General features: G+C 44.3%; 8 protein-coding genes across 9 annotated transcripts in view; 6 read left to right on the top strand and 2 right to left on the bottom strand.

Annotated features, from left to right (window-relative positions):
* The window catches only part of LOC137911056 (kinesin-like protein KIF21A), a 19,921-nt gene extending 15,047 nt beyond the window's left edge, over positions 1-4,874 (top strand). Inside the window, exons 21-37 of the mRNA XM_068755477.1 lie at positions 45-239; positions 526-627; positions 1,188-1,351; positions 1,526-1,548; positions 2,049-2,106; positions 2,196-2,250; positions 2,353-2,552; positions 2,659-2,832; positions 3,086-3,118; positions 3,207-3,343; positions 3,437-3,521; positions 3,620-3,709; positions 3,793-3,939; positions 4,044-4,161; positions 4,248-4,418; positions 4,516-4,715; positions 4,817-4,874. Of these exons, the coding sequence (XP_068611578.1) occupies positions 45-239; positions 526-627; positions 1,188-1,351; positions 1,526-1,548; positions 2,049-2,106; positions 2,196-2,250; positions 2,353-2,552; positions 2,659-2,832; positions 3,086-3,118; positions 3,207-3,343; positions 3,437-3,521; positions 3,620-3,709; positions 3,793-3,939; positions 4,044-4,161; positions 4,248-4,418; positions 4,516-4,715; positions 4,817-4,874 (2,010 nt within the window). The remainder of the gene's footprint in view (positions 1-44; positions 240-525; positions 628-1,187; positions 1,352-1,525; positions 1,549-2,048; positions 2,107-2,195; positions 2,251-2,352; positions 2,553-2,658; positions 2,833-3,085; positions 3,119-3,206; positions 3,344-3,436; positions 3,522-3,619; positions 3,710-3,792; positions 3,940-4,043; positions 4,162-4,247; positions 4,419-4,515; positions 4,716-4,816) is intronic.
* A 6,732-nt stretch (positions 4,875-11,606) lies between these two features.
* LOC137910997 (copine-8) lies at positions 11,607-58,141 on the top strand. Of its 2 annotated transcripts, XM_068755421.1 has the most exons (21): positions 11,632-11,794; positions 25,061-25,101; positions 26,797-26,843; positions 27,772-27,875; positions 29,398-29,441; positions 30,615-30,625; positions 32,754-32,830; positions 39,492-39,555; positions 39,851-39,954; positions 40,410-40,514; positions 42,955-42,996; positions 44,219-44,294; positions 46,150-46,203; positions 46,411-46,472; positions 52,374-52,420; positions 52,964-53,145; positions 53,316-53,443; positions 54,592-54,694; positions 55,562-55,619; positions 55,768-55,841; positions 57,953-58,141. In XM_068755421.1, exons 1-21 carry the CDS (start codon positions 11,697-11,699, stop codon positions 58,139-58,141), a joined length of 1,710 nt encoding a protein of 569 aa, XP_068611522.1. In that variant the 5' UTR covers positions 11,632-11,696. The 2 variants fall into 2 exon arrangements, with proteins under 2 accessions (XP_068611523.1, XP_068611522.1); XM_068755422.1 differs by lacking the exon at positions 30,615-30,625 and having other exon boundaries at positions 11,607-11,794; positions 29,398-29,437.
* Positions 58,142-69,046: 10,905 nt separating this feature from the next.
* alg10 (ALG10 alpha-1,2-mannosyltransferase) lies at positions 69,047-70,706 on the bottom strand. The gene is made up of 3 exons (XM_068755352.1): positions 70,542-70,706; positions 70,194-70,391; positions 69,047-70,108 (listed from the first exon to the last, which is right to left on the bottom strand). The coding sequence occupies exons 1-3, from the start codon at positions 70,704-70,706 to the stop codon at positions 69,047-69,049; spliced, it is 1,425 nt and encodes a 474-aa protein (XP_068611453.1).
* A 430-nt stretch (positions 70,707-71,136) lies between these two features.
* tprkb (Tp53rk binding protein) lies at positions 71,137-72,154 on the top strand. The gene is made up of 4 exons (XM_068755275.1): positions 71,137-71,306; positions 71,408-71,530; positions 71,633-71,809; positions 72,025-72,154. Exons 1-4 carry the CDS (start codon positions 71,166-71,168, stop codon positions 72,109-72,111), a joined length of 528 nt encoding a protein of 175 aa, XP_068611376.1. The 5' UTR covers positions 71,137-71,165; the 3' UTR covers positions 72,112-72,154.
* Positions 72,155-72,592: 438 nt separating this feature from the next.
* On the bottom strand, positions 72,593-74,707 carry srr (serine racemase). The gene is made up of 6 exons (XM_068755274.1): positions 74,530-74,707; positions 74,272-74,453; positions 74,045-74,175; positions 73,200-73,348; positions 73,032-73,121; positions 72,593-72,867 (listed from the first exon to the last, which is right to left on the bottom strand). Exons 1-6 carry the CDS (start codon positions 74,705-74,707, stop codon positions 72,626-72,628), a joined length of 972 nt encoding a protein of 323 aa, XP_068611375.1. The 3' UTR covers positions 72,593-72,625.
* A 950-nt stretch (positions 74,708-75,657) lies between these two features.
* On the top strand, positions 75,658-79,272 carry trmu (tRNA 5-methylaminomethyl-2-thiouridylate methyltransferase). The gene is made up of 11 exons (XM_068755332.1): positions 75,658-75,823; positions 75,919-76,084; positions 76,179-76,285; positions 76,447-76,569; positions 76,720-76,892; positions 76,983-77,036; positions 77,109-77,175; positions 77,344-77,444; positions 77,609-77,753; positions 77,829-77,911; positions 77,997-79,272. The coding sequence occupies exons 1-11, from the start codon at positions 75,742-75,744 to the stop codon at positions 78,162-78,164; spliced, it is 1,269 nt and encodes a 422-aa protein (XP_068611433.1). The 5' UTR covers positions 75,658-75,741; the 3' UTR covers positions 78,165-79,272.
* Positions 79,273-80,558: 1,286 nt separating this feature from the next.
* Positions 80,559-136,896, top strand: celsr1a (cadherin EGF LAG seven-pass G-type receptor 1a). The gene is made up of 37 exons (XM_068755476.1): positions 80,559-84,141; positions 103,011-103,366; positions 103,445-103,733; positions 106,026-106,248; positions 107,755-107,870; positions 109,537-109,625; positions 113,731-113,811; positions 119,688-119,845; positions 120,772-120,935; positions 121,036-121,161; positions 122,076-122,242; positions 122,369-122,554; positions 122,642-122,755; positions 122,832-123,006; positions 123,108-123,249; positions 124,120-124,240; positions 124,773-124,956; positions 125,725-125,826; positions 126,657-126,751; positions 127,131-127,340; positions 127,593-127,776; positions 127,849-127,992; positions 128,068-128,245; positions 128,600-128,767; positions 128,879-129,005; positions 129,113-129,313; positions 131,572-131,746; positions 132,237-132,349; positions 132,455-132,534; positions 132,609-132,735; positions 132,833-132,958; positions 133,136-133,266; positions 134,489-134,589; positions 134,674-134,817; positions 134,940-135,197; positions 135,283-135,658; positions 135,811-136,896. The coding sequence occupies exons 1-37, from the start codon at positions 80,559-80,561 to the stop codon at positions 135,833-135,835; spliced, it is 9,339 nt and encodes a 3,112-aa protein (XP_068611577.1). The 3' UTR covers positions 135,836-136,896.
* A 2,217-nt stretch (positions 136,897-139,113) lies between these two features.
* gramd4a (GRAM domain containing 4a) overlaps positions 139,114-141,148 on the top strand; it is a 22,894-nt gene continuing 20,859 nt past the window's right edge. Inside the window, exon 1 of the mRNA XM_068755475.1 lies at positions 139,114-139,253. Coding sequence (XP_068611576.1) covers positions 139,225-139,253 — 29 coding nt within the window. The 5' untranslated portion in view covers positions 139,114-139,224. The remainder of the gene's footprint in view (positions 139,254-141,148) is intronic.

Below are 141,148 nucleotides of genomic sequence, written 5' to 3'. Positions count from 1 at the left end.
TGTGAATTTACCACCCATTCATTCTCAACCCCCCCCCCCTCCAGCAACGGGAGGAGCTCACTAGGAGGAGAGAGCGGGTGTCCAGAAAGAGGCAGAAGATGGCGACCGAGGGGGCAGACGCCGACCGCTCCCTGGCCTCCCTGAGCGAGGAGCTGGAGTCTCTCGGCGCCAACATCGACTACATCAACGACGGCATCGCCGACTGTCAGGCCAGCATCATGCAGATGGAAGAAGCTAAGGTGACGTGTTTAACGAACGAAGGTGCACGGAGGGATCGTCTGGAAATGAGTTTTAAAGAGCTCAGTCTTTGTGGCAGACAGGGAGGTGCCCCCCCCCCCCTCCTCATTTACTAGTTTATGTGGCCCTTGTGGAATAAACAAATAATAGCAAAGGTCACTGACAGCTCCAGAGATCCCATTTTACTTTTCTTTTTTTTAATCACAAAATAAGCATCAGGGGCTCATTAGTCAGCTCAACACCAACACCGGGTCGGTGAATAATGCCTTTATCGTCATTATTCTTTAGGAGGAAGGAGACACGGTGGACGTGGCCGCAGTGATCAGTTCATGCAATTTATCAGAGGCCCGCTTCCTCCTGGACCATTTCATGACACTGGCCATCAATAAGGTAACTTCCTATCCGTTCTGCCTTCATGCTATTCACATCATAGGATTGGCTTCTTCTTCTTTTTTGCACTGATAATGGTAAAATCTAATCCATTATCCGTATTTTGTATATTTTAACCCAGTGAGGCTAATTGTTGATCAATGCAGAGTAATAATTATCGTCATGTAAACTCAAAGTACATCAAACGCAACATCTCAGTCAGTCACAAAACTTGCACACTTCTTGTCTGTTCATTGTGATCTTTTCTCATGGAGCCACACCTCCTTTTATAAGAATTATAATGTAATAATGCAATATAATTAACTTTTCCTGAGTCATTAAATGGAGCAACGTGATTACATTGTGTTTAGTTTGCTGAGACGGGATTAGATTTGCAGAAACCTAATTGGTCCAGACCAGTGAGGAACATTCAGCCCACGAGCAAAGACCAAATGAATAAGTGGAATTAATTACAACGCAAATAAAAGCAGCAGCAGCAGCAGCACTGGGCTGTTTCGTCTGCACGGGGGGGGGGGGGCACAGTTAACGAACAGAACTTCCTGCCGTGTGGCCGTCATCAGGGCCTGCAGGCGTCGCAGAAGGACTCGCAGCTGAAGGTGATGGAGGGCAGGCTGAAGCAGACGGAGATCAACAGCGCCACTCAGAACCAGCTGCTGTTCCACATGCTGAAGGAGAAAGCTGAGATCAACCCGGAGCTGGACGCCCTGCTGGGCGGCGCCCTGCAAGGTGGGGTGGGGGGGGGGGGGTTATACGGTGAATCCAGACCGCTGAATGATTTATTCATCACAAATGCTACAAATCCAATGAAACAAAAGAAAAATCCAAGCCTGTAAAATAAACAATCATCTTTTCTCGTGTTTGGGTTTGAACCAAATGTCTTGTTTGGTGTTTGTTGTGTGGGTGCGGGTTACCTGTCACCAGGTGAGCAGGAGTTGCATAGCAACGTGGCTGTATTGGGTATTAGTGTGGTACATGCGCATGAGAAGATTTACACAAAATGCATCTCCGTTTGAAGGTAAATGTGTAATTTAACAGAAAGTACACCATGACTCAGAAAGTAGTGTAGTTTACACTCTCGTCTATAATGGATTAAGTGTATTTGTGATATTTTTAAAACTACATCCAGATATCTTGCAGCGTGCATAAACTCGTCCTTTTAAAAGCATAACCAGGAGGAGTAAATCCTCATGGAAGCGCACAAACGTCTCACGAAAGCTGAACGCGTGGCAGCAGATTCCAAAACTCAAGTGTGTTCGTCCTTTACGCGGGGCAAATATTATTCTCCACGAGTGACCCCATTGTCTGGAGCTAAACCTGGCGACCCCCTGACCTTACTATTAACTGCTTGGCTTCGAGTGTGGTAACAGATCAAAGGTCTTGTGCTTTGTTCTGTACATTAATGGCAATCTGTCACGCGACAGAGAACGGCGATGACAGCAGCAGCGACGAGTCCAGCCCTAGTCCGGCCACGGAGGGCAGGTAAATGCACCTTTGACCTTTCGGCATGGCAGCAACTATCAGACATGCTTGTATGCTATACTCAGCGGAAAGCTTTGACTCCGTTCCAGCTCTCTGGCGTCAGACCTAATGAAGTTATGCGGTGAATCCAGACCGAGAAGTAAGGTACGGCTTTCTGAGCATCGGCTATTCCGATGCAAGTGTCAGCAGGACGTACGCAGGCCTTGGAATAACAACCGTCTGGTCATAACTGGTGTGTTTGCTCAGGCTCGCCGGCGGACTGCCACCCAGATGGAGCTGCTGTACGCGAGCAGTGGGGATCCCTCCTGTGAGCCCCCCACTGGAGACTTCTCCAACCCCCTGCAGACCCCCCCGGAGCACCTAGGAGGCCCAGGCGACATGCAGGGCTACGCGTTTGCTCAAACCCCTGTCTCTCCACCTGTTCTGTCACCCAGGCCGGCTAGCACGTAAGCACCGGAAACGGGCAGATGCGGCTCTGCCTGTTTCTAAAATGTTGAATATTCGAGAGACCCCCCCCCCCCCCCCCCGCTTGCATCGCTTTTTACTCTGTAGATCTGGATCCAGGTCGCCTACAGGGACCGAGAGGAGGCTACTGGAGCGGTCGCCCCTCAGCCGACGGAGGGCGCAAGAGAGAGGGCCCACGGCGACACACATCCCAGCCCCCACAAGCATAGCTTTGCTTAGCGCAGGGGAGGCTAAACCCAAAGGCGCCGGCTACAAATCACTGTGAGAGCAAAGGCCGACAATAATGACGCTTCACGTGTTCCTTCAAACTGTAAAATGTCCAGGAGTCCTTTGAGCTGGAAGGATTTTAAATATGCGGGTGCTTTTTGGAAATTATAACAGCACTCAGAGAAAGTGCACAATATCCCAGTTTGGTAATCAAATAAGCAGTTAAAAGTTATTTTCTTATTCGTTTTACTTAGTGAGCCTTTCCTAAGCCCGTAATAATTGTGTTTTTATTTCCTATTCTATCGAGGTTGGAGGAGTCGCCCGTATTTGAAGGACGCCGGTACTAATCCTATCCCATCTCTTAATTCATCCTGTCGCTGCTATTTAAACGCTTCTCTAAAAACAAACATCTATCTTTATAATTGCAGAGGCGTAATCAACCCTGCGCCGGCCCCTAAAACAAACCCCGGGGCCCGACTTCGGTGCGTCTACGTAGCCGAGGGCCACACCAAACCTGTTCTCTGCGTCGACGCCACGGACGATCTGCTCTTCACGGGATCCAAAGGTAAAAAAAAAAAAAAAACACCATCAACATTTTACTGAAGGGAAGAGGTTTTTTTTATTTTTTTATTTATTTGCTTCATGTCTGCGATTTCAGACCGAACATGCAAAGTCTGGAATTTGGTGACGGGTCAGGAGATCATGTCTCTCGGGGATCATCCCAGCAGCGTCGTGTCGGTCAGGTGCAGTACACAGCAATAGTACTACATAAAATACAGCATGGTAGTAGCGTTACATTATAGTACAAGAGGAGCCTTTGAATGCTCTTCGTGTATTTTAGGTACACCTCTAGCCTTGTCTTCACTGTCTCCACTGCTTACATCAAAGTGTGGGACATAAGAGACTCGGCCAAATGCGTCCGCGTGCTCACGTGAGTTCACGCCCGACTTGCTCCGGGATCTCCGCCTCTTCACGTTGCCTACGAGCGCTGATGACTTTGTGTTTTGATGCCAGGTCATCGGGTCAGTCGGGTTCAGGAGAGGCCAGGGGTTTGTCCATCCCGCCGGGAGAGAGTCAGATCAACCAGATCGCCCTCAACCCCCCCGGCTCCTTCCTCTACGCTGCTGCGGGCAACGCCGTACGCATGTGGGACCTCCGCAAGTACGTTCGCGGTTTGGTTATTTTTTTAAGTTTTGCAATCCTTTCAAGGGAGCAGGATTTATCTCTGCTGCTTTTCTTTCTTTCTTTCTTTCTTTCTTCTCTAGGTTTGCATCCACCGGGAAGCTGACTGGGCATTTAGGGCCTGTCATGTGCCTCACTGTCGATCGATTGGGAAACACACAGGATGTTGTCCTCACAGGCTCCAAAGACCATCATGTCAAAGTAGGACACACACACACCTGTAACTATATCCCCAGTTTAGTGAGTATCCAATAAACTGCGCAAGAATGAGACGTGTGCTTCTTTAGATGTTTGAGGTGGCCGAGGGCACTCAGGGCAGCGTCGCCTCCCACCACACTTTTGGACCCGCCCACCAGGACGCCGTGGAGTCTCTGGCTGTGCACGGAGATGCTTTCTACAGCGGCTCCAGAGACTGCTGCGTCAAGAAATGGGATTTGACCGGCAAAACGTTGCAACAGGTGCACATCCTTTCCTAATAATCTGGAGCCAGACGCTTTTCTCTCGAGGTTAGTTTGCCTCAAACGAAGAATAACCTCCAGCGGCTGTGTCTCCCAGCAATCTGCCAGCGCCCACTCGGGCTGGGTCAGCGCCCTGGGCCTGGTGCCGGGCTCGTCGATGCTGCTCAGCGGATGCAGGGGAGGGCTGCTGCGCCTCTGGCACGCCGACTCACTTGCGCCCCTCGGCGAGGTCCGGGGGCACGACAGTCCAATCACCGGCCTCGCCACCAACAGCAGCCAACTGTTCACTGCCTCAGAGTCAGTATACAAAGCGTGCTCATCCCAATGCCGTTGCTTTAAAGCATCGATGCCCTCTCAACAGTCCTGAGTATTTCCCTGTGTGTGTTTTTTTTTGGCAGTGACACAACAGTCAAGATTTGGGAAGCCAACCGGTCTCTGGAGGAAGGAGCCCCCTGATTCCCCATTTCCACAGGCCTGAACCTGACCCATCGTCCACCCAATCAGAGTGAATTATATGTGCGGCAGCTACACCCATGATGACGTGTCAGATCGGAGCCCTGAAGGCTGGGATCGACGGCACTGATGGGAATCATTGTCAGGGAAGTCTGGTGAGACGGGACTGAGAGCTGAGCGTCCTTTATTTCAGACTGCAGGTGGAGGTGGATCAGAACAGAACCTCTCCAGGTCTCCAGCTGCAGCCCCACAAACTACAGAGCAGCTGCAGTGGACGACATCTCTCACAGTGAAATCAGCAAAATCAATCTAAGAATACAGACCTCTGAATACCTTCTATGCATAGTGTGGAAAAAAAAAAGTTGCTTTGATTGGAGCAAGATTTGAAGTGTGAGTCTGTCCTGAGTGGACATGTTGTGTCTTTGCTCTGCAGGTTTGTGTTTGCGTGCGCGCTCTGTAACCAAATGGACCCCCCCCCCCACCTCCTCCAAACCGCCAGCATCTCAGAGAGACCCCCAAATAAAGCACGCGTCCTCTTTTGACACTCCACCTCACCTTGCATGTTCCTCCTCCTCATTCATTCATCATCAATTCCACATCAAATCACTTGAATTAGTGTCAGACAGCAGATACCGCTAGATCAATCTATCTTTTAGCATGATTGGGGTTTATATTTATTTACCCCGTTGTGATTTAGTTACTCCTTTGTGACATCAAAACCTCAAATGCACCCATTTTTACACGAGGAACATAATTAAAACAAATGGAGAAATTACTTTTTACAGCTAGCCTGAACTAGCAAGCATTTTTCTGCATTTTATTTTATTAAATATGTTGTTGGTGGTATAATTGTTTCGTTGACAGTATATATATATATATATATTGTGTCTTTGTTCAGCAGCCTGTCCTGGACTTAAGCCCTGCTTTCACCTGTACAGTGACTTTTGCCTCCAGGCAAAGTGGCGCTCACACAGCTTTAAAGGAACAGTTCACCAAAAGTTCACTGCCTATTCATTCCTTCTGTCAATGTAAAGTAAAGATAAAAAAAAAAGAAGCTACAGCAAAATAACATTACACAATTGGTCCGAATAAAGGAAGAGGCTGGAGAATGTATTTTTTTAATTGTAAAAAATGAAATTAAAATAAATAAACCTCCATCCTTGTGGACGAGGAAATTCACCTGACACTGAGGTAGAGTAAAATGCAATCGGTTTTTTTGCGAACTGTTCTTTTAATAGCTCTAATAATGATGTGCTGATAACACTAAGAGCAGCTGGTCTGGTTTCAGTATTTTCTCAATGACATATTAACAGTTTCCAAACATTTATAGCCTTAAGTGGTGTACTTAAGGCGCTAAATGTGGTTTGTGGCTTTACTTGCACTACAAGACTTTCATCTCAGACAAAAAAGTACTGAAGCAAATATTTCTAACATCCAGGAGTTTGGTTCTCCCAGTGAAAAAACTGAATATTTTGTTTCTCAAGCTGTCCACCAGCTCTCAGTGAGCCTTCGGCTGCGTTGCTATGAATCCTTTATGTTTATGAAATCCAGAACCTTGTCATCCCTCAGTCATAGAATATGACCTGTGAGAGCATCTGTTCCTGAAATGTGTGAGTTTTTCCCAATCCAGATGTTGTGATATTTCATTCTTGCTGCTGTCTTAGTGTCTGTAAGCTGCACAGCTGCTGCAGTTTACCGCATGAAACAACATTCAGTCTTTTACATGTGTGTGTGAAATGCTACTATTTATTTATTTATTAGTTAATTTTTGACTTTGCTGTCTTCCTTATCAGCGATTTTGACGTCTTATCCATCAAATGCATCCGATATAATCGCGCCGTCATGGAAGGACGGCGGGGATCAGGTGGGATGTGATCAGAGGTGTGTTATCAGTGCCTGTAAGAAATCCCAAGCTGTGAGTACCGACTGTAAAATTGCTATTTGGAAAATGTGTTATGGTGAACTCCTTGAATCGTGATTATCTTTTAAACTTAATGACAAGCACTTGCTGCTGGATTGGAAACTAGAGGTAGGGACATTGCTTGCATTGCTAGAGGCAATGGGGAATAAACTAATTGCACTGAAAAATGAAATATCTACAAGATAGAATCTGCTGTTTCTATTTGACTCAGCTTAATTAAATCCAGTGTTTATGCTCCATTGGCTTGCACAATAAAATAAAATAAATAACGTGGGCTGTAATTATTCCCAGATGATAATAATCATCTTAATTATCCTAATTGTATCTTTTTTTTATTTTTGATGTAAATGCTCTGGTGTGTATACACGACTTATTGTCTTCCTGCTGATTTTCTTGTGTACCTTTTTGAATTGATTGAAAGATGAGATGTAGTGTTACAATAAATGTTCAAATAAAAAATGGTTCAGTTTTTTTCTGATCGTGCATTAATGCGTCGCGGCCGCATGGTGGCAGTAATGTGTAATCACAAGTCACATTTAAAATCGATGGCAACTGAAATTATTTCTATGGTAAATAAATAAAAATGTAACAATCAACGGATAAAAGCCTCGACTGGCATTTTGACTATTTATTTTTGTTCAAATAAAGATTAAAGGAGAGCTGTAACCAAAGAAATCTCATCACAACAATGTCGCACTATTAATGTATTGTACATAAGCGCCTAAACGGTCCACACTCAGTCCTCAGTTATCTACAGCTGTATAGAGCCCCATTTTAATTTAACAAGTCAGAAATATTGTATTATCTGATCTGCCCTGGCACAGACGGAGCTGGAGAGAAAAAATAAAGAAATTATCAAGAAAGTTAATAAGTGGAAATATATATATATATATTGTAAAATATAAAATCTCTAACTTTCTCTCCAATAGAATCTCTACTCTAGCAACATTTATCTTTGTCTGACATAAGGTGACTTGAAAAATAAGAGAAACCGACTTCCGCATGAACTTGTACGACCATTTATAAAGTTTCCAATAGCCAGTCATCAATAAATTGTATTTTGACAAAGACAGGTTAGTGAGTCTCGAAATCTCAAATCATTTCTGGAAAAAACGAAAAACATTCCGCCTGTTTTACGAAACGTTTGGGCAGCCCTTCTAGCACCGCAGAACGCTTGCTGTCTGTCAGAATTTGAATGTGTCGCATATTTCTGTCACACTGTTGCAGAAGCAACACGAGCTGGTGTCACCGACACCTGCAGCTGCATGTACTTTGTATTTACTGTGGGATTAAAATCAATACAGGGTCAAATTGATAAGCTTCGGCCATTTGTGTGTGTGTGTGTCTCTGTGCTCAGGGCCACTCAAGTCACTTTTTGTCTCACTGTCGGATGAAATCCTGAAAGAAATATGGGAATCATGAGTATCGAGCTTCAACGTCTTACTGGAATGAGAAAACTCCACACAATCTGCATTTCATTAGTTTGAAAGCCATGTGGGGGGGTGGCCGGATTTGTGGGAGATGTGATTGATTGATCGAAAGAGAAGCAAGAGGGGAAAGATAAGTTGCGGGGGGGGGGGGGGGAACAGGCAGAGACGGTGAAATTGTAGTTAAGGGCATTTGTCTGAGCAGCAATGAGGCTCAGGAGGACAGGGTCAATATTCACCCATCTCCGAGCCTCCTGAATCCTTTGGCTAAAAATACCAGCGCTGCCTGCTTTATGACCAGAGCTGATGAGCCGTGATACTGCCGCTCGCTCTCCTAATGCCGTTACAGAGATCAGCCTTGTCCCCTCGAGGCGGATCTCAGTTATCAAGCAAAACAGACCGGGAAGAGCAACGCTTCTAATAAGCTGTCGAAAGCATTTCAGCATGAAATGAGGGAGCAGCGCCTTTTGAATACGTGACTGTGTTTGATTTGCAACCAAGAGCATAACGATGTGTGTGTCTGCTTGTGTGTGTGTGTGTGTGGGGGGGGGGGGGGGGTCATCTTTGGATACTATCAATAAGGCGATCTGTAGATGGAGTGTCATAGAGCGTGGATAAAGTGTGCGTGCTCTTGTATACATTGACAAAAGGGAAGCGAATAAGAGGTCAAGCGAGCAGCGTCTGAGTGGCGAGTGGATGTGAGCTTGAGAGATCAAAGCTGCCTGAGCCTTTAATGAATTTAAACCTGAGCTCAGAGATACTAGGAGATGCACATTTTGACAGTATTTCCCTGCAGGGCTATGCTGCTGTTAAATATACTGTTCCCAATAAGGCTTGGTTCATGTATTAAAACCAAAAGGTCATTCTCATCGTTAGACTTAGACGACATCGCTGATTAATACAGCAGAGATTTTTTTTTTTAGTCGTGCTCGTGGAATAGATCTAGATCTGAAAAAGGTTCTGGCAGCTGAATTCTGCGGTTCCATGACTCGATCAGGTTCAAGTCAATATTTTGACATTGTAATTATTGCCATTTACACGTGTCACAGATTCCACAGGTCGTACACATTAATTCAAGATCGTGGAAGTTCCTCTCCTTGATTATACTCGTAAAAAAAAGATTGGATGAGGTGATTCGATTTTCAGTGCAGGATGGGCTTTGAATAATTAAAGACATTTCCCTCAGACCCAACTTCACTTTCTGCTTAGTTCGAAATATAAAATGATGCTAACACATCAATTTAAGATGGTGAACATGGTAACACCAACTGAAAAACGTCAGAAAAATGCACCCCCCCAGATCCACCACATAGGAAGTCCGTGCTTGAAGGGGACAAGCAGCGTCCCTCTTTTCTGTCTCAAACAGCTGTCAGAAACAAAAGTAAATTCTTCTTCTTCTTTTAATTTAGCAGTTTTTAGGTTGGTAATGACCCAAACCACCAAAATATTTTTGTAGAAACGTGTGAAAAGTGATTTCTTTTCTTTTCCATAATATGTCCCCTTTAAAAATACGCTCAGTACCTTGATCAGGTATTTTTTTTCCATGTCCTTCCATGCATTTCAATCCAAATGGGCATAAACCACAAAAGTGTTTGGCTTCCTCAGTCAACCGCCGTGCCAGAAGTGCGGTGAGAACTCAGAACCTCTGCTTTTGAAGTGGAAATGTTAGCATTTCCAATTCTACCACAGCCAGGAAAGCTCTGCTCACAAGGCTCATGTGATGCGATCGAGAATCGCCCAAACAGCTGGAAAAATGGGCAGCAGCCAAATCAAAGTCGCCAGTCGATGTGTGTAAGAGCTATATTTATAATTATGGGTTACAGGTAAAACACTGAGTAATGATGAGTCATTTACAATTTCCATGACTCTTATTATGTAAACATAATGCTCTCTCTCTCTCACACACACACACACGCACACACACGCACACACACTGTTCTGTTGCAGCCTCATGAGTAGCCATGATTTGACACTCTGTAAAATACTCAATGATAATACTCTAAAATGTCTTTTCTAAATTTTATTCCAGCAACAAATCTCAATAAAGTTGGGACCAAGTCAAGTTGTGTGTACTAGTGACCAAAAACGCCCACTTGGAACATTCCGCAGGTAAAGAGGCGGGTGGTGTTCGGTATCGTGACTGTTCTTTTTTCATTTATATTTTCCTAACGGTTATTTAATATTAATGTCCCAACCTTATTTGGCATTCGGGTTCTACCTGCATGTACTCCCCCCCTCCCCTCTAGGCTTCTAGAGCAGACTGCAATATACTGTGTGTGTCTCTTTGGGAAACACACATACACGCACACACACTCATAAATAAAATGTCCTCATAATGCCGCTCCTCCTCCTCCTCCTTCCACCTTCATCATGTCACTGCCCGTGGAGGGTCTTCCCTTCTGTTAATCAAACCAGATGCTTGTCCTCGTTTCACGGGGAGAATAAATGGAAGGACTATTTAGCCTTTCTACGCTGACAGTGAGAATCGCCACGACGTTGTGTGGCAGAGGAACTGAATGTGCAGCACATGATTGCAAATTAGAGCCAAACTGAGCACATTTGTCTTTGTTAAACCTCGTTCTATTTGTGTCCCCGCATCAAACGCCTTCCTTTGTGTGACTTTCACCACAGCATTGTTTTTTGGGTTTATTTGCATCGTTTGTGCATTTAAAGAACCCAGTAAAACACAAACACACACACACACACACACAAAAGGTTGTGTGTGTTTTTTTTCCTAATGTGTGCTGTCTGAGCTTCTTTGTAATTTTTCGTCTCCATTTTAGTTGTGTTAACCTCAAATTCCCAACACCTCGTATTTTGTGAGCGAGTCAAATTAGAGTCTACTTCTTTGTTTGTATGCACAAAATTTGATGATGTACAAAAGCAAGTGGTTAAAATCACGGCCCTTTAGCGAGTGTATCCGTCCATGTGATAAATGAGCGTTTCCTGCCAGCAATGATGTGAATGAGAGCATAGAGGAAATGGGTGTGTGCCTGCACACACACACACACACACACACGCACGCAAACACACACACGCACACGCGAAAGACTTTTCATGGCATTCCTTCTATTTTCTTGCTGATTATAACATTGTAGTTGCTTTCATTGCCACTAAATCGGAGGCACTGAATTATAAATGCACTGAAAACGACTGAAGGAATGAGAGACGGGCAGAAAGAGGGGGAAGGAGAAGAAGAAAAGGAGTGAAGGGAGATGGAACGGAGAGAAATACATAAAGCTCCAAAAGAGGAGGAGAAAGCGAGAAGTGACGTCACATTCCCCAGCTTCTCTCTCTCTCTCTCTCTCTCCTCCTGCACCTTTTGCTCCACTTCTCTCCGAGAAGGCGCGCGCTCAGTTTTTTTTCTCTGTCCTCTTTTCGTCTTTCATAAAAAAAAAAAAAAAAGGAAAAAAGAAAAAAGGAAAAAAGGGGGCTGGACCAAAATCCAGAAGGAAAAGAAAAGCCTCTCCTGACGGGATGAATAACAGTTTCAGGAACATGGCGTCGGTCGGTGATTTCGACCCGCTCAACCCTTCGGTTCCGGCCACCAAAGTTGAAATCACAGTCTCCTGCAGGTAAGGTTGTTTTTTTTTTACCTGGTTTTAGTCTGACAGGGTGAGGGTAAAACACAGCAGGTGGATGAGTCACCTGTAAACCCGCCGTAACTCCGTACAAGTTTACTTTTACTGTGTTTTTAGTTAATAGTAGAGCCAGAGAGTCTGCCTCTGGAAAGTCCAAACTCTCACGGGAGGTTCGCCGTTTCGGCTTTTACCGTGTCGGCGTGTTTACACTCGGGAAGTGTCGCGTCATTAATGTCATTAAACGCGACGTCACAGTTACGAGTCACACGTCAAAGACCGTTTAAAAGTGCGCCATAGCGACACGATCGGTACCATTTTAAATTGTAAGCGAAAATTTGATATAGAAACTTTGTAGTATTTGTTTTTTATTGTATAAAACGCGGAAATAGCGCTAATTAGTTTGACAGCTGTCGCTATTGTCTTCACGCGGTTATGGTTGGTGCGTCTCTCCTGGGGTGTAATCAACAGTTTGAAAAGAGGTCTTTGTTATCTCAGAGTGTGTTTTTAAAAAAAAAAAACACTTTAAATCTGTATTTAACACGTCCTATTAAAAGGTATCAAGTTATTATAGCGTCGCCGTAAAGATTGGTTTGTTTTAAACAGCATAACAACAACAACAACAACAACAAAAAAAAAAAAATCTAATTTAATGTTAAAAGACTGAAATGTGCAGTCGGATTTGTGAGCTGGTTGTCAGCCAGCATGTGTGATGTGTTAATCTGTCTGGGCAAAGCGTTCCAAATGTTGGACAGAAAACCTCTTGTCAAGGTGTGGAAATATTCCGGTCTGGAAAAACTTGTTCCTTTCCAGGGCTTGAACAAATAAGAAAGTGAAAGGAAAGTCTCTTTGCACTGCGCTTCCCCTCTGCTTTCACCGGTTTGTTGAAGTGAGTGTGATGAACGTTGCAGCAGATCATTTTGTCATTATATTTAACCCTTTATCAGACAAGGAAGCGTTTTGTGTCACGATTACTTGATTTTCAATTTGCAGTCTGAAGCTGAAACTTTAATCAAAAGTCTTCTTATATTCACCGGTAAAAGCACTCCAGAATGGAAATTTTAATTTCCAAGTATGTATTTCAAAGTGTCATTTTAGATTTTCTGCATTCCATTTCCGTGTGCTAGTTTAACAGTACTGAATAATATATTTTTTATTCATAAGATACTTCCTTGTGATGGCGTAGCTGAGAAAGAGGCTGCTCCATGATGGACAAACGGTTTGTTCAGTGTCCGCCGCCGCTTTAACTGTCTCCTGTTAACAGCCAATCACAGAGCCAGCTTTCCTTATCAGCGGACAGCAGGCTCGTAGAACATCTCCAGTATCTCGCTGCGCACACAAGGAGCTGTGCTTCAGCAGGAAGTAGAGTCTGCTCGCCCCCTTTCTGTGTACAATGTCCGTTGGACTTCCGGTTCAGCACGCAGTACTTATATTCCTTTACTGTCTTCACTGATTCCCTCAGAATGATGAGGGGCGGTGATGCTATCCTCTTCCTCCTCAAGTCAGGAGGAAGATGGCAGCCATCTTTCTAGTCTTATCCACAGAGAGAGGAGCAGGTGACTTCTTCCCGTCCACCAGCCCTGCGTACGCCCCTTCCTGTCTGTTCCTTTCTGCAGGTGCAGCTCAGACCTGCTCTGAAAGACATTGCTGTGTAGGGAGACAGGACGGCTCCCTGTGGAACACCTGTTCCCCTGACGACATTGAAAGACTGAGCTTTTCCCATATAAATATTTTTTTGTCTTCCACTGGGATTTACATGAAACGTTTTGGAAGAGCAACGCATGCGCCAAAAAAAAGAGCCATTTGATTTTTGGAATATACCCAAATAGCGTGGAGAACCTTGAGGGCAGTTAGTCTGGTGGAGCATGTCTTGGCTCTTAGTGAACTTATGTATTCCACCGATTGCCTTTGTAATTTCATCAGTTCATCCATCTTCTTGAGGACGAGATGATCGGCGGTTTACCTGAATCCAGGTTACACTGGAGTCTATCCCAGCTGAGAGGCGGGGTACTCCCTGGATGAGTCACCAGTTCATTGCAGGGCCACAGAAAGGTAATCACAGACTCGTGCTCATACCTATGGACAACTCGCCTACATTGCATGTTTTTGGAGGTGGAAAGAAGCTAGAGAACCCGCACAGACACGGGGAGAATGTACAAACTCTGCCCCAGGTGGAATCGAACCGAGGGCCTTCTTGCTGTGAGGCTACAACGCTACCCACTGTGCCACCGGGTTGCCCCCTTTGTAATTTATTTAATTTATGATTTACACATCTAAATATCTATCTCTTTGCCTTTTAATAGCCGTTCCCTAACTTAGCTCCACCCCTTTGGTTACTGCAGTTACTGTATTCCCCAGAAGATTTCAATACCATCTCCTCAGTAACAGAGCATCCATGTACCAGCGCAACATATGAACATGTTTGGCAGGGTTTGCTAATGTCTGAGTCACCTGGCTCCTTGCCCCCCAGGGGAGCGTGTGTGTGTGTGTGTGTTTTGGTTGCTGTCCTCCCACCTCTCAACCCGAAGTAGCGCGGAAATGTCATGGTTATGGTCGTGTGTGTGTGTGTGTGTGTGTGTGTGTGTGTTATGCATATGTGCACATTTAATATAATATTACCATGGTTTCGACTTTGACAGAAGTTTCCCTGTGTGTGTGTGTGTGTGTGTGTGTGTGTGGAAGGTGCTGTAATGAGAAATGTCAGTGTGGAGAGCAAAATGAATGAACTGTCACGTAGTCCGATCATTTGGATTGCAATATTGTGGCAGTGATTGGCATAGCTATGTAATCCGGCGAGAAAGAGGACGGGGTCTCCGATTTCATAGTCCATCTAATTTGAATGTATTTCGCGAAAATGAAGGGAAGTTTATTTATTTTATCTTTCTGTGGTAAATCAGAGTTCTTGAAACAAGGATTTGCGATGCTACCTGTTTCTACAAAGACTGAAAGAGGCAAACAAATGTCGTCATCAAATAGCGTTCTCACATTTTATTCCGCATTCACACTTATTTAGCCTTTTTAAGACACTGACTGATTTAAATGGTGCTATAACGATGAAAAGAAAGTGAAGAAAACTGCAAAAGAACAAGAGTGTAACTCAGGTATTACTCTGGGACCATGTGGCACTGGAATCGGAGCTTTGATCAGACTCAGCAGGGTGATGGATACGTGTTATGGATTATTGGCAGAGCGGTATCAGCTCGGATCAATACGCTAGCATCTGTCCTTCTGCGTAGCACAAAGGTGCACATACTGTATAGTCGTACGATACACACAAACCACTCGTATCCCACACTCACAGTCACAGAAGAATAAATTAGTCCCCGGTGCACTTAACTCTCACCGGGGGACTTGGGCTGTGAATGGCCTTAAGCTCAAGCATTCCCTTTTTATCATCGATCAGGTGAGCTCACAGACTGTCGCATGTTTGTTTCACAGTGAAACGCACACAAAAGAAACGCTGCCCTCGTTTCAAATGAGTGACACCCTCAGACTAAAATGTGTGTCGAGCGTGTCTCAGTAAATACGTATGTTTGGTGTATTAATTAGGGACGCACCGATCTATCGGCGCTTATTTCCTTAACTTTGCAGGATCGCCGATCGGCCGATTTCTACACATGAAACCGATCTTATCTTTTTTTTCATTTCGGACGATGAACAAATGTTGCCTTTGTGGCTTTTGCTGTAATTTGCTCAAACGTTTGCATTGACTTTGTACGTAAACTTGTTGCTAGGCCAGAGTTGAATGTTGCCTTTGACAGCAAAGAAGTAAACAAACAAAACAAACACGGTCGTGAGAAAAAGGAAAAATATTTCTCCGCCTTATATCTTCTGGACTGCTTGTCTTCTTTTCTCCCGCTCTCTCTCTTGCCGTGTATCCCAGCACCATCAGCAACAATCCCAAATGTTGACACTGATAACTCCCCTTTCTTCTCTTTGCTTTCCCTCCATTGTTAGAAGGTGGGAGGGATTGTAAAAGGCATCTATTTCTGGTATCCATTATTGCCGCAGTCTGTCGGTAGTGGTGCAGCGGGTGCTTTTTATGTGTGTTCTTCCATTGTAAAGGCGAGTAAACAGTCTTGCATCGGATATATCGCATGGGTCAAGAATGGATCTATGAGTCTTATTTGTCATATGTCCAAAATAATAAATGCAGATAGTTTCTGACTGATTTCAGTAAAAGCTTGGGGGGGGGGGATTTGAAAAAGAGATCATATTTTGTAGGTTTGAAGACTTAACGCATGTAAATACTGAGATTGTAATGGATCAGCATTGTAAGGACAGAAGTCACCCCGGATGGAAACCCTGGCCGTTGTCTAATTTCTAATGGGCACATCAGATCACGCAGTGTTTGTATTTCAGTGGCTGGCGGTATATCTGTAAAGATTTATGTCATACAAATACTTCATGATACATTTTTTTTTTTCCCAGAACCGCATTCTGTCATTGGATGAATTAAATAATAAGAGTCAGAACTAGGGGTGCACCAATTTGCAATTTTCTGAACGATTACCGATTTTTTTAAAAAGTCCTGATCTGCCGATACGGATTTTTTAAAGTTAGCTTACAGCACACATATTTCGTTGTTCCAATGTTTACTGAAAACAAACGACATTTGTGCAGCAGGCTACACTGCAGGCCTGTTTTGAGCCTCTCTCACCAAAAATAATGTGCACAGCAGTATTGTGCTTTTACAAATAAAAGGAAATTACAAGGTTTGAGGTTGTTAAATAAAATAACTATCTACAGGACAATCTAACAAAACAACCTAAAACCACCAATAAGGTGTCCTGAGTTTTAAGTTTCCTTTCTTGGAGTGCAAAAAGACAAAAAGCCCAAATGCTGCAGCTTTGTGACTATTTCAATGTAAAATAACGCAACAGCTTACAGGACAAAAACAAGCTCCTAAAAGTCAAACATTCTACAACAAATAGTTCAGCATGTTTAACCTTTTCACGTCAACGGCTAATAACAAGAATTAACGGGTGCCAAACTCCGCAGAGGTGATGTCATGAATATTGATGTTTCCTGCTGCAGTTGCAGTCAGACCCAAGATAATGTTCTGATGATGAAAGACAAGGTAATGTTTTGAGTGTCGCGCATTCTTTAAGCCCCGCTGTTGCTGAGCCGACAGTCGATGGGAAACGATTGGTTGACCTTTTTCGGCGCCCCGCAGGGCTCACATAATAGTTGTCTTATTGAAGACGGCACTGACAACTGTTACTTTGAGGGGACGGCGTACTGTGCGCCGGTTCGGTGCCGGCGACGGGCACAAAGGGGCGTGTACGCGGGGGTGACGGCCGCCGACTCTTACTGCCTGTTTACCTGCGGTGCCGAACGGCAGGGAGGGCAAATGATTTTGGATCGAAACGCGTCAGTGCTGGCAATCAGTGAGACAATCAATATTGAATGAAACCCCTTTTTTTGAGTCTCCTTCGCCTCTGTGTCGGTGTATTTTTGTGCACCTGCGAGCTTTTGTGTGTGTGTGTGTGTGTCGTAGAGGCAGTTGTATTTTGTGATCAAGTTTGGACCTTCTCTAGTCTGGTCGGTAGAGACGTGTGCACTTGGAGGAAATGACTACATTTGAAGTTAATTACTATCGACCCTCGTCCTGCTGCTGTTCTGTTTCTCCAGGTGGGTTCGTACACAAGTTACCAGATGGTGTGTGCACCTTGCCACAATCTCTCTCTCTCTCTCTCTCTCTATCTGTGTATATTGTACAATTCACAAATTGATAATGATCTGAGGGAGAAGCAGAATGAGTGTGACCCTGGGGTAAAGATCAAGGGCTATAGACACACACACACACGCACACAATAAAATTGAAGCTGAACCTTTAATCAATATAATCTTGCTCATGTCAGACCTTCAGCTTCTTCGCCGCGGCGCCCAATTTCTACGACACGGGTCATAATGCCAGAATATTTTTTAGAATACTCCTGGAATGGATGGGCAATGAGACCTGTTGACCCCGGGGTAGAACAGGCATTAAAAGCTCTGCCCAATGGGCTGTCTGACGATTTGCCCCCCCAGTCCTAATGGCAGAGGAACCCAACAGAAAGCCACAGGGAGCGCTTCAGCTGGAGGGCTGCTCACATACGTAGAGACACGCGGCGCATGTTGGAAATGATCTCGTTCTGCCTCCCATCAGTCAGAGCTCGTACACGAGTAAACGTGATTCCAATTTTTGTTTCACTTTCATGCAGGTTGTCTCTGAGGGGGGGGGGGGGGGGGGGCATCAAGCCGAGTGAATCAAAAACAAAATATGTCCTTTGATCTGTGTGATCTGGATTTAGAAAGTGGCCGTACCTGTAATTGCCCTCTACCGTTTCCCCCCAAAAGGTCTCTGATCGTCACTGTAGTACACATTTTAGACTATTTGACAAGTAATATGATTTGACATGAAGTAAATCACCTTCGCAGGCCGATTGACTGCCAGACAGAGGGGACGGAGAAGCTGGCTGGCCTAATCGAGTCATCTCCATCCCACTCGCATAGCACAGAGGCTGCTGGAATTCCTCTGGCAATCCTGCCTCCTCCTCCTCCGTCTGTGTCCCAACATTTTCTTGTAGAAGCCCGTTGGTCTCGGACAAGCGCACACACACACACACACACACACACACACACTTGGCATCCTGTTGATAACGTTGCAAAAGTTCATCAAAACAGCACACATATTTACACACTCGCTGTCTGCCAATCTGTATTGGATAGTGTTCAATTTTCTACGTGTTGACCCTGCCATGGGCACAAGGAATACAAACGGCACATTTATGTCATCCTCACTTTCTGTTCTCTGTGTAATTTAGCTTAGCCCTTTTCCTGTAGTGAGCATCTTGAGTCCCACAAAGGCGTGTAACATGTTGAATAAACTACAGGAGAGGTGGCCCAAACTGCACTGAAAGCAGTGACGGAGGTAATTAAGGTGAAATGCCGTGAGCGCAGCGCGTGTCGTCCATGAGAGGATGTGTATTTTGCTGCACGGCTCTGTGTAAACGGGTAGCGATGCGGTATATTTCAGTGTGTGTCTGTGTGTGTGTGTGTGTGTGTGTCTCTGTGCACGCGCTGAGATGCTCTCTCCCAGCCCTTGTCAAGAAGAATTAGGGCAGCTCTCTTGGAGTAGCGGAGAAAAGGAACACAAGCTGCTGAAGCCTCTCTTTAGTGTGCACGAGAGAGACGGAGAGGGTTGCTCGAGCGTGCTTCTCTTCTCGCTCTTTAACAGACGCTCATCGGTGGCAGAACGGATGAGAGAAAATAAAACGATGCAGGTACCTGTAGCGCCGAGACCTGCCGAGAACACACCTGAGCATGCCCGGGTTTCCAGGGACGTTACTGCTCTGTTGCTAAGGACACACTCAGTGCAGGGGTTGGCATGATGCTGAGAAGGAAGAAGCCAAGAGGACCGGGCCTTTATTTGTATTTGTATCGGTTTAGACCTTCCTTTAGCATTCTGACGGGAGTTGTCCCTTTTTTATTTAAAATGCAGGATGCAAACACATCGATATAGTTAATAAAAAGAGAGCCACACCTGGATAAACTGTTTCTGGCAAATAATGTGTGAAATTAGTTGGTCGAACTATTAGTTATGACTCCCTCATTATTTTGGTTTAAAGCACAGATCTTATTTCATTCAATCAAATTGCGGGTAATATCGAATTTGTTCAATCGTAATTTTTTTGAAAACGAGACGGCCCAAATTCTGAATGGGGGGGGGGGGGGGCGACACCAACCTCAGACCATATTGAAACATGTCATCATGAAAAGAACATGAATTCAAGAATATTTTTCTATACTTAAAATATAGTCTTGACAACCAGGTGAGGAAATGATCATCGCTCAACATGAAGCCGTCTATGATCTGGCCCTGACAGGCTCTGTGCATAATGCATGGGGTGCCTTAGACCTGCATAACAAGCACTTAAAGCTCCATTAAACCGTATTTTTGGCATTAACATTTAATGAGGCTAAGGCAGTGGTTCTCAAATGGTGGGGCGCGCCCCCCTAGGGGGACGCGGTGCGATGTCAGGGGGGGTGCCTGTGACCGCGGAGAAAATGTTTTTTTGCCTTACGAGAATAAAGTGTAATTGCACATCCACTTCAGTAGTTGGCAGTGGCGCCCTGATTGTCAGAGTGCGCGCAGGGAGGATTAGCAGAAGAAGAACGGTTGTAAACAATCTACGGTGGGAGAAGAAGAAAGACCTGACTTCCTCATTTTCTGTTGCAGACTAAAAAAATGGTAATAAAGTTATTCTTTGTTGTAAGTTGATCTATATTTCTTTCTTTTTCATAATTCTTTGTATGTTAATAAGGATACAAAAGTTTTTTTTTTTTCGGGGGGGGCGTGACAGAAAATAATTGAGAAGCACTGGGCTAAGGTGAAAGGCTTGCTTGTATTGCTTGACCCCCCAGCGTTGTTTCTGCTCTGTGCAGCATTTAGCTTCCGTCTTCTTGTTGTGGCTTCGAGGATTGACCGGTCTGTTCCTGAGAGAGGAGAAAACGAGTTTCACAGAACTGCCCGTTCTTTTGTCTCCTGAGAAATTATCACCCTTTGAGAGGAATTCGGACACAAGTATAGCTCGTTCATCACTCTTAACTAGTACCTGCGTAGTAAAGAGAAGAAGAGAAAGTCTGACGTGAACTGAAAGGTGGAGGAATTGAAGAGATGTCTGGATTAAGTAATAGGGTTGTGCTTGCTCTGTATTCTCCCGGTACTATAGGTAATGCAGCTATGTCTTCTGGATTCTGGATCAGATCCAGAAGACATTTTACATGATGGCGCATATTGGATTCCAGGATCTCCTCTGGGATCATCACCAAAATCGAATCATCCATTTCTTTTAAAAGTCCCAACATTTCCTGAAAATGGCGATGCAGGAGGAGGAGAGAAGGACTACTGCTCCTGTGAATATGCTTAGGCTTCATAGCGCCACTAAATGTTACCTTTTATTGGGAGCCATAATGAGGGTAAAATTTAACGAACAAGAAACAAGGGTGGCGCAGTGATTAGCGTTGTAGCTTTCGTTCCCACTCCGAATGTCAATTTCAGTTCTTCACGCTGTCATCTCCAATGTCTCTCCATCGATTCAGCTTCTCTCTTTCCTTCTTCGATAGCCAGATCAATAGTTTTTCACTTGAAAGCTGCGCCATAAGCATTTCTTTGTGTGTTTTCCGTGATGAGGGTGTGTGCGTGAAGCGCAAAATGACGATTTAGTCTGAGTGCGTTTGATGTAATTCCAATAGTTTCATTGGTCCACTGGTCTGAGGCTAAATGTCATTTTGGCCTGTAAAAAATCCATAAATGAACCGCGTCATTGGATAAACCGCAGGATTCAAAGTGTGTGGAAAAAAAGTACCGGCTGATAGTCCGGCCATTACGGTACATCAAAGTCTAATTCAAACTGAGCAGGATCAAAGTCGCACCAATAATGGTTCCTGAACTCAAACGGAAGACAACATTTTTTTTTGACTGAAAAAGACACAGAACTTCCTGTAACAACAGCAACAACAGGAAATGTCAGACAATTCCGAACCATTTTTTTGTAGTCCTGCTTTTGAATCAGGACCAGACAGCCGTGCACTGAAAGATTCCATCGAGTCGTATGAAGAGTTGTCAGTGAGCCGCATCTTTCTCAGTGTCTTTTTCTGGTGTTTACAGTCACACGTAGACTCTAATTTCAAATTAGTCACCGATTCAAAAATAGCCTCGTCACTTTCCACCCAACATTGTCTTTGCTGGTGTGTGTCTCTGTGTGGGTTCTTTATCTTGCTGCTCCATCTGGAATCCTGAACATACCACGGCATGTGTCTGTGCATGATGTTATGATGTGGTGGACATCGTTCTTTGTTCTCCGCCTGTATCTGCAATGTGTGTAACAGTATCTAGTTCAGTGAGGTGGTGTCGTCTCCACAAAGATAATTCGGGTCACGGCCAAACCGAAAGAGAGAGAGAGAGAGACACAGATAGTGAAGTGAAACAGATGCCATACAGAAGGCAGAACGAGACATGATGCTCTTGGTTCTCACCGAGAAAACCCCTTTCCCTTTTGAGAAAGGGAAATGAGAGGAGGCAGGGGATCAAATGGGAGGACTTGGAGTTATAGCAGAATAATACAGAAGAGTAATGTTACGAAATGAGCGGAGAATAACTGTAGTCGTGTTAAAGCATCGGTTCAGTGCAGACGAGGTTTGAGGAGGGAGGAGTAGAAGGAGCAGCGGCGACGCAGGAGAAATCTGATTTACAAAAAGAGCACAGCCACATATCAGGGCAGGATGATGATGATGAATATATTTATTAGATAGAATGTTAGAGTACAAGTACAGTCACACAGTAGCATGTATTACGGTACAAATAACGTCAAACATCCTGTCTAAGAGGAGCATTTCAAAAAAGCCCTTGCGGTCTTGTTTCTGTTGAAAGGAAACGGCTGAGTGCTTGAGAAATACCTGGCCAGAAACAGTCATATCTGTGTTGTAAAAATATCTGGTTGGATGGAAAACATTAGAATAAAAGTTCCACCAAAGGAAATTTGCATCTGCACCTGGTGAAGAAGCTCGCGTTTGTGACATGGTAGGAGTCACGAAATTATTACCAATAAGTCAAATATTGCTGGTATTTACGATCATCTGTGCCAACAATGACGCCGCTTCACTCGTATTTCTCCTTGAGGTATTGTGGACAAGAAAGTATATGGAACGACTCAAGTTAAAGTATCTCAAAATCGCACTTAAGCACACCAGTAATACAAGTAAATGTATCTAACTAACTAATTAGAAATTAATAACGACCTCCTGAGAACGTAGGAATAACCTTACTGAAGGAAAACAAATGTGAGTACATCAAAAAACATATTCACAATCAAATGTTTCATTATGCGTCCTTTGAAGTTCTAGTTATTGACAGCAGCAGCTGTTTATTACCCTGACATGTTGACGGGTAATAAACCGGATGTCGTCGCCGCTCATTAAACGAGATCTCGGCAGCCCTAATAAATGTTATCAGCAGCGGCGGCGCCATGGCAACAATACGGGAAGGAACTGTTTATTTATTTCTCTCTACCTGTTGCTAAACCTGGACTCCAGCTAGAGTCCATGCCGCCTGTGATGCAGCAGCTGGAGAGACACAGAGAGAGAGAGATAGAGAGAGAGAGAGAGCCCCTCTCACAGATGCACTGCCTTCCTGAAATCATCCAGACATTGAGGAGGATTAGCTACCTGACGCCTTTCTTTCTGTAAACATCTGTAGTGTATTAGCAATTTACTGATTTAGAAATAAAAGTATGGGAATAGTGATAGGATTAGGAGAGGAGGAATAGAGGAAATTAAAAGAAAATGGGAATGGAGAACAGAAAGAGAAATTCAGGAGAGTGATGGAAAGGTGAGTATCACAAATACCCTTGCACGTCAAAAAGCGACGCACACCTGTCAGTCAAGTCAAGTGGCCCCAAATGACTGCCAGCAGTTGCCATGGTTACTATCCCCACTCTGCAGTCGCCATTGAGTAAAATGCACAGAGGTGTGTCTCGAGCTCCCGTGTGTCCGTTCCCTTCCTCTCGGTGTCGTATTTCACTTCCCTGTGATTGACAGCCGTCACCAGACCCGACTAGCATGGAGGAAACTGGGTCTGGCAGCAATGCGAATGATTTTAATGGATCTGAAATCGGCTCCGTCAAAAGTTTTAGTGTGTAAATGAACATCATTTTTTTCTTTTTTTTTTAAACCTAACTTTAAAATAGGAATCTATGAAAAAATACAACGATCGTGCTGTTCAGAAACCTAAGGAAGAGCGACATGATGTACCGTCGAGTTAGCAGGCCGCTTCACTCTGCTCGGTGAATGTGCTGAGGCTTCTGGGTAAAAGGTTGTTTATGTCTCGGGGTCATAGCTACAAGCTGTAGCGGTGAATGCATAAATCAGGTGCATGTGAGGTGTTACCAGAATTTTCATAAACAGATTGGCTGTTTTTTTTATACCCACCCACCCACCCAAATGTAGTACTTAGAGAGAGAGAGAATTGAGCTTTGATGATGCCAAAGCTGAAAGTCTCTGGAAAATATGTTTGAAGTAATCAATATTTTTTAAAGATGATCTGTTTACTATCAACTGATTTGCCCTCATGGCCAATAAGTTGATTAATATGTTTGCTTTTCAACTTTGTTGTTTATTTGACCAAAGAGACCTAAAACCAAATGAGGTATCGATCACTACTGTGAAATTGCAGTGGATTTAGGAAACGTGCAGCTGACATGCACGTTTCCTAGCTACGCTTCCACCTAGCTACTCTTCCACGTAGCTACGCTTCCACGTAGCTACGCTTCCACGTAGCTACAGTCCTCTTTTAGCTTTCTGCTGCCTCTCGATCAAACGAGTGGCTTATTAGAAAGTGAATGAGAGCCATGACTCATTCACATTATTCTCTGAAGTGGAAAATACTGAAAATGAATGAAAATTGATCTTTTGATGTCCAGGTTTATTCATAGTGGTATTAGATGTTGAAAGTGGTGTGCAAATCCCCCCCCCCCCCCCCCCCCCCCCTTCCATTTTGACAAGCGATGGGCTAAAAGGATTCTGGGCATCATGGAGATTCTCCCAGCCTATCCTCTTGAGGGGAATGATTATCCTCCTCGTGTATCTTTTGAATTTCGGCAGATAAATATTTAACTCACCTGGATCATTCAACTTTGAGCCACATTCCACAAAGGAAAGCTACACCCGGGAACATCCGGAATCGTTTCAATAAAAGGATATGGAAAGAGAGCGCAGCTTGATTCCTCCGCCCTTTACATAGTTTGTAATAATTTAAACTTCTCTCTGAACCTTTCGGTGCCACGATCATCACCAACATGTTTCACGTGATCATTCGTAAATCACGATTAAATGAGAAAGCATCCTTTTAATGTTTCACACCCTCTTTTTAAGGAACACAAATTCTTCTCAGTCTGGATGAAACCAAGACAAATGACTGAACAATAATATAGTTCTTTCTTTCTTTTGAATTATTGTTTTACAGTTCTCAATGCCGGTTCTTTGAGGGGCGGGGTCGAAATAGGTCACTTTTGAGCAACCTGCAGACATTCATCCATGCATAAACCAGCATGAAGTCAGCCATCCAACCTGTGAGGCTGAAACTTCATCCCAAGGGACATTTATTAGAACAACATGAATAGTTTTTAGAAGCAACAGCGTCACATTTGGGAAGGCGGTTGTTGTTTTTTCTCATAAGAGAATTGTGTTTCTAATTACTTTGCCGTTTTTTTGTCTCCTCAGGAACCTGTTGGACATGGACACCTTCTCCAAATCAGACCCACGTAAGGCCCACCATCCCTCTGTTTGTCCGTCACTAGTGCCAAATATATTAAATAAGTACGAACCAGAGAGAGTGAGACATGGTGAGAAAAAAAAGAAGTGAAGAGGGAGGAAATTGAAGCAAAATAAAAGGTCAGTGCCAAACCAGAAATGAGTCAGTGTGCATACCTCCACCAACGCCATTGGTATATATAATATATATATATATATATATATATTTAAATAATCAATATGAATTATTAAAATAGAAATGGTAAAGTAATGTAGTAAAATAGTTCTGGGGGCAACTGGGCCAATTTGTTTTTGTTTTGGGTTCCTGAATTCAGATCTTCACAAAATTAATACATATTTTAAAATATTAGTCAACTAGATATACATAATGTTTCTCTCTTGCTGTGCTAAAATAGCAGAAAAAAAAAAATCTCCCTCAAACTCTAATAAACCTGTCCGGGGCCATAGGCTTGTCGCTCCCCCCCCCCAGGTTTTGCAGAAATATTGGATTCTAACTTTTTGAAATGTCTTTCAAACAGACAGAAAAAGAGACAAAAGAAAATCTGTTGACGACATTTAGAATATACGATAAAGAAGTGAGAAATCAATTAGGGACAGAAGAAAGGCCTTTTCTTTTGCGGTACGTAGCTGAGTCACTCCTCATGGGTGTAAGTGTTTTATTTTCTCAAAGTGTGAGCTTGTCTGGGGGCAGGTCTGACTAATGCACAGGGCGAGCTGAGGAGCTTTATTCCTATAGATTCACAGAAGGGTGGCAATTCTCTCCTCTCTGCTGCTGCAATCATTAATCATACATAATTATAATACTGTAAATGAAAGACTTTTGGACTACCTGGAACTAGAAATGTAAAGAATAAGAAGCCAAGGGAACGTTTTTGATGTTAAAAGCAGGCATTGCATGAATATGCAATTCGGCATCAAAACTATACTTGAATCAACAAAATACAATTATTTTTATCTTTTCCATCTTGCGGTGTGTCTGAAGTTGGGATTAGAATCAGGGTGACTTCAATGCGCATTCACACGCTGTTTTTGGAAAACTTAACATGTCGGCACATTTACCATACAAGGGATTCAAATGACTGGTGGTGCTGATGATGATGGCTGTGGTGATCATCCTCATGATGAGGATGACGGTGATTAAAATGATGATGGTGAGGAGATAGAGGAGGAGGAAGGAGCTCCGTCTTTACTTTTGGAACGCTCTTGTGCTGAGTAGCCCTTGATTATGCTGAGCACAGTGTTTTTGGCATCCTGAAATGAAGCAGCCTGACAGGGCTGCGGAAAGACCAAAGGAGGGACAGGAAAAAGAGGGAATTTACAAGTACTTTGAGTTGTTACTTGCAGGTAAAAATACCTTTTTTTTAAAAAAAAAGTCAAATGTGGTGATCGACAAGAAAAATAAGGTTCTCTGTTCCAAGTGGGGGAAAAAACCAAAACGTTTTAGTACACAAACTGTAAGAGTGAGAAGAATCCCACTTTTTTTATGTATAGTATCTGATGGAGAGATTTTAAATCATGCCTGAAAGTTGTGAATAAAATCAGGCACCTGGTCAGGTGGTCTTATGGTGTAGCATAGGAACTATAAGTGATATTAGCATGGGTTGTACTATAACCTATGCTAATATCACTTATAGTTATAGCATTTGAAAAACAATGATATTTAATGTAACCTTTGTTCTTCACAGTTTGTGTTCTCTACACACAAGCCATGGGAAACAAGGAGTGGAGAGAGGTGAGTGTCTGAATTTCATCTTTTTTTTTTTTTAAATGGCATGCTAAGACTCCTACCCCCGCTCCTAAGAATCAAGTAGCTCAATGATCCCCCTTTTGATAGTGGTGATGACATTATTGCCGGTATGGACCACTTTCTGGAGGTCAAATGCACTCAAACAAAGATGGGCTGTGTATGCTCCATGACTGCTGGACTAAATTTGTAAATTCCGGAGGGAAACGGATGCCCTAGGATTTCATATGCGATGCCCTCTACGTGGAGAGGATATGAACTCAACAGTCACTCTCACTGGGAGTTAATAATGTGTTGCTTCTGCCTTCTATTAACATTATTAGCATGTTAGTTTGATGAACAGTGATGGCAACATTAGTGTGTTAATTAAAAAACTGCAGAATAGAAAGTTTCTTTAATTTTATCGAGTATTCATTACTGGAATATCTGATATAATAAAAAAAATAAATAAACATATTTGACTCTAGTAGGCAAAAACAGAACTTAGAATTTAGCATGTATGTACTCACACAGGACTACACTGCAATCTCCTGTGTTTTACTGTAGTAAATATTCATGGTTGTAAATGAGGGGGCAAATCCTCAATCAAAGCCCCTATCAGTTACAGTCATTCACTTGCAGTTCTTAGTGGCCCATCATCTGCATGCATTATTAATAAGCTAAGTTGAATGCCAAACAGGGGGCTTGCTTGACCCCCGTTGACTTGATACTTCAGCTGCTTCGTATTGATTATTCTGAAGCTGTGGGAAAAAGGGGGAAAAAAACAAATTGGTAATTACGTACTCTCGACAGTCATTGCACCTTTCCGAAGGCTCTTGTAAAATCTATAATTTGAATAAAAGTCTTGAGCTCTGGCGAGCAGAAATGTGTTGAATTATTCTGTTGCTTATTGTCTTTCATTTCTCTCGCCGTCTAGTTTGGCAGAACCGAGGTGATTGACAACACGCTGAACCCAGACTTTGTGCGGAAATTCATTTTGGACTACTTCTTTGAGGAGCGGCAGAACCTTCGTTTTGACTTGTAAGTAATACGTCTACTCTCTGTGTTATGGTATTATGTGAAAAAATATTCTTTTATTATGGCATGGTAAAACAGAGTTTGATTTTCCAACAGTCGGAGGCCTCTTCTAAAAGGCTTCTTCTTCCCATTACTAGTTCCTTAACCGCAGGCCTCCATTAGAACGTGGGGAGGTGCCGGAAGTCTCCTGGAAACTAGAGGTTATGTTTTCCCTTGTGTCTGTTGGATCACTGGGATTAGACAAAAACTACTGGATGGATTTCATGCTAAAGACGGGATCGGGTTTCATGCAACGTGGCAGAAGGATGAGGCATCAATGGATGACTGTAAGCCTAATCACGCAGTACTGGTGCTATCCCTCGGTGCTTTTGCTCTCTTAGCTGGTTCCTCCAAACCGTTTCCTGTCATCTCACGGGAAACGTGTCGCAGAACCACATGGACACGCCGAGACCAAAAAACAAAACTGGTGAATGCGTGTGTCACGTGTGCGTTCCCACATACTGTGCGTGGCCATGGTGACAATGACGTGTTACTTGTGCGCGATGAGTTCGTTGGCTGTGTGTCCAGTTTAGAGATGGTAACCATAACAACAAGCATTTCAGGGGGATGGTGGGGATGCTATAGGAATGAACCGATTTCCTTCAGAGACGGAGAAGCATTTAATCTTTCGTATCTATCGTTTGTACACATGAATATTTATTTGACCTTTTCTGTAAGAATATCTTTAAAAACAAACCGGTAGGATTTTTAGTTGAGTAATTTTTTTATGGTAGCAATGAATATATGGCTTCTTTCTTGTTTCTTGCTCGTGTGAGTTCAATTCATTTTCTCCCACCACAAACACCTGCAGGTGCTTTTTCTGTAAACAGGTTTACGTAGTTTCTTTTCGCGAGTGTGTGCGAGGACATGGCTGGCTGCTCATCTCGCATTTAACAGGCATAGATAGAGGCGTTCTAAGTTTACCTGATTGTCCTGAACAGTCTTATAAACAAACTGAACGACTCCTCACTCCCCCCCCCCGAAGATATTAGCCAGAAAAGAGCAATCGGCTCACACTGGTGGGTGAAAGGACCCGAGCTGTGAAATGTCCTCAGACCGCTCAGCGAATGTCTGATTGCTCTTCATTCTTTGGAGTAGCCTTTAGTAGGGCATTTAGAAAACACGTTTGCATTCCTGCAAATATTGCACTGAGTTTAAATTGGTGTTCAAATACACACAAAGTATTGCATGATAGCATACTGAGATGGATTGGTACTTCATTCAGGCTCCTTTTTTGCCTTTGTACTCTATATTGCATCGTGTATGTATACGTGTAAAACGAGGGCATGACTGCCCATTAGACCATTTAACCCCGTTGTAGTGGAAGAATCTTGAAAGTGTGAAGCTTTGAAGAGGAAGAATGAAATACTCGGTTGACGCACTGCTTGGCCCACCACTGATGAACTCGCTCTGTATTTCCTGTTGTGTTCCCAGCTGAACTTCTGTCACCCTCCTTCGCTTCTTAACGATTTGCTTCTTTCTATAGGTATGATGTTGACTCGAAGAGCGCCAACCTGTCAAAGCATGTGAGTACCGAAACTCGCCTTTGTGACTTTTTGTGTGTTCATTCAAGCGCGGATGTTCGCAGTTATTTTTGTCTCACACTTTAGCAGATTTCATTATGTGGGGTGTATGTGAGTGTTTGTATGTTGCTGTCTTTATTGTTATTATTATTAATATGATCCTCATTTATGCATTTATTGTCATCCACTGTAATAGCACTTCCCTGAATAGATTGTACTCAAGTGAGAATATTTTTTTCATTAATAGCAGTGATTAGCATGATGGTAATTAGGAACAACAATGTGATAACTTTGCAAACTGTGATATCTGCGCCCTTGCTGAGTTCAGTCTGAGACAGCTTTCACCAAACTGTAGTGTTTGACCAGAAATTTAAACCTGTTATATTTCACATGTAGTCAGTCCGCCATTTAATAACTTGGTTTTTGAGAGAGAGAGAAGTTCTCCCTATCTAACCTTTATCCACTACTCAAATCAGTTCAAAGCCCAATTGGTTGTAAATCGGCCCATGTTAAATTACCATAAGTATATTATGGTAATTCGTGGATACTGTGAATGACGAGTAGAAAGAGACAATTTCGTGGTTGAGACCGCAAACACTGTTGTACACTCAATTCGCTTGCTCGCTTTCCGGTACGTTGTAGCCAGACACGTCGTAAGTTGAGGACTGTCTGTATACTGCAATAAGATAGATGATGGGTGCAAAGAAAAAACAAAAACACAACAGCATCAAAGACAGTGTTGATATCAGGAACGTATCATATACGTGTTTGTAAGCATGCATGAGTGGGAACTTTCACAATTTCCTTTTAAAATGAATTTCTAGTGACGCTCACTTGATTTTTGTGTTCTGGTCTGCTCCTAAAAACAGTTTCTGACGCTTTGCTATGCAACACTGTCTGGCCATGAGGTGTTTTTACGTGTTTGCTTTTCAGTATCCTGTCCAACCAGTATACCCGCATATCTCATGAAACACGGCCACGTGACGTTTACGCCCCTGGATGGCTGTCATTTGTGTTTTAGAATTATTGCAAAAACAGTCGCAGGTGGGAAAACGTGGGACTTGTGGCTTTAAAGATCACTATATTTCATTTGTATTTGTTTTATCTTCTTTGTGGATTACAGAATTTAACTCTTATGCAGTGATAGAACAGCAGTGTAGGGTGTGTTTGGAGTCCTAAGGCGATTATTATGCTACAAAGCTAATGTTCATCTGTGGGGGATAAACAACTACTTCATACAAAACAATATATAGGCTGAGGAGATAAATGACCTTGTGAAACTGGAATATAGAAAAGACAAACGGTCTGTTCAGACCATTATAACCACGATTCCCCCTGTTTTTCTATTATGTGACCTTTATTAACATTTGTACTTATATTTCCCCGACAAATTTTCAGCGCCGTTTCATACCCGCAGGGAAACAATTATAATGGTTGTAACTGAGGACCTGTGCAGGAGACACAAGATACAAGCTTGTATTTTCTGCGCTTTTATAAGGACCCGCGTTGTCGAAATGGATGTTTGAATATCAAGAAGATGGCTTTAGTTAGCCTTGTTGCTCCTTCTAAAGGCAATTTTGCTGCACAGCATCATCATGTGGCAGAATGGAAATACAAAAGGGAACATTACAATAAGTACAGTCGCATTAAATTCAGTAGCGCACTGTCTGATGGCGTTTCACGTTTAACCACAAATCACATTTATTGTAGTAACTTGACTCTCTTTTGCACGTTCACGCCTTTATCTAACAGTCAGTGATGTCACTTTGATGCTGCAGTGCTGGAAAAAAACAACCCTATAAATCAAGGTTGGCATCCTGAGAGATTATTCGCGTATTCCCGTTGATCTAAGAAGTTAGCGTATAACTAGTGATACGTTGCGAGAGCCTGTCTACTAATCATTCAGAAGAATTCAGAAGAAGCTCTACGCATTTTCTCACTGTTAATATATAATATCGATATGCCTCCATCCTTCTGAAGTCCTCCACTATAGATCTCGTCCTCAACTAACAAACGGATTTCCCTCCAACGTTCCGTAATGGAGCCCCTACAGAATGTGTTTCATCTTAACTCCTCACTCTGTTATGTATTTGTCCATTAGCTGCACACAGCCACTTCTGCTGTTGTTGCTAGGTGACTTGTGGCTATACTGCACAGCCTGCAGATCATAGACAGCAGAAAATATCATAAAAATCCACAAAGCAAATGTAGCTTCAGCACACATTACAACCAGAACACACTAGTTTATGCAAGCTAATGTCATACAACTGTATGTATGATGGCATCCTGAGAATAAGAGAAGGGGCCAATCAATGGAGCTAAGAGACCTTATTATGTTCGTGCATCTTGGAGCTGCTCCTGTTAGATATCCGAGAGCCTGTCCAATGATGTCAAAGAGCCTCGGCAGTGAGCCCGCAGGGAAAAGCACCGCCTGTTTCTGGAATAGCTTTCTCACAATTAGAGGAGAGGGATCAGTTACAGTTTTTCTGTTAAAGTAGTTGCGTTTCATTGTGCTGTGTCTTTTGAAGGCCCATTTCTTTTACTGAGAAAAGCTCTGATTGCCGTTATTTCATGCTGATTGGCACCATTAATGCCACATTGCCATGCAAACACATTTAGAGGTCATGACTCGTGTGCAGTTTGTTTTTTTTCTGTGTCATTTTTTCAGCATCTCTTTTTTTCTGCTGATGTGAGCTATAAAGTTTCATTACCAGTATGTGGTTTAGATTTTATTTAACAGAAAGGTGGCTCGGAATCCATGTGGGGCAGACCTGTGTGAGGGCCGTTGGGAGGGAGACTGAACGTACTTGCCAATGTTATCTGTCAATGTGGAAGCTAGCAGCTTTAGTTTGGTAAAATTCATTCGGTTTGTTCTCTCTTTTTTTAAATATATATAATTATATATATATATTTGTTGTTGCGTTGAGTAGTTTTATGTCAGTGTTTGAAATTGATAACATTTTGTGGGCATTTAAGAACGGAAATATGTTTTTCTACCTCCACCAAGGAAGATATGCATTTGCCGGCGTTAGTGTTATATTTATTTTATAATTCTTTCATTTTAACATTGAAAACGGAATTTACAGATTCAAAAATCATTTACAAATACACAGCAAGTCCGATTCACTTTTACTTTTCATGGTTGGTGTATAAAAGATACCAAGAACAATTTAGAACCTTTTCTTTATGATCCAGATCACCATGTGGACGGTATGAATCCAATCAGGAGGGGAATGAGCTGCTTGGAGGAGGTCTGTGCTCTCAGATTACTTTTCTAGTTATTTATTTTTTGTTTTCCTCTCTTTCTCTCGCTTTGCAGGACTTTCTGGGCCAGGCCTGCTGTACTCTTGGAGAGGTGGTTGGATCATTGGGCAGTCGATTTGACAAACCTCTTGGGTGAGTTCTGTGCTGTTGGCTGAGAAAGTATCAATATTGAATTAACTATATTACCAATATTGATTCATGGTAGAAGTAAATCAATTGTCAGCGATGTCAAGAATATTTTTCCTACAGAGGAAACTGGATATTACATAATGTACATTTGCGTATTACTTTTTATATAAAACAAACTATGGCAGAGAAAAAACCCTGAATATATATATATATATATATATATATAGCTTGCTCACATGAGTTTACTACTTTGCAGTTATAAAATAATGTGCAATTCTGTGCAAATCTTATACCATTCCTCTGTGAGCCTCTGTTTACATCAGTTTCACAATTTACAAGGATTATCTCAGGGGAAATCGACTCAAACATTGTTTTTGTTCGTTACTGCAGCTGTTTTCCATTTTCTACAAAAGCAAAAATCTAGAATTAAAAATGTATCACATCATTCGGGTTAATTAACCAGGTTCAAATAAAAAATATTACCAAAAAATAATAATTAAGCATGCAATTTAGCAGTTGTTTCCTTTGCTAAGGTTGCAAAGTCAAGCCCAGTTAATAAATTATTCCAATATGTTTTTCACCCTTGAATTACATTTGAGTTTTTTTAATAATAAAGAAATGAAACAATTACACAGCTTTTTGCTTCAAACCTTTTTTCAACAAACTCCAAAAGTCACATTGTGGTATTCCATATGTGATGTTCAAATTAAGAGCTTAGCTGTACTTGACTTGGGTATTCACTCATCATACTTATCATAATGAAATGTCAGTGCATAGAGCTTTCACACAGTGTTAGATTCAACTCCATATAGCAGAATACCTGCAGGAGTCCCTGAGCAATATAGCGGGTGCTTTTCAACGTCTATTTCTAAGCTGCGAAACAGTCCATACTTTCCATTTTTAATAACCGTATACCAACACTTCCCCCACACTCAATATATTCAATGTACTGGTATTCCTGCACGTAGAAGCACAGTGGATCATTATAATAGTAATGTTCATCAGGCTTGTTGGGACGCAAGTTCTCTGCTAAATGTAATTGTTGGTGTCTGAGGAAGCAGGGTTTTGTTCAGGTTTTTATTTAGCTTCTTTTTTGTTGTTTCTGTACACATTCATCATGCCTTGCTTGAATTGCAGCGACTCTGCCCCTATACTAATTCTAAATGTAGTAGTATTCAACATGTCACACCAAAATCGAGAAATTACAAGAAACTAAAAGTAGAACTGGTTAACGTGTTTTGCAGTTTGCAAATTATAGTCAGGCAGATTCCAGGCATTATAGTACGGTTATTAATCAGCTGCAAGCGCTCTCATTGATTCCCCATCATCTGCTTCTATCTCTGGTGCTGCTCTTGTGGTCTGTATTGTTCGGCCTCTCTCTGATAGCTGAAGCCCTCTTGGATTCTTTTCATCGTAATTTTGCCTTTTTAATCCAATTTGCTTGTGTATTTGAAAGCATCTAGATCTAAGTGGGACAGTAGGGGAAATGACTATTATCCCTTAAGTGAATATTGTCAACAACCTGGTACTCTAGGCATGTGTGTGTGTGTGTGTGTGTGTGTGTTTCATCACATTTCAAACCAGCACTGTCACACAATTGAACAGCAATCAACATGGTGATTGCAGTGGCAGCTTTCCCACTCAAAGGGGGGGCTGCTATCGGTTCGGTTTCTGGGCACATCCTGATGTGTGAACCGCGTACTGCTCTTAAGTGCAAAATTATGTTTTCCACCCTTAGGGGCTACTCAAGAAAGCCCTCACTCCTCTTCACTCTTCATTGCATGCAGATTAACAGATGAACTCTGTACACATACTTTGTAATTTAGTAATGGTGGCACGAACAAAAGTACGTGATTCGATCATCAACCTCTATTAAGACAACGGGTAGAGGCCACAGCTGGTGCCGTTGCTGTCAGGTTGAGGTTGTGTGTTTATATACATTAGGCACACACCTGCAGCCTGTCACGACAGATCTTTAACAATTTTAATGAGTACTAATTATGGATAATTAAACTTTTCACTCAAATGCTAGTGGACTGTCAGTTCTGTCTGTGTCTTTTTGACTGTGACTGAAAAAGGCTGAGCACTGTATCCTGAGATGGATGAATCCTGGTAGACCATCGGTAACGTACGTCTGGGGGTCGCATGTCTTTATGACAATTAGTCCTTCTGGTCTGTCATCCCTCTTTTATTTGAAGTTGCATCTTACGTCATTTATTTTCCTCTGATTAGTTGTGGTCTGGTTGAGACGCCTGCTTGGTACTCCAGACTTTCCTGTCCTCAGCAGCACTTTTCAGGTCATACTGGTTGATTCTGAAGCATTCCCAGGCCCAGAGAGGCCCAGAATACTACGAGTTATGGGTCTATTCTGGGGGGGGGGTCTCCTCCCAGTTGATTCAAGCAGCAGTGACTCTCCTCCGAGCTCCTTCCAGATGTCAGTTATTGACCCGGCCCAGCCGTTCTGTGAAGGAAAAGCATGTGGTCTATTTAGGAATCACTTCTCATGAAGACCCCAAGATACTTCAACTTCCATCATATTTGAGGTAGTAGCTTACCCCCCCCCCCCCCCCCCCAAAAAAAAAATAGCTGTCCAAAGGTACAGAGCCCATTGCCTGAGATGTTGAGGTGCTGACGCTTATGGCATTTGCGTCACACTATCTAACTTAGACCCTTAACACACACACACACACACACACACGCATGCACACAAAGGCTGATAGATTTGAATACTAGCTTGATTGTAAGGATTTGCAAAAGGGAGAACAAAGAAATTATCTTCGACTGTTGCATGGACTTTTTGTCGGTGTTCTTTTTGTGATTATGATTATGAAAATGAGCTTCTTAGAACGGGGGGGGGGAAAGTGTGTGATAGTGTGTGATAGTGTGTGTGTCGGTACCAGGGCATGACCAATAATAGATTGACCCACATGCCTCTGTAATTATAATTGACATCTCATCCAGGTATTCTTCCTCAGTGTGTGATATAATGAAAATGACGCGTTTGTCTGCACAAGCCTCTATTTTTGCGTATGTGTGTGTCCTACTGCATCCCAGAAGTGGCCCAGACTTAATTACCCCTCTCTTACCAGACGCTGATTGCCAGATCCATGTGTCTTGATTAAAGGATTCACAGTCTTTCCTCTCTCGCACACTTACAGACACACACAGGAGATATTCTTGATGCCACTTTTCAACTTTTGAGTGCTTTTTCTGTGTCATGAATAAACTAAAGAGGAAAGCAATTTTGCTGAGAGCGGGATTGGACTTGTGTTTATCAAATTTTTAGGTGTTTCATTATTCAAAACACCCGTCAAGTTCCCTCACTTCACCGCCGTTTCTAAACATACAAATACAACAGTTTACAACTCAGTTTTCTGTCGTCTTTTGCATCTTGAAAGTTAGTTTTCTCACTTTAATGTTATTAATAATGACTTAAAATGTTTTTTTCGGGGCAGCAAGGTGGACCAGTGGGTAGCCTCACATCAAGAAGGTCCCAGGTTTGATTCCACCTGGGGGCTCTAATGTGGGTGGGGATCTCCATCTTCCGCCCACCAATAAAAAACATGTAATTTAGATCAATTGAATCTCATTTTCTTCAGACATACTTTGTAACAGGGTGCATTTTCTTTTCTGTTGATCTAAGCTTGGAGCCAGTCCTTACCTTTGCATCTGAGGCAAGTCAGAACAGTGAGATACATTATTCATCCAGTAACGACGCACTTTTGATGGAAACCACCCACCGATCATTTTAAGGCTGATCTTTCAGCCAGAATAATGACCATTACTTTCTGAAAAATAGGTGTGAGAGAAAATAACGAGCAGAAGAATTCCAGTCAATATCCTACTGTGGAGGATCCCGGATCAGCAAAGTTGTCATGCCAACAGGGATTCTGGGCGCTTGTCTGTAGTGTGTGTGTGTGTTGCCTTAATATTTTTCAAGTTAGATGGTTTGATTGAACCTGAATGAGCAACAAAAGAGGAAAAAGAATCTTACAGGGTTTTACTTTCTAGTAATCCAAAAAGAAACAGTGGAATTCTGAGGATACAAATCATTCAGGTGTATTTGTTTTTATCCTTTCCACAGACCTAAAGGTTAAGTTATAGCTCACATCTCTTACTAATTACAATTTTAGCACTTACGAATGTAATTTTGGTATCTTTCTACATTTCATTTACATTTAGTTTTGCTGCCGTTGGTATTTCCAAGATTGTAAACAGCAGATTGAGGGAAAACATGTTTTCATCTTTTGCCACAAGTGGAAGAAAATGGATGGATGGATTGATGGGAAAGTAATTCTCCTTTAGGCCTGAATATTTATTTAATTCTTAGACAAATCATTTACACATTACTTCAATGAATTACACATTTTAACAATCTTGAATGAACTTATTCAATTTCTAACACTGTTAATTTGTCAAATTTATAACAAATTAAACAATTGTCCATGAGGCAGGGATATGGGATGTTTGGTTGTCAAGATCGGATGCAATTTATCAGGCTTGTTTTAGAAATCCCACACAAGAAATCAAAAGTCTGTTTTCTGCAACTTCACTCACAGTGGATTTATGTGCCGTAACGCGAATATAAGACTGTTTGCAATTGTAGACGGGCGATAAAGGTCTGCCGTAATTTCGATTGCTATTACTGTCTTTTTCTCCTCCTCATCCTTCATTATTCCGTTAGTCTTCTTTAGAATATATTTTCCTCATTAGCACAACTAATGCATAGAATTAATCTGGCCCAACCTCCCAGTGCTGGATGGAAGTAAAATGAAATAAGGTAGCAATAAAATAACTGCTTGTTCTGGAGGTGCGCTGTTCTTCTAATCCTTCAGTTCAGATAAAAGGTTTTGCTTTTAAAAGTAAAAAGAAAAGGGGGGGGGGGGTCCTCACTATTAAAATGCAAATGATTCATTCCAGGATTGTTTTCATTTTTTTTGGGCAAGTATAAAAGAAGGTTTAAATTATATTCATGCAGAGGTTCTCGACCCCAATTCTGGGCTCTCTAAATGACTGCCTGAATCGATTTCTGCCTGGTGGGTCTGTCGGAGTGGAGCTCATCAGACCACAGGCGCCTCTGTCAGATTGCAAGTCCTCTCAAACATGTCAAATTACAGTATGTTATCCTGCTCTTCTTCCCACACAGCTTCCATTTCCTGCTTACTTCCTTTTTACTACTACTCCAACAGATGCTCTCCTGAGGAGCTGATGGAGAACAAAACAGAACTAAAAAAGAGTATTTGGCTTACATTTGGAGTATAACGGCTCCAAATCAGTGTGATAACATAAATGTTGCACTGTGCTATTTTCCACCACATTAAGAACATTTTATTAGATTATTGATGTTGTATTTGCAGCCAAAACATTAATGTGGGCTCAAGGAAAGACTTGGCTGGTATCAAAGATTGGTCACTTCAACAAAAAAAACGTTTGAGATGCGTTTTAAGAAGCGATCTGCTTTTACCTGGACAACATGAACATGTGAAATGGGCTTCGTTAAAAGGAGAGTAATGTCGGGAAGAAAAACCACTATCCTCATGTTAGTGTTTATGTGTGATGTTATTAAGTTCCCCACCCTCGTCACACCTCCCACCCACAACCCACTCAGTAAAGCACACGTAGATAACAAATCACTATTAAAAGGCACTCGGACACACTCATGCACATCACACATTTAACCTGACCAACAGGAGAAATGCTTCCTTCTAAACACACCCACATTCACAAACATCCACAACTCATGCTCCACTGTTTGTAGTTTCTGAGTGGTGTGAAGTCTTAAAACTTTCCATGAGGTTTTTTTTTTTTTTTCCTGATCAGAGTCCAAGTGGGGTGTGTGAACATAAATTTTTCCACTAGGTCTTACATCATTTAGTTCACAGTGAAGGATGAATTCATAAAATATTTGTTGGGATTATCGACACCTTCCATGCTTGCAGTATACTGGACAGGGAAATGTCATCTAAAGATACATTCTTAAAAAAAACCTAAGTAAAATACCACATTGGATGCAACATTTATGCCAGATTTTTTTGTATTTATCTGCATTTGTTAATACCGAAATAAAATAGGTGTCTCAATTGCCTGTGATCAATCATGGAAATTTGGAAAAACAATCCTATTCAATAATGTTGTATGTAAAATCAATCGGTAACGGACTCACACACACACCAGTTTAGAGCATGAGTGAGTCAAATAACAAGGTAATTACTCAATAATCATCCTGTAACTAGTGGCTGTGATTAGTTTCAGATTTCACTCATGCAGGGTCTTCTGTGGGAGGAGCACCTGATACTTCTGAAGATTGTAGTCATGTGTGAAAAGCATTTTCACTGATTCCTCTTCACACTTCATTTCCATTATATTCCCCTCCTACATTTACTCATCAGCCCACCAGACCAAAAGAAAATGTTCCACAGTAGTGATGATGTCATCATCCCTGCTAAACTAGTGACCTCTGAGCTGATACAGTAATATTCCGAGGGAAAATGTTGCTCAACATTTATGTGTTGAACGAGGCACCAGTAGAGGCCTTTGAGACTGGTTTCGGATGCCTGCACAAAGACTGATACTGTCTATGACACAACTAGGGGTTACTAATGTGGACATACAAATGTGCTGTACTTCAGCCTTCACTGTGTTGTTTGTGTTGTCGTCCATTCAGAGGCATCCCAGGGAAGAAATGTGGGACCATCATCGTGAAAGCTGAGGAGCTGAACAACTGCAGGGTGAGTTGTTTCTGCCTTTTATTTAACTCCCTGTCTGTAGGTTTCTTATGGTGGTTTGTCTGTCACATTTGAATCCGTGTCTTAATCTTGAGTTTTTTCAGATTTGAAAAAAAATGCTAAAATCTCGCAAGTGCTTTCAAACTCGAAAGAAGCTTTGAACTGTTTAATAGGTCTAATCACAACGTCAATTTCTCCAGATGCGTTTTATTTGGAAATATATACATGCATGAGGTGAAGTATTTCTTGGGTGTGAATGTTTTTGTCTATTTCCTGTCTTGATTTTCTTCTCTCTCAGGAATCTGTAATGATGCAGTTCTGTGGAAACAAACTGGACAAAAAGGATTTCTTCGGAAAGTCCGACCCATTCCTCGTCTTCTACAGAAGCAATGAGGACAGCTCGTGAGTTCCACCTGCCCTCTCTTCACTCATCCGCCATCTTCCTCTCTACTTTCATGTTCACTTTTAGTCCTGCCCTGCATCCAGAGGAAATTGGCCTTCATTGATTTTGCTCAGATCAAAAGCCATGCTGCTACTTAGGAGCGTTTGAATTTCATGTGGAAGTATTTTTGTGTGAGATCTGAGTAGTGGCAGCAAACATTGAACGAGTACTGTGGTATGTCCATCTCGATTTTGTGTTAGGTCTGCGGTGTTAGGTCAGATGAGGCCTTGTGCTCTGAGGTAAGATGGCACCAAGACAGGAATGAAATCACCACTTTGGTGTGTTTGTGTGTGTGTGTGTGTGTGTTAGGATAGTTCCCGCTTTAACTCTCAGACAGTTGAAATACTGCATGCTCCCTTAAGTCTCTTAATTTTATTTTAGTATTTTGTTTTCCTCCCTTCTTGCCATGCTGCAGGTTTACCATCTGCCACAAGACAGAGGTGGTGAAGAATACATTGAACCCAGTGTGGGAGGCCTTTAAGATCCCTGTTCGGGCTCTTTGCAATGGTGATTATGACCGGTAAGTATGATTCCTTATGCAAATGCTGGATGATGGCCAGAAGCAAAGATTTATGTTCAACTGAATTAATATGTTCGATTTTCCCACCATGTCTACGGCGATAGATTATTAAGGAAATCATTTTACGCTGTCTTCTTCCTACAATTAGTAATTCATTATTTATTTGTTCTTGGGGGTGTTCATTAAGCTTAAATTGTACAGGGAACATGTTGGCCTGCAGTACTCTTAAAGTATTAAATTCATTAATTTTTTAGGGGTGTGCTTTTTCCAGATAGTTTTATAAAATAAAGACTATATCAATATCTAGCTTCAGCTATATTTCATATTTGACTGTTACTTTAAATCAGTGCTTCTCAATTATTTTCTGTCGCGCCCCCCCCCCCCCCCCCCGAAAAAAACCCCACTCTTGTATCCTTATTAACATACAAAGAAATATTAAAAAGAAAGAAATATAGATCAACTTACAACAAAGAATAACGTTACCATTTTTTTTAGTCTGCAACAGAAAATGAGGAAGTCAAGTCTTTCTTCTCCCATCGTAGATTGTTTACGACCGCTCTTCTTCTGCTAATCCTCCCTGCGCGCACTCTGACAATCAGGGCGCCACTGCCAACTACTGGAGTGGATGCGCAATTACACTTTACTCTCGTAAGGCAAAAAAACATTTTCTCCGCGGTCACAAGCGCCCCCCCTGACATCGCACCGCGCCCTCCTAGGGGGGCGCGCCCCACCATTTGAGAACCACTGCTTTCAATTAACTACCAAAGAGATTTTGCATCACTCAAAGCCCCTATTGTGGGAGTACACAATGTTGATTTAATACAGAGGACAAGTAAGAATATAAGTGATTGGTCTCATGTCATGTGTCCATCTGTTGTCGATAGCAGATCCACTGTGATGAAACCAGCAGGCAGCAATTATTGGAATAAATTATTCCAATAAGCTTTTTATGGGAGTTGACTCACACATTTCTTATCAGTGTGGGACTCTGGGTGAACTGCACGTACAGTACACTCATACAAACACACACTCGTGCACGGAATCGGTCCCTCTGCAACCTGGGAGAAGAGATAAGGAGGAGCTTAGGCCGGCGAACAATGGAGAACTGTGTCTATCTGCTCAGAGACTCTGTGATGGGCCTGTCTTCACATACACACACACACACATGCACACGTGCGCACACCTATAGGTATGTGCAAAAACCAGAGGAGCAAACCACACTACTGCGCTTGAAGATTAACGAGTGAAATCATTCGCAATTTCCTGACATCATCAGAGCACCGAAGTGCTGGGAAAGATTCCTGCTGAGTTGTGTCATAACAATGGCTGACTAAGACGCACATCCATAAACACATATGATACACACATCCATGCACCTCTGCACATAGTGTCTCCTCTGGAGGGGAGTGTGTGTTGCTAACCAGGACTCTCGTTCATCCTGATTGTGTCCCATCAACATCGCCCAGCACCTCTCCCACTCCTGCCTTTTATTGATTCTGCTGCTGTCATACGAGTCTCGAAGCAGCTCGGATGGATCTGGATTTAATTTTCAGAAAATATTGGGAATGTTACCAGGAACAGATGATTACATTTTGGTAAAGATCCAGAAGAGATTCTGGATCAATTTGAAATATTTGGTAACATTGCAGTCATGGAGCTTGACCGATGTTTATGGAATTTGACACAGTCATGTGGGGGGGGGGGGGGGGGATTGGGATTGGATCCAGAATGGAGTCAGTAGAAAAAATATTTAATTGTAACATTCACTGATTCAAAGATCAGCTAAAAATACACATCAACTTAGATTCACTTTTACTTTTCATGGTTGATGTATGAAGATACCAAGAACAATTTAGAACCTTTTGATGATGATCCAGATCACCGTGTGGACGGTGTAAATCCAATTAGGAGGGGAATCAGGAATGAGCGTCTTGGCGGAGGTCTGCGCTCTCGGAGTGCTTTTCTCGTCTAATATAGATTAGCATAAACTTCACTCTGCTACTGCAGAGACGTGACCCATTGGTAGGTGGCTCTCTTGTAAACTTTTTTTTCTCCCACATTTGAATTTAACTTACAATGAAGTGCAGAAATTATGTATTTAGAGATGAACAGAAAACATTACCAGATATAAATAAAGATACTGCAGATTTGATCTGCTTCTTTTAATGAGTTCATGATGACAAAGACGGTGTTAAGACACAACATACATGAGAAGGTTTTGCAACAATTTGAAGGAAAACACATAAACGTATTTTTCTTTATTGTAAATCTCGAACCACATTGACTCCCACTTTGTAATGTTGGAACTGAGCATTGTGATAACTCGAGAAGAAGCTTTCTAAAAGACTTAGAATAATAGAATACAAAAAATTGAAGGAGACAAAAGACTGCAGTTTCTTTGTTTATAATCCTCATCCTCATCTTGTGCTTCTCTCAACAGTACAATGAAGGTGGAAGTGTATGACTGGGACAGAGACGGCAGGTAATTCCTTGACTTTATCCACCAAATTATCTTATCATGGTGTAATTCAACAATCCTTTAAATGACAACCGAGAAGCACATGTCGTAATACATTCCATATGTGTTTGAATTGATAGAGATGCATGATTTGCGTGTGAAAGGCTTATTTTGATTGTGTTAATTATTTGATCACATGTCAAACTTGTCATGATAAACCATATTTTACAGTCTTGTAAACTAGTGAGGTTCAAGTAACAAGAGCAGAGAAAGAATGAATCTTGTAGCGTAGCATTGGTGGTATCAATATTAAAGTATCCACTGTACAGCCAGACAAATGTACGCACCTGTACATGCATGAGAAATGAATCTGAATTCTTCTTTTTACACTGTTTTGCCTGCAGTAACTGTAAATTTAGAAGTTTTCCCCACCATTATAACTGCACAGATGCATATCAATATTTGTGTATCTCACAAGTCTTCAGACCAGTGGATTAATTTTATTCTAAATCGACTTCCCTTCCCTGCATGCTGCAGCTTTCTTTTCATTTTTTAAACACCAATTTAATTAAATGAAAACAATCATAAAAAAAAAAAAAAACTGGGACACTGCCTTGTTAATTGAGCCATTTTTTTTGTTGTTATTGAAGGGATATAAATCAATATGAAATGATTACCTCAATTACTTCAAACAAATGTGCAGCAATTAATTTCCTGATCATTTCCTATCTTGATTCCCTTGACTTTCAGCATATGTTAGCTTCCTGTGGAAACGCTTAAATAACACTGGTCTATATTGCCAGTAGGTAAGGAACCTGGGTGCTGCAACATCCACAGAATGACTGCTTAACGATGAGCCTGGACACTGGCTGCCGTTAGACAAAACAGAAGAGTGTCATCTGTCAAGCTGTAGTTGAACAGGGAGTTGCTCACTATTCTTTACTCTATCATCTAATCTGTTTAAATCTGATTATGAGTAAATGGTGACTTTTAGATTTTATGTTTTTCAATTCGATTGAGATATTTTAGCACATTTTAACGGCCTATTTGGTTTAAGATGATTCTCTTTGTCCATGTGATCATTAAAATGTTGGGTGTCTCACGGCTTACCTCCTCATTATGCCTCTCCCTTTAAGTAACATAAGAATGATTTTCTCTGAGTTAACACAATGGATTGGTCATCAATCAATACAGTTTATAATGCATTCTCTTTGTTCTTGTTCTGTTCCATCTCCACATTCTGCAGCCATGACTTTATTGGAGAATTCAGCACCAGCTATCGGGAACTCTCCAGAGGACAGAGCCAGTTTAATGTGTATGAGGTGAGTTTGTGTGTAGCTGTGTGTGAGTTTGCACAACTGTTTGATTCAACAGCTGCTCTGCAATCCAGCCGGGGCACAGGTCAGGGCGGGGGGGGGGGGGGGGGGTAGGGTTAGTTAGTACGAGTACACTGCTGACAACAGGAGGACCGTTGTCTAAATTATAGTAATTCATGTGTTGAATTTTGTTAGGAAAAAAACATTCCTGTACCCTCTGGCAGGAAAAATTAAACACATATTAATACACACATTAAGTATTCTGATTCTAATCTCTGAGCTGCAGTGGATGTGAAAACAAAGCCTGACAAAAATATGCTTTTAAAAGTAGAAAGATGATGCTTTAGCCTGAGACAGTCGAAGCCAGAGCAGCCAGACACTATTGAACATTTAATGTTTCTTTGATAACATTTGAACTTGTTGAACTTGGAGTGATGGTAGAGTGTGATGAAAGAGCAAAAGGATGCTGGAGCTGGAGCGGCTAAATCACTGGGAGGGGTTTTTCAGATTGAACACAGTCGAATGCATGAAAAAGATAAACACATGGAAAGAACGTGCAATGTCTGTCCGAGCAGTAGAAATGAAAGCGTCTGTATGGCAAGTAGAGGGAGTGAAGCTGGATGCTTCCCCACAGCCAGTGGGCAGCTACTAGCTTCAAATAAGTTTCTAGCTACTTCTCCATTTACCATCGATTTTTACACTCGTTTTTGCAATTTTTGGCCTGTTCCTTGATGCTGACTTTCTCCTCAAGCAGTTAGAGATTAGATGGCTTTGCATTGGTGAAGGGTCTCAGTTTGTGTGTATAAGTATGCATTTGTGTTACACCTACATTAAACATTCACATTACTTTCATTGGCCCTCCACTGTGTCCTTCTATGCACCTTTTGCAATGTGAACCAAGGAGAAACATTAATCCACAGATTCGTGTGTTGTTTCCCCGAGGTTAAGTTTGACCTTGGCCCAATTTATTTCAGGCCATAAAATTCTGGTGGAGTGTTTAGGATTCAAAAGGAGTTCCAGGACTGTCTCTGGCTGCTCTCAACATCACAGGAGCAATTCTATGTTTTACAGCCTCAGGAGACAAGGAGGGCCACAAGAGAACAAGGTTTAATCTCTAGTCTGTACACAACATAACTCGAGTAACAAGTCGAGCTGTTTTAGATGCATTGAGATCTTACTTGCTGGGGGGGCGGTGCCTTGCTCAAGGGCACCTCGGCAGTGATCTGAGGGTAAAACTGGCCCCTCTCCAGCCACCAGCACACATTCCTCATTCTGTCTGGGCTGGGACTTGAACCGGCGGACTCTCCGCTTCTCGACCCAAGGCCCAACCAACTGAGCCACTGCTGAAATACTCCCAATATATTGGGAGTATTTCCCAATATAGGAGTATATTTCAGGATAGTGAAAGAGACAGCAGTGTATAAATTATATTGCTTATGATTCGGTAACCACAGATGTATAAATGTCAGGTTCAGTTTGTCCTCAAAGACGGGTTGACTGTGAATATTATTCGGCCTGAATCCAATTTCACTTTTGCGTTACAAGCATCATTCACACATTAATGTGTCTGATTTGTATTCATTCTGGATACGGTACGTGGGGATTCTTATGTTTTGACTAATATTGAACAAAATAAAATGTTGATGACCTCAACACCGGTCTTGTCTAAGTGGCCAAAAGCACAATACAACGCAAGTGAAATGGTGCTCTTGTTATTAAAATATATCAATCTGGCATCAGTCCGGAACTGTTCATCAAACTCTCCAACCGTATTCAGTCCAGATGTAAGGTTGATTTACAGGGTGGATGAAATGATGAATACAAGTCGAAATGATGAAGTAACTTCTTTTTTTTCTTTTAGGTGATAAATCCAAAGAAGAAAGCAAAGAGAAAAAAATACATCAACTCTGGAACGGTGAGGAAGTATTAAAAAAAAACCTGATGCACCGGTGCTGTCCTTGTATGGATTATATGCTCAAGTAGATCTGTTTTGTACTGCCAAGTATTCAATTTAGCCATTAAACCAGTGTCTGCTCTATTTTATTTTCACCCATTAGAGGCGACACTTCAAACGCCCTGTCCATGAGTTCACTGTGCTTCCTGTCTGCTTTACCACTTACAGGTTACACTGCTGTCATTCTTGGTGGACATTGAAGTCACCTTCCTGGACTACATCAAAGGAGGGTAAGTGGATGACCGTTCATTGAACGCACGGGGAGATGTGTTTGTAGGCCTTTAATGAGCAGTGGAGGTACTGTGTGCGCCAATCCCTGCCTCGAAAAACAACCCATCACGACTCCATGTCTGCAATACATCAAAGATAATGATCTCTCAAATGTGAGCCAATCAAATGGAGAAGTAGCCATTTGCATGTGAGGGAGCAGCAGTGGGTGGCGGAAAAGAGACTGGCAGATGGGCCGGCCTGCAGTCGAGTACTCGGGGCTCAGACACCGACGAGTCTGTGTCTCTGCCCTTGGGTGTTTTATTGTGTTTCACCACTCGCCCATGCCGTGTGCAGCCATGTGTCCTCCTGTATGTGTGTTAGAAGTGCTTGTGTAAGCTTGTTGCTCATAGGTTGAGTATGTGCAACCAGGCGTTGTGCGACTCCTCGCCTCAATAGACTCACAGAGGGGGGAGACTGTCAGAGGAGAATGTGTGTGTTCACCTTTCGGTGGAAAAATATTCCTCTTAAGTTCTTGTATTTCTCAGTTCCTGCTGTCCTTCTATCTGAGATTGTCAATTGTTCTGGAGAGCCGAGTGGTTTTTAAAGGATTCTTTCAAAGTAAAAATTGGCAAACACAGTCAGCAACAACACAATCTTCTTATCGCTTACCACACCGAGCAAGTACTTGAACTTGTAAATAAATGACGCAGCTGAAGAGCTCCGGTGTAAAATTGCACGGTGAGCTACCTGCCCATCAAACGGCAGACAAATGCAGCACCTAGCTGGGGATCATAATGGAGCTCATAGGAGCTGTCATGTTCACTGTGTCCTGACGACAGAGAGGATTAGGATTCAATTACCGAGAGTTATCTGGCAACTCAAATATATACATGTTAGCATGGGGGTTTACCTCCATCTCACCTGTTGTTATAAGCACACACACACACACACACAAAGAAGGTAAGTACGACAGTATAGAGTTCATATGTGACTGCAGCACAACAGTTGATTTATTTAAAAAAAATAATAGGAAACATTCAGTAAAGTGCATGAAGAGAAATCACATGACAATTACTGGATATTAAAAAAAAAATACAAATCGATGAAAACATTTGTTTTTTGAAATTCTGAAGAAAGGAATTCTGTGCGGAGCACTCGTTTTTTTATTCACAACTTCATCCCTCTCATTTTAAAGTAGGACAACAATTGCTTTGTGACTCCCAAAACAGATCAATATGCTATCGATCCACGGGGTGTTTATGAATGCACTTTGTGTAAAGCATATTTAAGTGCTGGATAGCGCTGCTATACATGTTTAAGAAGGGGAATACGGCACAGCCTTTGTGTTCACGTACTGGTGCATATAATAGTTGTGTGCTCTTCCTGATCAATTTGCAGTTGAGCGCACTAAAATGACGGCGTGTGTGTGAGATCTGGCTTTGAAATGCTGTGTGTATTTTTTCTCATGTCCTGGCATAAGCTTCCTCGCTCTGTCGCTGGCTGCTAATGGACAATTCCCAACTCGGAGTCTCCCTGCACATAGAAACATTCCCAGCAGTGCCGACAGTCAGAGCAGGATTCCAAACTCTCAGGAAGAAACGGATATATATAGGTGTGCGTTTGTGTGTATATATATATATATATATATATATATATATATATTTTTGCTGCGCTTCCACACAAAGAAAACCACACCCACATCAACTCATGCTCACAAGCCCTCCTTTGTTATTTCTTAATTGTGCAATTCCTTCAAATCCCCTTGTCAGTCTTATTGTCTCCATATTTTTGTATTGTTTGCCAGTCATCGCGCTCCATTTCCCGACATTCCTGCTCTGCTCTCCTCCCATTTTTTTTCTCCTCCTGACTGCTCTCTTATCTTCAGATTGACAGCTCTTTTTGCCGCATCAACCCAATCAGCTAATTGTTCATTTGGGCCTAATTCGGAGCATGATCTGCTGGCGGCATTAACATAAATGACTGATTTGAGAAGCTTCCCATCCCATCCAAGAGCATCACTGCTCTTATTCTTTTCACTGACTGTGAAAAAGGTTGAATGCCGCCCGTGGATTTCAACAACCGGGCCTCTATTTATGGAACGCGAGGACACAAATGAAGGATTGTCAGCTATATCTTTCGTTTTTGAGACGCGCCTTTGAGGGTGGTCCTGCCACTCATACTGACACGTATTGTTTCCCCTCGTTTTGGGTTGTGAATCGAGTATTGAAACCAGAATAAAAGGGGTAAGAAACTCTGAAACTCTTTCTGAGAGGTTGTCATTAGATAGAGAATCAAGATTTGAAAACAATGTTGATTCTTGACAGACATTTTGCTTTATAGGCTGCATGGAAATCAGCGTAATAAGCTAAATTTGACTTAAGCAGGTAGAGCTGTTTACCTCCTCTCCTTTGGCCAGATGGGTACCATCCAACCAGGAACAGCCGTTCCTGTCATGAAGAGAGGTCACATTGCACAACCTCTGGTGTATTTTTTTTAGCCCACTGAGTCTGCTCATGCATGTTTCCCTCTGGCAGTGATACATATTAAAGAAGCGGGGACGCGTAGTCTAGTCAACAAACGCGTGTCGAGCCAGATCTTTAAGAAAATCATCATCAGTCTGTATTACTTTTCTATCAAACTAGCAATGAGACCAATAAGATTTCAGGTGGTGTGGGTAACAAGTTCAAAGGCGAGGTCATGGAGTCATCAAATGACAAACTGTCATGAGGTCGTTACTTTTATGTTTGCTGACATGAGTGAACAGTTTTAACATTTTGACATTAATGCACAAATAAATATGTAGTTGTTAAAACACTAATAATCAGAACACCATAGCAAATCATAATTAAATAAAAGTACGCTTCTTCTTCATTTTTAGACAGCTGAAAAATAAAGATGTATTGCCAAGAAGGTTTCACTAAGGGAGGTTTGAGAGACAACTTTTATTTATGGAGCTGCAGTAATATAATTATATTACTGTATAATCAATATCTCTGTTCTTCACAGCGATACGCAGTGGGGAATTTGAGCTGCTCTGGGGCAGATGGCACTTTTGAGTTTTATTGAATTCTTTTTTTTGTTCAACTTTACAAACATTTCTTCAGTTAAAAGGGGATTTAAATTGTGTTCAAGATCTTTACTCTTCCAAAAGTTAAAGTTGCCGTCCCATGAGAATATCACCTCAGCTGTGTCATAGACAATTTTTCATGGTCTATAACATTCCAATAGATGCACCACTAGTTGTCAGTAAACCTGGTCAAAGTGCTGCAAATGAATCTTATTTCATTCAAAAGATTTTATCGGGCTGTATTTAAAAAAAATATTGTGTGTATGAATTATTATCAGTGTTAAACTAAAACTACTAGGATTAAATAACATGAATAAGCATATAGACACATATGAACACAAACAGAATCACATGTTAATGCTATGTAAGAAATACTTAGAGGCAGAGGTTGACCGTTTAGTGACTGAAAGGGAATGTAAACGGGAGCAGGTAATTAAATCAAGGCACTCAGCCAGCCATCATTCATTGGTGCTGATAAAGGGTGTGAAACCCACTCAACACATCAGAACTTAAGATTCACCTGATTTAAGAGGAGGTGTCTGTGATCTGTTTTACAATTTGAAGTCAAGTCAAATCAAATGGAACCCGTTGTAGCCTGCATGCAAGCCAAGCCAGGTTATAGATGCTGCTGAGCCAAAAGGCAAGACAGACTGTGAAGCTGTGTTAAATCCTGGACCGTGATTGTGATGTTCTCCCATGCACCTCCAGGACTCGGCAGGATCAGATTTGATTTTTAAGGCTGGATAAGTTCACGTCACGCATCACGCTCTGCTGAAGCTCAGCCGTGTGATGTTATGCTTTAAACCGCTGCCTCTGACAATCCCTTATCAGTCCTGCCAGAACATTTTGCGGCCTTCCTGCAGATTTCATTTTACTGGGGTGATTTTATGCCTACCTCTGTGTGTTCAATATAGCAATTTACAAAACTAATCAGTAATGGAAAATATTCAAGGTCAGACCTGTATTAATTCAGGCAGTACTTATGTTTCTGTTCTACTCTAAATATTTCCCTCATTGTCTCTGAGTTATTCTGTACTACTGTTTTACTTTTACTTTTTTTAATGATTTTTACACCTGCAGAAACAAATTAAAGTGTCTATCAGGACACATACCATAGAAATAAATATGTCTCTTCATAGTTAAATATATAACTTGGTTTGCACAAAATGGCTTTTGGAGTGATGTTCAGTTTGTGAGACATTTTGATTTTCAAGGAATCTTTCTAGTGGTGGTAATGGCGCCATTGCTCAGTGCACAAAGTAACGCTATTAACGCCTCATGTTACTTCAGAACGGCTCTCCTTTCCATTTCTCATCTTCTTTCCTCTATTGCCGTCCGCTTCAAGTTTGCCTCCTTTCTCCAACCTTCCTCTTCCACTCTAAAGCTTGGAGTTCCTCTCTTAAATTTTGTTTGCGTGCTTGACAGAGAGTTATAAATAGCAAAAAAAGACGACATGCATAATTTAGACTTGTAAGCTAAATCTTGCATGTGGCGACGTAAGGCAGGGGCACAGAAATCACTCGGATCTTCCCTCTCGGCTCCCTTGTCCTTGCTCATTTCCTCGTATTTTAAAATGTTCATTTTGTAAGGACGTCAAACGCCAAAAAATAAATAAATCATTGGGCTTGTATCATTAAATGTAAGAGTTGGGTGAAAATGCTTTCAGAGTTGAACTATCCGATGGTGCTTAAAGCTTTTCTTCAGATTAATGTTCGGCCGCTGTCTCCGTCCTATTCTGTCCCCGTTTCTGCACTTCGAGTGGCCTCGCCAAGGTGGCACAGGTAATGAGCGTCCGGCTGTTTGACAGACGTTTGTGTGTTTTCGTGTGGCGGTTCTGGGGATTGGTTTGACGCAGCTGTGACCGACCAGCACCGAACATAACCACATCTTCTTCCTATCAGGTTAACAATTGAGGAAATGCTTTTGATGGAGCCAGATGTGACTCGCTCCCATCATTGCTGCTGTGATGTATTGTCTTTTTTCATCTCTATTTGATGATGCCTCTTTTTCATCATCTTAGTGATTGACACATGCAAGATGAATGATGGGGGGGGGGGGGGGGGGGTTCTTTTAATCATACAAAAGAGCTTGTTCTTCATTTGCAGGGTGTTTTCTGAATGATCAACATATGGAATATACAAAGACTTAAAACGTTAGTTGATTCACCATTTTGGTTCTTGAAAACAATTTAATTACTGCTTCCTATTGAAGGTTATGAGATACCTTGACTTTTTTGCTGTAGTATTATCAGATGATCAAAATGCTTCCTCATTCTGCTGAACAGATTAGCATTTATCAGTTGGTGCAGACATCCTCATTTCCTTCGGTGCGACCCAGAGGTTGACTACGTAACTACGTACTTGTTACATGGCAATTGAGTTTTTAAACAAGAGCTTTGCTGATCTCTTGACATTTCAAGATGCTTTAATGATGTCAAAGTGGTAATTGTTCAGTATTTAGATGTCCTCAGTAGTAATTGAAAACACCATTGTCCCAAACTACAGCTTCCTAGAGCCACTAGCCTGGCTGAAGACTCCTTCTTGCCTGATCGGTGCAATTGATTGCTCTGTAACTCACATGCTAATATCACATGCAACAAGACTCTGCCCGCGCGCCGCGTAAAAGCAACCAGAGCAATGCCATGATTGCGTATTTAACGTGGAAGCCTCCTCATCAGTCGTCACTGTCGATCGCTAATCACTTAAAGCCGATCGTGTCTGCAGTCCGTTTCTTCGGATTGATTCTCATTGGTTCTCAAATGTGTTTTCTTGTTTGCTTTGAGAGAGAGAGAGAAAGAGAGAGTGAAGAAAGTGATTGTTGATTAATGAATATTTATCTCCTTTTGTCTTTTCAGCACCCAAATTAACTTCACCGTAGCCATTGATTTCACGGCTTCTAATGGTGAGTCGAGAGATACACTTTGAATGCGCGCACGCACTCACACACACACACACACACACACACACACAAGTGTCTTGGGAACATTTAATCAAATATATGCAGCTGGGGTATCGAGTGTTACCTAATAACCCTCTTCATCACACCTGGCAGTTATATCTGAGCGCTATAACACGCTGTGATGGCTGTGATTAAGGACTTTGTTATCCGTCAAGCCTTGAACTTGGTCCCTGCAGCAAAAGCGGCATTAGCTAAGCATTCCAAATATTGACGTTTGAATTTTACATGTACTGAAGTATATCTGGCTATCACCAAAATCTCAGTTGAGTTGTGTGGTGGAGTTGTGCAGTTAATTAAAATACAGCGTCAGCCATGATAGGGGTTGCATTTATCTCAGTGTAATAATGTAAATTATTACTATTAGAATAAAGTAATAATGTAGCAGTTGAGTTTTTTTCCCCTTACCAATAAAAACGCACACCACTGGAGGAACTGTGTATGTTGGTTGGTGTCTCAGATGGTGTTTCATCCTCTTGTCTTAAACAGGCAGCCCAGCTCAGCCCACCTCTCTCCACTACATGAGTCCCTACCAGCTGAATGCCTACGCCATGGCCCTGAAAGCAGTCGGAGAAATCATACAGGACTACGACAGCGACAAAATGTTTCCGGCTCTGGGGTTCGGAGCCAAGCTGCCGCCCGACGGACGCGTCTCCCACGAGTTTGCCCTGGTATGAGCAAGAACCCCCCCCCCCCCCATCTGGTCCAATGAGTGACCCAAACTCAAACTTGATATTCTCACTAATCAAAACCAGCAGCTATTTTTAACTCGACATCATAGCATCTCAAATCAATCAAGGAGATTACTGATTCCACTCCTCCACTCTCTGCTCTACTCTAGAATGGGAACCCTCAGAACCCGTACTGTGCAGGCATCGATGGTGTTATGGAAGCCTACTACAGCAGTCTGAAATCAGTCCAGCTATATGGGCCCACCAACTTCTCCCCCGTCATCAATCATGTGGCCAGGTAGTACGCATAGACATCTTTTGCTCCTTCCTCCGCTGCTCCCCCTACTCTTATGATCAGTTTTCCTTTTAAAATGTTGTTTACCGCATATACACTGATTTACAGATCTTATCGTATGAGATTTTTTTTTTAAACCACTAAGTACATTTCATGTCTGTGAGTGACAGTGAGCAGGTGTTGTCAGGTTTTCTGTAATAAGCTCCCTGCCGCGAGTGTTGCCAGGTAGCTGACATGAAGGAGAGAGAGAGAGAGAAAAAACTGGAAACACAGAAAGTAGCAGGCAGTTGATTGCATGTTTGTTTGCACCTTCACAAGTTGAGATCATAATTTATGCTGCAAGAAATCTACATGGAACTTTTGAAATATCAAAGCCGTTAAGTAACTATTCATTCCTCGTTTAGGAGATGATTTACTACTGGATCCAAGCCGAGCGTGTTCCTTTTTAAAACATTTTCGTTTTGGCTGCCCTCATATTTCATTAGGAACTAAACTTCCAAACTATTCTTACCTTCGCCTCACCCTTGTTTGCGTTTCACTACCTCAACACCATCTCCCTGTAACTGATGTAATCATCGACAGTGAGAGACACAGCGTTTTAGGATATAGCGGCATCTAGCTTTGTGGACATAAATCCCTTTTAGGCTACTGTAGAAACATAGCGGCGCAATGACTCTTTTACATCTTGTCGATCTTAAAACGAGTCATTCTTTGTCACTGAAATCATGCTTTTTCTTATTTTCATGCTATTATGCATTAATAAAATCATAATTAATCACTATTATATTCCATTTTCACCTCATAATTCCACTAAATTCCACACATTGGACCTTAAAATATCAACTATCTCCTGTGGGGAGAAGGCAGACGTATAGATAGATCTAAACTCCAGATAGGTGAACTGCAGCAGAAGCTGAAGCTGAAGCGACTAAAATTAGTTCAGTGAGTAAATATCATTAACAAATTTCAGGATTCATATGAGAGTGAAAAGGTCACACTCAACATGAGAATCAATTGAGAGCTGCATTGAGCGGAGGATCTATTTGACTTCCATAAAAATAGAAAATTCCTCTTGAGTGAGAGGTAAGGCGCGTTGATTTGCAGGTTTTACAAACAAATTACTGATAAAGCATGTTTCTTTTTTCGCATAGGTATGCAGCTCCTATGAAGGATGGCTCCCAGTACTTTGTGCTCCTCATCATCACAGATGGCGTCATCTCAGACATGGCCCAGGCTAAAGAGTCAATCGTCAATGTAAGTGTGAATAAAGATTTAAATAGGTCGTTTGTGGTTTACCGCCACGATGCGATCTAGATTTACCTATTTTTTTTTGTAATGTTTATTTCTCATTGACATTAGCTGGTGCTGTTTTCTCACAGACTTGGAGACAAAAAAGTGATGTAACAATTCAATCGCTTGCTGGTAAACCTTTATTTATAAGCCAATCTCCAACTAGAAGATGCAAAACACAATGAGGTTCATACAAGATGAAATATCACTTGCAAAGTCGGGACATTAAAAACTAAACGCGTGATTGAGCGAAGAGAGAAAAGCACCATGAAGGGAGCTGCTGGTTAAATAAAAGCTGTGTCGGATTGTCACTGCTGGTTTAAAGAAATGTAATGGACAAAAGGAAACGACTTTAATGATTGTGCATTAGCGTGTAACATTTCATAATGCACTTTTGCATTGTTGTTGTCATGACTTTTATCGCTTCTGCTATGCCTTTCCTAACGAGACTCTTTGTTGCATCATCGTCGCCTTGTAAACGTTCTGACGAGCAAATAGTACATGGAGAAAAGTTCTATAGAGATAGAAAGAAGATCTTTAACACAGAGCGTAAGTAGAGACGACGTATTCTGATAAGAACAGCTGTTGCTCGGCTCCCGGCCTTCTCTTTCTACGCATATTCAAGCAAACAAACACACACACACGCACACACACACACTCACTCACTGTGACGTGTCGAGCAGTGCGGCTCTCCAGAAGGTGTTTCAGAGAGCACACCAGTGTCTACAGGGACACGATGCTGAAGACAGAGGCTCCTCACGCGGTCCCCCCCATTGATGCCAAACGTTTGAAATGAATAAAATAGGACTTTTTCTCTTTCCCCTTGTGCAGGCTGCCGGTCTGCCGATGTCAATCATCATCGTGGGGGTGGGACCTGCAGAATTTGACGGTAAGCAACAAGAACGTGTAATTATATATATTATATATATATATATATCTGTGTTGTGTGTGAATCATCTTCTTGGTCTAAACAGTAACTTGTGTTTTACATATTTTGCATTATCTTTGCTGTATTTTATTGTTTGTTTTCTCCTCAGCTATGGTTGAGCTGGACGGTGATGAAGTCAGAATCTCATCCAGAGGACGATTTGCTGAGAGGGACATTGTTCAGGTACGCACTTCTCTTTTTCTCTCTCAAACCATCCCCTACTGTTTTCAACAAGGATGTTATGAAGATTCACAAATGTTTAAGTTGCTGGCACACTTTTTTTTTTTTTTTTAACTCGTTTCATTCCTAATTTTAAGGCTGAACCCAAACCTATCCCCATGTTAGTATCACAGTAAATAAACTATTATTATTACGATTATGCATCCCAAAAAACTTCAAATTAAATCAGCAAATGCTGCAAAATGAGCCTGGAGAATTGTCTGCCCCCGGAGGCCTTGAGCTGCGGGGCAACTTCCCATTTTGCCCGACTGCGAATCAAGCGCTGGTAAAAAATAAGATAAAAAATGCCTCAGTCTTGAAGCTGCTGCCAGTCATCTCGATTTAGGTGTCATTTGGTAACCTAATTCTACAGAAGGATATGGAATCATGATAAACGGACCATCAAAAAGACATTCAGTGGCCAAAATCGCACCAGAGAAAGTATAAAAGTAGTTGGGGGCTATCCTCAAGACACCAGTCCACGGGGTTCACCGCTGTCCCTGCAGACAGACACCCGGTCACCTTGATCTTGCGGTGCACCAGACCACAGATGGCAAGACGGACACACACGAAGCACCGCACAGACCGTACGTTTCTCATTAAAGAGGAAGAACAGAGACCCTCAGCTCCAACCTTGACCGACTGTAGGGTTTAAAAAGCCCATAGGGCAGCGTGAGGTCTGCAGCCAGCCAATCAGCGGAGGCTTGGGAGCAACCCCACAGACAGATGTCAAAGGATGAGAGTTTCCCCTCGGATAGGTTGATAGACAGAGGTATTTATTTCTCCACCCGTTTACTTGACAGAAATGCTTTTCATATTTCATATCAAGGATAAACGTCCAGAGTGAGCCGTTTGTTTTTCTCTCCTTCTTGACCTTTATACTCCCGCTGTCATTTCTTTCTCCCTCACCGCCTCCCTCGCCCACGTGGGGCAGAGTTAGCTGGCTCATTAACAAGCTGGCGTACACACACACACACACACACGCAGGAAAGAGCTGGAGCTGGCGTAAAGCTAGGCTTCAGGACCGGAACGTCGCGCTGGCTCATTACCAGCAGGCTAATAAACCCAAGTGGCACGGCGAGGTCGACTCCTCACAGCGAGGGATTCCAGCACAGATTGGCCTCTCGTGATCTTGTGATTGAAGACGACAACAGCTCATTAAGTAAATAAAACAAGCACATCCTCATGCATGTCCTCCGTGTAGTTCAACAATACTAAGCAGCCTTTCGTTGTAAATAAAGAGTCACAGCAAGGTGGGCTTGATTTAACCAGCATCTATTCATTTATACTTTATTTTAAGCTTTGGCCCTCATTCATAAAGGTTGTGATGAAAGTTAATGGCTGAGCTTTGGTCGGTAAAGTGTCCTCTCAGAGTTTGAAGCTGAAACGGCAGCAGCGAGATGTGATATGTATCTTTATATTTAAAGTTTCTAATTACCTCAGTGATATTTGTGGTTTTTCTCCATGTCCGGTTTTATCAATCATATATATTCTTTTAAAAACAAAGTTTCATTTCAGAAAATAGGGTCAATCTGCAGCATCTTAATCAGAGTTGACGCTCTTCTTGCGGTGCCAGTTTGTGCTCTAGCTGGGGGGGGGGGCGATTTTGCTTTATGAGTTTCTTCCGCTTAAAAGTGAGAATGTCGTTTAATTTGAAGTCTTTCCTTGGACTTTTGTATTCTGCTCTCGTTCAACTACATTTCATCCTCACTCCAAGGCTCATGTACTCCCGAATGCTTCCCGACTTTCTTTATTTTACCTCTCTTTACTGAACCACCTTTCCAATCATCGTTTCCATTTGTTTAGTGATTTGGTCCCGTTAGATACCGCTGTCAATTTAGCTTTCACACACATTACGAAAGCAGTTTGCAGGGATAATGGTGACGACGACGGTTTCACTCTTTAAATTTTTAGAGCATTTTGAAACAATGGGCCTGAATGTAGGAGAGAAATCAGACTTCTCCTTTCATTGAACGAAAGCAGGCTCCAATGGATAGAAAATTAAGATGGTATTAGCACCATGGGCTGGTTGATGGTTCAAAATAATTTACCCCCCCCCCCCACCTCCTTTTCAGTTCGTTCCATTCAGGGATTACATCGATCGGACAGGGAACCACATCCTGAGCATGGCTCGGCTCGCCAAAGACGTCTTGGCTGAGATCCCCGACCAGTTTCTGTCCTACATGCGGACCCGCGGGATCAAGCCTTCGCCGGCGCCTCCTCCCTACACACCGCCAGGCCAATCCTTCCAAACGCAGATCTGAGGAGCCGGGAGGGGGGGGAAAAAAAAGGTTTTACCTTCAGGGGTTAGCTGAACTTTTACACGCAAAATACTTCCATTTAGCTAAAGCCGTTCTCCGTGACTGGTCGGTCGCGGCGGTCTGCCTCGTGTTCCGGAAGCTCGATCAGCAGGCCGGGAGGGTGTTGCTTTCAAAGGACGGGACAAGCCAAATGAGCGCATGTTTACTTCCACTCTCATTCCTGCTGCAGTCTGGTTGGGTTTGGATTTTCTGTTTGGGGAACCTGGACAGGTTTTTGACAGATGTTCCAGAGTTTAAGTTCAAGCACTGAATAATGAAATGGAAGAAGAAATGTAGGACGGCTCGGAAACCTTGTGAAGACAATGTCTCCAGAGGAACATAAGGAATCATTCTATCTCCAATGAACCTTCTTCTGTACATAGCTGGACTTCTGTATCTCTCTCTCTCTCTCTCTAGAACTCATTGTTTACAGCAAACTTTAAGAAGGATTTCTACTGTTGATACTTTTCTATCCACATTGTTTCAGCATGAAGCTTGTGATGGTCTCTTTGCCTCTCTTGACAGGTGTCAGGTAGCAGCAGTGGAGGTTCTGCTAGCCCTTCTGTACCGTACCGTGCCGTACCGTACCGTATTCTGCCGTTTAAAGTACCTTTTGCATGAGTGTAGCCTCAGTCAAGTGCGTGCATATCGTGGCTCTGCACTACCTCTTCCATCCATCCATCCATCCGTCTGTGGAGGATGGGATCCTCTCTATCTCCATTCATCCCATCATGCTCATCTCTCTCTCTTGTTTTAGTCTTTGGCCTGAAAGTCTCACTTCTCCAGCATGCTATCTCTCTCTCTCTCTCTCTGTCTCTCTCTCTCTGCGTGTTTTTCTTTTGCTCTTTCTTTCCTTTCTATCTCTTTTACGTAGCTGTGTTTCCATCCAAAGTTCACTCAAACAACCTGAACAGAACATGCGTCACTTAAGTTTATCAGAAGGAGTCATCAAATCTATCTTCCACAATTTACTGCTTTTTATCTCGTCCCGTCGACGCACATCAGAAATATCTCATTTTAATTCATTTGCTCAATGCTCTGGTTTATTAGCTAAAATTAGTGACCTTCCCATCAGCATTTGTTTTCAGTACTAACTAGAAAAGCACTCAGAGCGCAGACCTCCGAGTGCTACGTTAGCGACATTTAGCATTCTAAAAAAAACCTCAGCAAAGATGAAGAAGTTATCATTAGCATTTAGCTTGATACGGCCTCACACACCAAGCGTGTTCCAGTTCCACAGTTTGGTTGAGCGTTTAAGCACAAAAATATTTATGAGATCTATTGACTTTGCTGAGAACCATTTAAATAATTGTATTGTTAAAAAAAATACACGTTTATTATTTACATTTTTACAGGAAAATTATAATATATGTGTGTTCTTATTATTAACCCACCAAGTGCTTTCATTCCCATCTCCAAATCTAATCTAAAACTTAAAATCAAATTGACCAAAAATACGTCAATTTTTAGAACCTGAAGAAAACGAATTGTCTGCCGTGCAGATCAGATACTGACATTGAGACTAGTGATCGGGTTACCGTGGTTACTTTTTTCTCACCTCTCTTAATTTAGTCTTTAACCCTTTAACCCATGAAGTAATCGTCAGAACATTCTAATTTTTTGGAAAACAAGGTCTTAATGGAAACTTCTGACAAATTTGTCCAAAAAAAACCCCCGTACATTTTTACACAAGTGCTCAAATTTATATAACTTCTTCCAAATCCGAATTTGTTTTCATGGAAAATGCAGATGCATGTATTTTTTGTGAGAAAGAAAAATCAAAATCCCGAAAGGCCATGTGTATCAAAGATGATACATTTGTCAATAAAGGGTTAAAGCTTCCTGAATGCAGTGCATTTCAAACGGAGACATTTCTATTGTGATTTTCAGGAACAGAATCATTCCACCTCTAATACCGCATGGCTTTAACGGCTCAAAGGAGCCGTCAATTACGGCGTTGGCAAACGTTCTGAATTCAGTTTGTTTGACTGATTTCTGTTAGTTTCAGTGGACGTATAGCTACCACGGTAACCTCCCTGTGTCCTTCAAAGTGCAGACGTCCCATCTCACTGTGTCGTCAAACACCACATGCCTCTACCCCGTGTTTAAAACGACAGGTAGCTGCTCTCAAACAAAATGCTGTTTGAGCATAAAGAGCCCAGCGGTCAAAAATGCAGTGAAAAACAACTTCTTTTTGTGTGTGTTTTTTATTACAGCTTTAGCCTTGATAGAGCTTTTTTCTATGTTTGTTTTTATGAGTGTTTATGTGTGCCAATCATTTGGAAAAGGATCACTTGTGTGATTCTCATCCAGCGAAGTTCTTCATCATATCAAAGCTGCTGCAGATGACGAAGTGTGTTTCAGTGATGAGTGAAATGTTTTTAATGTGAATGAGAGTTTGCGTGAAATAACTTTTTTAAATGACGTCAAACATTCTCACAAAATAAGGATGCATATTAAATGAATTATCTAATACTAAGTGAAGTACATCACAACACCCCAAATGTGAAGGGATTATGATGCTATCATTTACATAGATTTATATTTTAAAATTGGAAGAAGTAAACATGTTACGGGAAGCTTATATTTTATTTTAACAAGCGTTTGTTGAAAGTGACTAATATTTTCTGACGTGAAGCACCAGGTTGAAGCAGATCTATGACTATACAACAGAACTTATAATCATTACATTAACAGTTTTTAAGTCTTTAAATCAATTTTGTCCATATAATGTCTTATTTGTGAAGTATTTCTCAATAATCCTTTGAAAAAAAGGTTTTCCAGCAGCTTTAGTTCTCTCAGTATTCAAGTCTAATACTCTTTAATGATTCACAATATTATTAACCCGTGACATTGGCACATACTTTGTTGAACGCTCATTGCACAAAAGGTCTCTTGCTGTTGACTTAGCCTCCGGCACCGTTGTCGTATTCACCATCGTTGTGACCGTGCCTGACATTTGTGCTTGTGGTACGCACGTGTTCACCAAACACACACACATGCATTCTGTTTTATTTTATTTTTATATTCTTTATTGTGCCAAACTCTTTTCTCCATGCAGTATGATGGATGGAGACACAGTTTAAGAATAGAACTGTCTCCGTCCAAAAGACACGTTATGAAGGTTTGATTTTAGATTTTAGAGATTTAGTGAGTGTATGTTGGCCTGACCGGTGCAGTCGCCCGATTTCAACCACCCACTGCTTCCAAAGCACAGCTGGACGCATCATTAGGACTGCAGGTCAATGCGAGCCGCTCAATCGCCTCAGTAGACACACCATCGAATTCACATCCAACGCCGCTGCGCTCGGGGGCCACGGCGGGCGCGAGCAGAAGCCTTTTATTCAACCTTCAGTTTGATCTTTGTCTAAAAGGGATGTATCTGTACTCAAAAAGTCAAAGCTAAGAAGAAGAAATATCTTAGTAATGTGAGGACAAAACAATCGCAGCATAGGTTTCGCTAACTTTAGCCACCATGAGCTATCCGTACAAGCTGTTGGGGGCAGAACCCTGAGTGAATTTGATCTCTTGTGAATCCATCCTTTTCTTTTAAGGACACGTGCATCTCGGTCAGTCATCTTGTCAGGATTCCGCAAACAAGCAGCCGACAGGAAGCCCATGTCATTTTTTAAATGACTGGCTACCTCCTGTTTCAAGTTCCTCAGCAGCAGCCTTCAGGGTAGGAACATAAAACTCCTTCTCATTTGACCAAATTTAGCACGGTATGGAGGCAAAAAGAAAAGAACGTTGTTCGTAACATATTATGCAAGTGAAAATATTGTCGTTCTGTGATTTGAAATCTTCACAAATTTTTACAGTTCTAGCCAAAACACTGGAATTAACCATTTTAGTCATTTCTGATCTAAAATTTAAAAATCTAATTATATTTTAAAAATACAATAAAATAAAACTTTAATTTAAATTTAAATAACAAAGATTTAAACTTAAAAGGAATTTAATCCAGAGTAACTAATATATTTAGATTTAAATTACGATATTTCACTGACTTAACAATGGCTTCTTCTTTTTGATTATTTTTTTTGCTTCCATACGACACACAAACATATTATTGCTTCATTAGTGCCAATTATTATTATTACTATTCTTATTCTTATTATCTTAATAAAAGTATGAGTAGAGTGTGTTTGTGTGTGTGCATGAATGTGTTTGATATAATTGTGTGTACATGCCTGTGTAGCACCTTTAGAGTGTTTTAATAGACCGTGTGAGGCGTTAAGACGTGAGAATCTTTGTTTACTAAAACTATCCAAATAATATATTGTATGCTCGTCATATCTTCTTAACAACGTGCACTATGTTTGCATGTACAGTTTTACAAAGGAAGCACCAGTTCCTTTTGTTAAAAACTGAGTGTTTTGAAATGTAAAACTCGATATGAAAATAACTGTACAAAATTGCCTTAAATCTGTCACAGATATTCTTTGAATTGTGCGATGCCTTCTTCAGAAAAACTAATTGTTTGAAGGAATTAATCGTTCTCTATTTTGTGTCTGTTGCTTTCTCGTGTATTTTCTTTGCACAATTATTGGAAAAAAAATGATCTTGTACTATTTTGAAGCCGTGATTAATCAGAGAAAGCATGGCTGAAGTACTGATTGTCTGATAATACATATAATAGATGACTATTTCTGTAATGGATTTTTAAATAAATATTCATATTAAACACAAGAGCTGTGGTTTCTTTTTTTTCCTATCTCTCTCCAATCACAGCTTAACAAAGCGCGTGTATTTTCTCTGATAGGATAATTATAGTACTCGTAACCAAAGCCACCAGCTTGGGAAAAACAACACTAAATGCTTCTGCAAAAAAAAAGAGAAATGTCAAACACTAATTCATTTATGTCAGACGACACTTTCCAGAAGTCACGTCGAGTTTTGTCTGCCTGCTGGGGCTATTTCCTATATTGCCACATTTGAAGAGTCAATTAGCAATGCTGTAAATTCCCTGTAGCATAAAAATGCAGGCATTTCTCCTCCTCATCCGTCGGAGGGGGTTGATAAGGTTCTTCATCAACTAGTCGATAAATCAGCAAGTACTTTGACAGATGCTGAGATCCCTGATTTCCGTCGCAATCCAACCTGTCATCCAAATTTCAGACGTTCACGGTATCCACTCCTGCAACTCGGGTGGACAGAGTCTGTCTGCGATGGTGAATGTTTTCCTCCTGAGAGAGGTTAATAAAGGTTATTAAAACTTCAATGCCTTAGCTTAACCTTTTGAGAAAAGCATGTTTGCTGTTGATTTAATGAGCGTATCGTGACACATGGAGCTGGAGGCGTAGCTTTAATAATATAAAGTATTGAAAGCAATAGAAAATCTTCTCACTCTTGCTAAAGTTATAAAAAAATCTTTAAAAAAATTCATGCCAACAACCCTAAAGCTTATCATTTGCATACTGGTGCTTTTTTTCCAAAATCCTTTAGACTCTGACAGCGGCATTGATTTAACTCTTGACAAATCAAGATTCAAGACGACACCAGAATTGTCAGTTATTAAACAACATTGCGATAAATTAAAAAGAAATATATATGTTGTGTGTTTCTGAATGACTGATGGAGGGAAAAGAAAGCACGCTGAGCGATTGAAGTGTGGGTGGATTGAACACATATGTCAGAATTAATGGTTGGATTTACAATGCAATGGAATTTAGACCGCAAATACGTCAACATAATGTTGATAATAAAGATGAGCGTGATTAAAACAGATGTAATCAAATACATAGGATGTCACTTGTTGTTTCGTCCATTCTCTCATTCATAAAGGTGCTCATAAATTTGAATTACCTGGTGAATATTTTCTGTTCACATGACGACAAATAAATGGAGTCACTCCGCATCACATTTGGAGCAGCTAAAAACTAGAGCTGAAATTGTGGACTCGCTTCCTGACTACTTAAATCCAGTTTGTAATTCTACACATAAAACAGAACAGAAGTGAGGCGAAAAAAATCGGCTCAATTAGTATTATTTTATTTAATGTACAAATACTTCAAAATTGTTGTTTATAAAAGAAGAGGTAATGTATGTTTGGAGAACCTTTTGCACGCCTCCTGTTTCTTTAAATAGCTTCATTTTTTCCCCCCAGCATTCCCACGAGGCCAAGGCAAGAGGCAGATGGATTGATTGTGTGGGTGATGAGAGGCATAGTAAGAGAAAGGTGCTAATATCGCTGTCAATCAACATCTAATGAGACGGCAGCAGAGAGGGAGCGAATCACGGCACTGTGAATACAAAGCTAACTGCATGCTACATGCTAAACACACTGCTGAGGAGAGACAGGGCTATGATTTCTGGAAATAATTCTTCATTCAAATGCTTTCCACTTATTTATGTTGGCGGGGGATCTGAATGTGTTTTCATGCAAAAGCAGAAAGCATGCAGAAAAAGCACTTAGACATATAAATGATTCTGACTACAATAACTGCATTGGTCCTTTTTGTTTAAATACTTATTCACCAGATAATTATGTGGGAATTAGTTGACACAAAAGGTCATGCACAAGTTTTTTTTCTTTTAAAGACTTGATGTCTTAATTCTTGAGTAAGTCTAATGAACACTCTGGTTGGTGGATGTCAACCAGGGTTGTAATTATGCTCGCTTGTCACTTCCTGACACGGCCTGTAGCTTAGCAACCTGCCAGGCAGAATGAGCTAAAGTTGGAACTTATTTGAATATTCCACAGAAATGAAAAAAAAAAAACAAGATAGGAACTCAGGTGTTGGGTGCAGAGTTCTGAACCTGAAGGTGTCATTGGGGGACGCCACTCAAAGCCCCCCCCCTAATGCTTTTACGCACATCCTCCAGTCTCATCAACCTGATAGGGATGTGGGCAGGTTGTATAATTACCGTACGCCATTAATAAAACGCATGTTTCAGCTGCTCCGCCTGCTGAACTCCCACCGTTTTCATATAAATAGAAAATTGTCTTCATATAATGTGATTGTTTTTTGAAGGTCTTCCTCATTACAGGAGGATCGTTTCCAGTGGCGATGCAGCATTCAGTGAGACGCTCTGAGCCTCTTTGTCTTGTGAGTTTATGCAATAACGTGTGTTAAACGTCACAAAGACTCACACTTTTGTATTTTCTTATTCTTTGTTTGCGATTTCAAAATGTTCTTTCTGCAGCAGAACTCGATAAGCAGAGCGCAGACCTCCACCAAGCAGCTCAGTCTGCCTTTATTGTGCTTTACACCAAAAATAATGACCCTCCATTTATGTTATCTGTATTTTTAGATTCCTTAACCATGAAAACAAACCTTTTAGAAATTGGATTCACGTTGATTTCATTATTATTTTTAGAAGTTATTCACAAAAAGCATCACTTTCAGTCATGGGGGGGGGGTTCTACTGGATCTATAGATCCAGAGCTTTTGAAGGTACAACTAATCCGTTTGTCCACGACTAATTCCACAGTGTCTTGGTGAAAGCAAACGAATTCTGCTCCATTGACTAAAATTAACAAACATTTCATAATCCAGGATTTCTTCTGGATAAATATAATCCTGGTAACCTTACCGAAATGTCCTGAAAATGTCATCCAGATCCGCCGGTAACTTTTAAAGTTATGTTGCTAACAGACAGACAAATGGCGGCTCCTTGACGGAGGTAATTATTCAAATTGCTGAGGCTGGCTTGATTGACTCCATATGAAGGAATTGTTTTCTAATTAAACGGGAGTCGTTTAGAGCATTTAAGGCACCGAATGACGTTATATAATCACAATTAGCCAACAACGTAGAATTAGTAAAGCTAAATTGTGCTCTGAGAAAGAAAATGAATGGGCCCGCTGGAATCTACGCACCAAGAAGCCCGTGTATGGACAATAAAAAAAAAACTGTTTCTGTGCTTTATAGCTCCGGAGAAATCATTAGACACCTCATCTGGTAGCTACAACAAAATATGCGACTGCTTTCTGGCTGATCCTTATTATAATATAGGCACGGGTAGTACTTGTAGTACTTTGATGACTGTTTGGAGAGGACACTGTACTCGGTGTCCTTCTTTGTTTAGAGCCACGGTAAACATAAACCCATGTTTATGTTGCTCTCAGGATAAAAAAGTGTTTTACTGGTGGTTTGTAGCTCCAGATGGAACCATAAATCTAGAACCATGCTCCCAGTGAAAGAGGGTTTGTGCGTGTGTGTGTGTGTGTGTAAGGAATGGCATGTCTTATATTTCAAGGTTAAAGGCTTCTTTATGACTTCCCTGATAAACTGAGACAAAATGGAAAAGTTCTGAGAGCAGAATCGGCGCGTGTGTCTTGGTAATATTGACATTTACATCCACATCTTCATTGTACAGTTTAACCTCTAGATGTATTTCTATACTATTTCAATACAGCCATTTCAAATCTATGAAACAGAATATTTAAAAGTTCGACAGCTTGCAAGTTGAAAGATAAATCGGGAAGGTTGCGATTGGATGAAGAGGAGAATGGGCTGGTGAAGAATTTGGCAGCATGCATATAGAGACAAGGGTCTTCAGATGAGTTAGCATCGGGCCCCACACATCCATCATTCTCATCCATCACCCACCATCCATCATCCATCATCCAGCTCAGCCGCTTCTGTCAGATGATTTCTTTTTGATGTGCTTTGAATCCAGGGAATCATCCGGTTTGCTTTTTATTTAAGCCTCAACCAGCAACATGATTTTGACGTGCGCTCTACTGAAATCAGGGGGGGCTGCTTTTCCCACAAATTAAATAAAGGGATTATGCTTTTAAAATATTAACTGCCGTTTGTTGAAGTGAGATCCCAAATACTTTGCATTAATAGCATTTAAAGCACCATTATTGGACATAAATAATCCATCGGTGCATCTTCATTGACCGCTTCCTCTGTAAAGGCGGGGGGGGGGGGGGGGGTACACCCTGGACAAGTCGCCAGTTCATCGCAGGGGAAGTCACAGTACTTGCATCTGAGGAAATTCGCATCGCTTAAGTCTCTGATCTGACGGTTTTACTCTCACTGTGTGCATTTCCAGGTAGACGCTGCAGGTGTGGGATTATATTCTGCTCATCTCGCCTAACCTCAGATCCAAGCAGTGCAATTCAATCACCAAAGTTTAGGATCTAAAACAAGCCGAGTCATGTTGGAAAGTGTGTCTCGTCAAAAAGGAAAAGACTCATAGATCTGTCTTCTGCTTCTAATCTAACTTAACCTGAAAGTGCTGCCGATGAATTGAAAGTAATTGAACCAGGCTGGCGCCTTTTATTTTATTTTTATTTCATGTATGTTTTTATATTTGCTTTTACGGTTGATGTTTTCCGTGTGACTCGGCGGTAAAAGCATCTTTCAGACGAACGTTGTTGAATTTAGAAGCAGTTTGATTTTTCTGTTAGTGACGTTCATGGCAACATGACCCTTCTTGTGGTGCCCTCTAGTGGCGGGTAGCGTAGTTAATACTTAAATTAAATATATCATAATCTGCACACCATAAAGAATAAGAACGTGTATTTATCATGGTTACGTTACTCTGCAGACTGTGATGGAAAGTAATCAAGTATATTTTTCAACAGATTTTTTCAGTAAAACGTCTTTGAGGTACCTGAACTTTAACGCTTTCCAGTTTCCAGCATACTTTTAACTTTATTATGGAGGAAAATACATTTACCTTTAAACATAGTAATAGCTTTTTACTATTTAATATTTTACAACCAAAAGTATATATAAACTAAGTAGTTAAAGTATTCCTACTCCAGCTGCTGGTTTAGGCGTATCAGCATGAAGGAAACATTCTGTCTCGAATACGTTGATATATTCTGCTGTCAAGTTTTCTTTTCCTTAAGGGAAATCTTTTGAGAACTGATCGCTGGATGGTAATAGATCACTTATTATCTTGAAAGGGGGCAGGCGTTAATAACCCTTCTGCTTCCGCCTTCTCCTTCTGGGCATTTTACCTTTGCTGTTGATCACTTGTTTTTGTTGTGTTTGAAGTGCTCAAAAAAAAAAAGATCGAACGAACATTTTGAAGAAAATAGGCTTAGAAAGAAGTTTATAGACTTGATGTTGCATGAATCCGTTTAATCAAAGAGTCACAGAGGATTGTATCAGCAGGGAGCAGCAAACACTTGGATGGACATCAGGAGCGGCACAAGAATTAGACTAACGTGAGAAACGCGCAGACACCGGAGCCGACTGGCAGGGAAACGGACTTTGTGTTGACCGAGGTCTGAAAGATGAATAATGGTTTGAACAAGTCCTACAAATCCGCTTCAGTCTGGAATGTCCCAAACAGACAGGAAATAATGAAAGGCAAACACATAACAGGTGTAATTACATACTTAGAATTATAATTAAACCCCAAAGTTCACAAAACCAACTAAACAACAAACAAACGAACATTTCTGAACCACATCCTCGTAATTTATATAATTATAAATTAAAGATCCTTGTAATTGTTACGGCTTCGGCAAAAAACAAACGCGCCTTTAATTTAGTCCCACAAACTACGTTCTCTGTCAAGATTTCATTAAAAAGCAAAAATTACAAAATTTCCAATCTTATAAAAAAATGTTTAGGACTACAAAAATTTTTGGTTTGTTGAAAGTCACACGCTATTTACACGCAGCCTGCGGAAGGGCCGACGTTTTAACCAAAGAGCGTTAATGTGCAGCAGAAACGACGTGTATCCATCGATCGGTCAGAACCAGCGATCGAACCATCAGAACCTTTTACAGTTTTCCTGATTGAGAGTAAATTTTACGCCGCCACGCGTCCCATTAAACGAGCAACATTCCCTGAACCGACGTCGATCACGCCGTACAAATACGTTGAAGGTAAGAGCTATTCTCGTGTTTTCGGTCCGACTGCTCCTGAGGTCGGACGCTTCTCGCCTCGCTCTCGTTCACCACATGAACCTCTGTGCGGCCGTGCTCTCCGGCCAGCGGAAGGTCTCGCTGACGAACACGTAAAGCGTGGCGGCGTTCACCGCCGTGTACAGGAGGAACTCGCCAACGAGTCTGGGGAGAGACGGGAGAGGCACGTGGAGGCGGTACATCAGGTACGGGACCACGAAGTACCTGAACTCCAGCAGCTTCTGCGGGACGGTGGCCGCCAGGAGGCAAGCCACGAAAGCCAAAGTCCAAAACAGAGAGCGCGACTTCAAGGAGTCCATGAAATTCCACCCGGCGAAAACGTAGGCGGGGACGAGGAGGAAGCGCGCCAGCTCGTGCCTCTGGAAGACTCGTTGCCACACGTAGAAGGGGAAGTGGCGGTTATCCGCCAGCAGGTACTTGTGAACGAAGGTGAACTTCCACACGAGGAGCAGGAAGACGGACGCCACGAGCAGGACGGACGCCGGCCGCCTTTTCACGGCTTGGGAGAAGCGCAGAGCGCGGCGGTAGCAGAGAGACACGGGGGAGGAGAAGAAGAACGCAAAGCAGAAGAAGTAGAAGCACTGGGGGGCGTTGAAGCAGGCCTCGTGGCTCGTCCGGTCGCCGACCACTATCCCGCCGTTCAGCAGCACGAACGCCACGAAGCCCAGTCCGACGGCGGCGTACGGCCAGGCGACCAGGAGGACGGCCTTCACCTGGCCGGGCGAGGCGAGGAACTCCAGCGTGAAAAGCGTCACCTTCTTCGCCCCGCTGAAGGAGAGCGGGACCTGGGGCGGGGGAGACTTTTCATCCCTCTTCTTCGCGTGCTCCGCCCGCCACGCGTCGTCCATCTTGGCCGCCGCCAACGTGCCGGCGCTGAAGGCCACCCAGACGATGTTGGTCTGACGGAAGAGCACCGAGCAGACGGCGAGAAACGCCGAGGCCTTGTGGCAGCCGTAGAGCGTCATGAGGTAAGCGAAGAGGACGAAGAAAGTCGATCCGGCGTCCGTGTAGTACAGGAAGTTGAAAAAGTAGAGCGCGGGGAAGGTGGACAGCGACAGCGCCGAGAGGACTCGCCGAGAGGTCGTCCGCGTCTGGAAGAGAGCAGACTCGGGGGGTTTTGGGGAGGCACGAAAAACGAAAATCGCGGACGGGTCGTCCCGGACCGTCTGGACTTACCTTCTCCCTGCCGTGCAGCTTGCAGACGAGCAAGTAGAGCAGGTAGAGGTTGCCGGAGTTGAACAGCAGGTTGATGAAACGCAGCATGGCCGTGGAACACACCACGGCGCCCGTCAGGCCGGCGAGCCACGCCACGGGTTTGATGAGTCCCACCGAGATGAGGTAAAGGCCCGGGGGGGTGGTGATCATTGGGTCCCACTGCAGCACGTTAAAATGGGGGGGGGGAGACACGTTACACATTAGAGACAGGAGACATAACAGAGAGAAATGGAGACGACCTTTGACCCCCCCCCCCCAGGCAGGAGCTAAGCCTAATCCGCTATCAAACAATAAAAGGTGATCCTTTACCTCGTTGAACTTTCCGCTGCAGTATTTCTGAGCTTGCGGGACGTGAAAGATCTCGTCCATGTACGGGCCTCTCTGCTCCCGAGTGACCTTTGAGAACAGCAGGCAGGATATCAAGAAGTTGGTGCTGCAGAGCGCAGTGAAAATGTAGCCTTCGTATTTCTCCATGTTCCGACGACTCAAAACGACGTTGAAGCGAGCGCAGTAAAATAAAACTTAATGTTACGAGGCTGCGTGAATCTCACGACACGGAGATGTGTGCGTTTAACGCGCCGTAAAACCTCAAACTGTTATCGCGGGGAGGGGGAAGGAGGGCGAGTGTCTAGTTTTGAAAGCTCCGGTCCGCTCGCGAAATAGGCTCGGCCGAGAAACGCGTGGATTTATATTTGTTCCTGCGTCAGACAAAAAAGATAATAATCGAAGTAAAATAAAATAAAAAATCACGTCGGTTATATATGTGACACGATGTCTATTATCGTGCTATAAGAGGTGCATTTCTCGGGTTGTATTTTTAAGGAAACTGCTTTACCAAAGCGGAACTATCGTCCGACGCAGTGTCCCCCCCTGTATTATTGTCCCCCCCCCCTGAGTGGAGACTTTCACGTGAAGCGCGATTTCTCCGTCGAAATGCATTTAACTCAAGAACTGGAGCTTTTTCCTGGCCGCAGGGTGACGCAGATCCTTTTCAAGGAGGTGAAAAACGCAGCAGAGCTGAGACAGAGTGCGATGACGGGTAAAATGGAAGGTGCCCTCATTAACCCAACGATGGTGAGACATTTCCGTTCAGTTTTACGTGCATATTCTGCTCGTATCGTGTGTGTATGCCAAAATAAAAAGCTAAAACTTACTATTTAATTTTTAATTTACAGGTGGTGCATCCTTTCCAAGTGCTGGTAGCTGCCAACAAGGCGTGTCACTTGCAAAACAGTGGAAAGATGAAAACAAGGAGTTTATACTCAGAAATAATCTTCAACCTGTCGCCCACTAATAACGTAAGCACTCAGAAGCTAAACTTTCTTCACCAGTGTCCGTATCTTTGAAGGGTTCTCGGCTTTGTTGTGATTTTCAACCGACGCCCTCCGCCCTGAATCCAGATCTCAGAGGCGTTTAAAAGGTTTGGGATCTCTGATGGCGACGACTCCGTCCTGGTGGTCCTGGTCCACGGCGAAGACGAGCCACGGCTTCTGTCAGACATCACAGCGCTGGTGGAGGGACAGCAGGTTCCAGCGGAGGACGTGTCCTCTCTGACAGACCGGGCAAAAATCCAAAAGGTTCTCTAGTTGTCATTCCTCTCATGCAAGGTGGACTTTCATGAACCATCCCTAGATGTTTCATTTTAGTTAGCCATTAGCTGTTCGATATGAGGTTGGGACATTTTAAAGGCGTCTGCTTGATCGAGAGACCTGAAATAAATGGCTATACTCGCGTTCTGAACTTCCGTAGCGTTTCTGCTAATCAGGTTTTTGTTTGTGTTTTTTCATTTCAGCTATATAAAGTCACATCTCAGGAGGTCACGTGTGGAACTCTGCTGGATGCAGTTATATGCAGGATGGCAACCAAGGACGTCATGTAGAAGAGGAGAAGCGGCCAGAATAGAACTTTAACAAAAGGGATAGGCTACAAAATATATTCTGGTTTTATTTCCGTATTCTGGCGTCTCACATCTCCAAATCTTGTGCACTTGTATTTATGTCGAGCATGTTTTTTTTTTTTTTGGCATGTATGTTCTTGAATTGTTCCTGTTTTTGTTTTCTACACACAAAGAAGTGGAAAAACAGTGCGAGGCATTTCAGGAAGTCACTTTTCTTTCCTTGTCAGCCTTCATTTCCCCTTTTCTTGGACAGGAGATTGGTTTTATGTCAGCTGGCTATCAAGGGGGGGGTTTAAAGAATCCTCCCACAACACAGACGTGAAAAATTCAGTGTCAAACCAAATGTTAGCCTGTGAAGACAACAATATTAAACATACTGGATGTGTAAAATGGAGCTTTGTTTAATTACACCACTTTGAATGAGGCACTGATCAAAAGCCTCCTTGTTACTAAACACGAATTAAAAGGAAAGTCACGTCATTTTTGTGTACATTTATCAGTCTGGGAAATTAGCAAGCTCATCTTTTCCAATGTTTCCTCCGCTGAGGACGCACGCCACATTCTTCCCCTCCAGCTCCGGTATCTTGTTGCTAACGATGGCAGCAAATGCAGCAGCACCCGATGGCTCCACCACCAGCCCGGACTTGTAGAGGGTGGAGACGGCCGCCTCGATCTCCTCGTCGTTTATAAGGACGACGGCCTCCACATATCGGCGACAAAGCTCAAATGGAAGCGTGCCTGTGATGCAAACGGAAAAGAAGAGCGATGCAAGGTACGACTGTCTCTGCGGGGCGGCTTCCGGTGATTCGTAAACCGCTAGCGAGTGCAATCACCAAAACGGAAAGCGAATTGTGATTATAAAAAGTGCTAAATTAGGAAATGAATGACAGGATGAGGGATACCTGCGAAAGGTGGTGCGAGTCCTGAGGCGATGCTCCTGGTTTCCATGCCAACTGGTTTGTTCTCGATGAAACTTTTATACATGGTGCATGCTGGGTTTAAACGGAAACAGAAACTGACGTGTGACGGGTGTGGCGGCTGTTCCATGGATAGGCTGCCGTTACTTTTACCTCCTTCCGGCTCCACGCCGTAGATTCTGGTCTTATCGCAGCCCGACAGTTTGATGGCAGCAGCGACACCAGCTAACAGCCCCCCTCCGCCACAACACACCACCACGACATCCGGCTCGGGAATCACATCCAGCAGCTCCAAACCTAGACTAGACGGACGCACACTTGGAGGGGGGGGGTATCGGCTTCTTGAACTACAATGAAACTACACATCATGCACCTAGAGGGTAAAAACAAGCCGCATACCGGGCAGGTGTTGGTGTGGAGGATGCGATCCTCTACCTGTTACACTATGTAACAGTGTGACATGTGTCCTGGCCAGTAACCTGTGCGGTACACTATTCGCACTTGGATAAGGGAAGCAGGATGGTGAGGATTCAACACCATCCCGTCCCTTATGCTTCAGGAGAAACTGAAGCAGAAGGAGCCAGACTGCTTCTTCCCAGGTGCAGGACTAGTAGACTGAAAAGCTGCTTTGTCCCTCAAGCCATCATTCTGCACAACTCCTCGCTCGGGGGGGGGGAGTATCAGGAAGACACAGGATGGGAAAGAGCAGAAGCCAGTAGCTAAATGCTTATTTATTTGCTGGATAACATACGTTTTATTTCGATTTTGCTAAGTTGTTTTCTTACTTTTTTGATATTCTTTGTGCTTTTGACCCTGGATGCTGAATCGGTTGGGAATCTTAATTTTCCATAGGGAGTCTTCCCAAAGGATTATTAAAGTTCTCTCTATCGCTAAAATTAATATACCAAAACTAACTTTTGAGAAAATAATACTAAAGCTATTTTTAATACTAATGATCTAATTTTTTGATGAATTTGGATGAGGGGGGGTTGTTGTACCTGGCATGTCCTGCTATTAGATCCAGGTCATCATAAGAGTGCAGGAAGGTCATGTTGTCCTCCTGAACACAGCGGTTCACCACAGTCATCAGGGAGTTGGTGGGAACTCGCTCCACCTCCACCCCGAAACTCTGTGGACAAGAAACACAATTTCATCTTCATGTTTTCGCCCAACTGAAGGGATTTGAATTTGTCTCAGTAAAGTATGCCAGAGGAAAGCCTCTGACCTTTATGAGTATGGATCTGGACACTGGGGCCGTCTCTGGCATCACCACCTTGCCCTTTGACCCGTAGTGTTGAGAGGCGTATGCAAAAGATTTCCCATAGTTCCCAGCAGACATGGTGACAAAATGGCCACCCTTCGGTCTGTTGGCAAATTGATTGGCCACTCCTCTGATCTTAAACGACCCTGTCGATGAAATGCGACGCCTTAAAAATGGAAGATGCGATCGTGCGAGTCGAATCAAAGTGGTTTTTCGTCGAACCAGTTCTCTGCATGTTCTCCAGTTTGATGTGGAGGCTGCAGCGGACGTTGAGAGGCAGAGTCGTCTGGCACCAGGGGATCAGAGGGGTGTTGATAACACCCAGGGGGCTGCTTCTCACCGTCTCCCTGGCTTCTCTCAGCAGGTCCAGAGTGACGGTGTCGACGAGGTCGACATCCATCTGTGTTAAAATGAACAAATAAAAACAATATGTTGAATATCCACCTTTTTAATACCCGTTCAGTTCTGAATAATATGTGTTGAAAGCGGAGCGCCTGTTTTGCTTGGCTGGACAGTTAGTTGGCTGGATGATTCGGCTGTCTGGTGAAAAAGCAGAAATGAGCTGTGCCTTGTTAATTCTGGTTATTAGTTACCCGTTGACTTATGAAAATGTTAAACATACGGAGCTATTTTTTTGTAGAATGTTTGACTTTTATGAGCTTTTGCAAGTTATTTTTAGATTGACAGTTTTACATTAAAATAGCCACAAAACTAATTTTTCTGCATTTTTTGTCTTTTTGCACTACAAGAAAGAAAAGCTCAAACTCAGGGCACCTTAATGGTGGTTTTAGGTCGTTTCGATAGTTTGTCCTGTAGATAGTTATTTTATTTAACGACCTCAAACCTTGCGATTTCCTTTTATTTGTAAAAGCAAAATACTGCCGTGCGCTTTATTTTTTGGTGAGAGAGGCTCTAAACAGGTCTGCAGTGTAGCCTGTTGCACAAGTTTTGTTTGTGTTCAATAAATATGATTGGAACAGTTAATTAAAAAAAATCTGTATCGGCTAAACTCGGGAATCGGCAGGTCAGGCTTTTTAAAGATTGGTGATCGGCTGGATTTTAGATATTGCAGTCGGTGCACCCCTAAAAGTAGCTCTGACGTATTTGCAGAAACAGCCGGAAGGTCTTAAAGGTCCCTGCTGTGACACGTGACCAGTCCACGCACCCAGTCGAATGAACTATAGAGATAAATTTAAATTATTGACTAAATTATTGTCGCTCGGTTACTTACCGCAGCAGGTCCTTGTCGTTTCATGTGTTACAATTTGTACGCCTCCGACATAGGAACAGGTTCCGTTACTTGTTTCCAGTCGGGCGACATTATGAAACGGACACGTGACTAAACATGGCTGCCGTTGTGACAGTGGAGGACATACAGCTCAATTCTTTCATTATATAAACGATACACGTGTAAAAATAATATAATCCGTCAACATGGGTTTAAGCAGGCACGTCGTGTGCGCCATGTCGGGCGGCGTCGACAGCTCTGTCGCCGCGTTATTGCTGAAGAGGAGAGGTGGGAGCTGATTTTACGACCCGATCCACGTTCTGCTTATGTTTCAAAGTGTGCGGGAGTAATGGCGCGCTGATGTCTCTCCTTTGCTCGTGAAGGTTATCGTGTCACCGGAGTTTTCATGAAGAATTGGGACTCGCTGGATGAGACGGGGGTCTGCGCCGCAGAGAGAGACTGCGCGGACGCGCACAGGGTGTGCCAAACACTCGACATCCCCTTTCACCAAGTGTCTTATGTCAAAGAGTACTGGCACGAGGTTTTCAGGTGTTGTTTTATCGGATGTTGTACATAAATAATCCACGTTATAGCTCTAGAATTATTATTTTTTATGCCACAATTTGTCTTTTGTGACTTTCAGCTATTTATTAAAGGAATTTGAGCAGGGTAGGACGCCGAACCCTGATATAATATGCAACAAGTACATTAAATTCAACCATTTCCACAAGTATGCCGTCAAAACTTTGGGTATGTATTCATGGTGTGGACTCACTCGTTCATAAATGCGTTTTAAAGCCGTGTAAAATCGGTTTAAATGTATTTCTGTTTTCAACTGGCAATTCAATACACTATTCAAATGCATGGTTAAAAATGACCTTTAAATTAGTCGTGTGCCGTTGTTGACCAAGGTGCTGATGCCATGGCAACGGGCCACTACGCCAGATCGTCACAAGAAGACGAAGAGGTTTTCCAACAGACCAACATCGCTCCGTCTACGACGCTCTTCAGAGATCGATTTGAGATTAGAAATCGTGAGTTTGACTCTTTCTCCTTTGTGAACGATTCAAAGTCTACATTTACAGCTTCTTCGTGTTCCTTGCGTCTGTTTCCCTCTTTCTTTTGTCTTAATTGGCAGATAAATTGGATTTAAAGTCGGATTCTCGTGCTTTCCCTTTGCTCAGCGGCGAGGTTGTACAAAGGAGCGGACGATTTCAAAGACCAAACGTTCTTCCTCAGTCAGATCCCCCAGGAAACCCTGCGACAAACCCTGTTCCCGCTCGCCGGACTCACCAAAGAGTTTGTGAAAAAGATCGCTGCTGAAGCCGGGCTCGATCATGTGCTGATGAAAAGAGAGGTATTTATGTCTGTATGAACATTATTACAGCACAAATATTGCTTTATTCCGGTTGTGTGCTAACAGTGCGCTGTGTCATTGTCCATCCAGAGCATGGGCATCTGCTTCATCGGAGAGAGAAACTTTGAAAACTTCATTTTGGAGGTTAGAGTATAAACTTTTAAGTATTGTTCCCCACGTTCTTGTGTTTTAATATATATATATATATATTTCCAGTATCTGGAACCCAAACCAGGGAACTTTGTCTCCATTGAGGATGGGACTATCATGGGAACTCACCGAGGTATGTTTGTGTTGTGTTCACTGACAGCAAATGTGCCGTTTTTTTGTCACACAGACAGAATGTAATGACATTTAGTAGCTTATATTGTCTACTTTGTCCTCGTGACCTTGAAATCCCTCTTCCCAAATGACTGACACTTTGACCACGGTGCGTTTTCCGTCTCTACAGGCTGGTTCACTCTGACGCTGGGCCAGAGGGCGCGGATCGGAGGGCAAAAGAACGCCTGGTTTGTGGTGGACAAAGACATCACCACTGGAGATGTGTTTGTGGTGAGACAATCTGTCTCCTCTGGAGTCACAATGTCTCCCCTGCGTGTCATTTAAAGTGTATAGCTACTTCCTCTGAGGCAGCCTCGCAAAAAACAAGAGGTTTTGTCATTTAATAAGAAAAAGTTTAACCTATTTCGCTGAACCTTCATTCTCTCGTACATCAGGCTCCAACTACCAATCACCCGGCTCTCTTCCGGGACACGTTGGGGACAGACCGTTTCCACTGGGTGGCAGTGGACCCGCCTCCAGAATTAATCAGGACCAAGATGATGGAGTGTCATTTCCGCTTCATCCACCAGATGCCGCTCAGTGAGTTTGGTGTTATCATCGCTAACACAGATCAAAGAGGAAGTAGTCGTATTTCAGCCTTTTCGTGTTCTCCAGCTCGCTGTACGGTAACCCTGAACACGAACGGCTCGGTGTGGATCTCGCTCTCTGAGCCACGCAGAGCTCTGACTCCTGGGCAGGTAGCGGCTCGCAAGCCTGTTTTACAGAGCGTCGCTACATCAGCTTGCATGTTACTGACCTTTTATTTTGCCATTCCTCCCCCAGTTTGCTGTCCTCTACAGAGGAGAGGAGTGTCTGGGTAGTGGGCGGATCATCCAGCTGGGGCCCAGTGAATTCACACCGCAGCGCGGCAGGGAGCGCTTGGCGGGGGCGGCGGCGGCGGCGGCGGCTGGGCAGCTGAAGGAGCAGCCGAGCCCAGAACCGGCCGGCTGAGATGACCTCGCAGCTCGGGTGAATTGATGTCTATCAGCAACAATCAATAGTGGATGGATCCCTGGTAATAAACACGAACTGTGTCTGAGGCTGCTTGTGATGCAGTTCTCGTTTTTGAAACCATATGGAAGCCTGTAAAGTTACTTTAACTATAGTAATACAAGAACAAGAGGATCAAGTACTGTTTTATTGTCTTTTAGCTGCTCAGATAAACTTAATTCAAGTACAAATCCGCATTTGAAGAAAAATCCGGTCGTAGAATGGTGAGAAAAATGGTTTATATAATTTATGTACCGGTAGATTATCTGGAGTGCATATTTAAAAAAGTAGCGGGCACGTTTGTGATAAGAGTAGAACTTTGCTCACCTTTTCAAAACAATGAAAAAAAAAATATATATATATATATATATATATATATATATATATTCAGCCTCAGAATCTTTCATGGTAGAGGAAGCAAACCAGCAACCCAAGCTTTCATGTATTTTTGCTACTATTGCTGATCCAGGCATTGGAAGTGAACAGGATCTGACTCATGTCCACCAGAGACAGCGTCACGCTGACATTTGTGATTTACTCTTATCTGAGAATGAAAGTAACCGTATTTGACTTGTTTATTACTTGTTTTAAATACTATAGTCAACATTTTTAGAATTACCACTCAGCTGTTTACCGCCATAGTAGCGTCCCCTCTAGACCGTTCACAACAAGTCTAGAGGATCTGTCTTTTTGCTTGTGATTAATATTAATAATGTCATTTTTAGTTTTCTACTCCTTTGTATTTTAACAGGTATTTTAACAGTACTAGAGAATGTATTGCATAATATGACTTTACCATTGTTTGAGATTGTTTGATAGTCAACAAAAACAATACATTTCAAAAAGTCAGTTGTGGATTAAATCTGGGTCGGACTTTAATGTGTTCTGAATCGTGCATTAATCTTGCATTTTGTCCAGACTGTCGGCATCATCCATGAAGTGAGCAGCAAAAATGTTACAGATAAAAACTTTGAGACAGTTTCTAATAAAATGTACCAGTTGGTTAAATTCCGAATTATAGTATTTGAAATAGTATATAGTATTTGAAATGTCAGCTTTATGCTGGATGTTTTGAAATATACATTTTGCTTGTTTGTTCTTTAAAAAAAACACTTGATGTGTTGTTTGTGGAAGATAAAATGTTCCTTAACTAGAAACTGTCAATTCTGAAACATTTACTAAATATAAATTGTAAATATTTATATTAAATAAAACCAATGTTAAATATTTAGTGTTCAGTCGGTGAGACATAGGCCTGCATTGATTGTTCCGCACCACTGGGGGTCGCTATTGTTTAACACTAACCTCAAACACGACGGGGATGTGATCAATAACAGGGAAGGTGAAGGAATATTTCGCTGCTTAAAAAGCGCTGATCAATGCAAATACGATACGATAGACTTTATTTATCGATAAGTCCTCTGGATATTGAGTTTCTGGACTCAAAGTACAAAAACAGGTCCAAGAAAAAAAAGGATGAAGATATAAAATATAAAAGGTTCAAGTATACAAAAGTACCACATTAAATATTACATAAAGAACAGTTGTGTCTGTCTACCCCTCCCCAAATGTGAAGTTAGATCAGTGATTTTCAAACACTGAGCGCTGTCAAATGCCGGTGTGTGTGTGTGTGCGCGTGCGCGCGTGTTATAACTTTTTGCGCTTTAATGTAATTAAAATGTTTTGAGATCGTCTCGATCCCCGCTTAGACAGAGATGAACTTTTTACTACTCACTGATCACGCAACAGATTTTTTTTCATGAACGATCCCGTGACGTCATCAAACTAAAGTAATAAACTTTTGGCTTAAAACGCGTCATTTGATGACGCAGAAAGTGAAAGTGTCCGCAGGATGCTGGAACTGAGCGGAGGAAGAATTCGGCATCATTTTAATTTATGAGCTGCTTTGATCTTGTTTCTGGAATAACTTTTCACTTCCGACTCCTCCAACAAACAGAAGTCTTTACGCGGAGCGACGCGCAGACGCGCATCTCTCACCCTATTGCCATAACAATGCGCTTGCGCGTATTGCCCCCCCCCCGTCAAGGCTACTTCCTAATCTCCATGAGAAAAAAATGACCCCCCCCCCCCCCCCTGTGAAAGCGTCCCAGAGGAGGAACGCAGCAGGTTTATGGTAATAAGCCTCGGAGGAGGAGAGCCACGGAGCCATTTTGTACTCATTTGAAACTCCGTGGGATACGCGGCGCTGCGCGCACTGGATCCACGGACACCATGGAGACTGCGCGTCTTTTTCCACGTTGAAACTTCACCATGAGGGATAAAAGGACGCCGCGGCGCTGGCAGAGGAAGGGTTAACCGGTCCGCGGATGAGAGAACGTCGGCGGGTTTCACAGCATGGAGCCATCGACGTGTCGGGTCTGGGTCTGGGTCCGGGTCTGGGTCCGGGTCTGGCTCTGGGTCCGGGTCCTGTCCGGCGCGCCGCCGGCGGGATGCGTGGAGATGCACCTTTCAGAGACTCTACAGGCCGGGACGCTTTTGTCCAACCTGTCGCTCGGTCCCGGATGGACGCACCAAATAGTCAGAACTTTATCTTCCAAGTCGCTCCAAAGCGTCCTGCAGGTTGACGCGCGCGACGGAGCTGTCCGCCTGGCTCGGGGAGTTCGGTGTGAGCGCACGGCGAGGAACCCGGCGGCTGTTTATTTCCGAGCGGGCTCCTTGGCGTCTGGAGACGCCGTCCTGACGCGCTTCAGCGTGTTCGTCCACGGCCAGGACTGCTTCATCAAATACCGGAGAAAGGAGGCGTCGGGTGAGCCAGACGTGCACGTGAAGCGCTCCACGCGACTGGACGCCGCGTCCTGCTTGCCCGCCGGTCAGTGCCTTCTGAACGCAACGGAACTTTTGCCCAGCTTTACGCGCAGCACCCACTTCGCGGACAGCGTGTGCGTCGGGACGGAGCTGAGCGCGCTCTTCAGCAGCGGACAGCTGCGCCTGGCCGCGGACTTCTGTCCGGAGCGCGGCGCGCAACGCGAGGTGAGCCTGGGCTGCGCGCTGCGGGACCCCGCGGGGGGGCGACTCGCCGTGCGGTTGAGTCTGACGCTCCTCGACGCGCGTCGGCAGCGCGGAGCCTTCCCAGAAACCAGCCCGAGGAAGCCGCACCGCATGTCCCGCATGTCCCGCAGGGGCAAACGACACGTCAACACGTCTCCGCAGTTCCAGCTCCCGAACTATCAGGTGTCCGTGCCCGAGAATGAGCCCGCGGGGACGCGCGTCATCACCCTGAAAGCGACGGACCCGGATGATGGAGAGGCGGGGAGGCTGGCGTACAACATGGAAGCCTTGTTCGACAGCAGGTCCAACGACTTCTTCGACATCGACTCCCAAACGGGCAGCATCGCCACCGTCCGGTCGCTGGACAGGGAAGTCAAAGACACTCACGTGTTCCAAGTCACGGTAACCGACAACGGCTCCCCGAAAAGATCCGCCATTTCCTACCTCACCGTGACCGTGAGCGACGCCAACGACCACAGCCCCGTGTTCGAGCAGACGGAGTACCGCGTCAGCATCCGGGAGAACGTGGAGGTGGGGTTCGAGGTGATGACCATCCGGGCCACCGACGGGGACGCCCCCTCCAACGCCAACATGATCTACACCATCGTGAACGGCGACGGCGGCGGGAACGGCGTGTTTGAAATCGACGCCCGGAACGGCCTGGTGAGGATCAGAGAGCGGCCCGACAGGGAGAACCGGGCCCAGTACCAGCTGACCGTCGAGGCCAACGACCAGGGCAAAGACCCGGGTCCTCGCCGCGCCACCGCCACCGTCCACATCACGGTGGAGGACGAGAACGACAACTATCCGCAGTTCAGCGAAAAGAGGTACGTGGTGCAGGTCCCGGAGAACGTGGCGGTCAACACCCGGGCGATCCAGGTGAGCGCCTCGGACAAAGACGAGGGGAACAACGCCAAGGTCCACTACAGCATCGTCAGCGGCAACGTGAAGGGGCAGTTCTACATCCACTCGCCCACCGGCGTGATCGACGTCATCAACCCGCTGGACTACGAGATGATCCGGGAGTATAATTTACGCATCAAGGCCCAAGACGGCGGGAGGCCTCCGCTGATCAACGGCACCGGCATGGTGGTGGTGCAGGTGGTGGATGTGAACGACAACGCCCCCATGTTCGTCAGCACGCCGTTCCAGGCCACGGTGCTGGAGAACGTGGCCGTCGGCTACTCCGTGATCCACATTCAGGCGATCGACGGCGACTCTGGAGAAAACGCCCGCTTGGAATACCGGCTGACCGACACGGCGCCCGGTTTCCCCTTCGCCATCAACAACAGCACGGGCTGGATCACGGCGAGCGAGGAGCTGGATCGAGAGGCCGCCGAGTTTTACACCTTCGTCGTGGAGGCGAGAGATCACGGGAACGCCGCCATGTCCTCCTCGGCCAGCGTCAGCATCACGGTGCTCGACGTCAACGACAACGTGCCCGCGTTCACGGAGAAGCTGTACTCGCTGAAGATCAACGAGGACGCCGTGGTGGGCACCAGCGTGCTGACGGTGACGGCCGTGGACCGGGACGTCAACAGCGTGGTGACCTACCAGATCTCCAGCGGCAACACCAGGAACCGCTTCGCCATCACCAGCCAAAGCGGCGGCGGCCTGGTCACGCTGGCCCTCCCCTTGGACTACAAACAGGAGCGGCAGTACGTGCTGACCGTCACCGCCAGCGACGGGACGCGCTACGACACCGCGCAGGTCTTCATCAACGTGACGGACGCCAATACGCACCGGCCCGTCTTCCAGAGCGCCAACTATCAGGTGACGCTCAGCGAAGAAAAGCCGGCGGGCGCCACCGTGGTGGTGATCGGCGCGACGGACGAGGACACCGGGGAGAACGCCCGCATCACTTACGTGATGGAGGACAATGTGCCCCAATTTAAAATTGACCCGGACACCGGCGCCATCACGACGCAAATCGAGATCGACTACGAAGACCAGGCCTCCTACACGCTAGCCATCATCGCCAGGGACAACGGCATCCCTCAGAAATCGGACATCACGTACGTGGAGATTATCGTCCTGGACGCCAACGACAATGCCCCGAGCTTCCTCCGGGACATGTACCAGGGGACCGTGTTTGAAGACGCACCCGTCTACACCAGCGTCCTGCAGATCTCCGCTTCGGACCGAGACTCCGCCTCCAACGCCAGGCTGAGCTACACCTTCCAGGGCGGCGACGACGGCGACGGCGACTTCGTCATCGAGACTTATTCCGGCATTATTCGAACCGCTCGCAAGCTGGACCGCGAGAACGTTCCCGTTTACAACCTGAAGGCCTTCGCCGTGGACAGGGGGGTGCCGCCCCTGAAAGCGGCCGCCTCCATCCACGTGGTGGTTCAAGACATTAACGACAACGCTCCGGTGTTTGAGAGGGACGAGCTGTTCATCGACGTGGAGGAGAACAGCCACGTGGGCTCCGTCGTGGCCCGGATCTCTGCCACCGACCCCGACGAGGGCACCAACGCCCAGATCATGTACCAGATCGTGGAAGGGAATATCCCAGAAGTTTTCCAGTTGGACATATTTAACGGGGACCTGACTGCGCTCACGGACCTGGATTACGAAACCAAAACGGAGTACGTCATCGTAGTCCAGGCCACTTCGGCCCCACTAGTGAGTCGGGCCACCGTGCACATCCGCCTCATCGACACGAATGACAATGAGCCAGTGCTGCAGGATTTTGAGATTCTTTTCAACAACTACGTCACCAATAAGTCCAACAGTTTTCCATCAGGAATAATCGGAAAGGTCCCAGCGCATGACCCGGACGTGTCGGATAAACTTCGGTACAAGTTCGAATCCGGAAACGAGCTGAGTCTGCTGCTGCTGAACGAGGACACCGGGGACCTGAGGTTGAGTAAGGACCTGGACAACGACCGGCCCCTGGAAGCGCCCATGACGATTTCGGTCTCAGGTAAGAGATGAGACATTTCCAAGCGTTTTTGAAATGCCTCCTTTTTTTTCTTGGTTGCTGCATGATGCATGTGATTCTTCACCCCGCTGATGAGTCAATGTCGAGTTCGGTTAAAAACAGTTTCAGCTGCCGTGTGTGCTCAGTGAAGGTTTGCTGCAGGCTCAATTCAGGATCCGGTTCTGCTGCTTTTGTGCCCTGCGGGTGATTAATGTCTTGTGTTCAATGGCTTTGGTAGAGGCAATAAAGAGGCGATATTAGAAGGCCTCCCCGCTGGTGTGGGAGACTTGTGGGTTTCTGTCACAGGTAGGAACACATAATGCTGACACGCAGGATTTCCTTCGTGCATACCAGACACGGAACAGACGGCTCAGAGGCTGAAGGCTTTCGGCCTTCTGAAGGTGTGCCGTTCATCAAATGCGCATTTCATGTCGAGATGTCTTCAAGGCTTTGACCTGAGCAGCTTTTTCTGGTTGTGAAAAGCTGGAAGAATTTGCGTTCAGTTACTTTTTTTCCCCCAACTTCGGTTAAGCAGACTTTGTTCTTGCGGGTTAAATATTAGACGAATGCAAACAGTTCGATATTCACACCTAAACGGCGAGCGCAGTAGCTGCAGCCGAGGCGGCTCGACGTAAATGGACAGAACTGCGATATTAATCAGGCGGCAGGATAAATCAAATACGCTGACAGAAGCTGGGATGTCAAGCGTCTCTTTGTCTTTACAGTCCTCCTTTGGTATTTTACTTCATCTCAGCCGGTTTCTCCCAAAGCGCATCAATCAAACTCTGAAATGTTGTCAAGGAGCTTGCAGGTTTCCTCGGCGACGCCGTCGTCCGTTCAAAGCTAAGGAATGCCAGCGTTATCATACATGAAGACTGGAATGGGATGAACTCCGGGGGGGGGGGGGGGGACCAGGCTGCATCAGAGTCCCAGTCCGTCTCAAATGTCGCCCTGAACGTCTTTCTTTGATTGGCGTTTTCATCTCTTCCAGATGTATTGATGGCTCTCCAGCTGGACTTAAATCTCTGGAAGTTTAATTCCATGTTTCATAAGGAGTTGGAAGTTCTTTTTTTTTCATGACGTCCCCCCCCCCCCCCCCTGCCTCTCCAGGACCCGTATCTTGTCTTTGTCTTGCACAAAGGCGAGACCATCCTTTTTTAAGTGTTTTATTGCCGTTATAGATGACCTGCGGAGCTTCAGCGACTCGCCACAATAGTGCATTCATGTTTGTTAGTAACACCTGCCGGCTCTCGGAGTCTCCCCTGACAACACCGGCCTCACGACGGTCCCAAAGGGGGACTTAACCCCCTTTATTAGTTGCAGCCAGGCACACTCACTTATAGATGTTTCTAAGTTCTTGCACAATCTTAACAGAGGGAGCGTGCTCCACGCTCCCGCATTTGGAATTCCCGACAGATAGATGTCAAGAGTTATGCGATCGTTACGGCTGATGTCTTGACCTTTCAACCGCAGCGTCTTAAGAAAGAAAGGCTCGAGGGGGGGGGGGATTTGTGAGCTAAACGGCGCGTCACACGGGAATATGACGGTTGGTCTTGCGTTCAGTTTTCTCCCTTTTGTGCCGCCCATATTTTCCGTCGCAGGTCCGACTGGCTCTACCGATGCGAGGCGTGACCCTGCGCTCAGGTCAACGCATGGCCAAACATTGCTGCAGGGCAAGGACTGATCTCGCTTCCTCCACTCTCGAGTGAGGGCCTCATTACTCTGCCCCCCCCCCCCCCCCTCCTTAAGTGTCTGTCTGTCCTCAGATCTTTACCGCTTCATTCAGAGTCTGACTCTGAAAGCTGAAGGCTCGGTGTTGTCATTGTAAGAGCTCTAATGCTTGCTTGTCCAATTTCACTTCAACCCCCCCCCCCCCCCCCCCTTAAAAAAGACGAGTATCTTGTCATCTTCGGACTCACAAAAGCAGCGTCTGCGCAGCCTTTCAATGCGGCGGCCTCGTTTCTAGACGGAGAAACACTTCAGCCGCATTTCTACCAATTTGTTCCTGTAAGTCATCCCATAATAGAGCACTCGAACCAGCTGGTCGATCGCCAGAAACGATAGTCACGCCCACCATCAAAAGATAAGGTGAGCCAGCATTGGCCTGTTTGTGTTTTTAAAGTGCTACCGCTGCCAGCAAAAAAAAAACTCATTACTTTCTTCCTGAAGTGGTGGCGAATCGGAATGCACGATTTTAATACCTGTGTGCACCTTTGACATTTTGGCCATTTATCTTGTCAGAAATCTCAATTGATCATCGAGATATATGTTTTGGCGGACGCTAGTTGTGACTTCCGCACGAGGATTCGTTGTTGAAGTCACAATGAGACAAAACAATTTTGCCGAGCATCCATGCCTTTTGGTTTTCGCCTCTGATCCTGTTGGATGATTTGCATAGCTTAGCTGTTCTCGCCTGCCCACCTTCTCTAACACACACTTCCTCGACTTTTTATCACTCCGCTTTCTTTCAATAGATAAAAGTAAAAGTAAAAGACGGATGAAAACAAAAGCCAAGCGCCTTCCTGATAGGACTCTGTCCCCCATTTTCAGTGTTTTCCCGTGTGTTCTTGCGTCAGGTGCTCAGATTAGAGAAATCTGACTCCTCGCTCGACTGCGATGACGCGCGACCTCTCACCTCTGCGATCAAAGCAGTACATGGGGGGCTTCAAGCAGACACTGGTGTGAGAAGTTGCCCTTTGCTCCTCTACGTGACTTTTGACCGAGCTACCTGACGGATGAGGCGGAAAGAGGAAAATGTAGGGGGAAAAAAGTTCAAGTGTGGAACTGTCTGACATTTCATTTCATAAGGATCTATGTGTTGTTAATCAATAACAGTTTCCTTCCTACATGTTTAAACCTCTGAGGCGTCAGGAGGAGCTGCAACCATCATCTGTATTTTTCACTCCTGTCTGCAGCAGCTCGTGTTGTCCTCCAGTTTGGGCGTGAGATTCTGTATTCCCGGCTTTCCACACTCATTATCTGACATTAGGAGAATCCAATTCATTCCTGAGACTTCACACACGCCTGGATTTATTTACTGTTATTTCCTCTCACATCTGTTCTTATGGGCGAAGCGCGTGCCTTGTTTGTTGTCTTAAGAATGCACCTATCGCTGGGCTCCGCCTGGAATGCGTTGCCTCTTCTGCTCGTCGAAGCTAAATCTGTCCCGAGTGGTTGCAGGAACTTCTTACTGTCTCGGTGTCTTTCTCCATCTGTCTGCGTGCCAGTCTGCAGAGTGTCTGTCGTCAGATCATGTCTTGGCTCGTGTTGGGTTCTCCCTGCTGCTGTGTGCTGTGAGCAGCTCAAACCCATTGGTTCATCCATTACAGCAGTCGACGCTTCCAGTTGCACAATCCATGAATAACAAACAACTTTATCGACTGGCGCCGGGTGTGTGGTCGATGCTAATGCTAAACTAGCGTTCAGGAAGTTGCGTAATGTCTGCAAAAGCTTGTCGTTACACACCTGCACAGGTGTAACGACGGTGTCCATTGCTCTATGGCTCTGTGTGTGTGTGTGTGTGTGTGTGTGTGTGGTCTTCAAGCTGTAGTCGAGTGTTTGAAATGCAAATAGTTGAGGATCAGGGCTGGTCACTGTCCGACTCCGCTGATGTCTGAACATGCAGTTACAGGCCAGAGAGAGGAAGGACGTTAACGCATCTGAGTCTCAGGACTCCCTTTACCATGTGTGGGGGGGGGGGGTTCTGGTTTTGGAGGTTTCCGTCTGTGGCTGCAAAGTGAGCAAGAAAGTTTGGGTTCTTCCTGTGATGCCAGTGTGAAGTCTCACAACTGTGTGTGTGTGTGGTTGCATTTTAAAATTTGCATTATGTGTGTCCTGTTGATGTTTTCTGCTGATTTGCCACACTCCTGCCCATCACACACACACACGCACACACACAGACACACACACACTTTGCATGCTGCAGGCCTTTCGGCGTCCGGCCTCGAATAGATTTTGTGTTGCGTCGTCGTATTTGAGCGTAACTTGACACGCCTGTCTCGTTTTCCTTCTTGTAACACAATTGTCTTTCTCTCGCTCTCGCTGAAGAGTGTGACATTACATGCATCGAGATGGCGCTGTGACCAGCCGGAGGAATGTTAAGTGGGAGCTGAGATGGGGGGGCTGGGGGGGGGGGGGGGGGGGCTGGTTAAGGGTGTGTTTTCACAGTTTCTAGCCCAGAGTGGATGACGTGAGGCGGTAAAAGAGGAGTGGGGAACGAGACAGCTGCTTGTCAACACAGCAGGATCGTCAATTTATGTTACTGTTGATTATCCTTCCAACTATTTTCCTAATTGAACACACGACTCTTATATCTATTATAAGAAAACCAAGCAAGTCCGTACATTAGAGACCTGGAACAAGCAAGAAGTACATGCTTGATTACTTCATTATCAAACCCTTTTTCCTTTACATTTTCCTTTGATAGGATAATCCATTAAAGTGCGACTCGGTGGTTCCCTGTTCTGATTCACCAGGCTCCGCTGTGTCACGGATGACACGGTGTTTACTTGTTGCCACAGCAACACTTTCAAATAAAGAGCCGTGCATTCAGACACTTATGTGTTGGGCTGGATGCCGTGAGGTTAGTGATATATGCTGCTGCACTGTACGTTCATCTTTAACTCGAGAGGCGATTTCACCCTGAAGTGATTCGGTTGTTGTTCATCTAAACAAGTCTCGCGTTTAAGCCTGCAGGGTCTGTTCAATGAAGAGAAACCTGCACCAGGAGCCATTTCACTTATTGAATGCACACACTAGCAAGGTCAGACTTTAGACCTTTAGACCGTCCTCTGAACACTGAATGATTTATTTGAACTCAAACCCTAAAATGAGATTTTCTTTCCCTTTAATGTGCATTTAAAGTATTTGAGAAAACCTTCACTTAAAGCTCGAAATCTGGCACTTCTATTGTGGCATTACTTCTGCAACACGCTGTGACTAAGTACCAGCCCTCGCTGCCTAAAGCGATGGGACTTGGCGTTGTCTCTGAGGAAGGCATGACGTGTCAAAACGGCTTAAATGGATTCAGCTCACTGACACAATTCTCTCCATTTCCAACCCCTAAATCTGATCAGCATGGAGATAAGTAATAAACTGACAGCGTCCCATAATGTCCCTTCATCCCGCCGCCGTGATTGTCGATTCTGGACCTTCCCCGGAATGACTTGATGCCTGATTGTGTTCACAGAGGTGTCGGTTTTAGTCACTTCCCCGTCAGCCAGAGTAAAAGCTGATGACAGGTATAATCTCGGTAGTTAAGTCGCCTTGTGTGTGTGTGTGTGTGTGGGGAACCTGTTGATGCACGCTTAGCGCTCACATCGTTGTCCCTTTGTGTCTTCGCCACTCGTCAGGGAGCACTTGACTTTCTGAAACGTGAATCGTTTTTGATTAACTCTCGATCACGCGTCCGCTCGCATGCAAAGGCGGGCGTCGACGCAGCTGCAGGCGCCTTCGCTGTTCCTTCTAGCGGCTGGCGGGCGATGGCGTCCGTGCAGGCTTCATTTCAAGGCCTTTAATTATACAGTAGACAGGATAGTGCTGTCACCCGAGGACGCTCCTCAGCAGACCAACTGCAGCGTGTGCTCTTTGGATTCTGAGGGCGGCAATAATTTACGCTGAAGGGACTCTGTTGATCTTTTCATCAAGTCCAAATTGAGATTTGTTCAATACTTTTGAAATAGCTACAAGATGAAAGCTGCCTTTTGTCAGACTTTATCGTTGGCGTATAAAAGTACGTTTTAGCATGACGGCACACAAGACAAAGATACTGACTAAATGCTGTATCGTCCAGATTCTCAGCTTTCCCTCTAAAGCTGCAGCACGAGATCATGAATGTCTACTTCATGAACGTCTACTTTAGCATATACACTGCATATTTGCAAGGATATCTTCATTTTTTTAAAGTGATGCTTGCGTTTTCCCTGCTGGAGATGGACCGTGGAAGACGTCAGTAATATATCTTGCTCAGGGGCACTCCAGCTCTCCTCTTTGCCGTCATTAAGGGTTTAAATCCTGACTGAGTAAAAGCTCATTTTGGGAGTACATGCGTCGCTATTTTTTTTCCCCCTCCTTAATGTCTCTTGTCAGTCACAGACGGCTCCTGTCATCACGGGTGTCACCTTACCCACCTCCTGACAGCGCCTTTCTTTTTGTCGGGTCTGGAAGATGACCCAGGATCACGCAGTGTGCCGAGTGTCATGGTGCTGGCAGCCAAACACGTACGTGCACCTTGGGTCACGCTGGGTCCCTGCAGGCGGATCGGCCGAGGACCCTGTAAACAAATTGAAAGTAAGATATGAGGGCGTGAGGATTGAAGCTTCGTGTGTCTTCGCCGACCCCCCCCCCCCCCCCCCCCAGGCCTCCTTGTCTTTTAGACTGATGTGGATTTGGTTTGCTCTTCCTTTTGATAGGGTGTCAAGACGCTTCTTTGAAACTGAGACATCCTCCTGTTACATTTTGGATGGGGATGACTCATGCACATAGTCTCAAAAACACGTCGGCGATCTCACACGAGTACATGGGTACAGTTGCCCCGCTCGCACACACGATCCAGATTACATACCGCCATTGGCCTTCGCTGCAAGTCCAACTTCTTCCCCCGGAGTATTAAGGCCAAGTTTCACACAAAGATCTTTTCCACCTTTTTATAGAGAAAACAAAAACGGCCTCACCCCTCCTGAAATGTCTTGAGTTACACGCGTATCAAAGTCGAGGCTCCTTTATCCTTCAGGAGCAGCTTTGACGCTGAGCGACACACACTCTAAAGTTTCCAGCGCAGCCTTTGTTGTTGTCACATTAACGGAAAATTCTGCAGGATTTTTTAATAACACATTTTTCAGTATATAATTTAAACAAAAATTATTTTCACTTCACATTTATTTTTGCTCGTGTAGCCCATCATTTCTTTTCTTTGGTTATGAAATATCTGTTTGCTTTCATTTTCATAGAGCTGGTACATATATTTTATATATACGCATATGAGTTGTGCAAACAAGAAAGAATGTTTAGCTCACATATCCAGTAAAACTTCCGATGAGCAAAGGGAACGTGACTATTTTGACATCTTTATCCATATTAAGATGTTTAGCAGCATCTGTTATAACACATGTTACACCGCTGTTATAAAGGAAACCCACACAAGCTCTCTGTCTGTTCATCCCACGTGATGCTCCCAAATGGCAGCTCTGCAGCTGCTTATTGTACTATATCTGGGATTACAGTGAGGAGCTGTTTGGGAGAAGTGAAGCTTCTTGAGTCCAAAAAAAAAAAGAAAAGTGTGAGAAGTTCATTTTCTGACTGGGAGCAGAAACTTAAAAACAGACTTGAAGATGCAACTAATCTGCTTTAATAAATGCCTTTGACTTTAGTGTCCCCACGTTTACCTCCTGAACCCTGCCCCTCCTCCTGACCCAGTCGATAATGTAGTCGTCATCTCTTAATAGGCTCTGCTTTTATGCCGGTAGATGAACCGCTGCAGCCAGTGGGAACACTAAGGGAGGCGGAATCCGCCGTAAGAAAGTAATGTGCTGTTATTGCAGTTGCCAATCAGATCCAGGATCAATCCACACTTTGTTTAGCAGCGTCAAGACAATATTGCATTTTGCTGACACGGTAGAATATCCTATTTGTGCGGCATTAACCTCCACAAAGAGTGAGCTGCAGCTGTAAGCCAAACTGACTGCATGCGAGCGTCTGCTTTATCGTCAGCCCTGCAAGGTGGAGCCGGTTCAGGGGTCAGCTCACGTTAGGCCCTCTGGAGGTCACGGAGACAAAGTGGACGGCTCAGTGGCTCTAAACGTCGGTGTGAGTCGAGTGAACCTTGACTTTCTGCAGGCTCGTCTTGACTTCAGAGTTTGTATGTTCTGCAGGTTCTCCGGGTTCTCCTGTTTCCTTCCACCTTCAAAAACATGTCATTTTAGGTGAATTGATCATTCCAAATTGACCGTGAGTGGGTTGCCGCTGTGATTGAAACTGGGATGGACTCCAAGCAACTCCCGTGACCCGGCAAAACATTGTCTTACACTTCAGAATTGTTATTTGCTGTGTATCTGAGTGATACAGGTGGAGAAGAAGGCAAACAGAGCAGTCACGTTTCCCTCTGAGGTGACCACGCCTTCAGACAAACAACTTCCCAGAGCTGACAGTCAAGAGTTGAGCCCTCATTTCCATGCTATCTTCCTTCACGCAGCCCTGTCTCTCCCCCTGGAGGAGAATACAGTGCCCTCTTAAGTTAACATAAGTCCCTTTAACACAGGAGAGGAAAAGGTTTAACAAGTCAGAGTGGGGGGTCTCTGACTTCAGGTGTTGATTGTCTTTTTTTTTTGCATCCAGGCCTTTGCTATCCACGCCCCTTTGTGTTTGTATGTGAAAGGCGATTGTCTCAACGTGTCAAGAGTCACACGGAGTTTAATGGCCTCACAGGACTGTCTCATGAGCCACTGCAGTTTGAATGATAGCCTTGTATGACAGAGGTCTTTCCATTGATGCTTTTTTTTTCCCTTTTCTGGATGACTCTTGATCAAAAACTGGAAGCTGATATCCAAAAGCAAACATATCTCGGAGATACAGGCTTGTGATATTGTCCAATTTCACCAGTTGACGCTTGTTTGCTGAGCTTTCCAGGCATCCGCTCTGATGCCGCGAGATCTTGATGCTGATCATTTTTGTGGGATCAGGGATCAGGAGGGGGGGGGGGGGGGCATGCAGTGTAACATGGATTACACCCTGTGGTCCTTGACCCATGTTTGCATGAGAGTGTGGTATTCAGGTATTCAGCAGTCACTCTTGGGAGTGGTTTTGAGTACTCGCATTACATCTGATACCTCATGTCGATCCCAGACAGGAGGAGGATGGGGGGGGGGTTAAAGCTGTCATACAGGGGTCCGAGAGAAGGCCCTCCGAGTTGAAGTATGTGTGAGATGTGAGGAATGAGTTTGGTCAGCTGCAGAGTCTGGTGCTAACAGGTTCCTTATTGAGGTTCTGGCCAACAGCTGATGGCGTTCCATGCTTGGAACACGGCTGGTCTCAAAGACATTCATCATGACACGCATACACCAAACACACATGCTGCTCCACTGCAGGAGAATCGCTTCCCACCTCTTCCGAGGATTAGGAATGCTTCATTTCCAAAGGATGGCAATGCAATTCTGTTTTACTTTTTAACGGCAGGGTACAGAGCGAGAGAGAAACATGCGTGGCCTTTGTTCACACTGCTGTTGTGAGACAGGCTCTTTTTGCAGTTTAACACCTTTAACATTCACTTTATTTGTCATTTTGATGCAGATAAGAGCTACCGGTTCGGCTCACATGTCCCTGCATTAAACGTTGAGGTAGAGCCAGGAGGTGGTTAAGCTTAACCTTAAGACTGCTATCAGAGGGGAAACAGCGAGCTGAGGTGTGTCTGAAAATCTACCGAACAGAAGAAGAAATCTTTATTTTCCTCATTGCGCATGCACAGACACACACACACACACACACACAAAACGAAATTACAATTACACCTTACAGCGCATCCACAAAATGAGAGCAGAACGCTGCGGTTAGAAGCTGTGGGTTGGCTTCAGGGCACCTCGGTGCACAGGTGGAACCATCACCCCCCGGCCACACACGCATTCATGTGTTTAGCACATAAATAGCTGCTTCCTGCTTTCTTTTACCAGACATTGGGGTCCAGAGAGCTGCAGGGCTGCTCACATCAGTGACGACGAGGGCTGATCGACTTCATCGTTGGTCTTGTTTCTGTTTTGCTCCAAACTTTAGTTCGTAAAGCTATAAGTAGGATTGCCTGCTAAATTAGCTAAATATGCAGCAGACTCAACACACACTACACACCTCCACGCCTGGTTGTGTAGCATCAGTACATATCAATCGCTCACATTTTAGTATACTCTGAATTCCAGCCTCCGCCACAAGAATGACTCCAAAACCAACAATCATAATGGAACAAGAGTGAGAGCTGTTTTGTGCGTGTGCAAATAGATGTTTAGCATTGAACAAATTGCCCTGTAGAAATAACACACACAGTGCCAGGCGAGCGTTATCATGCTTTCCCTGACAAACCCAAAAACCCCCCCAAAAAATCTTTTTTGGGGGGGGGGTTTAAATATTACATGTTTGTGATTAATTGACTGGAAGTGCAGAAATAGCATTTCAGGGAACAATTTAATTGAGTCTCTGTGGGGGCTGTTTGATGTCGGGACGTGTGCCTGCAGGTTGAGTTGAAGTCATAATTCACCCACCCCCCCAAATGAATCCACTATGGCAGGTGAGAAGGGGCAAGGGAAGAGCAAGCCAAACAAGGAGAGAGACATTTTAATTTCAGCTGTCTCTCAAACGAGCAGCGTGTACGATCTTGAGCTCGGACACTTTTGTGATTGCTGGAATACTTTGTCAAGATGAAGTCTAAAGTCTTGGAATGAATGAAATGAGGAACAATGAGGAGTGGAAGATGGCAAGGAGAAAAGACCTTCTAGATCTAGAATGGCTTTGTTAGAATGAGTTTTGTGAAGCCATAAAAGATCTCATCAATGTGCCGTTATACCGGTCAGCAAATTAGGATTAAATGTTTTATTCGAGCGCCTTCAAGTCGGAGAACAAACTATTGATTAAACCTTTTTACTTTGTGTTTGTCGATTAACGGATAGATGGAGCGGCGCAACTGTTTTCGAGAGAAAGAAGAAACCGACCTCCTTTTCCTTCCTGAAGCTGAGTCACTATCCCGCACCGTCCTTGTACGCCATGTCACTCTGCACAATACGCTGACATCTAGCTGACCCTCTGGAGGAGAAGAGGAGTGGAGAAAGGAGAGAATGAAGAGGAGGAGGAAGAACGTTTAGGCTGGGGAGATGTTCCAGCTGGGATAAAGGGTTAAAGTGAGAGAGAGAAGTAAAGTAAAATGAGGTAAATAAAAGGACAAGAAAAGGAAGGAAAGGAAAAAGAGGGGGGGGGGGGGGAAGTATTTCTTTTGCCAAACATTCCCTCTTTTTCTGACTTCAAAGAATCTCCTGGTGAGGAGGAATTATTCCTCTCCGCTCAACCGTACCGCTTTGTTCCAGTCCTCGTCCCTCCCCTCTACGACCCCCATCATGGCCACATTTACATACTGCTTCCCGCCAATGAGGCGTTCAGGGCCCCCTTCAGTAGTTTAGGCTTACGGTAGTGGCTAAGAATTTGAGGATTCCCTTCTAGTACATTGTCATTTCTTTTACGACAGGATTCCCAAACTAATTTTGATTGTCCCAATAGCCCAGAATCAGGGATTTTACTTTTGATCCATGGGACTTTACAAAGATCCCTGTTACCCGGTAACAGATAATAAAACCCTGACACATGTCGAGTAGAAACGGTCTCTGTAAAACACATCCGGACCGCTACCCACGCTCTTTCCCTGCTTTTGTTGTAATCCCAAAGAGCAGCGGGGCCAGAGAGGATTGAAACATCGAGAGGTCAGCTGGCAGCCGGCAGCTCCAGGTGGGCTGTAAGCTACTGAAGCCCAACATCTGAGTCTGTATTAACTCTGTTTCAATCTGCTGACTAACTGATGATGACTGAGGCCAAGTTTCTGCTCGGCTGGCTGACTTCATTCCTGGATGGATTTATGAATGACTCGCCGATTGGCTAAAATGTTTGGCTGCTCGATCGACTGGCCAAGAGCATCTGGACAGCTGACATCCAGCAGGCCGGAATTAAACAACGAGTTACAACATCTGGAAGTCAGTGTCGGCCTCCCAGGAACATTTTTAATGATCCTGACACGTGTGTTTATATTTGTTATAAAATCGGAACTTGGAATGGCTGCCACGCTCTCAGTTATGGATACCATATTTATTCCAGATCACATCTTACAAGCCTTGTTATTCCAGTATGGGTGCTTGCAGTGATGTTGATTTCTGATAACTGTCACTTCTCCCAACATCCACAAAGTTTCCTCTCTGCACCTTGAACATTTGATAGATTCCTCTAGACTTCCTGGAGATGACAGCTCATCTGAAAGCCTCCAGGTCTCAGCTACCCAACAGAGGGGCAGAGGGCGAGCTAGTTGGGGAGTTTCTCATGGATCATTAGGAGTGAAAGCGAACAATTATCACAGCCTGTTCTTTGACGTTTGATCCGCGCCTTCTTGCTCGGGTGGGTTTGACGGCAGACGTAAAGCTGGAGATGGCAGGCGTCCTTTTAAACTGGCCGTTTGACCTTGTAAATAGCAGATCTGCCCTTTGTTAAACAAAGAAGGGGAGCGATAACGTCACGGCTGTTTTAATAATTCAAAGTAGATTTAGGGAACAGACTTCCATGTAAGAACTGGACACCGAGATGATCCTGGCAGTCTTGATTTGACTTTTTATTTAGTTTATATTATTATAGGGACTTTGCCTGTAATCTGAGACAGACGATTAATGCGACAAGTTCACTCGAACGTTTCACACTGATACGAAATTGTGTTTTATTTTATTAGGAGGCAAATTAAACTGTCTCTGCATTTCTATAGTACTATTTTATTTTTAATCCGTGTCTTGCTTTTCCATGCTTTTGTTTCGTGTTGCTTTGGTGATGAAATAGACTAAATTGTGCATATATACTCTTTTCAGTTGAAGGAAGAACGTAGAGTGTCGAGATGAGGACATTTTTTAATGAATCTTGGGGAGTTCACGTTTCTCCAATTTGGCAGCCTGCCGCTTGAATGGCAGCAGTGTTGCCAGCAGGATGGGGGTATTCTGCGGGCATTCAGCGGGTGTCAGTGGGGTATTCATGGGTGTCGGAAGGGTCGGTGTCTCCCACACTTTGTCCTCGCTGCAGCCACAAAAGCAGCTCCATGCTGGCAGGCATCCACACACTTCAACACACACACACACACACACACACAAATGTCTTGAGGATTTGTCCAAATCTCTATTTAAATAGACACAAGTCTCATGGTTTCCCGGGGCGACCCCAACGCACCGCCCCTCCCCTCCCCTCCTCTTACCACCTTGTCTTTTCGCTAAGCTTTGTTGAAAAGAGCCAATCACGCGTCGGCTGGTAACTAGGCACCCTACTTATCAGTAACCGGCACCAACAATAACTGTAACCCTACACCTCCACAGAGAGAGAGAGAGACGGAGGTCGTAGCGAGCCGAAATGAGACGGAGAAAGAAAAGAAGAGGAACAAACATCAGAAATCACAACTTTATTCTTCAAATATTCCTTTAATCATGGATTTAGGATTATTTTTGTAACATTGTCCGCTAACGGCTGAGGTCAGTGTCAGTGTAATGGATCCTCTGGACCTATTAGACCATTCGTGGCTGGGTGGCTCTTAAGTGGAGCGGTGGCGGCTGACCCTGTGAGGAGGCCCCTCCCCAAAGAAACACCTGTTTGTTTGCTATCAGCTTATCAATGGCATCAATGCTAAGGAGTCCAGGAGGACGGTTGTGCTAATGCACATTGAAAGAGTTTCCGCATTTGCATACATGCTTTTTGTCTGTTGCACATGTTTACACGGGCAGATGGGAATGGGAGTGCAGAGCGTGGCCCACTGTTTGTGTGTGTTTTGTGTGTGTGTGCGTTCTGGCTCAGAGTTGAGGGATGGAACGGAGAACAGCCCGTTTGATCCCTTGAACGAGTGCTCGGAAAAAACACGTCTAATAATGCTAATTAGCCGACCACACACACGAAGTGCTGGCGCGAAACTGCCAGGTGAATTTAATGGGGTTTTGGGGGCAGTTCTGCTGTGGCAGCGATTCCAGAGTTCCTTCAACTTCCTGCTGATGCGAGGGGGGGGGGGGTACTAACGCTGTGTGAGGCTGGCCTCCTCTCTCGTCCTGATGTGCCGCACAACTTGCCAGATTTGCGCTCTCTCTGCTTCTGCCGTCCCCCCGTCCCCCCATCTGTACTTCACTTCTCTTTAGTAACCCAGGGACAAATGGACCGTCTGTGGCCCTATAGTCTACCAGGGCACTGAGCTAACCATTGCACCATTGCCAGCGAGACCTCAGGCACTAAAACAAACCGGGCGTTCATTTGGGCTTGTTTTTCGTATTGTCCAGCCTCCTCATCCGGGCTCATTTAGGATTGTCTGGGCCCCAAACAGTGCTTCTATTCTTTTCTCCCGTCTCTCCCAGGGATTCTAAAAGGGATGCAGATATTCAAGCCGGGTGAGTTCTTGGCCTGGCACTCGATGCCCTGAGTGCTCTGATCGAGCACAACCGCTAAGGCCACTTGTGTGTGTGTGTGTGTGTGTGTGTGTGGGGGGGGGGGGGGCTTCTGAAAGTCTGCGCTCGACTTCAAGGTGAAGGTGGAGGAGAAAGTTAAAGCAGCGGCACAGCCTTTCTGAACGCCCTCGCGTGCCCAAGCCAAAGGTTTCAGGTGATCTCACTGAGTGTGCATTGTCGGGGGCCGCACCAGATGTGTTGCAGCCAGCAGGCTTTGCCACTATGCCTCAGTTGGGATCATGCAGCTGTCTATAGCGGTGATGCAACTCCTTCGCACATGCGTCTTATATATTTTTAGGCTTCCGTTTTATTTCATTTTGCGTAGACATGAAGACGCAACTAGAACTCCTGATGTTTCCCACCTGATATTGTGCTTTCACTACATAATCAATCAATCTGGGAACACGCAGCATGGCTGTCTGAAACGTTTCATGACTCTGCAGCCCAGACACGAATTCACCTTTGCACGTGCGCGATGGCATAAACTATTAGATAGACAGGCTGTGTTGCCTTGCGTTATCAGGACTGGAAGGTTGTTTCAACCAGTGATCCTGGTTTCGATCGGTGCGGCTGAATGTAATCCCACCTGTTCTCTAGGATGTTATCCCTCTGACAGCCCCCTGCACCCCCCCCCCCCCCCCTGCTCATTCCCAGACAGAAAGAATCTTTTGTGTGTCACTTTTTCCTCGATGAAGGCTCAACGATAGAATGAGAGAGAAAATGAGCACTAAGCCTACAGTGAGAAGAAGACGAAGAGTGGAAGAGGAGTGAGAGGGAGTGAGGACAGAAGCTATTTGGCATGTTATAGGATATAACATATAGGATGCTGACGTATGGTCACGCCAGGGATTCAAATTTACGCGCATCTTAACCCTCAATCTCGATCCATCCAGTTCTTTTATCACTATTTTCACTCCCCTTTCTCACTCTCACTGTATATTAAATATCGTAAAGAATATCCTCCTCATCCTCTCTCTGCTTTTTTTACCGCCTTTATCTCTAGTTCCCCTCAATTTATAGCGGTTTCACCCCTCTGTGGCTGCTCAGCACACTCCACGTCCGTCACGTTTACGTCCGCCTGTCCGTGCGAGCGTTCCAAGCTGAGCCCCTCCCCCTCTCTCTCTCTCTCTCACAGCGTTACTCAGATGGACAGCAGGGTCAGACCTGAGAAAAGAAATGCTGCCAGCAGCAGCCGCCTGCGGATGGAGACGATAGGGCGGCACGTTGAGTGCTTCCAGATATGAGCGAGTGGCTCGCAGACAAATGAGCGCGTCAGGACACGAGCGCCGGCAGAGGACACTCGCCAGTGTTGAGTGTACGCTGAGAGGGGTTGGACCGGAGAACTGGGCCTCTGTCAGTCCTGCGATCAAGATGATAGAAAATGTTCAAAATCATAGTTTAAGTTGACCACATTAACCCCCCCCGCCCCCCTTTGATTGTTGCTTTTAGATGAACTCAAATGCTGCAGTGGTCTGGATCCTGTGGTTGTTTGACAGAGGCCGTAAATCGGATTCTTTTTCCAGCTTTTATCTATTAACCTGCTGCCTCCGGCATTCCAGCAGTTAATCATCGACCCTCCGTTAAGCTTTGCTTGCATTTGAAATCACTGTGGTCAAACAAACTTAACGGATTCAACTAGAAAGGCACAGCCATGCTGTAAAGCTTAAACTGGACAGTGAAGAGCACTTGCAGGATGAAAGCAAGGCAGGAACATTTTTGCTAATGCCATATCCCACAGCCTTTATAATAGCAGGCCTCCCTTTAGGTTACGCTCCCAGTTACCATTCTCTTTAGTCATGATAAATGTCAACAGGTGCGAAATAAGTCTGTCAACTGAAGACAGGCTGCAGGAGGAAGGAACTGTGAATCCTTTCACATTGAAATTTTAATGAAAGATGTTTGGTGAAAGATAAATCATTTAATCGTGGCCTGGTGTCAGACAATAAAGTGTTACCTCCAAACATGACTTTTGGGGGGGGGGGGGGGGGGGCATGATTTGTGCCTTACTGGTGGGCTCGACACCTCTCTGGAACCTGTCGCAGCTCCACATGTCAGTGTTCTGTTGTTTTGGCGGGCCGTCCCTTTTGCTAAGTGCCACACAGGGCGATACACAAGAGCCTGAAAGCCAACACATTACAACACAAATAGAAATTACCTGATTTAAATGTGTTAAATAGGCAAGCCGAATGACACAATCATTCCTTTCATATCATCGTTGCTGCTTGTTTAGTTTGGAAGTTCTTTATTTTTAATTTGGAGTCATTACTATAAAGAAAACATTACAACACAGCTATGTTACTCAGCAGTATATTTGTACATATAGTAAGTATATGCATACATATAGTAATACATGCATATTTTAATGGTTTCCAGTGCATGTCAACAATTTTGATTAGGGTGCGCACAAACCACAGACTGGAGATGAGTGTGTGTGTGCGTGTGCAAATTGATGCATAACATTGAACAAATTGCCCTGTAGAAATAACACACACACAGTGCTAGGAGAGCGTAACCGTGCATGGGCGTGTAGTCGTTTGTCCTCGTGCACAAACAGACGTGTGTCGCTGGTGCCGCTTGCTTCACAGGACGTTAACAGCTCTTATCACCTCCGCAGGCGGCACCACCTGCAACGCCGGAATCTAAATGTGTGGCCTGTTTGTGCTTTTGTCAATGATTAAATCAATTAGAAGTCACCAAATAAATGAAGTCCAGTAACTGCAAAGACAGTAGAAAGGCAATTATATGCTGTAACACACTGCTGTTCTTTACAAGGCTTTAAAGCTTCTTATTAATATAATAAGATATGAGAATGTTGCTGTGAGTGTCCCGCCTCCTCTATTTACTTGCAGGTTCATCCATTAACACGGTTTCAGAAATAAACCTGTTTGTGCACGTCTGCTGATTAGCGACGTGTGTTTTTGACTTTTGACACACACTGTTATTTTATTTTATTTTAAATTAATGATTTTCTTTATTTGTTTATTTTCCCTAGCCCTACTCGGAGGCATCACAGTTTCATCATCTTCCAACTTTTCTCCTCTGAGAAGCTAAAACAACAGAGCTAACGGCATCAAAGCGCTGCGGTTCGCTTTAGTGATGAAACCGCGCGTCACCGTGTGAAAGCCGGGCGCTGATCGCTACAGAACGGCGTTTAGGTGTCAAACAAGGATGAATACATGGGAATGCAGGAGGCTTTGCCGTTTAATTAGCCCTGGTGGTAACAGATGACTTCAGTTGCCCCCCCCCCAACCACATTAGGAGCCCATGCTCTGTGTGTTTGTGTGTAATCAGCTGATGGATCTCTGGTGTGTGGAATAACAGAACGACAGGGAAAGACAGCTGCAGCCGTCGCTGCAGAGGAACCAACACAATCTCTTGCAGATTCGTCTGTTTCTGCTTTGATAAACAAGCACCTCCATTCCTTTAGCCAGTCGTCACGCAGCAGCTGCTGCCCTGCAGGGTGACTTCTTAAATGTGTCTCGTTTGTATGTGCATTTTGCCACTCCTTTGCCACACATGCACCATCACTCTTTCTTGCCCCCCCCACCCCCCCACAGCCATGGATCAGCAGTAGCGGTTAGCCTCTTGGCTGTCCACACCATGTGTTTTCGTGTTACAGGAGTTTAGTGGTCCTGAGAAACGACCTCGGCTGCATCTAAGAGCGAACCTCGCCGCGACTCCTCCACCACACACACACACACACACACACACACTGACACTTGGAGACACACATGACACACTCATGTGCCCAGTGCGGTTCAGCAAAGCCGTGCAATCTGACCCATCTCCCGTGCCGCTTCAACAGTATTGTGCCCTTCTGAATTTCCTCTGGCCTCGCCACCTGTTGTCAGGCTTCATTTCATCCAGCCCCATGCCCTCCTCAGCCTGCAGCCGTCTGTTTCCCCTCCATAGGCACCCGAGCTTTCAGTTGTGCCAGAAGTAGGAGTATGAGAGCAGACCCCAGCCCTCCCCAGGGGCAGAAATCCTGCTCTGATCCAATTACTCCCAACCCGGGAGTATGAATCACAAACGAATCCACTCAGACGGGCAGCCGCTTTATTCAACCAGGCGGGAAAAGTGCTACAGAGGATGCAAGATAAGCTGTTAAGCTGTGGCATAAAAGTCATTAAAGGTAGAAGAGATGGGGCTGGGGGTCAACCGGAGTGTGTATCGCCAGTACTGGGTTATAATGATGGTGGCGGTGGTATTAATGTCCACCTACTATGTCTGGGTATTTCACTTCCGTTGTAGTAAATACTGATAGTAACATTTTATAGTGACCGGCAGAGGAAAGACAACATGTGTGGACGAGACTGTGGGGCAGCTGTCCAGAGACATACAGACGGAGACGTCTGACAGTAAATCAAGTTGCAGGTCGCGTCTCTCCTGCTCTCAGAGGAAATGCAGCGCAGGCACGCTACATAGATGGCGTTGCCAGGTTGGCTTGGCTTGGCTTGGCTTGTTTGGAAAATGAAACTGGAATCCGAACTGGTTGTTGAGGATCTCGTCTCCTCGTAAACTTTGGAAACGCGTTGGACCTGTCCGAGTTTGTTGTGGCACCGTGACCTTCCTGTGGTGTGTCGAGTTGCTACATATGGCAGAAACTCGCCAAACCGGAATTGAATCGAATTGAAGAGTGCGCTGTATGACGCTTACAGTCGGATATCTGCTCTCTCTCCCCTCCAGATGGCACCCATCGCGTTGTCGCCCACTGCACGCTGCGTGTCACCATCATCACCGATGACATGCTGACCAACAGCATCACGGTGCGTCTGGAGAACATGTCCCAGGAGCGCTTCCTCTCCCCCTTGCTCAGCCTCTTCCTGGAGGGCGTGGCGGCCGTTCTCTCCACCAGACGGGAGGCGGTGTTCGTGTTCAACATCCAAAACGACACCGATGTCCAGGGCTCCATACTCAACGTGACCTTTTCGGCAATGCAGCCGGGAGGCGCCCCGGGCAAAGGGACGTTCTTCCCTTCTGAGGAGCTGCAGGAGCAGATCTACCTCAACAGGACTCTCCTCAGGCTGATCGCCTCTCAGGAGGTACATGCCCAAGGCGCACGCAAAGACGAGCACATTCTGCCAATGTAAAGACGATTCATGTGAGAGCTCTTTCTCCAGGTGTTACCTTTCGATGACAACATCTGCCTGCGGGAACCCTGCGAGAACTACATGAAGTGCGTGTCGGTGCTGAAGTTCGACAGCTCCCCTCCCTTCATCTCCTCTGACACGGTTCTGTTTCGGCCCATCCACCCCATCAACGGGCTGCGCTGCCGCTGCCCTCTGGGCTTCACCGGCGACTACTGCGAGACGGAGATCGACCTCTGCTACTCGGGCCCCTGCGAAAACAACGGGAGGTGCCGCAGCCGAGAGGGAGGGTACACCTGCGAGTGCCAGGAAGACTTCGCGGGTGAGTCGTCTCCCATTGGCAGCGTTCCACAAGTCAAACTAAAATCAAAACACCTCTTCCCCTTTCCAAGAGTCTCCTCTACAAATGTTTTTATTTTTTATTATGATAAGACATTTTCGAGAAATAGTTACTAATCTACAATTAGTGATGATACCTCTTAAATAATTGTTTATCGTCATTATTTCTAAATCTGTAACAGTGCTCGTATTCTTCCTGATGAAGCTTGTGATGCCACCTAAAGACACTCACACACACACACACACACACGCACACAAATAGATTTATTGCTCTGTCGAGGTGCAGAGAATGCTGACGACTCTGGTCAAACCAGATTTGTCTCTTATATGAATCAGTGAGCCCATCCACCAAAGCGACACTTGTGTTGTCCCTTTGTTATTGCTTTGAGGGGAAAAGTCATTAAAAATGTAGGAAAGTTAAAAATATATATATTTACGGTCACAAATCAGTCAACCAAAGTCTGTCGGGTCACAGTTAGTGGCTGTTGTTGGACAGTTGTTGTCTGACTCTGTCCTGTAGTCCGTTCTCTGCAGCTCGATTTTCACTTTCACTTTTCATGGTTGGTGTATAAAGACACAAAGAACCATTTAGAACCTTTTCTTTATGATCCAGATTACCATGTGGACGATGTGAATCCAATTAGGAGGGGAATGAGCTGCTTGGCGGAGGTCTGCGCTCTCTGAGTGCTTTTCTAGTTCCTCTGATGGACATTAAAGACAGGAAGAAATTAATGTAAAGAATGTTATGCACATATGTTATAGAAAAATGTGATTTTAACCTGATGCGTCTCATCAATTTAAAGAACTTCCTGGAGGCTGGTAGCTCCAGTTTCCCTGCACAGCCCTCCTATGGTGGGCAAGTTATGGGAAGCCTTGGAATCTTTCATCATCCCCATTGAGATCCATTTCCAAAATATTTCCCGATGCTCCGGATCTTCCTCCCGTACTTCCCCTGGTACATCTGATACCTGACTGGCTGTCTCTCCCTAATAGAGCCTTGGCAGCCATCATCCCTCCCCTCCCTCTCCCAACACTCGCCCCCCTCTGTCTTATCTGATCTGTAATTACCTGATTATACCCACTTTTGCTTTTTTCACTCGTCATGGTCATGTGTTTCCTTCTTTTACTCCACTTGTCCGTCTTGCCCATTTGGCCATCGCCATATCCCTCACTGATATCTTGATGTTCCCTCCTTTTGAAGGTCACAGTTCAACTCAAGATAGTCAGGGCTCATCGGGGGGCCATTATTGGGCTGATGACAGCGGGGGCCCCGTTCCGCCCTCCTAGGGTTTCCTACATTATAGGGAAACAGATCTTTATAATTCACCCTCGAAAAAAAAAAGGATTATGCTGAGGAGAGAAGGGCCATTAGCTGGTTCCAGGTGTGTGTGTGTGTGTGTGTGTGTGTCCTGGGTGGACAGTAAGTTGACACACAACACTGCATGGGATACAGAAGCAGCTATCACAGGTCTATTAGTGGAGGAATTTACATGAACCAAGCAAGGAAGCTGGAGCCAACTGTTTTTTTCAGGACACAGCTTGGTAATTTTGGAGGAATTTCCCATGGTGTGGCCCATCACAGTTAAATGGCTGAATGACCTTGGATAATAGATATCAGCATGCAGTGACTTCCAGTGAGGGATGGACCCCGCGCCTCCTCGTTAGCCGGTTAGCTTTTATCTTCATGGAGAAAAAAACAACTCTCAAAAGAAAGCAATGTAACTCAGTATAAAGAGCTCTGAACTCCATTGTCAGTCCTGATTCAACCGTCACGCGTCAGTAGGATTTATTTCCTCAGGCACAATGTAAAAGAAACACAACTTCCTTGTTTCTTTCTTTAACTCACTCTGCATTAAATGCTCTCCTGGCCACTCCCTTTTCTGTGCTCCTTTCCTCTCTATCTCCTCTCCTCTCCTCTTTTCTCCAAATATGGCCAAATTCTCTGTTCAGCTTGCAGCTAAGTGCTTCCCAGGAAAAGGCCTATAAACAGGGCTCTGTTGTTACTGATACTGTTTAGAATGGAGATAGGCTTCGCTTAACCTGATGTTTGAAAAGATGTAGTATATGCCTGGCTTAACTTCAGCTGGGTTCCAAGCCAATGAGACGTCCAATAATCTGGCGTTTCAGGCTAATCTGGACACAATACTTCAAAGAGAAGATAAAACGCTGCTAATTTAATGATGAAATGCTGATTTTTAAGATGTCTCCTGGACAAACAGAGGCAGCAGTAAAGACACCAACAGCTCTTATTCATTCAGCCCTTCTTTTCTCACAGGCGAGCATTGTGAGCTGAATGTGTCGTCGGGCCGGTGTGTTCCCGGGGTGTGTAAGAACGGAGGAGAGTGCGTCAACCGGCTTGCAGGGGGGTTCGCGTGCCGGTGTCCACCGGGAGCGTACGAGAAGCCCTACTGCGAGATGACCACACGGAGCTTCCCCGGACAGTCCTTCATCACCTTCAGAGGCCTGAGGCAAAGGTTTCACTTCACCATCTCATTCATGTGAGTGCTTTCCTGTTTCCTGTCCATGTTCATTTCCCAGATAAAACAAGATGGGGATGTGATATTTTCAGTGAAAAGGATGACAGATGTAACTTTAGGAATTTTGAATGAATATGTTTGAGATTTTGCTCTTCGGTGTCGCACGTAAGCAAAAGCAGGATTCTTATTTCTCATTGGCAAACATGCTTTTTTCAGGATGCTGTCGCTTTAAGGCTGTATTAGCCAAACTAAATATGCCTCAGACTATCTTTTGAATTTGACCCTTTAATTTCACAACTGTCAACATGGCCAAATAAAATCACTGTGACTGGCGTTGCCATCGGAATGTGCTTTGCAGTGATTTGTTTGGTTCACGCTTTCGGTTCAGACAAATGATTATTGATAAATTCACAATGTATGAAAGACTTTTCAAAATCTACAGGCCAGGAGGAAGTAAAGCTGAAAAAAAATGATTTGGGTATTTTTTTTTAAGCTAATATATGCTAATGCTCACAGCTTTCTGCACATTAGAGCAGATAAACACACAATTTACATTTTTGCAACAAACCTCAAGCGACACACAAATGTTTTAAAATAATGTATTATTATTTGTTTTAATTCTTGGATCCCATTTCCTGTTGGGACTGCTGCGCCGCCTTTTTTTTCTGCACAGCAACAGCATGTGCGTGTCCACGTTACTTGTAGGAGTGTGCTTCGTAAACGCTAATCTAGGGAGTGTGAGGAGTTGCACCATCAAACGCAGCAGAGTTCATACGCTGAAGTGCGCCAACCGGGGGCGTGCCGAGACATGTGCACACTTTTTCCATTGTGTCTCAGTTCCCGCCTCTCAATGCACGCACATGCGTGGAAGTACAAGTGCAACTTCCTATAAAGCAAAAATAAACCTGGTTCAGCGGCTTCATAACACAGTAGATATTCTGCAGGTGAAAAACCTTATCGCAGGTTGGATTACAGGTTAGAGGTAAGATGAGGTTGAACACAATGACGGAGAGAAAGGTTTGCAATGGGGTGAAAACAGGAAAGGCTGTGTGATGAGTTCCCCTTATCGGTGTTTGGCGGCGTCCATCCTGACTTCCTGTCCCCGCTGGCCTCGCTGGCATCTGTCGGCTGACTTCTCTGCCCTCACCTTACGATCCTAACCCACACAAACAGTCACACATGTGAGTTTTATCCACTCAGTCTCATTTAACAGGTGTCCCCCCCCCCTTCCTCCTCTTTCTCACATGGGGCTCCACTCTAGTGCATCATCTAAAGCAGGGGAAGTGTTTCCTCTCTTTGGGAACACCGGCTTCACGCATCCTGCTGTTCCTTTCCAAGCGACTTTTCCTCAAGAGCTCCTCGGCCCTTTCATCCTAAAGCTGCCTGGAGCTGCTTGATTAGGATGTGCCGCTTCGAAATGTAACAGGAAACATGAGCCAACGTTGGAAAAAAAAAAGAATCAGCTCAACCTTTACGATGTGACATTATTTTCTTTCATTTCTTATTCCTTCCCGTCGGTCTCTGCAGGTTTGCCACCAGCGAGAGGAACGCCCTGCTTCTCTACAACGGCCGATTCAACGAGAAGCACGACTTCATCGCTGTGGAGATTATTGAGGAGCAGATTCAGCTCATCTTCTCTGGAGGTTAGGCCCCATAATGTGTGTGTTTACGACAGAGTGCGTGTGATAACATCAGCTCCATTACAAGCAAATTAGCACAGGTGTTAGCGAGCTTTATCTAAAGTGGCTTTTGCAAAGAGCCTGCTGGATAACGCTTATCAACATGCAGTTTCTTTTGATATGGGTATGTGTGTGTGTGTGTGTGTGTGTGTGTGTGTGTGTGTGTGTTAGTGCATGCATGTATTTGAATGCAGATATGTTTATTTGTGTTTCTGTGCTTGTGGATAAGACGGACTTTCAAAGTGACAAAATAAAAGTCAAAGTCTGAATGAAGAAAAACACATTTTTAAAGCATGTGATGCATGCGCACACAATTGTGCAATCACATGCGCACACCTGCAGCCTTTATTAAAACTGGTAACCGTTGGATCTCAGATCAAACACATATCCGTTGCAGCAGTGGCTGCTGTTTTTTTTCCCCATGGTACCATACAGCAAGGAATCCAGTTCAGTGTGACTGTGATAGATGGAGGCTGCTCGGGAGCCAAGCCAAGTCTTCGTGCCTCACTTCAAGGCTGCAATATGACTAAAACTTGTATTAACGACTCAGATTAAATACTCAGAATTGTCAGTCATGGACAGCGAGAGAGGAAAAATAATATTACTCATTACATTCATGTAGTATAATAAAATAAGTAAAAAGTAGGATGTATAATCATTTACTTAAACACTCATTGCTCTCTTTTTTGTTTCTCACGTGCACAAGCAGGAAGAAGAGACATCACTTATTAACGGTCACACACACACACACACACACACACACCTTACTCCTCAGTGTTCCTGTACTGTGTGCAGTGGATTCCTGCCCTTGATAAACAGAGTAAACCCCTGGTAGATCTGCTGCCTTTGTGCTCCACAATCTCCTTGAGAGCCATTGATACTGAGGACTAAAACTGGCTTTCACAACACTTGATTCATTGTGCGTGTGTGTGTGTGTGTGTGTGTGTGTGTGTGTGTGTGTGTGTGTGTGTTTGCCTTTAAAGGGGACGTATTATACCCTTTTTCCACAAGGTAATGCAGTTCCCAAACCCCCCCGGTGTGACGTCACAACGGGGAAGAATGCTGCCGGACATGTTTCAATACTTGATTACAGAACTACGCAAAATAACCAGGATGGACTGGATGGTTTATGACCTGAAACCACCAAAATATTACTGTAGAAACATGGGAAAGTGATTTATTTTTTTTCATAATATGTCCCCTTCAACCCTAATATGTCCCCCCCTAACCCTAACCCTAACCTGTAGAAGTTGATCTTCTCATTCGGTCAGATTAATGAGACAATTTAGCTTTTATCATATAACCCTGAGACAGCAATGCAAGGGGACTGGATTTGAAACAGTCGCCTGATCTAGATTTGTATTTGGATCATCAATTGGCACACATGCATAGATACTAAAGGTTTTTTTTCCATGCTTTTTGCGCTGATATTAAAAGAGAGGGGGAAAATGCAATTGCACAATTTAAAAAAAAGACTCAACTCGATCCTCCCCTTTATTCAGACCGACACCAGAATGTAACAGGTCACCTCTCGTGTTTTCCCTTGCCCCCCCTCTTACTCCTACCCCCACGTCTATTCTGTTATCCACCACTCCCTTCCCTTTTCCTCCCCACTTCCCTTGTCATCCAGGTGAGACAAAGACCACAGTGTCTCCCTACATCCCAGGGGGGGTCAGTGATGGCCAGTGGCACTCTGTCCAGCTTGATTACTACAACAAGGTAAGAAACCTGAGTCCCCAACCGAGCGCTGAGCATCCAGCAGACCTGTCAGAACCGGGAAATGGAGAAAATACTTTGCAGAGTTTGTAACATAAATAACTGATTAGAAAATATTTCTTATTTTTATTTCTGCAAATAGCCAGTGTTCAAAACTGAAGCTCAAGACCAAGACTTTTGACCATGACTACTGAGCTAGTGAACAAAAACAACAACAAAGAGAAGACAGAAGAGTATAGTATATTTTATTTGTAGTATCCTAGGGCAGATCGTCTCAATGTGGTAATAATGATAGACTCTTAGTTATCACTGGTATTTATTTCCTTTACTCGACCCAGAGAATAAAGTCATTTCCAACTTGTTCTCACGACAGTCTTCTTCCTTCTTTTCTCCGATCTCAGAAAGGAGACGGCTCTAATTTTGCAAAGCAGCTCGAGTATCCACTTCAGCCATTTTTATTCCATCAGGACTTGCATTGTAGTCGAGTTACCATTTGTAATTTTTATTTCCAGAGCTTGTGGGCGTTGTTCTTAAACATAGCATAGAATTAGATGAAACTTGACCTGTGATCCTTTAGGTCCTATAATTTGCATCTGGATACCGTTTCATTCAGCAGAACTTCAATTCAGAGTTTTGACAGATTCATTTTTAAACCACTCTGGTGCGGTGGAAGTTTAGTAGTTGCAAGTAAACAAAAGTGAAAATCAGCAAAGGGCCTTTGTCACGTTGTTTACTTGGCAGGAAGGAGCATTGATTTCTCTTCATACCTTCACTTCTCCCGCTTCATGCATTCGACACTGCAAGCTAAAGCATCTCGGGCCTAATGCCAACCTACAATGGACACCATCTCACATTTCACCTCTTGTTCACATCCTTCTTGTGTGGATTATCTATATAAGCCATAGCATCCATGGTAGCCTAGCGGCCAGTATTCATCGAAGCTGATGAGTCAGGCTACCATGCTGGACCTTGCAAGCTGCAGGGTCGCGTCTGCATCCATTGTTGGAGGTGCTTTTTTTGCACCGCCTTTGTGATGCTGGAGACAATAGCTTGAAGCTTGTCGTGTTTTTTTAACGTTCCTTCTAGACTCTGCACAGCCGCCGGTATTATGACCAAGACATTATGTTGGCACTGAAGCCTGTTTGCGTTTGTGTTCGGGTATGTCTCCATGGAAATAGGATATCAACATCTGTGTTTAAACATATTCCCTACTTTTTTCCTGTTCCATCAACTTTCAATTTCTTTTTATTTTGAACTCATCCTATAGCAGGGGTCGGTAACCTAAGACACGGCTGTTTTAAAAAAAAAACATTTTTAGTAACGTATCAAGTGACCAAGAAAACTCACTTTTCACTTTGAAATTCACTTCGTTTTTTCAAAATAAGACTTTTTGACTCTAATAATCGATTCAATGGAAATTATATAAATGAGTTCTTCTTTCTGTGGGCCGGTATTAAATGCCTCGCGGACCGGTACCGTTTTATTAAATAAGTAATTGTTGGCACTCTGGGCTTGAGTATATTGGGAAGTTGCACGCGTCATGAAAAAGGTTGCCTACCGCTGTCCAATAGGCGCCCTGCCTGTCACTATGCCATGCAGACACAAGCAGTATATGCACAGATGCAAACGGCCATCCCATCAGTCTATCCCCGTGTTATTAGCGTACAGAAGATTGGCTGTGTGCATTCCACCAATGCCATTCTTAATACAGACAGTTATTTGCACATCAGGTGACACATTCCACTGCATTACCTCCAGGCTGACTGTAGCGCTGACACGGGGTCAGCCTTTCTTCGTGCCTTGACTGATCAGAAGTCAGATAGACTGACTGTAATTTAATCCTACATGGGTCGCTGGAGGGGTTCAGAAATATGTGTACCGCAAAAAAGCAGTAATGGTCTCACAGTAGATGAGATGTGTTGACGTGTTTATGCAAGGATGAGTAAGGAGGAGGCACACGTTGGCCGTGAGTGAAAAACGTTCACCACAGGGCCACAAAGACAGATAATAATTTACACACACCCACAGACAATTTTAGAGTAACCGCTCCACCATGTTCTTGGATGCACAGAACGGCCCCAAGTTGGATTTGAACCTGTGACCTTCTTGCTGTGAGGCTAAAGCACCACCCGCTGTGCCTCTGTGCTGAGCTGCTTATGACTTCTGACCCGTGCAATTCAAATGGTAAACACTGTTTAATAAAGATTACAAATTGGATGATTTTAAATTGTAAATACTAAGATGTGGCATTCAAATTAGCTGCCCCAGTCAACGCGATTCCCTCTTGAGTTGTTAAACAAGAGTTGTGAGTTACAAATAATGCATTGCTAAATGATAAGTGGCCTGTTTAGGCTAGAGAATAAAGCTGATATTCTTAACATCTTAACTGGCGCCCAATCAAATCATGATATTAATTCGGAACACTTACAATTTTTAAATGTTCTTTAATTTGCAGGACATTATGCCCAATAAGATTTTCTTTCTGCGTAAGCCCCAGATAGCGGTCCGAATGGCGCACTCACACAACACAGAATTGCACTGATGAAGATTCATGGGGTCAGATAATGAGGCCTTTGAAGTCGTGCCGAGACGTACGGGTGCCCCCAGAACCCGGGTGCTTCTGCTTAAAAACAGAGGTCAAAGGTTGAGGGAGGGTTGGCATGACAACAGACATGGACTTGCCATTGTTGCAATGATCTGGGTGGGTTGGAAAGCTGTGTGTGCTTGTGTTTGCATCCATGGGGGGTAGATAGATGGAGAGCGCGCATGTGCGTGTGTGTGTGTGTGTGAGTGTGTGTGTGTGTGCGTGCGTGCGAGTGCCTTGGAATGTATGCATAATTTGCTGTTAGAGATGTTACTGAAAAGAAATGGAAGGATAAAGCTGTGTTTGAAATTCCCTGGTGCAGATTCTCAAGGACAGTTAACTTTGTCTATCTATCTATCTATCTATCTATCTATTTCCACCTGCACTGATTAAATAAATTACAATTATTTATGATTTATGTTTTTTTCATGTTTCACCGGCTCGTTTATTAGAGGAATATGAAAAGTATGGAATACCACTTGACTAAATAGAAGTATAATTATGACATCGTGTGTGCTCGTAGTATTTTTTGAAAGCAGAACGCTTCATGTTAAACGCATTAGTGGCTAATGTTAACTCTGATATTTACAGCCAGGGTGTGTCGACGGCATTCCCAGACCGGCTCTTATCACCAGTGAGGACCAACAGTTCACTATTTTTCCATGTGCTGTTCCTCTCGCTCTCACGATCCTGTTGTTTACACGGCGGGACTTTAATCATCAGAGCACATGTGCAAATTAGTTCATGGCATAGTTGAAGCAGCTTTTACTCCTAATAGGTGCTGTGTTCAATTTTAAATCCCACATCTTCTCGGCTGCAACAGTTGATGCAACCCAACGCATTATTCTCAATAATGAAATTAAATAAGTAAAGGCCTTGAGTTAATATTTCAACATTCACTACATGGCAGACACGGGGAGAATATACAAACTCCGCACAGATAGAATTCAAACTCGGTACCTTCTTGCTGTGAGGCGACAGCACTGACCACTACGCCACCATGCCGCCCTTCGTTGTATGATGGTGTCATGGTAACACGCATTCACACTCTTCATGGGTGCATCAGGAGGAACCATGCCTCTGTGTTTGTGTTATGACGTGCAGGTTTGTCTATTTTGTCTACTAAGTGGGGTTTTTTTTTCAGAAGTAATTTTTTTCAAGTGAACCCCAGGCTGCCGCTTGCATGCACCAGCAGGGTGTGTTTTTAGAGGAAGGGGCCCTGCTATCCTTTGTTCCTCTCGATGCAGGCTTCCGCAGACCTCACACACTTGAGGTTATCACAACACACTCCCATCGCATTGATGCGATGGGAGTGTGCCTGAAGCTTCTGTTTGACTTAGCGGCTGTGCGGCGTGCAGCATCTGTGACTATCCAGCCATCGCAGACCCCCCCCCCCGTGTTTTTGAAGTTCAAATGAAGCAAATGAAGTAAAACTGGAAACACACACACACACACACACACATGGATTAGTTGTGGGATGCAGGTCTAACGCAGTGTCTCTCTCTCATGGTGTCTCTCTCCCAGGAAGGGGGGAGTCTGGTGGACCCCAGTGGGGCTGTTTGGCTCCCTCTCTATACTGCCTGGCTGGAGCTCGATCAGAAGGAGGTAACCTCGGACCTCTAGCCTAGTCCACACCGGTGCCCCCCCCCCCCCCCCCCGGGCTCTCATTTAGTACCTGCTCTGCACCTAGTCAGCCTTGCTTGAGTCTGGCTCGGGTCAGGTCTGGACCTCAGAAGAGGACGTTGTAGAGTCTGGACATTCTCTGCTTTTGGTTGGGTTGAAGGTTTCGCTTGGTCTGACTTGGTTTTCTTTGTCTGTCCTTCTAGTCCTAAAGCAGTTCCTTTAATGACTGATAACTCCCCCCCCCCCCCTTCATCTTTTATCTGCTCCACAGTGTTGACCGTTTCCGAGGTTTCTCCTTTTGAACAACATTTCACATAGATAGTTCTGTAAAATCCACTCACAATGTCCTTTAGGCTCAAGGAGGTTTCCTCCTCTATGGGATGTGTATAAAGAGTTCTGAATGCTTGTGCTTCATGGTTTGGAATGATTTTTACTTGGTTGCTATGTTACGCTTTGCAGTTTGGACAGTAAGGTCTGCCTCTTTGCATTACTGCTGCATCTTTCTCAAGCATTGCATGCGCACATATATGCCTTTTTCACTTTTCTCCCCTGCGCTATCATCTGACTTCACATCTCTCCTTGCCCCTAGGATCTAAAAAAATGGTGTATTAGCTGAAATGACACTGTAATGGTCTCCTCGTCCTCACCTGCCAGCTCCCGTTGAGGTTTTCTCAGGTGAAATGAACATGTCTGAGCTCCAGCAGGCCGGTAGGCAAACAGGGAGTCAGGGAGTGTTTTCATTTTGCCTTGGCAGCAGCGTGGCAGGACGAAGCATCGTTTCTGTCAGGCAGGATTAATAAGGCTCAGAAATCTTTGAAGGCAGCTCTGTTATATTGCACATTTGTCCCGGGGGCTCAGATGCCTCTGTTTAGGCCAGCTTGAGGGGTTTTATTTTTTTTGCTCGTGTCTTTAATCGTCTCTCTTGATTGGCAAACAGTCCTTTGATTGTTAGTTTGAGGATTATTGGATTAATAGTAGTGTTTCATTTTGCTAGAAATGACTTCACTTAGTTTTAGCTGTTCTTGCCAACTTCTTTGTGTGTGTGTGTGTGTGTGTGTCAAGGTTAAACTGAACTTTAAATGGATATCGTCTGATAAAGTCAATAAATCGTCAAAAACGATACAATATTGAAATGATTTTGAGCAATTTCTCATCAATCGTTTGAATAAATCTTCCTGCAGATGTTATTTGCCTGCACCACGAAAAAAGTGTCTGGCTTTGGGAAACGCGTAGGATGATGGGCAATGGCGGGTTAAACCTGGTGAATAATGTATAACTGGTTCCGTGAGTAGTAAAAGTAGGTTGGGGTGCCATCCATCCGATTAGATAGACGCATTACTTCATTACAACGTCTTGCTCTGGGAACCTTTCAAAATAAAAAGCTCATTCAGCTTCCTTTGTTAGCATGACCTAAAACTCTCAGGACCATCGTGAGTGAAAACTTCCGTTTATTTCAGTCCTCTCATCTATAAAGTGGGATTGATAAAGGAATATTCTTGTCGTGGCAGTAATGTAATCTTCCTCCTCCTCCTCTTGCACCTCTCTGTCTCCCCCATCCTCAGCTCTTATCACTAATGCCCTTTTATATATCTCTTATGTCTTATATGATTCCTGTCAAGATCAGTTTTATTGCGCTGCTGCTTTTACCGCTGGGCATTAGCGTCACTCCTGCCGTACCTGTTTAGATAAGGCTGGATCGGCACTCGACTTTCTGCAGCTGCTTCCTCTGGGGTCAGACGGAGATACAGGAATTTAGTTTGATGTTATTCTCCCACAGAAAGGATTTTTTTTTTTGTGTGTGTTCACCAGACCCATAAATCAGTTTAAAAACTGGACATTTTTCAGTTCTACATTAAAGATAAAACTTTTTTCCTCCTCTGGAGTTGAATGGGAGGATGAACGGCACTCTCATGTCTGTGTCATAAATATAACGCTTAAGCCGAGATGTTTATCGTGGCTGTCATGGGAACGGAACCGGGCTAATCCCTCCCCCCCTCATATTAAGCAAATTTTTATTTTTTTATTTATGATTTCGATTGTCAAGCTGCACGAAAACAAATCTTTCCTAAGATCATCCAGATGAAATTGATCCTGCATACCTCATGAGGAAGAAGGATGAATGGTGCAGAATAGGTTGGAGACAAAGCCTGCCAGAAAGAAAATATGCTTTACATGCAGTTAGAAAAGCATGAATTAGAAGTTTATCCCCTTGATGTCAGGTTACAGACAGGTCGCCGTGTCGTTGACTTGCAAAAGGAATTTTCTCAAGTAGTTCCAAATAGGATAAGGTTGCAATTATCTCAGGTTTTCTTGTCCTCTGCACATTAGTTTTGGCTGCTTGAAAGCTACAAGCCAACAATGGACGCCGTCCATCTGCCTGCACTGATAGGTGGCAGCGTGACGAGGCGACGCAGGCAGCAGTAACATATAGGCTTGAACGCGGGACATCGCAGCGCCTTTGTCAAGCTTCTGGGAACTGTGTGTGTGTGTGTGTGTTTGTTTGAATAATTCACACTTCTAGGTTTACATGGCCAGAGGGCAGGTGAGGTAATGTGGGCGTGGCTGGGCACTGTTGAGAAGACGATGGACGCACCAGCACTGACTCAAGAGAGATATCCGCTTCTTCGCGCTGGTTTATGAGCGTGCGGTTTATGTCGTGGCAACATTTCGGGGCTTTTGCACGAACGATGAAAGCATCTTTTCTTAATATACAATGGCGCGTCCTCAGGAGAGAGCAGGACAGAATCAAAGGACGTGTGCCCGTTGTTCCTTTATTGTCCAAGCGTACTGCTTTGCCGTCTGCAGATCTACGAGCTGCTTCCTGCTTTACACACACACACACACACACACACACATGCATGCCAGTTTCTCACTCAACACACACTAAACACTAAAACACACTCTGCAGACATCCTTCCTACAGTCCACAAACACACGACTGCCCCCTCCCACCTCCACACACACACACACACACTAGTTTGACAGATTTTATGTGTTCTCTGACTACGTTGTTGAACAGTGTTCTGCATGTAATTCAAGCTGTGCAGCAAGGCTCTTTAGCCTACCTGCGGGGCCGGGTTGAGTCATCGTGTCGGCTCTGACAGGCCCGACGGTAATGGAGGTGTAGAGTGTGTGCGTTTGGCCCTTTGTCCTCTGTCTGCATGTCGATGTGGTGTTGGTCGCATGTTGCTGCTCGTGTGTGTGTCGTGTGTCTTTGTGGCTCACTGTCAGGATTAAGTGCATCTCCACGGCTGTGCTGCTGGTCCATCGTGTCCGTTGCATGTCTTTATCTCACTCCGACCTCGCTCGGCTGAACTTAAAAGGGACAATGCAGCCGTAACCAGCCCGACCACAGACACAGATAGAGAGTGAGCCTCTCCAGCAGACAAGGAGCCTCTTCCTGCCTTTGTGAAGCTTCTATTCTTCCTCTGTTTGCCTATTTTTTTGCTGCTTTCTCTTTATTTATTTATTTTATTCACAAAATTTTAGTTAGCTGACACAAATGGGCTCAACCGAAGCGTTCTACCTCAGGCTGCTGCTGTCAGCTCAGAACGTAAACCCAGATTACATAATTTACTACGACCTTCCTTTGTGGTTTGAGTTATGCTACCTCAGCCATTCTTGGGAGGCCTCAACAAGAGTTTACCGGTTCACCCCCCCAGGGAGGGGGGGGCTCTTTCAGCTGAGGGTGGGGCAGTTCAACACATGTATGCACCTGCAGGGACAGCACGGGGGGGTGGGGGTGTTGCTGTCGGTAACAAGGGCGTGGTTTCCTACCCAGCAACATTGCTGATTATAGGTTATTGACACACAAGTCTTGTAGAGGTTCGTGATTTTTAATATCAAAATTATACATTTTCTCACTTTTACATTTTTTTTTCTCGGCTCTATGAAGTTGATCTTTGGACTGTTAATGGGAAGAAATGAAATGTTTGGGGATATGAAGGCTTACCTTCTTTATTTTATTGATTAAGCAGCATATTTATTCATCTATTTATTCAGTGAATTAATCCAAAAAGACAAATCATTAGATTCATAAATGAAATAGTCCCAACTTTACTCTACTTTACTTTATCCTATCTGGAATTGTCTCAATAGGACACAAATGTGAGTAATAAATTCAACATGCAGGATTACACCTCAGATTATAGTAAAATTAAATTAGAGATGCGTGTTGGCTGCAGTTTCTCTTAGAAAACATGATGGATTGTGTTAACCCATGATGCATTGCTCATTATGACGTCTTCAGGCCACGCTATCTATTGTAAAACTTCCACAGGAAGGGGACCAAGTTCTCCCAAAGCTTGCACTATTGTGTGTGTGTGTGTGTGTGTGTGTGTGCACGCATGTGTGTGTGTGTGACCGATGGAAAAACAAGAGAGTGAGAAATGGAATAGAAATACAGCAGCGATGGCGCTGCTGTATTTCTGACCTCCCTGTTGGTCTTCATGGAAAGTGTGAAAGTGTTTTTCTGGTGGACTCGGTGGAAACCGAGCCGGTGGAAGGGAGTGGCAGCAACAAGCTCCCCACGGGATGGAAAATATGTCCGGACCAGAGCCCCGCTCAGCCAAAATAGACGACGATGCACCCTGCTGCTGCTGCTTATTTTGTGTCTGTCTGCCAGTTTCGCTTTTTGTCTTTCTCTTTCAGTCTCTTGTTCCTGGTCATTCCACCTCCCTATTCTTGTCGGTCTCTCTCTTTTTCTTTTTAATTTGTCGGCCTTCTTCTTTCCCTGCTCCTTTGTGTGCTGTGGTCTCTGCCCCACCAGTATCCCATTACTCTAATCCATTTATGAAGGGGATGCATGCACACGGAGTTTCTGTCATTCTTTGATCAGACTTTCAAATGTGAACGTAAATAAAAAAAAATTGAAATAAACTATTGATTGATGAAGCTGATTTCAGAAAATAGATTCTGCATTTCATTTTGTCACATCTTGTAGTCCGTTTGTTGATTTGTAATCATCAGATCAACCAGGCAGAGATCTGATGTGTTTAGTTTAAACATTTAAGCTTATTTTATTTCTCTCTTCTAGCTACATCCTGTCGTGTACTTTTTTCCCCTCTTCTCGGAAAACAAAGTGTTATTTAATTGGTGGAATTTCTTATTTATTCTTCTCAAATTCGCATCGCCTCCCATTCTAAGAGCACCATTGTTGAATTAATTCTCCACTGAACTCAGTCAAAGGTTAGATATTACAAAAACTAAGGCGATTTGGTGGGCCTGATTTTCTAAGCGCATGCACATTTTCGCAGATCAACATTTAGCAGCCATTCCTTGATGAAGAATTAGCCCACTTTGGAATTATTAGGTGTGAGCGAATGCACAATGGGCTGTTTGTCACCTGAAGCTTAGCGCTGGCCTGTGTGCTCCTGCTAAGTGTTGGTTAAAGTCAGCCGGCCTTTGCTTGTGTAGCGCTGATCCCCCGTGATCGAGCACCAAAGTCGCTGCCCCAGCCAAGTTTCTCACGTTGAATGAAAATCAGTGAAGGAAGAAATTAAGCATGAGATCAGATGAGAGAGATTCTGCATCCTAAAAGTGCAGAGCAGGCCTGTCAGTCACTTTACAAGTGTGCTCAATCAGAATGGCTACTGGCTCATTATTCATTATTCAATAATCATGTAAAAATTGATTGAATGTGATGTTTTTGACACAATGTGACTTTTAGATTTCCTTTCTTTGTGAATAATTAGAATAAGAATCATCAAATTCAGTGAATCAGTGGATTTTCGTGAACTGGCCTGTTTCAGATTACATTGAAATTACATTTCAGCTATTGTTTGATTAATAATATAAATGAAAACCTTTTCATGGAATCAGGAACAGCTTTTGGACGCACTGTTTGTGATGTTTTCCAGCCAAACATCGGCCGTCTCGGCATCCCTCACGGACCCTCTGGAGAAAAGGTGGCTGTCGTTGCTGTGGATGACTGTGACATCGCCATGGCGATTCGGTTCGGACAGCAGATCGGCAACTATTCCTGCGCCGCCCAGGGCACCCAGACAGGACAGAAGAAGTGAGCTGCGGCCCTTTTCACTCGCCTCTTCCTCTCTTTAGGCTTTAACACTCGTTATGTTTGGATCGTACCAGGCACGCTCCACGGCCAAAGAGTCAGACGAATAGTTCAAGTCCTTACGCCTCCAGGGCGACATTAAATACCATCCTTACTGATTATTTAACTGTCATTCTACAATCTGTCCTCATTTTGTCTCAATCGTTACATTAATCCTTGAGATCTTTCTGCTTTCAGAAGGCTTAGTCTGATGCACACTGGTTTTAATAATTAATTCACTTTTCTGTAAGGGAGTGTTTATTTTTTATTTTTGGAGGGGGGGGGGGGGGGGGTTGCTTTTGTTAAACTACATAGGGCCTAATTGTTTGCGTATATGTTTTTTTTTTGCTCTTGGCTCTACATAAATGGTGTAAATAATTTCTCTGTGGCAAAATAGTTTTGGATTTCATAAAGTTAATGTGGTGGGCAAAATGCTTCACCTTTAATCCCTGAGTTATCCATTCACAATATTAAATTCTAGGTGACCAACATTGAAACAATACATAGTGGTTCTCCCAATACACCATTCCCATTGGATTCCCCGCAGCCTCTTGAAGAAGCTTCTGGCCAGACTGTGGCGTCTGATCAGTGTGTGCACAGCTTATATCTACTGATTTAATGGGGGTTTGTGCAGCAGTGACTTAAACTAAATCTCATAAAGCCCTTTGCTGTTTGATGTCAGGGCTTGGCATGTCGCCTGCGTCCTACATGACCTAGCATCTGGAACCTGACTCCGTCGTGGTAACAATTAGCTTATTTTTATTTTTTCATGATAAAAACAAAAAGGAATCGGTGTGTCTTTGTTTTCTTTGTTTATAATGTCACCTATTCGTGCATAAGAAAATAGTTTTTTTTTACAGGGAGTGATCTTCTGTCTGGGTTTTCTGCAGGTCACTGGACTTAACAGGGCCGCTGTTGCTAGGCGGAGTTCCCAACCTACCCGAAGACTTTCCTGTCAGGAACAGAGACTTTGTGGGCTGCATGAGGAACCTCAGCATTGACAGCAAACCCGTCGACATGGCCAGCTACATCGCAAACAACGGCACTGCAGCAGGTCCGACATGCTACGTGTCAAACCACAGGCATGCTCAGCTGACTCGTGTTTTTCATTTTTCTTTGCTTTATGACGTCGTCTCTCTGTTTCTCATGTCAAGGTTGTCCGGCAAAGACTAACTTTTGCACGTCGGATGTGTGCCAGAACGGAGGGGTGTGTGTCAGCAAGTGGAACACGTACAGCTGCGAATGCCCAGCAGGCTATGGAGGCAAAAGTTGTGAACAAAGTATGAAGTCTGTGTTTGTTTTTATTGTGAAGAGGTTTGTTTCAAAGGAATCATTAGCAAAATGATTTTTTTCTTAAAAACACACACACATTTATTTGTGAATTTTTGGATAGGCCCTGTCTGTGGACTGAAAACATGATTATTGATAGAGATAAGAATTCAAGTACAGGTGTGTCTCTGGCTGGGATGTACTTGTACCTACTTGCTCCTGTGTCAGCCTCTGTCCACACACATACGCGTGTGCGTTTACCTCCAGTAAGTGTATCGGTATGTGTCTTGTGTACTTCCAGGAAGTATTGTGTAGTATTGAGATCATATGGGATGAGGAACACCCCCCCTGACTAAGCCTGACTCATGAGTCCTCTTATTTCTGACATCCATGAACATGCCCTCGGGTTTGAAGAACAAACTGCTTCATGCTTTTCAGGGAGAGAACTTTGGTTTCCTCCTTCAGGGAGAATATTTCCACACAAAGCCTGACGGTGAGGCGGCCTCCTCTTGCCCTCTCTCGTCTATGAGGTAGCCGCCAAAGCCAGTGCCAGGCCACAGTATCCAGTAACTTGACTGGGATGGGATCACAGAGAGCAGGGGGGGGGGGGGGGTTGTCTGATCTTTTGCTTGTTGACAGATTTGGTTTAAGGCCTCACGCCCAAACCCCGCCACATTAAGAAGCAGGAGATTTATCATCGTTAATTTTACCTTGCCAAAACGATCCAGACTGTAGTAAAAAAAAAAAAAAAAATCCACTGGAAGACAAACATCTGCTCAAACAATTTTTCTTCCAATTCTGTCAGATTAAGAATGCAGCAAGGATAGTTTCCTAAATGCCATGCATGTCACATTTAAAGACATTTAAACACAAATTATATTTTGCGCCTGATTCTGAATTGTCTCTGCTGTCTTTCCCGTTCCAGTGATGCCATCTCCTCAGTTCTTTGACGGCCAGGCTCTGGTCTCCTGGAGCGACCCAGACATTACTATCACTATTCCCTGGTACATTGGACTCATGTTCCGCACCAGGCAGCCTTCTGGCACCCTAATACAAGCAAATGCCGGGCCCTCCTCCACCATCCAGCTCATGGTGAGACACAGTTTAAAAGTACACACAGATTTAGATCCCTGCCAGGCATTAAGAAGTGACGCTTGCAGGCAAAAACTGCTGCCGCTTTACAGATTGATCTATTTTTCTCTCACTCTCGCCGAACAGGTGAGTGAACAGCAGGTTCGTATGGAGGTGCTGTTGGGAGAGCAGATGGTGGCGTGGCTGAGCTTTCCCCAGGTCCGAGTCAACGATGGGGAGTGGCACCACCTGCTAGTCGAACTGCGAAGCATCAAAGACGGAAAAGACATCAAATACATGGCTTCGCTCTCGCTGGACTATGACATGCACCGGGTACAGGGAAATGACACGCAGGCACACGCAATGATTCCAGATTGCAAGGCGATGGGTTCGATTTACAATTGTTTTTGTTGAAAACAGAAATCCATGGAGATCGGGCATGACCTCCCCGGATTGAAGCTGCAGACGCTCCACCTCGGAGGTTTGCCCGGAGCAGACCATCACGTCAGCAAGGGATTCGTCGGATGCATGCAGGTGAGCGTGCGCTTTTACGTTTCTTCAAGCTTCTTCAATCAACGTTATCTTTACCTTCAACCTTCTCCTTCCTCAGGGCGTGCGCGTGGGCGAGACCGCCACCAACGTGGCCAATATTAACATGGCTCGGGGTCTGATGATCCGAGTGGAGGACGGCTGTGACCTGGCTGATCCCTGCGACTCAAACATCTGCCCAGAGAACAGCCAGTGCAGCGACGACTGGAGCACACACACCTGCGTCTGCGACCCGGGTAATATGAGGTTCCACTGATTGAAACACTCGAGATGACCCTTACGAGCGCTCAGTAAGATCTGAGCTTCGCTCCTCGCGTCTTCTCACTTTGTCCTGCAGGTTATTTTGGCAAGAACTGCGTGGACGCTTGCCGACTTAACCCTTGTGAGCACGTTTCCACATGCGTTCGAAAACCGAGTTCCTCCCACGGCTACACCTGCGAGTGTGGACAGAACTACTATGGCCAGTACTGTGAAAACAAGTAAGGTCTAGTTGAATATTTGTATTTTAACGAAATACTTCTGGTCCACAGCATCAATATAAAAAGATGAATATTTATATCTGCCTTACAGCGACTGAGATTTCATTAGTCTCAAATACTTAAGTACTGAAAGTAGAATTTCACTATTTTCATAGAGCCTGCATAAATTAACCATCTTTGACTGAGAGCCAGTCATTTCCCCTGACCCCCATGACGCGCAGCATTTCCTGTCTTAAGCAGGATGTAGGATTCCCCCCCCTCCTCCTCCTCCTCTCTACACGCCTGACTAATCCTCCATAGGTGTTTCACTCCCTGCTTCCCTCATGTCACCATTCAGCCCTGAACAGATTGCATCACATCTCGAGCCACAGGAGGAACGCCTGCGTGTGTTTGGATGAGTCGCCGACTTTAAAGCCAAGAGGAAGTTTATTCTAGATTCTGCAAGAGATTTGGTTTTCCAGTGTGTAAAATGACAAAAACCAAAACACTTTTAAATTCCTTCTTAGAGTACCAAAAAAAAGTAGAAAAAAATAAATAAAATAAAATGGCAGTTAATAGAATGTGTGTAGCCTGCATTCCATAGCAGGTCAAAGGTAGCAAAAAGCAATAGAAGGGGAATTAGATTGCCGAATGCATGTTTGTTGAGAATACAACATTGTCAATGGATTCATATGATGATCTTATTAATCTTTGCATATTAATTAAACATCCAGGAGTTACAGAGTGGCCGACATTAAATCCACTCTCTGTAATATCGGACTATTTATCTGCCTAATGGTTCTCTCTAGTCTATCTGCTGTCTGGTGCTTAACAGGCAGTGAGTTTTACATGAAGCGTATCGCTGATTTCCTCTTTAATCATCTCTGACAGGGTGGAGAAGCCGTGTCCTCAAGGCTGGTGGGGCGATCCCATGTGTGGGCCTTGTAGCTGTGACACGGACAAGGGATTTCACAAAGACTGCAACAAGACCACCGGAGCGTGTCGCTGCAAGGTGAAACACACAGGCGGTGGCGTCGCTCGCAGTTACAGGAAATATAAGCTGCATTAACGAGGAGTAAAAGGAATTGCGTCTTATTTCAATGCACTCAGAGCTTTTGCTGTTACAACTTTATGTGCCTGTTAGCCGCATTATGCATGAAGGTATCTATATTTATTTAGTCATAAAGGGGTCCGATATGAAATATCATGCAATGAATGAGGTGAGGAAATTGTTTCCCTGGACAACCAGCATGTCCTCCTATGACTTTATTTTTTTTTTGTTTTGGCAGTGTTTTTTGCTTTAAATGCTTTTTAGATGCCTGGTCTCTATTATTATCTTTATGTTTTGTAAATAAAGTATTTTCGTTCTTTGCTTTTATTAAAATAAAATACACAACAACTCTGATTCACTTTTACTTTTTCATGGTTGGTGTATAAAGGTTCCAAGAACACTTTAGAACCTTTTGATGATGAGCCAGAGGGGGGGGGAGGTTTGTGCGTTTGAGTGCTTTTCTATTTCCTAATAGCTTTTCTTCTAATTGTAGGATAACCACTACCGGCCTGAAGGTGGGGACACCTGCTACCCTTGCGAGTGTTTTTCCGACGGTTCTGAGACGCGAACATGTGACCCCGCCACCGGGCAGTGCGCCTGCAAAGGGGGAGTCATCGGACGCCAGTGTAACCGCTGTGATAACCCCTTTGCTGAGGTCACTCCCTCTGGATGTCAGGGTATGTGAATTTACACATACCGTATGTAAAGTCTAATCTTTCCTGATTTTCCCCAGCATAATGCTCAAATGTTAATTAAAGGGCACATAACTTGTGCAAATGTCCCCGCTTCAGTAATACATTAAAAGCTTAAAAAGGTTATTCTTTCTAACAAGTCCTTTAAAAAAAAGTCATTTTAGAAGTTGGATGGACAATTCTTTTCTTATTCCTTCACATGTTGAGGTTCACGAAAGTGAGCACCGATGAACTGCCAAAAGGAGACAAATAGTGTCGCTTACGTCTGCTGGTGCTACAGTTGAGCGAGCTGCGTGTCTTTGTCGTGACCCAGTCAAGCAGAAGAGGCAAGTCTGACTAGTGGGCTAACTTGGCACTTGGACTGAACCCACACAATGCATTAGAAATGAATGGAAGACAAGACCACAAAGTCCCCGAACAGAACGAATGTCAGTCTGTCTTCGCTTTGACCCAACAGGAAGCGCTTCAGTATCTCAGAGCGTGCTCAGACTTTGAATGGATGAAGATTTTTCTTCTTTTTTTTTTTATTGGGAGGGATTGAGAGGAATGAAGATGTCCCACTTCTTACTTTGTTCATTAGGGATGCAGGATGAGACACTTTCCAATCCTAAATGGTTAAAAAAAAGTCTAAGCCTGCAAAGTGGAAAAAATAGGATGATGGAGGCTGAAACATGTAAAAAAAAAAGATCGGATTTATTCTTAAATGAAAGATTTGCTCGTTCATACTTTGTGTGTTTGCCCTTTCTTCCACAGTTGTGTATGATGGCTGTCCCAAGGCATTTGACGCAGGCATCTGGTGGCCAAAGACCAAATTTGGACGACCCGCTGCTATGAACTGTCCCAAAGGATCGATTGGTGAGTGATGATATCGGTGATCTCTATGACGACAAAGGCAGACGTTGTGGTAATTATTTGTCATGTATATTTAAAACTGTGTGGTCCCCTTTAAAAAAAAAAAAAAGATCAGAAGAGCTTCATTATGGCTATGTTGTATAATCATTACATAAGAGCTAACGGTAACACCCCTCCCCCTCCAGATGTGTGTGTGTGTGTGTGAGGAGAAAGTCAGTGGAGGTGAACTCGGGATTCAAGTTCACTGACCTGTTCCTAGTAAAGTGGCGTCACCATGACGACCCCTTTGTTGTCTCCCTGGACTCGGAGGGGAATGCTCTTTGCCTTCCCTCAGCTCCAACAGGCGCAGCCTTCAGCCGTTTCTTCTTTGGCAGCGATAACATTTGAAAAGGCTTTACGTTTGGATGGAGTCTTTTTTCCAAACTGAATTCGACTGGAACAAGTTGTTTTTAGTTTTTGAAACCATGAAGAGGTTTTACGTGAGCAGTACAGCAACTCATCAAATGAGGATGCTGCAGCTTTTAAACCCGTGCTCTTTTTTAAGCAGATATTTTTTGTTTTACTTTTACATATTTGACTCATTCAATCTTGTTGCATTTCAGAAAACATCTGGTTGACAGCACCTTTTATGTTTTCCTTTCTGGCCGTATCAAATGGCAATAACCGTATCAAATGTAGCCTGAGAGGTGAAACCCAGGGCCAAAAACAATCACAGCTGCTTTTCTGAAAGCAGACAAACATTGGATTTTTTTTTTTATGTCTTGACATAGTTTTGTAAACATCTATTTTTGCCAGACACACATTTCCTGTGTTTTTGGTGCTTGTTTTTTTAGGCACTGCCATCCGCCACTGCAGTGACGAGAAGGGCTGGTTGTCACCTGAACTCTTCAACTGCACCACTGTCACTTTCTTCCACCTGAAGAAAGTGGTGAGTACGAGACACAAATATCTGACAAAGATGAAGTATGTAATTTTGTCTCAAATAAGAAGGACATTAGTCCTCAATATGGTAAAAAAAAAAAAAGCCTGTTGCTGCTTGCTTGAACAAAATCTGCTTTGCAAGGGCGTGATCGTGTGTTCGACAACTTGTAATTTCACAGGATGTGATCTGTAGGAGATTTGAACCAAGTATTGCACCTATTGTGTTTGAACTTGAACCTAACACTCGAGGCTTGAGCTATTCAAAGGCTCACTAATCCGGGGATTGACCAATTTCGATCGTGTTCATTGCACACATTCAGCTCGAGCTCCCTTTGTCTTGACCTGCTCGCTCTTGTTCTCTCCCCCCCCCCCCTTCGCTCCTCCAGAACGAGGACCTGCGCCGCAACAGTTCAAGGATGGACAGCGAACGCTCCAAGAGCATTGTCCGCCTGCTTCACAGCGCCACCTACAACGCCCAGCGTTACTATGGCAACGATGTGAAGACGGCAGCCGAGCTGCTGAACCTCGTGCTGCATTATGAGAGCCAGCAGGCGGGATTTGAACTCACCGCCATGAAGGATGCAGAGTTCAATGAGGTAGAAAGGGAAAACTAATCTTATGCAATGCTTGCTTGGCTTCATAACTAACTGGAAACCATCGTACGCCCAATGAGCTGTGGGGGTACGCTGCCCCCCCCCAACAGGCGGTTTGCCACTGGGAGAGTAACTTGATCCACCATTGAAGTAATCTAATCTCTCACTCATTGCTTTATTACCAGCGACCAGTGAGACGTGGGGGGATTATTTGCTCTCAGTAATCTGCAATCTTTTTTTTTTTTTTATTCCCAGAACTTGGTGCGAGCAGGGAGCGCCCTACTGGATCCTGAAAACAAGGAGCACTGGGATCAGATCCAGAGGACGGAAGGTGGCACCGCCCATTTGCTCCGCAATTTCGAGGAATACGCCAACACTCTGGCACAGAATGTCCGGAAAACCTACCTGAAGCCCTTCACCATTATCACTGACAATATGAGTGAGTGGAGGAGTTTAATCTCAGTATGTGGAATCTGGGATTCCTAATCTCACGCCGTCCTGTCTCCTCTAGTTCTGACTGTGGACTACCTGGACGTGTCGGACCCAGACAGGGTGACCATCCCCCGGTTTGAAGACATTACGGAGCAATATGACAAAGAGCTTGGCTCTTCAGTCCACTTCCCCCAATTCGCCCTCCGCTCTCACGGCCAAAGAGGTAGGACCCGCCCACACATTTATTTGTGTGACAAATGCAACTCGGGCCTCATCGACCATTCTCCCATCACGGCAGAGCACGGCGCCGTCACACCGCCTCAGACCGATCTCCCGCCGGAGGAGCATTCGGTGTCTGATAGGAAACGGCGCTATCTCGAGCCAGCGGCCCCGCTCCCTGTTGCCGTGGTGATAGTCTACAAATCACTCGGGAAGCTCCTCCCGGAAAGATTCGACCCTGACCGCAGGAGTCTGAGGTACGCCACTGACAGCTAAAGATTAGGCGTTCCGCTGAAATGCCTTCGCGTAGCCGTTTGCAGCGCCGGCATTTGTCTGACACCGAAAAGCGCAGGAGTGCAGGTCAACTTTTCCATTAATTTTTTTCTTGGATTAAAATTTGAAGTGCCGTCCGGTCTAACGATTTCAAACAACGAGAATGATGGTGTTGAAAAGGGAAGATGCACCCCGCTCTGAACTCTGAAAACTCCCCAGTGGGTTTCTACAGTCATCTTATTCTGAAGGAACACAACTGTTGATGTGTGTGGAAAGAGTTAATCACTAAAACGGGACATTCATAAAGGGGTTATTATATTTGCATGTTCTACTTAAAGGATCCCAAACCGTCCGGTGATCAACACAGCCATCGTGAGCGCCACGCTGCACAGGGAGGGCCCTCCTCTTCCACCCATTCTGGACCCGCCCCTAACCTTGGAGTATACCTTGCTCGAGACAGAGGAGAGGACCAAACCTGTCTGTGTCTTCTGGAACCACTCCATGGCGTGAGTGGGACCCCCCCCCAAACACACACACACACACACCGTGCAGCAGGTAACGCGGGCGCGGTCCGCGCTTTCTCACGCTCAGCTTGTTGTGCTTGTCGGTGCGCTCAGGCTCGGCGGTGCCGGCGGCTGGTCTGCTAAAGGCTGTGAAGTGCTCAACAGGAACAGCAGCCACATCAGCTGCCAGTGCAACCACATGACCAGCTTCGCCGTGCTCATGGATATTTCAAAACGAGAGGTAGAACTGCCCGGGAAAGAAAGTGGGGGGGGGACAATTGTCTTCTTATCGAACGTTCTTTTTTTTTTTTTTTTCTAACTCGTGATGTGATTCCTGCCCACCCACAGCACGGCGACGTTCTCCCCCTGAAGATCGTCACCTACGCCACGGTGTCGGTCTCCCTGCTTCTCCTCCTCCTCACCTTCGTCTTGCTGTGCCTCTTGCGCCGACTCCACTCCAACCTCCACGTCATCCACAGGAACCTGGTGGCCGCGCTGTTCTTCTCCGAGCTCGTCTTCCTGCTGGGAATCAATCAGACCGACAACCCGGTGAGCGAGACGCCTCTCATGCCGGATGAACTCTCAACTCCGCCATCTTTGGCACCTTTTAACAGAAATTCTACTGAACTATCTGAGCCATTTGTGCATGTCTTTTTTTTGTTCGCTGTCCATCTGCTCGCTCGCTAAACTCGTTTCTGCAGATTATCGTTTGGCCACGTAGGTGGAACGCTACACAGACCCCACGCACACGACACTGGAACAGATGCAGTTACGGCTTTTCCTCCGCGTGTGGCGAGGTGGAACTTGAGACGGCATTAAAATGTTTCACCCCACCATTTAAGAGACGTCAGGCATCCCGCCATGTTTGTTCAGCGTGACAGCAGCCATCCAGCGCTCCGTTGACAGCGGCTTTTTTCAGGCTTAATACCTGAGAGCCTGCTTTTACGGGACAGATTAAGTTTTGCTGCGTACTTAAGGACTTTAACAGTGAGGAATGATTCAGATATAATCTCCTCTATAGTCACTTTCCTGAATTGACAGTCCTATCGGTGTCGAATATCAGCAGAGCTGGAGATCTATCGATTCTTAACCGAGTTAGGAGACAGAACCATGCATGTGCACACACACACACACACACACACACACACACACAGACATACGGTACAGGATCAAAAGGTGCGAGAACCCCTTCAAGTCTGCTGACACGGACACTAATGCACCCCTGCGTGTCCCGGTAGCTGAGACGTGCTGCGACTGCCCCCCCCCCCCCCACCCCTGCTTCTGCAGGAGCACACCTCAGCGGTAACCCTGGCAACAGCGTCCTCAAAATAACTGCTTTGTTTTCACTGGATAGATCATTGTTGTGATTGTGGTACAGAAAAAAAAACCATCAGTCTGTTAAGTGGTGGGTAATTATATTTACATGAGACGTGTAAAGAATGGATAAAAACGCAAGTGGACTTCTGAAGTTGTAACTTTGTCTAATCCGATGTAAATTAGCCTGCATGGCGTTGTTCCGGTTGATCTTTTTTTGGCCGGAACTTTATTTTTTACTCCCATTCTGAAGTTTGTAGCTTTTTAATTCAACATATAAGACAAGAATAATACTCCTGGTTACGTCACACCAGGTAACGCTGCACAAATGTGTTGCAATCAGCCGAGGTCACAAGTTCAACTTTTCACATGCAAGGTGCAGAATGCCTCCTCGTCTTTCACAGAAGTTTGATTGTTCTTCCTGCCTGATTGATGAACATATCAGCTATGAGTCATCTGGCTGAACCAGCTATCAAACACACAAAACAACTCAAAGCTCCTCCAGGCGTTCAAGCAGATTTCTATCACAACTCATTCCTTGGATGAGGAAAGCAAATCTGCAGAATTTCAATTGTAATTCATAAACTTTCACGTTCTCCCCAGATTAGGCGAAGCAGATTAAACCCTTGGAAAAAGCATCTCACATGCTCTCACATGAACTGTGGTGGAAACGTTCAGATATGTACCTCCAGTTTTGGCTCTGAAGAGTGACTTCCAGCAGAGCCTGACCAATCGGATGTCTTTGTCGGTTGTGAGAGGCGGGTGATGTTTCCTTAACTTGTTCTAGAGCAAACCGCCCGTTACGGTCGGTAACAAAACCAAGATACATAGATTAGGAGGTTTCCGACAGTTTTCAAAAACGACACCAAGTTATTTTAAACAGTTGTTCAGTCGACTGTGTGTTTGTATGTCCTCCATCTTTTCTTCAGGTGTGTTTGTGCGCCAAAACCTGTGGAATGCTGTCAGTGTGTGCGCCCAGGGTGATACGCAGGATGATTTATAAGCCTGTCAATGTCTCTCTCTCTCTGTCTCTCTCTCTTGCTCTGATCTCCACAGCAATGCTCTGTGTTAATCAAATTCAGTATTTCCACTGCTGGGACATTCCCTGACACACAGCATTCCTCCTCTGCAGCGGCGGGAGTGGAAACCGGGAGCGCGGCGGAGGGATTGGTTGAATTATTGCTTTCATTTAAATTGGTTTTGTGCAATAATTTGTCATTAATCCATTTGAACAAAACTCCAAATATGAATTGTTTTCAGCGTTTTCAATGTCAATTTGTGACATTTTGAGTCGTGAGATTTCAGGAAAGATTTTCAAACGTAACTTGCAACATATGGACTTACGGTGATATAAAACAGAAACTCAAACCATTTTCGAGGCCAGGACCCAGTTTTCTGTGCGTGCCTTCGTGGGGGGATTTATTACAGAGTGATGACTCTTAGGAAGGGAAAAAGTGATCAAAGTGTAATTTCCTACTCTCTTTTATCTCCAGTTTGTGTGCACAGTCATCGCCATCCTCCTCCACTACTTCTACATGTGCACCTTTGCCTGGATGTTCGTGGAGGGGCTGCACATCTACCGCATGCTGACGGAGCTGCGGAACATCAACCATGGCCACATGAGGTTCTACTACGCCATAGGCTGGGGGATCCCGGCCGTTATCACCGGTGAGGCACTGGCAGATTGTCGGGGGGGGGGGGATTCATGCCGTGACTCGTTTCCTATGAAGAGGCCGTGGCGCTGGTGGGAAAATTATAGACGAGACGGGGATGAAAGAGTGGGAGGAGACAGGCAGAGATGGCAAATTATGACAAAAACCAGTGGCATAAATCTTGTGTAAAAGAAATGCAGCATCAGTTGACGGGAATGTTATAGTCGTTTCTCCAATTTATGTGTGACGTACTTTCCTGCCTTTGTCACTTTTGGATTACAGCATCACTCATAATATTAGAATATAGACTCGGGCACTGCATGAGGGAGCTGTAAAGTTACAGAGCAAAATATAAGGGCATCCATAAGGAACGAAAATGGACATGGTGAATAGCATTGATGAGTGAGAAGCTGTGGAACTATTTCTGTGACAAGGAATGGAGTTAGGATGAGAGATTGTTCCTTGATTTTCCTTCTTATATTTCGTTGTGTTGCTTTTCCGTGTAGGTTTGGCAGTCGGTCTTGACCCTCAGGGTTATGGGAACCCAGAGTTCTGCTGGCTCTCTGTCCATGACACTCTCATCTGGAGCTTTGCGGGACCCATCTCTGTCGTCGTCCTGGTATGTATAATGGACTAGAGTAGTCCAATGCTGCGTCTCATTGTCTGGATTTGTACCGATTGGAAGTGAATTTTAATGTCCCTTTCTGTTCTTCACTGTCTAAAGGTGAATATCGTGATCTTTATTCTGGCTGCAAAGGCTTCGTGCGGTCGCCGGCAGAAGGCTGTGGAGAAATCGGGAGCCGTGTAGGTTTTATGTCCCGCATAGCAACGCTTTTTGTCCTGAGGGACGCTGATCTCTGTGCGTCTCTCCTGCTCAGCGCTGCCCTCCGAATGGCCTTCCTCCTGCTGCTGCTCATCAGCGCCACCTGGCTGCTCGGACTGATGGCAGTCAACAGCAACGTGATGGCCTTCCACTACCTGTTTGCTGTCTTCAGCTGTCTGCAGGTAAGCGTGTCTTTTCCTTATTTGTCTATTAATATGTGCACCTAAATGGGGCCTTTACGGCCCTATTTCTAATGCATTGGTTTCACTCTCTTCACAGGGAGTCTTCATCTTCTTCTTCCACATCATCTTCAGCAAAGACGTCAGGAAGAACCTCAAGAATGTCTTCACCGGAAAGAAAAGCGTACCAGACGAGACCAGCACCGCACGGGCCTCGTTGCTGACTGTGAGTGAACAGACGTGTGTGTTTCTCCGTTGTGTATATTTTCATCGTGTAATCTTTCATTGTCACAGCATTTTAATCATTACCGCTTATTCCGAGGTTGCAACATCAGACAAACCATAATATTTTTTGGGTTTCTATCTCGCTTGTCCCTCCGTCGCTTCATTCCTCCACTTTCAGCGCTCGCTCAACTGCAACAACACGTACACGGAGGACGGCGCGTTGTACCGCTCAGGCATTGGCGAATCCACCGTGTCGCTGGACAGCACAATCAGGTCAGCCAAGAGCAGCTACCTGGCATACGCACTCAGGTACAACATGCTCACTGACCGCATGGCTGCTTCTAACGCACTGTGTGTGCGTGTCTGTGTGTGTGTGTGTGTGCGCGTGCGTGTTAACTTCATCTTCTTTCAACCTTTCCCACCATTGTTTGCGCTTCTCCTTTCTGCATGTGTGATGATGCATCTAATGTCTCAAACTTACTAGCACACCCAAAGCTCTTTTTATTTATATATATTTATGTGTATATATATATATATATATATATCCATATATACATACACACACAAGCACTTCGGCGTTACGCATGATCTTTTCACCCTGTCCTTGTTCCGCGCCTTTGCAGATAAATTACATTCTTATTTTCCATTATTTTCCTTTCACAAATGCATACTGCCACAGAATGCAGAAGATGCGAGTCGGCGCATGGTGCATGGCTTTGTTGCACAAACCACACCTACAGAGAAGAAAATACACTCCTTAAAAGAATGACGTACCGTCCAGCCATACTGTTACTGGCTTCTGTGTAGGGGTGCATGCACAAATAGGAAGTTAAGATAACGTGAATTAATTTGAAGCGAGAAATCTTTTGACTCGATGACTTTTTCTAAACGTTGTGCATCGTTTCACTTCATCGAGTTTGCGTGTTTGGATGTACTGCAGCCATGTCTTCATCCCAGTGGTGTGGCGTTACATATGTCTAGTGTATTAGAGAAGTGTTTTACGGAGCTGAGGTGAGGTCTGACGCTACATTTCAGTTCATAAAAGCTTCGGTTCATCTCAGAAAATGCAAGCTGACGCCCAGGTCAATGGGAGCAAAAAATGCTAAAGCGGAGAAGCAGCAGGATGATGCGCTGCCTGTTCCAGGAGTGAACATATCAATCCAGCCTGGACTGATTACAGGTTGAAAGGATGGAGAAGAGGTGCACTTAATAAAAAATACAGCTGCGTGATTTACAAACTGCAACTGCATAAATGGAAAGGATAAGCAGTGCATGTTTAAATCCATCAATTGTCTTTTTTTCTGTGTGTGAAAATGTGTAGAAGTGTCGGTGCTCGTCTCATCTTCGATGAAGACAGTTGTTTCGTCTCTTTTTTTGTCCGTCAAACACAAGTGCTCTCAAATCATCTGACCTGCCAGGAGCACTGCGCTTCCCCCCCCCCCCCCCCCCCCGTTTGCCTCCTCATGATCATGTCATGTTTCACAACCCTTTTCCTCTGCCCTTCCTCCTTCTTGTGCCTGCCCCCCCCCAGGGAGGAGTCTGGTCAGAAGCCCAGTATTTCTTCAGGCACAGCGAAAGGACACACCGATCTGGACGGAGCGCTCTTCCACAGAAACGGCTCCAAGCGAGATGGTGAGATAGCCCTAACCCTAACCCGCATACAAATGCATGCCTCCATGCGTTTCATTAAATGTCCATTTATCTACATTCCCTTAGACTCGGACTCAGACAGTGAGCTATCAGCTGATGAGCACAGCTCCTCCTACGCCTCCTCCCACTCCTCTGACAGTGGGGAAGATGACATCGACGTGAAGCCTAAGTGGAACAATGAGAGGCAGCCTATTCACAGCACCCCTAAAGGTATATGGATGCCTCCCACGATGGGTTTCAACATTTCATTTATTCACTTCAGCACAACTTTGTCACTTCTCACTGCTCCTTGTTCTTTAACTTCCTGCCTGCACTCCCTCCTCCCGCCCTAGGGGACTCAATGTCCAATCACGTGAAGCCTTACTGGCCGATGGAGGCCACCACAGCCAGTGACAGCGAGGACCCTCGCGGCGCTGAGAGGCTGAGGGTGGAGACCAAAGTGAATGTCGAGCTGCACCCGGAGAACAAGCTCAACCAAATTGGGGAGACTCTCCAAGAGAGGGGGAAACAAACGCCTGGGAATACAGGAGACGCAGCGCCCTCTAGCCTCCCCAACAGCCAGAGCAACCACCAGCCAGAGCAGAGAAAAGGTGAGAGGGGAAGCCTTTTCGTTTCTGTTTGAACCGATTCATTGATACGAGATTAACATCGGGCTCAACTCTCTGTCCCTCGCAGGGATCTTAAAGAACAAGATCAGCTACCCTCCCCCTCTCAGCGACAAGAACATGAAGAATCGTCTGAGGGAGAAGCTGAGCGACTATAACCACCCCACCATCACCTCCCCTCCCCCCAACAACAGCAACACCTCCTCGCCACCGCCGTCTTCCGTCAACATCACAGCCCCGTCTTCCCGGCCGCCCTCGTTGTCTTCGAATGACGGAGGCCACCCAGCCAACCACAACAACAGCTCCCTCGTCAAACCTCCAATTGCCCCCCGGCCACAGATTCCCGCCGGGCCCCCACCGGTGGCCATCTACCGGGAAACCAACGGAGGAGTGGCAATGCACTTGACGGCGGGGACGGTCAACGGAGGCAACGAATCGGACTCAGAGTAAGTGGAAACCTGAAGAATGACGCAGACTTTGATCGATTCCGCATCATGACTTCCTGTCTCCACGCATCCACTTTCATTTTTTGCGCGTTCATGCCTTCCTGCCTGTCCTCTCCTCGCATTCATCCCATCCCTCTTTCCTTTAATAACAGCGGCAGTAATGAAACTTCGATCTGACCTGTTAGGAAAACCCTGACCAGCTTGCCCTTGTGAGAGGAGAAGTGAAAAAGCTGGAGGAGGAGAAGGACGGGCGCTGAACCGAGAGGGCAGGAATGAAAGGAAAGAAACGACGGACAGATGGGTGCCGGAAGTTGGGTGGACGAATGGTCAAAGTTTACACTATTCCTGATCGAAGCAACCATCCCTCTCTCTGGAGAGCAGTATTAATTTGCAGACTTTAAGACTGCCATCGATGAGAGAATTGAAAGACATGGCAAATAAAGGGAATGCTTTGTCGGACTGGGGAATACGTTGGAACGTGTGCCAAAACCGCCGGAGGAAATCCCATTCCAGAATGCTGCTCCTCAGAGACGGTTACGTGGAGCTGACCGGTGAGCCGGGCAGCGATGTGGAAATGTGGACGTCACGCTCAGAAAGGCAGATGTGTCAACCCAGACACAAATACATCCTGGTACAGTTGTAGTCCAAGAGGAGTTCAAGGACTACAAGTCCAGTAAAGTGGTTCTCGCTGACTCGTGGACGCGAGACATCACTGTCTCACACACACACACACACCAAGTGCTCTTTATTTTCTCAAAGGAAGGCCCTCCTCTGCTCCTCAATGCTGTGCATTCAGCATGTAATTAAATATGTAGACGTCGTTTAAGGTGAAGAAGAAAGTATCTATTTTGTGTTTCAGCTGTCGATAGGACAAGGTTCTAAACTACACTGTGTTACATTGGGAACACTTTCCGAATGTGAAGATCATTTTAAATCAACTGAGAACAATACACTCTGTGCCTTCATTCTGAACAAACCCGATACACACACACACACACACACACACACCACACACACACTAGTCAAACACTGACTTTACAGGTAATACAAAGATCTTTGTGCATTTGAGGATTTTCTCAATGCATTTCATGATTTTTGCATCACAATGGACATTTATTCAGCTGACAATGCATTTTGGGCTCCCGAATCTGAGTTCAAAGTGAAAATAATGCCAACCTCAATGCATTTTGCAGGTTTACCACTCATTGAAGACCTTTCTACCATGCATACTGTGCAACCCTAGTATTTTACGCTCCTGTAATCAAAACTGTTGACAAATGTCCTTGTTTTTTTGGGGGGGTTTTTTGCGTTATTGATCCAAGACACTGGAAATGTTTTGTAACATAATGTATATTTATTTTTTATGGTTTTAACACACTGGAAAGAAAGAAATGATTGTGACTGTAAAATAAAGATATGTTGAATTTTTAAATGTGTCGTGCAGTCTAACAAACGTCTGTTGCTAGGCAACTGCAACCCACAGGACATATTTCATGTATATATATTACATCCAAATTACTTATTTCTTCTCACTGCCCTCATTCAATAGTGAAAAATAAAATGCATATATAGTACACGTTATATGCAAGCAAGCATATAACATGTACTATATATGCATTTTATTTATTTATTTACAGCCTCAGCGGTAGCACGGGTAGTGTCTCCCTCGAGCCAAGAAGCGAAGGGGCATTCCGGAGGGTCCTCGGTCAGACACGGGTTCATTTCCGGGCAGTTTTATTTTTGATGTGTGGAAATCCTTCTTAAAGGATTTCAATGTCCAATCACGTGAGGCCTTTTCCACATAACATTGTTTCATCAATTTCCATGCCAGAATAAAGTCTGTTAAAACATATAATTCTGTCAGGCGGTCCATAATTCACACTGGAGTACAGCTTTGTCCTGAATCCATAGGAGCTGCTTAGGTATGAGTGACGAGCCCCGATCAGATCGAGCCTTGTCCCTTGTCCCTTGTCCCTTGTCCCTTGTCTTTATCTCTGCTCCATCACCTCCAGGCAAAAATAAATAAAGGAAAATTAATGCGCGTCACAGTTGGTATCTGAAAGACTGTTGTCAGCAAATGAGGGAGGGAAAACGACAACATATTAGTATTAATTCGACACTCTTTTCAATCTGTGCATCATCATCATCGTCATCATCATCATTCCTCCATTTCATACCAGCTGCTCTAATTGAATTTGAATCTGTTGATTGCATAAGACGAGCCTGTACAACCCTCTAGAAAATACCGGATTGTGATTAAGAGATTTGTTTCTGGGCTTCCAAGTCAACCCAGAGGGAGGATTTGAGAAATCTCAGCACCAGTATTTTTTTGCTAGAAGACATCCAAAGAGGATTACAAAACCAGAAACCTGTGCATGGACGTGCAAAACACGACTGAGGGGAATCCCATCTAAAAAACTCAGTCCCCTTGCTTCTGCCACAGCCATTCCCATTAACTGTAGGCTCCCTTTGTTGCAATGGGAACAAAGGTTGCTTCAGTGCATCCGTCAGCGCACTTCATATGATCTGATCTGTAATGTAAAGCAATGATAAATCACAGATTGAACATGGAGAGTTGTTTCTGCCAATAAGACAAACATTTGCGTAAACAAAGGTGATGGTTAGGCGTGACTTCACAGCCTATTTATCATTCAGCAGCAGCTGGAGCCCCACAAACATTTTTTTTTAAACAACCAAGAAGGATGTCGGGGAAAAAAGTTGGTCAAATGTGAAAGTGTGATACACTTTAACATGTTGCATGAATAGGTAGTCTTAGTGCTGACAGACGATTTGCTCCCTGTGAGGAGGTGGCGGCAATGTGTCAGCCACAGGCCAAAGACAGGATCGCCTTATTGGTCGTCTGACTGCAGACACAGAAAGTACTTGTGATTACTTTCCTGACTAATCGGCGGTCTCATCTCAGAGTCAGGAGTTAGAATGACTGCAGTTTCTTCCTTTCTCACTGCCCTTCAATATCCGTCTGCCCTCAAAGCCGGGCCATTGACTGCAACTTTAACGCAGTGTGCGCAGTGGTCAGTAAAAGTATTGTTAAAGAAAATGTAATGTGTATTAAATAGGGGGAGATGTCACAATGAGCTGTATAAATGATCATGTTTCATTCAATTATCTGAGACAGAATTGTTTTTGAATGCCACTTTAATGCCGCCTCAAGGGGGCGGTAAAGATAAGTATTCTGCTTCCGTCTGCAAGCTGCGTTCAGGACTATCGGCCCCTTTAAGAAAGCAGCCCCGAACATTTCCCCGGCCCAGATCCCCCCCCCCCCCCCCGCACCGTCCGATTCTGCGAAGGCAACGAGAGATGTAGGCGTCGAGCTACCATCTTCAAGCTGATAGAGCTGGTTTCAGGGCAGCTCTCCACAAGCAAGGAGGGACACAACTGGCATTTCTCTCTCTCTCTGTCGGCCCCATCAACGCGTATCAGGATACAGAGACGAGCAGGCATCGATGGGATGGACGGACCGAGTTAGCAGTTTTTCGCCGTGACATTGGCGCCGCTAATTTCCCGAGCAGCAGGTGTACTGAAGGATAAAGCCAATCTCAGTGTTCATGAAACTTCGCTACGGTTTACGTGCTGGGTAAGCTTTGTTTTAATATTTACGTTTATATGCGTATTTTTTATATGTATTAGCCGAAACCCTAGCACTCTTCTAAGGTATAATTCTTGCAAATTCACTATGAAAAATACCAATTATATTGTAATGTCGTCACTCCCGTTACCGATTAAAAAAAAAAATGTCCGACCATTTGAGATGGGCCTAACGTCAAATTCCAGCGTTTCATTCATCTATTTAGTCAAAAACTAAATTATATTTAAACCATTTTTTAATTGTAGAATGTATTTGGCCTTGCTGATATTCGATAGTTTCGTCTTTCGGAGGCGTCGTGACCCGAAGAGTTCAAACACTGTCTCCTGTTGTCAATAAAGTTTTCAACAAATAAACAAAAAGGATTTACATCGCTTTTTAAAGAGCTATTTCGTGTTGTCTTCCTTCAAAACCTCTCAATATAGTACTTTGTGCTCTTATTTTAAATTGAATTAAAGCAGCTTATGACTCGACACTTAATTCATTCTCATTCTTCATTTGTAGTCTTTCTGTGACATTGTTAGATGAACCTTGCTTACGTTAAGATAGGAGAGGCCCTGCTGTGATGTGTTCAATGACGATAGGAAACCCTGAAATCTAAAATGTGAGAGGATTGTTCCAAGATGAAACCAAAGCTGCATTGAAGGCGGGGATGAGGGTAACCACGTTGCATTTTCATGCATGTTTAGTAAATGTCACCCCCACCAGCTGTGGTCCGACTGTCCCCCGAAGCGAGAGGCCGCGGAAATCATTTCATCCTTTTTGAAAAGGCTTCCTCTCCTTCCTCTCGCTCCGGCTTGGAGTGCCCCGCAGGGACGTGTACAGCGTTGTCAGGCGTTATTAACTCACTCCGTGAAATTGTTTGCATTATTGCGAGGGCTGCTTTGATCTTTTCCATCGAGTGCCCGTGAAAACCGGCGCTGGCGAAACGCGGAATGAGTCGAGTCGTTTTGCATTGTCGTTTGCATATCGGGTGTATTTATTATGGCGCGGGCGCGTTTTGTCTTGCTGTGTTTAGAAAACAAACAAGACACCGTTCAAAAGCTGACAAAACGAATCAGGTGGGTAAATGGAAAAAAATAAGCATGGACAAACGCTTGGGTCTTCTTAATATAAAAAATATTGACCCACAATTTGATGACCGAGGCCGCTATCAATCTCCAACGGCAGAATGTGTCAGAGGTCTTGTTGAGGCTGCACGCAGGGTGTTAGGTCACTGCATTATTGTTTCCATTGCTAAACTAGAGTGTAAACTGGCGGCGAACACATTCGTTCATGGCCGGTGAGCGATCTCCTTTTTCTTCTGAGCCATTGTTGACTCTTCTTTACATTTACATGAAAGCGAGCTGACCAAAAGCTCAAGCCACTTCTTTGAACATTCTGGCGTTGGCAGAAACTTTCAGGGTCATGTCTCTCTACTTCCGAGGAAACCCTGTAGAAAGTTAGAAGCCCTTCAGGCGAGGGTGTTGTTATTCTGATGCGTAGTACTGCTGAAAATACGAATGATTTATAATGATGGCGGGATGGTCTTTTTAGCTTTAGATGGCGAGGGGCGACGATACGGTCACGTGACTAAGTTCTCAGGGTTTCTGAATGTGAGATTCATTGTCCAAAGTTTAGTTTGTTTTTTGCTACATTTATGATGCCACATTTAAAAAAATATATATAATATCCATATTTGACAGATTTGAAAAGGCATTTAATAAAAGGTGATCAGATTTTAAACGAGGGTCATTCTCGTTGACTGCTTTCCGTATTTTTGCTCAAGTAGCAATAATTGAGAATGTACTGCAGAATGGCCGTTGTCTGCAGTACAAATACTGTTTATCAAATAGTTGCAGCGTTATTTTGTGCTAAAGGTTATAATCGGCTGAAACTACGACTTC

The sequence above is a fragment of the Brachionichthys hirsutus genome, chromosome 22 (assembly GCF_040956055.1).
Source record: "Brachionichthys hirsutus isolate HB-005 chromosome 22, CSIRO-AGI_Bhir_v1, whole genome shotgun sequence".
NCBI classification, from domain to species: Eukaryota; Metazoa; Chordata; class Actinopteri; order Lophiiformes; family Brachionichthyidae; genus Brachionichthys; species Brachionichthys hirsutus.
This window is presented reverse-complemented; position numbering and strand designations above follow the sequence as displayed.

Coding starts and splice junctions, on each gene's coding strand:
- srr (XM_068755274.1), bottom strand. CDS start 74,707: ATGGATGTCGACCTCGTCGACACCGTCACTCTGGACCTGCTGAGAGAA. Junction 74,176..74,271: donor CCAGATCCATACTCATAAAG/GTCAGAGGCTTT, acceptor TCTTGTCCACAG/AGTTTCGGGGTGGAGGTGGA. Junction 73,122..73,199: donor CGGCGTGGAGCCGGAAGGAG/GTAAAAGTAACG, acceptor GTTTAAACCCAG/CATGCACCATGTATAAAAGT.
- alg10 (XM_068755352.1), bottom strand. CDS start 70,706: ATGGAGAAATACGAAGGCTACATTTTCACTGCGCTCTGCAGCACCAAC. Junction 70,392..70,541: donor GCAGCGGAAAGTTCAACGAG/GTAAAGGATCAC, acceptor AACGTGCTGCAG/TGGGACCCAATGATCACCAC. Junction 70,109..70,193: donor AGCTGCACGGCAGGGAGAAG/GTAAGTCCAGAC, acceptor GCTCTCTTCCAG/ACGCGGACGACCTCTCGGCG.
- celsr1a (XM_068755476.1), top strand. CDS start 80,559: ATGGAGCCATCGACGTGTCGGGTCTGGGTCTGGGTCCGGGTCTGGGTC. Junction 122,555..122,641: donor TGGACTATGACATGCACCGG/GTACAGGGAAAT, acceptor TGTTGAAAACAG/AAATCCATGGAGATCGGGCA. Junction 128,246..128,599: donor CCTGACCGCAGGAGTCTGAG/GTACGCCACTGA, acceptor TTCTACTTAAAG/GATCCCAAACCGTCCGGTGA.
- trmu (XM_068755332.1), top strand. CDS start 75,742: ATGGGTTTAAGCAGGCACGTCGTGTGCGCCATGTCGGGCGGCGTCGAC. Junction 76,085..76,178: donor TACTGGCACGAGGTTTTCAG/GTGTTGTTTTAT, acceptor TGTGACTTTCAG/CTATTTATTAAAGGAATTTG. Junction 77,912..77,996: donor GAGCTCTGACTCCTGGGCAG/GTAGCGGCTCGC, acceptor TTCCTCCCCCAG/TTTGCTGTCCTCTACAGAGG.
- LOC137910997 (XM_068755421.1), top strand. CDS start 11,697: ATGAATAACAGTTTCAGGAACATGGCGTCGGTCGGTGATTTCGACCCG. Junction 25,102..26,796: donor CTTCTCCAAATCAGACCCAC/GTAAGGCCCACC, acceptor TGTTCTTCACAG/TTTGTGTTCTCTACACACAA. Junction 40,515..42,954: donor TGCAATGGTGATTATGACCG/GTAAGTATGATT, acceptor TTCTCTCAACAG/TACAATGAAGGTGGAAGTGT.
- tprkb (XM_068755275.1), top strand. CDS start 71,166: ATGCATTTAACTCAAGAACTGGAGCTTTTTCCTGGCCGCAGGGTGACG. Junction 71,531..71,632: donor ACCTGTCGCCCACTAATAAC/GTAAGCACTCAG, acceptor CCCTGAATCCAG/ATCTCAGAGGCGTTTAAAAG. Junction 71,810..72,024: donor ACCGGGCAAAAATCCAAAAG/GTTCTCTAGTTG, acceptor TTTTCATTTCAG/CTATATAAAGTCACATCTCA.